This window comes from Myzus persicae, unplaced genomic scaffold (genome assembly GCF_001856785.1).
Source record: "Myzus persicae strain clone G006 unplaced genomic scaffold, MPER_G0061.0, whole genome shotgun sequence".
NCBI lineage: Eukaryota > Metazoa > Arthropoda > Insecta > Hemiptera > Aphididae > Myzus > Myzus persicae.
This window is the reverse complement of record NW_019104077.1, coordinates 4,900-149,078: the sequence shown is the minus strand read 5'-3', so window position 1 is coordinate 149,078 and position 144,179 is coordinate 4,900. Positions and strand designations below refer to the sequence as shown.

The 144,179-nt window shown below is 29.5% G+C and overlaps 8 protein-coding genes across 11 annotated transcripts in view; 6 read left to right on the top strand and 2 right to left on the bottom strand.

The window, feature by feature from the left end:
* LOC111038393 (protein takeout-like) overlaps positions 1–5,690 on the bottom strand; it is a 7,741-nt gene extending 2,051 nt beyond the window's left edge. Inside the window, exons 1-3 of the mRNA XM_022321467.1 lie at positions 5,570–5,690; positions 711–803; positions 480–627 (exon numbers count right to left, since the gene is read on the bottom strand). Coding sequence (XP_022177159.1) covers positions 480–627; positions 711–803; positions 5,570–5,690 — 362 coding nt within the window. The remainder of the gene's footprint in view (positions 1–479; positions 628–710; positions 804–5,569) is intronic.
* A 610-nt stretch (positions 5,691–6,300) lies between these two features.
* Positions 6,301–9,379, bottom strand: LOC111038394 (protein takeout-like). Its single transcript, XM_022321468.1, has 6 exons — positions 8,986–9,379; positions 8,834–8,926; positions 7,887–8,037; positions 7,527–7,660; positions 7,315–7,464; positions 6,301–6,513 (listed from the first exon to the last, which is right to left on the bottom strand). The coding sequence occupies exons 1-6, from the start codon at positions 9,089–9,091 to the stop codon at positions 6,362–6,364; spliced, it is 786 nt and encodes a 261-aa protein (XP_022177160.1). The 5' UTR covers positions 9,092–9,379; the 3' UTR covers positions 6,301–6,361.
* Positions 9,380–13,438: 4,059 nt separating this feature from the next.
* LOC111038395 (protein takeout) lies at positions 13,439–21,137 on the top strand. Its single transcript, XM_022321469.1, has 5 exons — positions 13,439–13,685; positions 13,766–14,009; positions 17,587–17,720; positions 20,683–20,835; positions 20,906–21,137. Exons 1-5 carry the CDS (start codon positions 13,616–13,618, stop codon positions 21,055–21,057), a joined length of 753 nt encoding a protein of 250 aa, XP_022177161.1. The 5' UTR covers positions 13,439–13,615; the 3' UTR covers positions 21,058–21,137.
* A 6,413-nt stretch (positions 21,138–27,550) lies between these two features.
* LOC111038385 (glucose-induced degradation protein 4 homolog) lies at positions 27,551–29,180 on the top strand. 2 transcript variants are annotated; one of them, XM_022321457.1, is made up of 5 exons: positions 27,551–27,748; positions 28,227–28,391; positions 28,553–28,720; positions 28,792–29,024; positions 29,087–29,180. In XM_022321457.1, exons 2-5 carry the CDS (start codon positions 28,245–28,247, stop codon positions 29,148–29,150), a joined length of 612 nt encoding a protein of 203 aa, XP_022177149.1. In that variant the 5' UTR covers positions 27,551–27,748; positions 28,227–28,244; the 3' UTR covers positions 29,151–29,180. The 2 variants fall into 2 exon arrangements, with proteins under 2 accessions (XP_022177149.1, XP_022177148.1); XM_022321456.1 differs by lacking the exon at positions 27,551–27,748 and having other exon boundaries at positions 27,770–28,391.
* Positions 29,181–33,550: 4,370 nt separating this feature from the next.
* On the top strand, positions 33,551–37,592 carry LOC111038386. Its single transcript, XM_022321458.1, has 5 exons — positions 33,551–33,948; positions 34,031–34,152; positions 34,810–34,931; positions 36,536–36,618; positions 37,252–37,592. The coding sequence occupies exons 1-5, from the start codon at positions 33,834–33,836 to the stop codon at positions 37,389–37,391; spliced, it is 582 nt and encodes a 193-aa protein (XP_022177150.1). The 5' UTR covers positions 33,551–33,833; the 3' UTR covers positions 37,392–37,592.
* A 5,005-nt stretch (positions 37,593–42,597) lies between these two features.
* LOC111038392 (thrombospondin type-1 domain-containing protein 4-like) lies at positions 42,598–107,556 on the top strand. Of its 3 annotated transcripts, none has more exons than XM_022321466.1 (19): positions 42,598–42,747; positions 55,653–55,743; positions 63,821–63,999; positions 65,985–66,087; positions 68,991–69,090; positions 69,610–69,749; positions 100,518–100,725; positions 101,127–101,293; positions 101,397–101,526; positions 102,027–102,099; positions 102,218–102,369; positions 103,837–103,972; positions 104,086–104,320; positions 104,544–104,720; positions 105,347–105,511; positions 105,867–106,046; positions 106,129–106,276; positions 106,454–106,531; positions 106,625–107,556. In XM_022321466.1, the coding sequence occupies exons 1-19, from the start codon at positions 42,710–42,712 to the stop codon at positions 106,741–106,743; spliced, it is 2,619 nt and encodes an 872-aa protein (XP_022177158.1). In that variant the 5' UTR covers positions 42,598–42,709; the 3' UTR covers positions 106,744–107,556. The 3 variants fall into 3 exon arrangements, with proteins under 3 accessions (XP_022177158.1, XP_022177156.1, XP_022177157.1); XM_022321464.1 differs by having other exon boundaries at positions 42,599–42,747; positions 106,451–106,531; positions 106,625–107,555; XM_022321465.1 differs by lacking the exon at positions 42,598–42,747 and adding an exon at positions 46,181–46,457 and having other exon boundaries at positions 106,451–106,531; positions 106,625–107,555.
* A 5,929-nt stretch (positions 107,557–113,485) lies between these two features.
* On the top strand, positions 113,486–114,625 carry LOC111038397. Its single transcript, XM_022321470.1, has 2 exons — positions 113,486–113,784; positions 114,487–114,625. The coding sequence occupies exons 1-2, from the start codon at positions 113,553–113,555 to the stop codon at positions 114,603–114,605; spliced, it is 351 nt and encodes a 116-aa protein (XP_022177162.1). The 5' UTR covers positions 113,486–113,552; the 3' UTR covers positions 114,606–114,625.
* A 15,333-nt stretch (positions 114,626–129,958) lies between these two features.
* Positions 129,959–131,059, top strand: LOC111038388 (KRAB-A domain-containing protein 2-like). Its single transcript, XM_022321459.1, has one exon. The coding sequence runs from the start codon at positions 129,959–129,961 to the stop codon at positions 131,057–131,059; it is 1,101 nt and encodes a 366-aa protein (XP_022177151.1).
* The last annotated feature ends 13,120 nt before the right edge of the window (positions 131,060–144,179 follow it).

Here is a 144,179-nt window from a genome sequence, read left to right as displayed (position 1 = left end):
CATTAATAGATAGGGACAACTAAAATGTAGTGAAGAGACAAGCAAGTCGGGGGACGAAACATTTTGAATACCTACTTACCTTTAAAAATTGTAAAACTAAAAAGTACGTATTAGTATACAGAGGCTTTTGTTGTTATTTTTTTCAAAAAATTAATATAACAGTAATAATTTTACTACATATACCTATAATATATTTATATATATAACACATCTACCTAATATATCTAATGAAAATTAGTTGGGTAGGTAATTACATTTTTTTATAGTTTTTTTAGATGTTTTGTACAACATAATTTTATTAGTACACTTATGCAATATACATTATACGTGTATATATATTTTTTGATTTTTTTTACTTTATACTTGTATTATTATGCGTAGGTATAAATGGTACAACCAATATTATAGTAGGTAATTATTAGTTATTACCTATTTTTATAATTTGTAATTTAGTTTTTAAATTATTTAAATTGACATACTTGGTATACAAAGCGGTCGTATTACTTGGTCCATGTACAATAAGATTTGTGAATGCTCCGGATAATGTTATTGCCCCTTGGCCTTTAGTTAAAGACACTTTGTCAATATCCATTGGTTCGAACGGCCTGGTTCCAATCTCCGGTATTCCTAATCCAGAGTAATATTTTAAACTAAAGTTTAATAATTGTTTTTCGTATTACATTATATTTATTTGTACACAAGTATATTACCTTTTGCCAAGTAAGGAAACATGTTCTGAAAAGTCATACGGATACATTCATCCAAATTTGGATCTTTCTTTTTGCAAGCATTTAACCAAACAGCTAAAACAATTTAACATACTCATTGATAAAATAATAAATATTTTAATTCTTAATTGTTATCGTTATGGCAAGATGTCAGAAGATCTTTATATAAATTATATAATATATATATATTCATGATATTTTTAAACAACGAGTTAAGAAAACTCACTCTGCTGCAAGCTTGCTAAGTTGTCTGTTTCTAAACTTATTTTAATATAAAATTGAATACTTAAAATTCTAATTACTTTTTAAAATAATCAGGAAAACAAAAGTAGATAACAACTCTGGTGTGTACTATATAGTGTACCTCGTCATTGAGTATAGGCAGTTTAATGAACATTTTAAATTTGAATTCAATGATAAAATCATAGTTTACGATGATTCTGAGCGAAGATAACTTCTTGTCTACCAAGGTTACTAAACAGTTGTTCTAATAATAATATCAACATTTTAACAAATGTTTGTATTTTTTTTTAGTTTTTCTCGAATACTTTAAAAAGTGCTGAGAATTTTCAATTGACCTTCTAAAAGTACCGACTATAGATCCAATTTTCTACAAGAAATCTCCATCAAAGTTGACCATCAGAACATTTATTTTACTAGAAAGAGTCACTTAAGGCAAAAAAACACACATCATTGGAAAATAAATATACATTCTTCTCTCCGTTCAATCTAACACAAACATTCATTAAAATAATTATTTGGCAACCATCAAGGTAACCAAAATAGACCCTTATTTGATTTTTGTAGTTTATTTTATATAAATGTTGATAATAAATGTTCGCTCGGTCAAAATGCTTGAAAATGAATTATATAAGGTTCCTTATAAGCTGTAAATACTGGAATTTTTTTATGAACGTTTGAAATTAGAATTTTGACATCAGATTCGTGAACATTTGTATATTATTTTTAATTAAAAGTTTATATGGGAAACATTTATTATTTTTTATTCCCGAGGTTTGAAAATTCTACACAAGCTATTTTAAGGTTCTAAGTAAGTTTTTCTTGCAAAAACCAAAAATAAAATTTGATTATAATTCAAAATATTGTTTTGTGAGTGTCTGTAGTGAAAATTCTACGAGATATTCTCTCTTAAAATAACGATTTCTCATCAAACGATTTAAGTTTTTTATTTTATTGATATTACCTACTTATAACTTAATATAGCTTGACAATAAATATAAATACATATTACATAACAATATATTATTACGATTTATGAACGATACAGTCGTAGCTAATAATACCAAAGGTTATAAATTAAATTTAAACTAATGAAGTAATTATATTAGAGTTGATATTTGCTAACGAAGATAATTAATATTTGTGAGTGTGAAAATATTAAACATGAATAGTCTACGGAGAAATAATACCTTTTGCGATAAATGTATTAAGTACGCAAGAAGAAAGAAGATAAGTGAATTTCAACTTGAAATTGATTGTGATATAAGAGATGATTATTTTGTGAAGGTGTATTTTGGTTTTTCGTTGCTTATTTAAATAATTAAAAGAGTGGAGTAGGTTGTGCAGGATACCTACAATCTTCAAGCACTTGAATTTCTATACAACAAGTATCAAATTATTGATTCTTTAAACGGTCAAGATATACCCAACTATGTATAAAATATAATTTTTTTTTTTTAAAAATATGCAGGAAAATTACACGAGATATGGATCCTTAATAGTATGTTTCCTGGGGTTCTTCAAATTTTAACGGTGCGTAATTTAAAATTAAACTCAATTTATTTATTAATTTGTGATACCTTTGGTATACGGTTTTAAGTAAATACATTATTATGTAACCGTATACTTTCATCATGTAAGAAGTTGTATTGACATAATGACGCTATTGTTTATGATTTGACTAAACTGTATTTATTTTATAATGATTTTGATAATATTATTTAAGGAGTGAAAATGTCTAATAAGTAATAGGTACATTATATAGTTTATAGCTACAGAGGTATGTGTCCAACGAGTAATTTTATATAAATTCAAACTGTATAGGTAAGTACATCACAAATGATTTGTTATGTAGGTATAGTAGGTACCCATGTAATAATATTATATTATTATTATACATGTATGCTTTATATAACATAATTAGGTATTTAGGTATACCTTCCAGTACGGAATCCGTATACTGTCTCTATGATTGTAAGTACCTACCTATTTTTGTAAGTACATATCTTTTTCACGGATTACGAGATGCTCTGCGTCGAGTTTAGGCATTACATAAAAATAATAATATACCTTATATACCTATAAAAACATCGATAAGTGTTTGCGTTTGTTCTGCGTAGGTGCCTACGTACCTAGCCCCAGTTACCTCCTAATATCTAATCCTCGTTATGTTATTAATATTATTATAAACTACAATATACTTTTAATCCCCTTCGGTATATTATAATATAATATTATTATTATGTCTTCCGAAATCGTTTTCATCCGCATAATCGACCGTACATACATGTATAATATTATAAATGTATAATTACGTATGTAATAATATATGTACGGTTGTAATGGGTATAGGTAATAATCTTTAAATTATTATCGCTACAAACTCGCGCGTCGCCGGACACGTGTGGTTTGCTTTCACTGGGACTGAGCAGGACCACATAAAAATACCGAGAAAAACGAGTGAGAGAGAAATAGGAAATTTTTTTTTATTATTATTACAGACGTTTCGAACGCACTTTCATTAATGAGGGCGCTTACTTAATGGGTCGGTCGCCGGACCAGCAGCAGGTTATAATAATAATAATAATATAATAGTAATGTGTCCGTCGCTCCAAGGCGATATTTTATAATAATAAACAAACAAGTAACAACTACAATATTATACGCGCTCACGACAACGACGACGTACACATATTATATTTATATTATTATTATTATTATTATTACCTATACACACACATGGCCGCCGCTTGTGCGCGCAAAAAAACATTCGTTCTTACATAATTCGATCGGGTCGCGATCTTGTGCGGTGGCGTCGACTGTATAGTACAACTACCAGGTATTATTATATATTATATAGATGTACATAATATATATTATAATACTCGCCATATAGGTATAGGTTAATATTGGTTTATTACTTATTGGTTATTACATATTATGGTTATTACTTATACACATATATATTATTATATTGTAGTGGCACCTATATACGTACCTACTACTTGTATATAATTATATCTATGTACCTACTGTGTACAATGTACATTCTGCAGTGTCCATATATATATAAATACAATACCTAAGTTTATGTATATAACATATTATATATTATGGAACGTGTGTGCTGCCAATGGTTTGCAGTGTTACGTAATCGCTGTACGTTATTATTATGATTTAGACGGTCGAAAAAACGAAACATTAAACAACAACTATTTTTGAGTTTTCTCATAAAACGATACCTATATTGACCATAATTCAATTATTGTTATAATGAAATATCACAGGCGTATTGTTTTATTGGATAGAATAATTCCAACAGGAGCCAGATCTGGGTGAAAAACATCTGACGATCATATTATTATGATGCACACGACCTAGTCGTGCACCGGTTCATTCGTTGTCGCCTTGTGCGTTATGTGTAAACCGATCGTTTTTGACCTGTTTAGGAAGTAAATTCGTGCGCGGAATGCTTAAAGAAAACGTGGACGAGCGGGGTTGTTGCGAAACGCCACTCGGGGTCGGCGGCAGCGGCAACAATATAATATAATTGCTCTCGGTAAACACCCTGTCAAATTGTGCTGTATCGTCGATCGCTTTTTTAAAGTCGTTTTACGTACAATTATGATGTACGTTAATGACACGAATTTGACTTCGCGTTAAAGTCTATATATAGACGGTTGACGTGATATAAGTCATATTATACACAGCAGCTCCGAGGATATGCAAATCCGACTTAAAAGTATAATGTATAGGTATGTTTAAATTACGGAGTTTGTGAGGGTTACACCTGAGATTTAAAAAATAAATGCATTTCTAAGGGAAGATCGTAATATGGTCCGTCGTGTAACGCAAAACAATTTCGATCATAACCTGCAACGCGCATTCAATATGTGATACATTTTTCAATCAAAAATAATAATATACAGAACAAATACTAGTAGATCAGTCAGGTTAAATGTTTCAATTAAAGTCTGACAATTAAATTGTATCAACGCCCGATTAAAAAAGCATCGTCCAACGAAGTCGAAACAAAATTGTAAAATATTCGTGACTGGAAATCTATACAAAAAATATAAAAATAACCGTACAGCAACTTAACGGGTGTATTCCTCGAAAATTGGGTACTCTCAGTGGCGTGTATCATAAAAAAAAATAGGTGTTGCTCAAATAATTGTAGGTGACCTACCCCTCATAATACTGTTAAACCGGCCCATAAAATGTCCTATTTTTCTTCTGTAAATACCCACCCACCTACATATTTAAGGTGTTGCCTGAGCAACACTTGGACCCTAATTACATGCCACTGGGTACACTATATAGGTAACTCAGTTATACTCATATACTTATCACTTATATTATACCCTTGCAGTACCCTATACGTATTTTAGAACTCTGTTTGCGGGAGATTGATGATCATTGGAGCCTAGTGTTTTAGGTCCCACATACTGAATTCAAAAATATGTTTGGGTTGTACTTGTACTGAGTAATACTGGTAATTTAATTATTAGGTGTACTCTACGTTTTCACGGATACATAACATTACCATATTATGGTATATTATTTACTATAATTATTAATTAGGTACTATGAATCCTTACGAGCAGTTTGAAGTGGCGGTATCTGGTCTTGTTGAATTGGCTTTTGGTTTCCACTGGCTTGGACCATCACTATACAACCAAGGGTTGTAGCGCACACGACTATAGCCGTAAGAAGCAGCATCCTGTTTTGGTCGGTCGTTCACACTGCAGTCGTAAGTATATGTCGTACACACACAAGTGGTTGGTGATCTCGGCTAAACGGGGATGTGCGGTGTTTTGTTATTATGGCAAACGAAACACAAAAAAAAAAACGGTACAAAATATCCTCCAGAAATCGTCCGCGAGAGAAGGAAATAAAAACAGACCAAATCTGTGCTAGACAGCGGACACACAGAATGTTGGCGTAATACTTGCGACCGGCGTAATATTACAAGCGCCGAAGAAGACTAGTTTGAACGTGGTCGACAGAGAAAGTTTTTATCCGTCGGCTGTCCGTACGTCCAGTACGTTTGATTGGTCTACGGTAAATGTATATATATGTATATATATATATGTTTATTATTTTTTTTTAATACCGAATTATCGAGTGTATAAGTACCTACTATGTAACATACTATAGTGTAACGAAAGATACAATTTAAAAAAAATAACACGACAAGTAGGTATTTGATGTAGTTAAACATATTATTCGTTGTAATTGAAAAACCTTATATAGGTATGACGTTAAAAATAAATAAATAATAATAATAATAATAAAAATATAAATATGTATAAAAATACTTTAAAAAAGAACACCAAATATTTACACATAATTTATGGATTATTTTTAATACCTACACAATAATAATATACTTAAATTAGTAGAAAATCTTCCATTGGGTATTTGTGATACAATTTGTTGGCGAATTTTTTGAATAAATCACCAATCGTTTCTTCGAGAATAGGTTTGAATTCTTGAGCAACATGTCTCCAATTATCATTTAAAAATGTATTCATCGCTTCACCTGGGCAAATAAAATGATGATATTAAATAAATATTATTAATAAAAGTATATAAGTTGTAAATAGCCAACAAAAGAGTCGTTTATATTTGTCTTTCAATACATTTTCTCATTGATAATATTCTTATATAATTATATATCTATCCGTGTTCCGTATAGATTTTCAATAGCATTAACGAAAAAATTAAATATAAGGATAAATAATATAAATATACTATTAATATATACATTATTATTGTTGTTAATATAAAATAAAATTTATTTGAGTATAACTACACTGTCTACACTGCATATTATTCCGTTTATCATAATGTGGATACTTATACTTATATACCTGTAAACAAAATTATTTAAAATTCTTTTAATTTGTTTCAAATAATATTATGCGTTTTAAAAACATTTTATTTTAAATTAATGTATTTATTTTGATGTTTCAATGTGAGGCACTGGGTTGTTATTGCCAAGTCTTATTATTATGCATCCGTGACGCATATGACACTGCACAAACATAATAATAACACTTTTCTTATTAACGAAGTTTTCAGATTATAATATATTTCATGTCAAATATGAAAACTAATATACAACACTTGGATTAAAGTTATACCAACTTCAGTATTCATATGTAAATCATATACAAATGAATAGGCATAAATATTTAACGTTTTTCAATAAAGATTTTATAAATGTGTATCAATACTCGATAAAACAAAATTAATTTTTATTTTATATACTTAAATTTATTGACGTAGGTAGAAAACTTAAGTAAATTACAGTTATGACTTATGAGTAAGTATATATTACCAAGTTCCAAGTCGCCTTCAAACAAGTCACTGAGGTAAATACTTGCATGACCGATTTGAAAATCAATGGCTACATCTTGGACATTGAAATGATTTCTACCTTCAATTTGAATAGTGTTACCTTGGATGAGAACATTAGCCTCAATATTTGCTAAAACACGAGGAAATCAAAATTTAATTTAATAAAAAAAAACCAGGGTTGAAATGACTTACTATAATTTCCCTCGCTTAGGCCATGCCCAGAAATAGGTAACATTAGAATTCTGCCTTCGATCGAATAATTGGCTGTCATATACAGATGAGGCAACCATACTTTAATTCGAATCCTTTCTTTTTCCATATCCACTCTGAATAATCATAATAATAAATAAATGATTTACACAGTATTGAATTATGTATCTTTAAATAGAAAGAATCATTTGTGTACTTATATGAAGTAAGTATAATGACTATTATTAGTAACTAAAAAAATTATTATAATTATTATAAAAAATACAATGTACAAAAAAAATAAAAGTTAACAGAAACCATAAAAAATATTCTAAAATACTTTATATTAACTTTATAACTTACTTGACACTTTTTAAAATAAATTGACTCGGTCCATACACACTGATGTTTCGATATATTGACTGTACACTGACACTTCCTTTGTTGCCTTGGTTCATCACAATTTCAGGTATGTAAAGTGGTTCACATGAGGGTATAAATAATTCCGGGATCCCTGATAAACACATTAAGTAGAATAAAAATATTAATGCAATTATATTGAAAGAAAAGTATATAATATTTATTATTTACAACAAGATGTTGATCGAAAAAGGTTTATTATTGTTTCATTAAAATCATATTTTAGTCCTCAATATATTAATTATTTGTACATTTCGTTGATTCAAAGAAGACCTTTGATCTGAGATTCTTTAGGTCTTCAAAGAAATAAATCGTCTTATTGTGTTATTAATTTGATCGGTAATACATAAATTAGAATTTTCCAAATATTAATTTACACTTTAATCCATATTTTTTTTTAGTAAGTATTAAAACATCAATGTTATCTGTTTTATCTTTTTTCTGTGATAATATGATTGAAGTTAGACGACCGATGAGCCATACGTTTTGTTCTCTAATTTTTTTATTACGAAGTATTAAAATTTAAAATTAATACTGGTTATTAATTATTGTTATCAGATTAAAAATGTAATGTGGCTAATTTGAAACGAGTATTTCAAATTATGTAAAATATGAAGACGGTGAAATTGGCGTGAGAAATTTAAATGATGAAAACATTGAAGTAATAAATAGACTCATGCGATTATAATTTAATCGGTATAATATAATACATAAATATTATATATTCATGGATTATGGCCCTATTCAAATTTTAAATCACCAAAATTAAAATAAATTTGAATACGTTTTTAATTTTCAGCTCGTGGCTATGAATTATTTGAAGTGAACTAATAATACGTTTTTAATATCATTATTGATATGTGACAAATACAAATAAATTAATAGTTTACCTCTTGCCAAGTATGGCCTTAGGTCTTCGATGGCGCATTTTATACAGTCGTTTAAATTTGGATCACTCCGATGACATGGTCGTATTATTTTAGCTGTAAAAAAATATTGTTAAACTTAATTATTTTTATTACATTATTTGGATTAGTCTTACATAGTTTTGTTGACCGTGTATGATCGTAAAAATCATTTTCAGAATGTATGTTAGTCATACAAAGTACAAGTGCCAAGAAACACAAATTATAATTACTACTAGCCATTTTCTTGAAATTAAAAATGTAGTCTTTACTCTTCAAACATTTAGTAAGAGTGTAGACACTAAAATAATAATCTGCGAACCCGTATCTAGGTATATACTATACCTAAACGTGTGGTTAAATTGTTTTGTATGCAAAAAACTATTGTATACAAAACAATTCAAGTTTTCCGCGTTTACAAAGGTATATATAATTGCAGATGATGTGTATGATTTTTAATTTTTGTTTACTTTTATTAAAGGTTTTGGTTTAGTTAAGTTCCGCGTTGTTCAAGCGACAGACGTGTCATTTTATCCAATATAAAGAATTAAACAAATTTAAAAAAAAAACAAATTTAGTTGTCTAGATAAAAATCAATTATTATATTGTATATTTTTATAATTAAATTATGTTTTTTTACATATTGCTATGCAATTTCAAACGCATGTAATGTATTATTATTTCAATATAATAACGATTATAAATCACCTGATTATATTCCATTAAAATGTTTTTAATATAAAAAGTTCTATAGAAACATAGTTTCGCTTTCAATTTTTTTTCTTATCAGTCTAACCATAACTATATTTATATGTTTAACGTTAAATCATTATAATATTGTGCATAATATATAATAATACAAAATATTAATATTATACATATTACATTATTATTATATTACTTAGAATTATTTATTTATTTATTTTTTGTTACATTTTATTGGTAGTTGGTATTTAAGTTTTAGTGTTGGAACTTATATATCATAATTGCTTATAAATAATAACATGCCAATGTGGCAATGTATATTTATAAAAACAGTTTTTCATAATCAGATGTTTTAATTTGGACAAAGTATTGGTAGGTTAGAATATGGAAATGGCATTATATATACACATAGATTGTACATTCAAAAAATATAATTAGTGTAACTTATAAGTTTCTTTTCCCTATAAATACTAAGTAGGTATTATTTAACTATTTAAGCATAAAAAGAAAGTTTTTCCTTATCATTCCATTAAAAGATGTTTGGATGTTGCATTGTAATTACCATTTACCGTCCAATATTTAAATATCAATAAATATATTGACATTGAGCAAAATATTTGTTAGTCAAGCAAGATTATAAACTAGATTTTTATAATATCATTAAACTTAATTTTAGTTATAAAAATAATTTACTTCTATAGAAATGATTGGAAGCATAATTTAAATCGTTATTACTTTTTAAATTCGTTTCCACAATAATTTATATATATATTCAAATGAAGATAAGCAGTATTTTATAATTTCTTGATATTTTAAACTGCCTATAATATAGTTATTTTAATTGTTATAAAATATGAGTTTATTTTCAATATCAAAACAATAGTGCCTACACAATTTTAGATTCTGAGCGGAGTGATGAATGTATTGATTTTACAATGATGCGTGTTTATTATTATTATTGTGTCAATCATCACCTTTTGTGGCATTAAAAATTTTTCGATTTTCTACCTAAGCATGCATCTTTTCTGGTAGGTATGTAAATCTAGTAAATATGTGGGGGGGGGGGTCAAAAGAAAAAAATCCCTAGTAATTTTCAAAAGCACCTGGAAAAACAATCAAATAACTGAAATTTTTACACAAAACCAGTTTTTGAAAAAAACGATTTGATATTTTAGTCTAACTCGAATAAAAATAAACTTAGATACTCAAAATTTTCACTGAATTTTAATATCACCATTTTCTATACACATCATAACATTTTAAAAATATTTTGATTATTTTTGAGCTATTTATTATGATAAGATAATTTAGATTTGTATTAGTTTTTAAAATGTATTGTCAATAAAAAATTGTATCATGTAATTTGATCTGTGTACATTGTACCTACCACATTTTGAGAACTTTCATTGCACTAAAAGTGTACAATATTAACGAAAATGTCATTGTAAAAATGAAAGTGTATTATATTCACATGTACACCATAATAGAAGTCTGATGAAGGTATGCAGCTGCACTATTTCATATTCTTGTAGTTATAGAAAGTAGAAACGTAAAACTGTATGTTTTTTTTTATTCCTGAGGTTCAGGTTCTAAATGATAAAATTATTGTTTTTCCACAACTACCATAAACGTTGCTTATATAAGTCTGACAATTTACATTTAATCATTCAAACAATATGTATGAGGAATGCTTATATTTTAATCACCTAAAATACATTCAAGGTTATAGTGTGTAAGAGTGTAAAGAAATAGAAACTTTATTGATTGTTTACTTTTTAAATGTTCCAGTCATTCGTATTTTTGTAAGTTACTTAAGATGTACAATAAACTAGCTATACCTACTTAAAATTTAAATCGTATATAATATGCTTTTGACTAATAATATATTATATATTATTTCTAAACAATTGTAATTATTACCTATACGCTACCATTTATTAGTTATTGAATATGCACTTGGCTTTGCAATCCCCCTGACGTTTGTTTAAATGCTTTTTATATTTGAATTCTCTTGAAGGCATAACTGTCAGGTTTTTTAAAAAATTATTCTTATTTTTATAGATTTTTATTTTTATTTTTTGTCAGCATTATTATAAAGCATTGAAAAATATTTTGAGAGTTTTTAAGTAGGATTTTTATATAGAAAAATCAATGTACAATTTACCTATAGGTATGATAAATAATAGATGACAATAATTTAAAAACGTAATATTTATGTTAAATTTGTTAAATTGAAGGTCATTAAAACGTTGTACCAATGTTTTATATTTGTCTTCGTTCAAAATCTAAGTGAATGTAATGAAATATTATATATGTGCAATAAATAATAATAATATATTATGATTATTGTTAAATACTAGGTATCGAAATAATACTTAACTTTCCACTGACGGAAGTTTCATCAATGATGATGTACTCTTCAGCAATTCAATAATCATGTCTTCCTATCGCACAACACTATTATAGTATTATATTTATTTAAATTATTATATTCTTAAAACAGATTATATAACACGATGGTAAATGATAAACGTCTAAAAAAAATTGGGAAATTACTAAGAAAATTCTTAAATTATTAAGAAAATACAGTAGGTACCGAGCATAAACCATAAACCATATACCTACTAACTACCTAATACCTACAAGTTTCCCTTCGGGCTATCCAAACGTAATGATATGATTTCTAATAATTAATGTTTCAAATAACTATTTATCATACATTTACATGTGCTATGTGTTGCAAATTTTCATGAGACATTATAATATCGTTAAGTCGTTTTAGTTAATATGTTGATTGTTATAGGTATTCCACATTACACATGAGAGGTATACAAGTATGATTTTAATAGAAGTGCTTAAGTTTTATTATTGCTTCTGCAGTATAGGGCCTAAAGCAGAGGTCTTCAAGCCGCGGCCCATCCTGTCATAATATGCGGTCCACGATCACATTTGAAATTTAGCATGTATATTTTCTACTTCGATAAAATTATAACGGCTAAGCCATTACTATCGAAAATATGCTATCTATGTATGTTTTAATAATAATAATAATTTGTAATTTAAAATGTAATCATAAAAATTGTAGAAATAAAACTGAATTTTTCTATAAAATACATATTTTTACTACGAATGCGGCCAGCAAGATTATTAAAAAATAATACGCGGCCCCGCTGCATAAAAAGATTGAAGACCTCTGGCCTAAAGTATTCATGCCCTAATTTTATATTATCTATCGCTAAACAATTATTATTATTCAATATTAATCACTGTAATCAGACAATAGATTAATTTTAACAGTAGGTATAAATGATGTATAATTTTCTTAATCAACTTCCTATTTTTAATTTGATAATTTCTAAATGAACAATACAACACTAAGTATCTGACATCTGTCTACAAATATAAATATATAAATAAACAATTTTGGTTACTAAAGAAAAATTTATCGCAAATAATGCAATTAAGTACCTGTCTCAGTTTTTAAAATTGCACTGAAAATTCTTCAACAAATTGTCATTATTGGGGGTGTTCCTTGTTCCCACCGAGATTGACTTTTCCGTTTACTGAGTGCGCCAATATATATTATGTATTTCTATTTTTTTCTTACTATAACATAGTTTAATATTGTCAAAAATATTTGTTTTGGTAAATTTTTTCAGACGTATGGTTTTAGTTACTGTATTTTTATAATAACTCCTAAGGCGTTAAATAGATAATGACCTTAATAGATAATAGTACCATTTAGTCACTCATAATGTGTTTATTCACTTATGATTTTGACTTAACCTTGACGATGGCTGAAAGGTATATTATGCATTATATGAATTATGATTGATACCTTCATCTTGTAAATTCTAGTCACACCGTGAGTTCTATATTGGGTTCGCTCATTTACCTGACAATACTCAAGAGGAATATACCAAATTGATGACCTGACACAAGGCTATTTCCAGTACCTGATTATATATAAACCCGGCCACGGTTTGACGAACACCCCACAAATTAATAAGTCATTGGTAGAAAGTGATTGGATTTTATCTAGCTCTTTTATTTAAGTTCAATATGGCAGTTAAATTAATAGGATTTGTATTGTACATAACCGTGATTAGTGAAATACGTGGCCGATCATTGCGTATGTATATTTAAAATTTAAAATTTATTGGTACCTATTGATTTTGAAAATAAAAAATCAAGATCAAACTTCATTTTCAGCTTCATACATCAAACCATGCAAGCGAGATGACCCTAATATTAATGACTGTTTAATTAAGTTGATGGAAAACATTAGGCCTTATATCAGTAAAGGAATGCCAGAAATGCACATATTACCTTTAGATCCAATGATGATACCATCAGTGACTTTGAAACAAGATTCAGCCGGTTCAGTTAATTTCGTTGCATTGTTTACAGATTTGAAGGGTTATGGAGCAAAAAATTTTCAAATGCAGAAAATCAAGTAAGTGTTTCAATGAAAATACGTTAATAACATACATATATTTTTTCGATTTTTATTAGTTTTTATTAAAATTAAAATCGATAAAAAAATTTCAGCTAGGTCAAAAAAATTGAAAATATAATAATAGGTTCCTCATAAATTGTTGTTAATTTAAAAAAAAAGTCGAGAGTAGATTAATAATATTTTTTCATGGGCGTCTGAAGTTCGAATTCTGATAAAATCCGTAAAAATTAAGAAAATTTGTAAATCATTTTGAGTTAAAAATTTATAAAAAATTATTTTTTATTTATAAATATTGCAGAATACTTGATCTAAACCTTCGATTCTAAGCTCTGAAAATGTAAAACAATATTTACTTTAAGGTTTCCTACATAAAGCAAATGAAAAAAGTTTACTGGAAAGTCAAATTAATTTTTTAAGGTAGACTTCAAATGTATTACCCTTAAACTAACCAATTCTTTTTAATGATTTTCTTATTTTTCAAAAACTACTATCCACGGTTACTTCAATTTTTCATAAAATATTTATATTTTGTCAGTTTCCATACATGATAAAATCTTCAAAATATTTCGACTCATTTTAAGATGTTTTCGGACATTTTCAATTTTTTAGTTTTTTTTCTTTTATAAATTTCAATAAAATGTTATTTGTAGGGTCAAAAAGCGTGACAGTTAAATACAAGATATCCGATATGTTCTTACAACAGCAGTTGAATTTTTTTAAAAATACGTTGGCACAATTTTTTTTTATAGCATTTTAAGTTCAAATTTTAACAAAATGTATCAAATTGAAAATTAACAAATTATTTTGTATTTAAATATTTATAAAATGTTCAACTTTTATAGCTAAGGCCTAAGGATTAAAAATTCAAAACAAAGTTGTTCATAAATAGTTAATTCTGTAACCAAAAAATCTAAAAATATATTAACACAGTTTTTTTTTATAGTTATTTTATGTTCAAATTTGGGCAAAATTACATATTAAATAACCAATAATAATAATGATTTAGGTTATTTTGATGTAATTTAAAAATATTATTCGTGGGTATATATGATGCTTTCCGAGTACTTTTTGCAAAAATGAATTTATATACTCGTGTTTAATATTAAAATAAATTATTTTAATCACAATTATATCATCAAATATACTAAATTACTGATTAATATTATAGACCGTCTTTTTCAAAGAATCGTTTTTCGTATTCAGTGATTTGATATCATTGAATTCAAATTTAACACCATCCATTACCGTTTCCCACTTGTAATATACTGTACAGCAGAGCGGCATCCACTTATCAGCTTTTTTCATTTTGTTTTGTAGTTGATGGTAAGAATTTAAAAATTATTATTTTTTTACGAAGACATAAATTCAGTGTTGTGTAATAGCTAAATTTAGTTAGATAAATTTATCTAGATACCTTATCTAGATAAAACAATTGTATCTTTTATCTTATCTAGATAAATTACACAATTGGTATCTACCTGTCATCTAAGATAGAAAACTTCGTCATCTAAATTAATTTATCTAGATTGTTCACGAGACGTAATCTGAAAAATATACGAACATTATGTTTTCTGATATTATTTTTAAAATTGTATAATATATTATATAATTAATTAATTATACGCATATATTTAGTTACCTAGTATTATTATTGTCATTTGTCGCTAATGTGCACCACTTTTAAGAAATTAATTAATAATAATATTGTATCGTTGGTCGTCGACAGACGACTATAGATAAGCTAAGCTTATTATATAATAATATTAAATAATTCAAGTCGAAGGTCTAAGAATAACCTGATAGACGATAGTACTGGGAAGTGGGAATATTGGTATTATAATAGTTTAAAAATACCAATAACTAATAAGAATAAACCACCAGCTCCACTCAGTCCACTCACCATTCGCCAACAGCATAGGCGCAAATCACCCAAAAACATTAGGGGGGCTTAAGCACCAAACATTTTTGAGGAAACAGACCAAACTCGTGAGGGGCTTCGCCCCTCACACACCCCAATAGTACTATACCATATATTATTATATAAATAAAAATATAAAATAAAAATCAAACAAACTAAACATTTTATTATTATTATTTATTTATTAAAAATGTAAAGGCAACGTGCGCTTATTTTCAGCAAACTTATTTAAAATGATGTCTTTATCAATGACTAGATCGCTCTCAATATGAATTATCGATAAGTCAGATAGTCTTTCCTGACCCATCGTGGTACGTGTCCAAGATTTTATTCTTCTCATTGCAGAAAAGCTTCTTTCACAAGAAGCAGATGATATCGGCAAAACTAAGGCAACTTGAAGTAGCTTGAACAGATTTGGATAAACAGTCTTACTGATTACCTGTTTTAGCTCTTTTAAGCCAAATTTGTTACTAAGTTGAATTGCACAAAATTATTTTAATCCTATTTTATGGAATTCCTCACTGCGGGTCTAATTAAATAAAACTATATACCTGTAGTGTCGTTGCGGTCGGTCTGCGTAGATTATAGATACTCCGAATTTTATTATTTACATACCTATATGTTTAACAATTTATTATTTCCCTTTAATATCATAATTTCACAATTATTATGATATTATATAATATGTTTTATACGTCATTGCAGTTAAATATATCCAGACGTAAACTCGACATATACATATTATTATATTATAAATAATTAAATAAATATAAAACTGTTTTTGAATTTTTAATAAATGTAATTAATTTGAAAATGTGATGGTAAGTACTATAAGTTATAATCACGGGATTCGGGGTGCTAGCATTAAAATTCAGGGTGCTAAGCACCCTTAGCACCCCTGCGATTTGCGCCTATGGCCAACAGCCTTTATTAATCAACCACTGCAAGTTATAAATATTTTATTTATTATTATTCATTGCCTATGGAAAAAGTATCATACCATCATAATTATTGAGTATTGACTAATGACTACATTCATAACCGTCCGCGTACGCTGTATAGTACTATAGTCTATTCAGTTTATTTTTTTTTATAATTATTCGTTTAAATAGTTTATAGTAATTTAAACTAAAATTATGTATAGTTATAAACTTATAACTCATAATTGTATTAATATTTTCTACAAACCTAATATAAAAATAAAATTTAACAAAATCATATTTTAAGAATATCATTTATAAAAAACCATCTCACTTTCATCTAGATAAAATTGATTTTATCTGTATCTATATCTAGATATATTTTAATTTATCATTATCTATCTCTATCTAGATATATTTTGAGTTCATATATCTTATCTATATCTAGATACAAAAAAATTATCTGAGCACAACACTGGACATAATATTACATTAGCTTCAATCTTTCTGTTAGCTAGAGAGGTCAGGTTAAGAGACTATTAAGCACTGAAGTGTAATCATGTGGTGACGTGACTCGAGGTTTCATCTTTAGTACAAAGTAGCAAACCTTAAGAACTTTCGCTGCACACGTTAATCGCCACTTACGTTATCAAACTCAAATTGATAAAAAGTGTATAGTGTTCATTTAAATATAAAACAATTATTATTAGTTTACAAAAATATGATTTTTCTACAGAGTTGGTTTCAAAAACCAATCATTGGAGATCGACTTAAATTTGCCTTGGTTCAAAATCGAATCCAGGTACGAAGTCAATGGAAAAATATTAGTACTGCCTATTAAAGGGAATGGCAAATTCGTTGGAAATTTTAGTAAGTTATTGAAAGTAAATTATATTAGAATTTAAAGATAATAATATATTCATTGCATAAACAAAAATATATATGTTATATGTCAGTATAAATTATTGTAGATTATATTCTTTCAGTACGCTTCTTGGCTCTTTTGGCTCTTAAATATTAATCTTACTCGTCAAGAATAAGGTTTAGTATTAGAAAAAACACATTAATGTCCCACTTTTGAATGGTTTAAAACTATTAATAGCTCAAAAAGAGTCAAAATATTTTGAAACTTTTATCAAGGATAGAAAACAATAAAATAAACATTTGGTGAAAATTTCAAGTATTTACGTTATTCATTTTTGAATGATAACAAAAGAAGAAAGTCGTTCCATCAAATTTTCGGTGTAATAAGAAAATGTCTTATGAATCTCTTATTTCTCTTGATCTCCTGAATGCACTTACTAGATTCACTTTCCCCAGGAAAAACTTAAGAGAAAATATTTCACTGGCGTAAAAGCTATCTAATAAAAGCGATAATGGTAACCATAGTTTATTATTATTACTTGGTGTTATGCAATATTGCAACAAACAAAATAATTATACCACTTTAAATGATCGTAAGTAACTAATTAATGGCCAAATAGTACATAGATATGATACGAACGTGCGTTGTGCATTGTAGGGGTGGGGAAATCTAGGTCAATTTCCTCTTTTCGTCGATTTTTAAGAAAAAATTCTTCTTGTACATCCTGTAACTATTCCCACTAATAATTTATGATGATGATGATGTGCATATGGCCGTACGATATCTATAACCTTTTATTTAAATTTGAGTTAGACCATCTTACAAGTAATCTTGCATGTATTATATTTTAAAGTCTTAGGTATTAAAATCAAACATTTTATGAATATCGATATTGGTTTGAACGTTTTAACATTAGGTTCACATGTATACGATCTTACAAACAGCTCTTTTCATTTATTTATCTTAAAAAGAATAGCTAGTTTTAAATTATATAAAAATATAAATTACAATTAGCAGTTTGGGTGAATACATTTTTTACTAACATAATAAAAGTTTCTTATAAATTATAATGTATTCGAGCGAGTATGATACAATTTGAATAACAATTTAATATCTTGACCTAAAATATTAACTAACATTTATAAATTAATCAATTGTTACGTCTATACAAATTATTGCATATTAACTGTGAATTAAAAAAAAAGAGAAAATTAGGTATAGCCGTGTAAGTAATCAAACCACAGTAGATGTCGGGTGTACTTCGTCATTGTAATCTATGTGTTACATTTGAATGCAATGATTTATCATTGCATACATAAAATTGATCTGAGCGAAGTCAGTCTATTACTAATTTACTGCAAATATTACTAAATATATATTTAAAAGTTTACGTTTAAATATCAAATTTCGTTTCAAAAAAAGTGTTTTAAAAATTGTTTTTAGATATTTTAGTTTCAATAAAAACTACTTATAACAAACCATATTGTATTAAATAGAAATTGAATATTTTTAAAATGTTTAACTAATTACACAAAATAGTTATTTTGACAAATTTCGTCAAAATTTTAACTTCAAATGCTTTTAAAAAAATCAGTATTAGTAATATTTTTTAATATTTATAATAATAAATTATGAGCAACCCTATAATAAACTTTCAATCTTTTTGACTGGTCCAATATTTTTTAATGTTACATAGAAAATATTAGACATTTGAAATGTCTACAAATAGTTCAAAAAGAGTCAAAATAATGTATTCTATTCTACGTATGACATGCCAATACAGACTTTTGGTATATATATTTGAAAAACTACGGTTATTACTTTTTTAATTAAACAAAGTAAGAACATTTTTTTTCAAAAATCGGGTGTTTTGTTAAAAATTTTTCTGTTTTTTTAAATTTTTTATTTTGCATTTTCCTAATTACCAAGAAAAGTAGGTACTGGGAATTTTTACTTTTGACTTCCTAAAGTTCTAATTATAGATTCACATTCCCAACAGCATTATATTTTCTGAGAGGATTAGAATTGTATCAGCAGCACAGACCCTGATAATTTATATTTTAAGCTAAAATATGATAAAAATACCGGTAACTACGGATAAAACTAGGGGGATAAGCCCTCCTCTCTAATTGCGCCTATGCACTTCTTATACTGTATACGTCTCATGATTGGTAATAAATATGAATCTTGTAGTTGATAACATTCTTACAAATCTAAGTATCTATAATCTAAAAACTCATCAGTCCGAGGAATTCGCGGACAGTTCCAAGTTTGTTAACAAAGAAGATGGAAAATACATTGATAAAATATTGACCAACATTAAAACATTTAAAAATCATTCACTAAACGCATTGCACTTTTTATCAAGTCGCCCAAACCTAAACCGTTACACATTAATAATTGATAAAACAAATAAAATAATAAAATTGATCTTTATAGATATTAGATACACCGTGTGTTCCTAAACTTTTGCATATTGTTATCAAATCTATCGAGTTTCATTTCAGTCCATCCGTAAAATAGCAGATTGCTAATAAGTTAATCGGCTTGATTACCTCCCCTCCAGCGGCTGACTGATCTGATGAATTTAGGAACACACGGATACTATCTGCAGAATGGGGTGTCAGTAACAAAATTTACGGATGAATATAATATATTCATCATATTTATAATATCGTACATTCGTACATAGTACATACTACATACTACTTAGTTTTAAGGGAAAATAATAAAGAAACTTAATGTACATACTAGATAAATAAATAATATTTACATTCTATACAAAGTAATCTTTATCTATCTTATATAGGTTATAGGTATTATACCTAGGTACCATACTTATCTAACTATTTAAAAATAAATAATATGTTTTTTATTTAAAAATCAAAACTATACTGCAGTTCAAGTATAAAGTTATTCACTCGTCATAATTAATTTAAATGTATAATTATTTTTATGTTTTTTTAGCTAATGCTGAAGCAAAGATTAAATTTGATTTAAAAATTGTTAAAAAAAAGAATCACAAAAACTTTTTTGAGATTAAACAAAATAAAATAAGTTTGGAAATAGGTGCAGTAAAATTACATTTCAGTAATTTGTTCAATGGCAACAAACAATTGGGTAAGAATTTTGAGCTATAAATTATACCCACTCATAAAATTTGTATTCTGGTAAATTATTTGTGTTTTAGGTGATCAATCAAACCGGTTTATAAATGATAATTGGAATGACCTGATGAAGGAGATAAGGCCGTTACTTGAAGACACTGTTGGTACTATAGTTATGGGTATTATCAAACCAGTATTCGAGACATTTAGTATGGACGATCTATTTCCAGTCTAGGCGACTAGATGATAGAATGTCTTTGTTATTTTAAAAGGAAAAACAAATTGTGTTAAATTATACATTTAGTGTTATTAATATTACATCTTAATATCTTATGAAAAAAATATATCCTCGCATACGTTCTGGCCATATCGTGGTGAATAGGAAATCCCCTTAAATTACCCGGAAGAAAAATATGCAATAAAACACTAGCTCAATAATGTTCCTTGGCCTATCTAGTGACTAGGGTTGAGCATATAACTACTTAAGACATCGTGTGAGAACAAAAACAATCAAATCTGTTGTACATTTTTAGTAAAAGTTCAGCTATATGAGGATAAATGTATTGAAAAATATTGAAAAATAATATTAAAAAAGTGGTTAAGTGGATGTCGCTCTGTTATACAGAAGGTTACAAGTGGATACTTTAATAGATGGTGTTAAATTTGAATTCAATGATATAAAATCATAATACCCTAAATTACTAAAACGATTCTGAGCGAAGACGGTCTGTCAGTCTATAATATTACTTGGTAATTTAGTATATTTGATGATATCATTTTGATAAAAATAATGCATTTTACTAGTAAGCATTAGTACTACGCAGTAAAATCATTTTAGCCAAAAAAAAATACATTTGAAAAGTCATTATGTGTATAAAATATAATAATATAACTTAAAAGTATCAATTATTTACGAATAATATTTTTAATTTTGCAACAAAATTACATAAATCATTAATTTTGGTTATTTAATATGTAATTTTGTCCAAATTTGAAAAAAAAATTGTACTTATATATTTTTAGATTTTTTGGTTATACCTACCTGCATGGAACTTTGTTTTAAATGTTCAGCTATTAGCTATAAAATTTGATATTTTTAAAATTTTTAACCCAACAATTATTTGTAAGTTTTGAATGATATGAATTTGGTCAAAATTTTAATTTAAAATGCTTATATATTCGTGCCTGTATATTTTTAATATTTTTCAACTGATATTGTAATAATATATCAGAAGTATTGAATTAAATTTTTATTCTTTTTTGTTTTTACTTACATTTTGTAGTATACACTATAATGTAAAATTTTGTCATATTATGATCTATCGAGCTATTGACTTGACAATTTTGTCAATACCTTCTGAATACCAATATTATTTTATTTTATTTTGTGTATAGCAAAGTAATTATTTATTTGGTCGAAATGGTCGATGATGACTATCACTGACTATGATTATACTTTATTATAGGTTATCTTCTTATTTATAGACATTAGACACACTACTTTAAATATAATATGTATGTAGGCTCGACTAAATGGGCTATACTTACACTGTGTTTAAAATGTTAGCGGATATTATCATTGCTATTAAGTTATGAGAAATGAGATCTTATAGCTACTGCCGCTACGGTTTAGTTCGCCGCGTATACACTATACATACCACTCATTTATCTGAAATCTAAAAAAAGAAACACCCACGGGATTATTAATATTTTATTGCACCTATCATGGAGATTTGATCACCCCCTTTCAGAAACCATGTACACTGCCCACAAATAACATTTTATTGACAATTATAGAAATTTAAGATTTTATCAAGAATATGAATTGATAATATAAACATATGGTGTAAATTTCAAGTATTTGCAGTTATTCGATTTTTAATTACAATAAAATAAAAAAATCACTGTATGAGAAATGAAGTGAATATTCAATGTTGTAAAAATGTCAACTTTAAACGCACTTTAAATTAAAAATTTAATTTGAATTTTAGGTAGAATATTTTTTTTTGATAAATATAGACAAACTTGGAAGGAATCTCGTATTACATTTTTAAATCTTCTAAAAAAAAGAAATATTTTTATGAATTTCTAACTAAAATACATTTGCAAATTTTCGTAATTTTTACGAAATTTGTCCAAATTCAAAAATTCAAATGCTCATAAAAAATTATTGTGGATTCCTCTCAACTCTTTTTTTATTTTTCACTAACAAAAACTTACGAGGAACCCTGTATACATTTTCAAGTTTTTTGACCTAGCAAAATATTTTTTTATCGATATTGGCTTAAAAAAAACAAATAACAGTCGAAAATGTCATATACCCATAAATTGTTTGACACGAGTCCACATATTTTGAAAATGTTGTGGTGTATAGAAAACGCAGTTTTAAATATTCAGTGAAAATTTCATGTATTTACAGTCATTTTTTTAAGAGTTACACCAAAAACCAAAATCGATTTTGTCAAAAACTGGTTTTGCGTAAAAATTCCGTTTTTCCTTAATTTTTTGTTTGTATTTCCTTCCACTTTTGATTACTCTTATGATTTTTTTTTTTACTTTTGACCCCCCAAAGATGCCGTTGAAGAAAATTGAAGCACTTTTAGTGCCCTCCAAAACGTGATGTCTTACATAAAAAAATTGTTTAAATAAATAAATAAACATACATGATGTATGATACATCATTGGAAAATCAATACATTCATCACTCTGCTCAGAATCTAAATCATGGATTAACGAATTTTCGTTAATTTGAACTTAAAATAACTATACAAAAAACTGTGTTTATATATATTTTAACTTTTGGGTTAAGGAATAGTTACGTGGAACTTCGTTTTAAATTTTTAATCCTTAGTTGTAAACTTGTAACTCATAAACGTTGAACATTATATACATTTTAGACTACAAAATAGATATCGATTTACAAAATATTTTGTACATTTTGAATTGAATTATTAAATATTGTCAACATTTGAACTTTAAACGCTTAAAATGAAAGCTAACTTGACTTGTCTTACTAGACAAGTAATGTGTGTGACAACAGCATTACGGGCGGCGGTAAAACATCTCCCAGTGAAGGCAGTGATGTAGACTATTTTGAACGATAAGCGTGCATATTTACAATAATTATTGTAGAGTTTAGCTTTAGACCACGACTATATATAAGACAGTGCTTTAGACTGAATCGTACGCGTACCTAACCCTTCAATTTGGTATGGACAACAAGTTGCATACGAACATACGGTACCGTATTACATGGCATTACTGTGCGTACGATTCATGGAGTCGTCAAAAAGCGCCCTCTGTCTTTTGCCGTTTTCCGTACTAAAGTAGTACAAGATTATAAGAACTATGAGCATTGAACTTACTTGACCGTTAGGTTTCTATGGTAATAAGTACATTTTCTTTTATCTCTGTGTAATAGTAATTTATTAATTTCAATTGAAAATTTTTCCAATTCAATAATGTAATATTTTACCGTGATTTGCGAATTTTTTTCATACCCTCTGTAAAGGAGTTTCATTTCATCCGAGCGTGCCATTGCAACGAGCATTTCGTACGATGCACTTCCTCGGTTAGGTATGTCCGGTTGCAGCTCCTCATCTGAAAGCCACGATCGGTTCACGTCCGATTGCCAGCTTCGACCATCTTCCAATGGATACGATGTGTGTTTCTTTTGAGGGCCACCAGTCGCCGCTGTTTAAAGTCTGTTCGATTGAAGTCGTAGAAGTGGAGGACCGATCCGTCTCTCTGTTCTGCGGCACCAATCTTCCATGCATCGAGGTAAATTGTATTCCTGTAGAAACGCCGGATACTTACTGCCACAATTTCCGTCGCGGAATCGAACAGGACGACAGACGATTTCCAGCGATTTGCTCAGGTGGCAGTCGTTTTTGCCATCGTCTTCACTCTTCTGAATTGTCGTTCGAGTCAAGTGATATAGTCGAATACGAATGGTCGCGAATCAGTTGTTCCTGCACTGGTATAACGTCGTTTCCGGCATTCGCCAGCAGATTTCGTTCGGATCACCGCGTATGGATTGCGTGCCCACTGTGGATACGACTGTCTCAGCACTAGTAACATTACCAGTATTTAAGGTCTGGCTGTCCTCCTCTGCTCCTGAGGTCTGTCCGACTGATAACGACTCCCGAGGTGAGCCACTTCTAGCCGTCGTCACTCGGTTTTCCATTTCCATGCCTATTGAAGTAAATTTGTTTCTTGTATTTGTGCGGTTTATTTTTATTTTGAGGTTAGCTTGGCTTGGCCTCCACCATAGAGTACTCTCTGCCCTCCACCGACTCGATGGCACGAATATAACTTTTTGAACGAAAGAATGATCGATGAGAAATTAAAACTATACTGAAGACGAAAATTTGAAATCAGACAAACGTATTATAATTCTGGACAACGAAGAAAACGCATACGAGATTTGTAGGAGGTCAATTTTATTTCCAAAGAGAATATAATATGCTCATATATACTGTTTTACCTACTAAAAATTAAATTTGCTCGATTTCCACAATATTTATACTTTTTAATTTTAATTCGATTAACGAGTCAAAGTTGTAGTTTAAACGACTTATCGACATTTCATTACTGATAAGTTGTATTTTATTCGTTTTTTTATGCTGCATAGTTGAATTAAATATTTTGTAATACATTTCAAAAAAAAAACTACAACTATAAAATTGTCACATTTTTTTTAAAACTATTGTACCACCTAATATAATATACTTTGTAGACCATATGCTTATAACTTCATTCGTGTTTTGTCAGTATGAGAATTAATAACCAGTATAACCACCATTGTATACCTACGCATGTCGTTTATTACGATGTTGTTCATAATATTAGTACAATGTACAATATATTACCAATAAGTTAGATGTCTGTCATTTAGATCTCACATTATTATGTACCTATATGCTAGGTCTTTGTAATTATTATAATGTTTGCATTCTGTGCCTACTATTTTTTAATGTTGCATTTGGCATGTCTGGTTTAAATATTTGTAATGTCGTCCAAATTTGAACTAAAAAACTATAAAAAAATTGTGTTTATATATTTTTAGATTATTTGGTTACTTACGTGTAACCTAGTATTACAAATAATCCTTAGCTATAAAAGTAAATAACGTTTAATACATTTTTAACTACCTGTCTACCTATAAAATAATTTGTTAATTTTAAATTTAAGAAATGTTTTCCTTTTTACGTACAAATATGAATGATATATTCAAAGACATTTTATAAAAAGAAAAATTTCTTTTAAAATCTAAAAATAAATTTAAAAAAAAATCTCAACAATTCCCTGTACCTATGGTTACGCCGGTTACAAACTTGCAGGAGTTAATGCATTATTGGTATTCAAACTGAGATAAACAAAGTATAATACGTCCATAAAACAAATAAAATACACATGTGTTGTGTCTTCGCGGTGTTATCATCGGGATAGTCAACTTTCCGCGAATTTTTTCAAACACTTTTTAATTCAGTACACTAGTTTGGGGGGAAATAATTGAAAAAAAGGTGTCCGGTGAAGTAGGCTTCAAATCCTATTTTTTAAATATAGAGTAAATACTATTGGAAAATGTACTGAATTTATCTTATTCAGCATGAAACGTCTGAAGCTAGAATCTGTGCACCTATACGGCTATACAAGATTGAAAATACCTACCAGCTTATTTTTTATAATGTAAACAATAATATTTGGTGTCCTTTTGTCTGAAGAAGTATTTTCATTTTCTAGTTGTTTATAATTGAAGAAGGTACTTAATTTTGACGATTGCAACCATAGAAAAACAATATTAAGGAAATAAAATGATATACTTACGTATATTTTACGTGTTGGTTTTGTTAATTTATTAGGTAGGTTACCTACATAAAGTGGTAGTAAATTAGACACATTTATGCTCATGGCGTTAGAAGATGTTCTGTACGAAATAGATAATGATGAAATTATTAAAAAATTCAATTGCTAAAGCACATTATTATTTTTGCATCAGCTTTCTTTATTAAATACATAAGTCGTAACATAAATAATTTAATTTATTCACTTTTATTGTGTTAATATAGGGCAGAGGTAGGTACGTAGGCTATTGTAAACGTGTACATAGCTGTTCAAAAATATAGAATAAAGTTCATATCGATGTATACCACAAACTAAGATGGATTTATCTATCTTAGTTCGTGATGTATATACTAATAAAGCTGTATAAAATGCATATCTCGCCAAATGTGTACCTAAACAAAAATTGTAGTCATGTTAAAATAATAATACACATAAACACATGTTTACTGCAATTCAATATTTGATAAATTAGTAGGTGGGCCGGAATCTCTCCCCAATCCAACCCTGGCCCGGTGGGTGCATAAATATTGAACGTGCAATAAATGTCTGGCCACGCTTATGATGCTTAATACGCTTAGTTCGACCCAGTGAATTAAATTCGGACTCACAATGTTAGTACCATCTGCAGCCTGGCAAGGCTGGTCTAATAAGAGACTAAGAGAGGTATAATTAGAGAGCCTTGATATTATATCAAAACTTTCTAGGTCTAATCATAAACATTAGAGAAACGATTCTCTCAAAATATTATGTTCGTCGCGTGTTTGAAACATGACGTGGTAAATGTGTAGTGCACGAGCAACGGCGTAATGACGTTTGGGAGTTGTGGATCATCACCTCGCCGGCGTTTACGCTCGAGAAAAATAAAAACAATCCACAAAGCTGGCCCGACTTTGTTATCGCGTGTCCGCGCTTTGTACACCGTTTGTGCGGCGGAGTCCGCGGACTGCGGTGACGCTGTGTATAATATTATTATATAATAAATATATTTAATATTTATGTCGTATTTTATGAGTTATCTGTCGTCTCGTACTTTCGTGCCCGTGGTGTCGTAATCGTACGTCACAAACACCCGAAATCAGGTACGTACGACATTAATATCAAATTATTATTATTACTGCCGTCGTTCGGATTGTCCGAATGACCTTATTATTCGTTATTATTGTCATAACATTCAATATTATAATAGCCCGAACGATCGCCAGTCGCTCACAACTACTCGCTACCGTTTTGCGATTACGATGCTCTGTTATCGGGCCAGACGTCCTTGTCGTTTTCCCACACGACTTTTAATTTCCGCGCTCTCCCGCCACCGGGACCCCACCCCCGTCAGCCCGACCCGTCTTGACGCGCGCGCGCGCGGTCGCCCCCAGATCACCGTCGCCGACGCCGCGGCACTAGGTTTTTCGAATATTTTGCCCACACAATACCGCGCTTAAAACAATAATAACAACGATCGAAATCAAAAACAAACAGCGAGTGTGCCAGTGACCGAACAACAACGCCCCGACGGTTATAGGCGTATTGATAACTGTCCGACTCGTGTGTGTGTTTGTGCAGGATCCCTCGGCCCTAGGTATGCCCGTCAAAGTGGACATAACGCCTAGACCTCCGGCCAACTCGAAGCAACTAGGGGTCACCGGGTCTATACTGTACAGCGGATCGAAATTTCAAGGGTTCCAGAGGTCCAAGGGCAACAGCTACGAGGTGGAAGTCGTACTGCAGGTATGTACTCTTATGTTCGCGATCTACGTCTTGTACGTTTCATGTACCCTCCACAAATTTATTGTTTTCATTTTAATATTACCTATATATAAAATAGCACTAATCGCTTTTGTGCAAATGTATCTATGTTAACGCGATACGCTCGGCATTGCATTTTCTAGTATGTCGACGAACAAAACGGTTATCTGTGCGGTTATCTAAAAATTAAAGGTCTCACTGAAGAGTTTCCCAATTTGACTACTTATTTTGATGGAGAAATTATCAACAAAAAGTGTCCATTCTTGACGAGAAAGTGGGATGCCGATGAAGAAGTTGACAAGAAACATTGGGTTTGTAGTGTTTGCACCAGTCGTTACCGAATATTATATTGTTATATTTACATAATTCTTTAATTTTGCAGAACAAATTTGCTGCATTTTGTCAGTACGCCAAGACATTCAATTCGGATGCATTTGACTATGACAAACTGAAAAATGCCGATCATGTATTTATGCGGTGGAAGGAACATTTTTTAGTACCTGATCACACAATACGTGATATCAGTGGTGCATCATTTGCTGGATTCTATTATATATGTTTTCAGAAATCAACTTCTTCTATCGAAGGGTATTACTATCATAGGAGTTCTGAATGGTGAGACATTGTTTTGCTTATTATTTTGTTTTTATTATTATAAATTAATATTTATATCATAGGTATCAAACATTATGCTTGACCCATGTCCCAGAACACAGTACTCAGATCTACGAATTTAGGTGATTTATAGAATACCAACACACAATATTACAATGAAAATAGTACAGGAGTACATGAAATTACCTCAAAGCTTTCAGCGTTGTCTAAAGCTTACTGTGATTTTTTTTAAGCATTTTTTCCTTTTTAATAGGTAACTAATTTATTTTCTACCTATGTATTTTATTACAATGAATGGATATGACCTAATGAATTGTGTTGTCTTTGTACATAACATATTTTACTATAAAATTTTAACTAGAATGTTATTAGTCTGTCTTGATGTCGTATCTGTGTACCTATAACCTTATTTATATAAAACAAGTATATAACAAAGTGTAACTGTTTATGAAGTATATACTGTACCATGTCAAAACAGATAGATGTATTTTAACAACGATAAATGTGTTTGCATTGATATTTTTAATTTAATTTATGATGAAACAGTATTTATTGTTACACATTATTATATATATTCATATTATACTATATTTTTTGTACACTGATATAATTAATTTTATGTAAAAAGAATAATATCGATGAATTTTAACAGAACATGTTACATGTGACTTGCCTTTAAAATATATACTATATGCTGTTATTATGCAAATGTAAATAGCAATTATTCTTTTGTAGAATATATGAAAAATTGTATACCTAATTTTTTTTCTTGTACCCAAATATCAATTTAAATGATTATACTTGAATACAAAAATACAACAAATCAGTATTAACCATAACATAATTATAAATTAGCAAATATTTTGTTACTTTTTTTGTTTGATTTTTGTTGTTTTGTCAACTAATAAATATAATTCTATTACATGTATTATATTATATGAATTTGATATGTGATAAGCTTATTATTTATATTTATATCATTGTTAGAACTTGTATTATTTGAAATCAATTTTTTGGGCACCATTTTCTTATAAAAATAATTTTTTATTTGATTGGCATTACATTTTGAACAAGTAAATATTTTATAGAAAAGTCACTAGTCTGATTGTAGAAAATATAACGTGAAAATGTAAAATTAATTATGATTGAATAATCTTAAATTGTAATGATGTATATAGCATAAATAAAAACTGAGAAGTATGATATGAACTTGGAATATTGACTGATTGTTACCATGGCCAAGGTTACTTCTTAAACGAGTCTTAAGGTTGTATTTTTGAATAAAAAATGTTATCCTGATATCAGATTTATTATTTTATTCTTAATATTTCAGTAGGTACTTTACCAAGAGTTTGCCATTTGTTTTTTTTTTTCATAGTTATTATTTGTTAGTTTTGGATGTATAATAAAATAATATCAAAATAAAATGGTTTTTTTGCTTATATATATTGTGTTTATTATAACAACATGTGTATTATTATTTATAAAAAATATTTGCTCAGTATTATGAATAAATAAATAAATAATATTTACATATAATGAAGACAATAATTTATATTCTTTGATATTTAAGGCATATTTAAAACATATTATATTATAAATTATAATATAATTATCGATATAAAATAATAAATGTGTACATAAACAATTATAAACACCATTTTTTTTGCTTTGATGTTAAATACATTCAAGTTATGAACATTATATATAAATTATCAAATGCATTATTATGCTCACGATGATTTACCAAGTATGATCACTCCTAATTTTGGTTTAATAATTAACTTAATTAATACCAGTTTTTTTGGTTATATGCATACTTCAAGAGTGGAGCAACCGCTGTGTGTGTGTGTGTGGGGGGGGGGGGGCTGTGTGTTATACCTCGCCCTAAAAATCTTGGTGTTTTGCTGCCTGCTTGTTATATTTTATGTATATATCATATATGTATTGAAACAATATTCCCCCCCTCAAAAAAAAAATTGTTTTCTAGTTGCACCACTGCTTAAAGACCATAATATTTTTAAATATTAAAATTTCTTATGCCGTTTCAGTAGTGCGTCCTATGGCAAACATACTTACTTTAATATATAAATGTGAACTACCTTTATTGAAAATTGTGAAGCAGGTGATTTTCTAAATAAAAGAGTTTATGTACATAATTCAAAAGCTTCTGGATTATTAAAAATGATGTACTAAGGATCAATGTCTATCATAATGGGCTAAATTGCATTTTATGGTTTAGGGAGCTATAAATTATGATTATTTAAACATTATGGTAATTATTAATAATAATATATATTAAGGTCCCCACACACTGCAGCCGTAAAATTCTTTCGTCTTGGTGGTAAATTGTGTCCGGACTCATTTTACCGCTACCGCTGCAGTGTGTGGGGACTTTTATGCATTTTGTAATTTGTAATCAGTATTTTTTTTAGACTAAAATATTATATTATATCTATAACTATATAATATGTATATATGTATAATATATCAACAGTATTTTGTTAAAATGCGCATTTACCACTAAAAATTGAAAAATACATTTTTGGTATCAAAATTTGCAGAAAAATCAAGAAAATAATCTGGTAAAACGGCATATACATCTATGAAAAATAAGATAACAATACCGAATACAATATATCCAGGCGCCCTTTTAGAAATTATAATAATCTATACAGAACTATTGAAAGGGCTTATACCACATCAAATGTATATGTTAATTGTTTACAACCTACACAGTTGGTAACAATAATTGTGATTTTAGCTGTTTGTATATTACCATATTATTCCATCTTAAAAATTGAGTATTTTATCAGTTTTATTTGTTTCCTAAAATTTGGTTTATGCCATTTTAACACAATACCGTCAATATTTATGTATTATATCTACATTAAAATGTATGTAAAACCAACATTAAGGATTATTATCCTCAGATCCTAGACCTGAGTAAAGTTAAATAATTTAGAAGCAGGTCATTTGAAATTTGATTTAGGCGCATCTTAATATCTGAAAAAAATCATCCGTTTATAACTATTTACAGTAAAAAGGTGAACCACCTTTGACAAAAAAGTCTGTATCAACACCCAATAGATGGAGTATAAAAAATTAAGCTTCTGAAAATATGGTCTTGAAGTATTGGTCATGACTAAATAAAAGTAGCACTGAACATTTTTATAACTGTACTTTTAAAGGATATTAAAAGGATGGGAAGGTGTGAGCATGTTTGGTGAAAACATAGACTTATAATTATTAAATTATATATATAATAATTCTATGGATGAAGCACCCTGTATAAATTAAACTAGCTGCATAGCGCATTCTTTTTGGTGGTTGAGGCCAATATTTGATAAGAAGCTGTGAGGTTAATGAATACATTTTTTCATGAGCTTATAATAGACATATCAATATCATACTTGTAGCATAAACAAACCCTTGATCAATGGTTGTATGTGGCCCATAACTGTGTTTCAGTAATTTAGGTATGAATATATGTTTTATGCTTTCAGAATTAAAAGATGTTCCTTTTATCTCAATGGAGGTTAGTGAATAGCAGCCGTGTAATATGTCTCAAAAGATTCTGTTCACAACCATCAGAATTACCCGAAGAACCAACAACGTGTTGTATGTCGGGGTGCGCCAATTGCGTCTGGATCGAGTATGCGGATAAAGTCAGAAGTATACTAGCAAACAGTGATAGCAAACAAGTTTCACAAATGGTGTTAGACAAAATACAGGATCCAAACATGAAGGCTTTTTTATCCATGGAACTCAAATCAAAAGGCTTTTAGTAAAATTAATGTTAGGTACCTATATATTTAACAATTTGAAAAAATAAATGCTTACAATTATTCTACATTTTATGAATTATAAATACAATTATTATGTAGGCTCTGTGAACCTCTTAACGTTTGCACTTCTTATCTTTTTCCTTTCCTTGTAGACGGACATTTGGCCTATCCATGGGTCGAAATGTACAAGTTCCAGTTTGTCTGCTAAACGTTCTCTGAACACATTGTACTTGTGACCGCTTACCATGCTTTCCATTAGCACCATAGTGTGCTTGGATTTTACTTTTTTCAGTAACACATTCGTCAAAAACATTATAATTTTTTCCCAAAGCCGTTCCAGGTATACACGCAACTTCTAGATTAATCAAAAATCACAATATTATAATTTAAGACTCTTATGTCGGGTTGCATGAAAATTTTTTAATTTAACAGTCCAATAAAATTTAATGGAATAATAAATCATGTTAAAAGGACCATTAGTGCACTATTGACTTGTTAAAAGTTTAGTGATTGTTCATGCAACCCGGCATTAAACTGTTTAATAGCATAGATATTGGTTTTAGGCAACTTGTAGCTTGTATAACAATTCCTGTAGTTTAAATTGAGGTTTGCACTTACTTATTATTTTGTATTAGATATTACTGATTTCAGAAAAACATTTTTCCTGAAGTTTATAATAACTTTACATTGAAAACTTATTTTGAGTTTTGACGATCTTAAAAACATATTATCAGCATAATATATATTTATTATTATCTACAAAATAATTGCGATAAGACCCTATCAAGGAATTATAAGCATTCCATGTCTTGCAAGGTTGGCATCATTGGTGATATCCTCGACAGTTAACCGTTTTTTTACAAAATACAAAGGTACACAGAAGTCAGAAATACAGAATAGATAAATTACTTAAATTAGTAATTGCCAAATCGTATTCAGTATGAACTACGAATAAGAATACGATTAATATTTAAAAATATTTGAACCGGGTTTCGGACCAGGTTATTAATAGTTATTTAATATGTTTTCACAAATCGTACGTAATGTGAACCTAGATGTCGAGTCATCTACTGATGTATCGGACGAATTTGCTGAACTCTTGAAACTATCTGAGCAATCGCATTTAGAATATGAAGGTAAACAAAGTTGATTTCATTGTATTATAGATCTTCAATAATGTTTATTATGTGTATTGTGTATATTATACATCTTGTTTAGATGCAAAGGTCAGGCTAGAAGAGACCAACAAGGAAATAAATCACTACGATGAACAGTTGAACATTATTGAAAGAGAACGAGTCAAACTCATGTCGGAGTTGGCTCTTCAAATGCAGATGAAAGTAAAAATAAGACTATCTGATTTTTTTATATTTATAACTATTGATTTTTTGTTTACATCCATGTTTTGAAACATTGTGAATATCATTTCTTGAAATTTTCAACAAACTACTTTCGAAATGTTGTAAACTTGACTAAAGTAAATGCTATGATATCAATATGTAAGTTTTAAGCATGACTGAGTGAGTGTTCAGAAGAACGTTTTTATCCATATTTATTAACTCTGCCTTATTTCAAATTCAAATTACATGTTGCATGCTTAGTAAGTTTTCTCGTTTATAATTTTGATTAAGAATACATTTAAATTGTACTCGCCAATGTAATTTGGACCTTTTTAACATGCCATTTATTGATAAAATGAAAATGTGGGTGAAGTGAATTTTCAATGTGTTATGAGTTAGTGTATTTTAATATCTATGTATATATGAACCTGATTTTTGAGCCCACAAGGTTTTATGTGTGTTATTAAATATTATGCTCACATAATTCAATAATTGTATTTATATGTATACATAAAAATACTTCTTACATAGTTATTGTTTTATTTGAGTTAATTATTTAATGGTTTAATTATACAAAAATGTTTTCTATATCTAAACATTGTTTCTTTGAGAATAAACATATCAGATTACATCAACATGATTAAAATTTTGTTTTAGCATGACTTAAAGAATAAAGTGGAAGGTCTGAACAGTATACTACAATCAACAGAATTTGACTTAAAAAAATATAACAAAATGAAGTTAAGTACCGCTGACCTAGATATTTTCTCCCATACTAAGTAAGTTTGTTTTTTTGTTAAAATTAAATAACTATGTGATATAGCATTAAATTCCTATACATTTTATAATGATATGATTTATAATTTCTACAATAAAATATTAATGCTAATCATTTGTCTATAATTAAATCAGATTCATGAACATTGTCTTACCTTATTACATTCAATGCAACTCATTATTATAGATTATCTGAGCTACAGTGTAACGTATGTCACATCATTACGTCTATAAGCATCATAATATGCCTATTGTGCATATTATGATGCTTATACCATAATATATCAAGCCCCTCCGGTTAAGGTGCCACTTATATATTTTATTTTATTGTAAGGCTACGGCCAATATCGATATGTAAGAAACAACCAGTGCCCGGCGCCTCCACCAATATGTAACGTGGTCGGGGATGACCCGTTAAATATAAAATATTCAGGGAAGAAATTAATTCTTTTGAATATATTTTTACCGTAGCTCAGGAGCACGAGTTGTATTAGGATGATCTTAATATTACAAATAAATAACAATTGATTTAGATTATGATTAATACAGACAAATTTATTATTACTTACGAAATACTAACAACGTTACCAAAAATGTGGGTCTGTACCGAGTTCAGGTGCGCGTGATGGAATCGCGGGGAACTGGTTGTTTCTTACATATCGATATTGGCCGTAGCCTTACAATAAAATAAAATATATAAGTGGCACCTTAACCGGAGGGGCTTGATATATTATGGTATAAGCATCATAATATGCACAATAGGCATATTATGATGCTTATAGACGTAATGATGTGACATACGTTACAACAGTAAAAAGTAATTTTCATTACTAAAGTCCGGATTTATAATCTCTTTAAATATCTAAAATATGATGCTAATATTCTCTAAATTACATACACATATTCTTCTTATATCCTTATACAAATTAGATAAATATGCAGTAAGTCTAATTATATGCTTAAATATGTAATTTTTTTTTTAAATAGTTATACACTTGCATCATGTAATAATTGTACTGTAGTAACAGTTAAAATAATGTTTTCTGTGTTGGATCAGAACGGTTAGAACATCCATATTCCATTATACGAAAGAATGTAAAAATTGATACATTTTTGTATTTTATTAATTTTAAAAACTTAAAAACATGCAACTGCAAAACCAAAATATCTTTGAACTTTTGATAAGCGAATATGCTGTTGTTATCAGTATAGGTTAGGTAAACTAATATATAACGGCACAGCGTCATAATAGTACTATCACTGGATGTACATTTTTTACTCTTGCAAGACTGCCTAAACTCAATAAGGATATGTGTTTTTTTTTTAGGCTTTTCACAAGCCATTTAAACTCTTGGCCGCCAAAACTATGTCCATCATTCTCTATCATATGCCCACTCTCAGTCCCATTCATTTCTTCTAATAATTCCTTAACCCTGTCCTTCCATCAATAACGATATGTAAAAGCATATAAATCTGGACCTTAGTCATAACCATTCTTAACATTGATTTTTCTTTGTGATTAATGAGCATACAATAATTTTGTAAAGATAGTTTATATTATTATATAAAATTTAGTGTAAAATTGATTTATTTTATTTTGTTTTAGAAAAACATTCATTACTTATAAGAATATGTTGAAGATATATTTTGATTATTCCAATGGTGCAAATGCAACTACACAAAAAGGATGTAAGTATCCTTTTGTTTTATAGGTATTCATATAATGTGAAAACTAGTAACTGACAAGTAGAAAACGGATTCTTTATGTAGTTTAAATATCAAAAAGTTTACTATAGTTAAGTACGCTTCATAGTTCATACAATTTGGAATATATTGACACTTATTTTATTTTAAATATTTCGGGGATAAAGGCATATTTTGCTCTTTTTTATCACTTTTGGAAAAACACATTGTGGGTAATTCCAACAAATGGTTAAATAAGTGACAAGAATTACTTTATTATTTCATACACACAGTAAAGTATTTTTTTTTGTCGAAAAAGAAGAGTTCAAGGTGGGACAAAAATTGGTTGCCATCCTAGGTTATTCTTATATGAAACAGAGTATAGTATTTAATGTTAAATAATTTTGTGCAGTTAGTTTTTTTATAGGTATAATACAAATTTAGGTCCAACATTTAGTTTCTAAAATTAAAAACCGATTTAATTTGTACATGTTGGTGATGACTTCTACGTCATCTTCCTTTTTTTCAGTCTAAAAGTTATATTTTGTTTGGTTATGATTTCACTTATTTTGAATATGGTATCTGCTTTTATAATGAATATAGTTTATTATGCAATGGTTTTTTAACTTATGTCAACAGATACATTTAACAGAACCACAAAAAAACTAGCTTACTTTGAGTTTAATACAGATGAAAAAACCGACAGTGAAATTGCAGCAAATTTATGGAATAAAATTAAGTTAGTTTCAGATAAAAATTGGGAAATTTTAGCTGTATAGTAATTTTATTTATTTGTAATGAAGGCTAATATGTATATTTAAAAAAATAATTGTAATTAAGAATTTGATTTTTATCTTGAACAATTGTGAACTGCCATTTGGCTTATTAGTTGATTTTTTTAATTATAAACAGGTGACATATTTTTATTTCAGTTACTAACCTTTTTGTTAAATAAAAAGTCTTTTTTTATCATACAAATCACGCATTACTTATTAGTCATTAAATCATTTGTTGTACAAAAAAATTAACATTTTTAATTGAAGAATCTACAAGCAATATTTGAAAAAAAATATTTAAATAGTTTTTATTAAAATATGTTATGTGTAGTGTATACTATATGGTATATGTTAATGTTAAATATTATTATCTTATACTTGGTTAATTTTTAATTGTACTTTATTTTAGTATATTAAGATGAAGAAGGTATAAAATAGTATAATTTTTAGTTATGTCTTTTAGTATTATATTATCAATTTAATATTCTAATTTTTAAAATGTATTAACGTTTTAATTTTAACTATATTTTTATCTATGTTTTTGTACATAATAAGGTAAACTATTTGATGCTAATAAATATTTTTTGGATTAATAATAATGACACATAACAGTTCATATATACTAACCTAATATAATTTACCTATTTTGAAAATAATACATATTATACAGGTGTCCCGTGAGGATTTACCCATACCGATATCTCCTGAAATAATGGAGATATCATAGTTCTAGTTTTTTTTATAGGACTCACAGGGACAACACTGACTTTCATGTTTTAATTAATTTTAATATTTTAGTAAAAAAGTTACAAAATATATTTCTTATTTAATTATTTAAAAAAAAATAATGAAGATAACCATTTTGTAGAATTCATTTTACAAAAGTATTTGTTAATTTTTCTGAAAATGTTGACGTTTCACCATTTTATTTTCATTAATCTCCTGATTTTTAATATTTTTTCTAGTTTCATGAAAAATTGCTAATTATTTAATACCATAGTGGTATCAAACATGTGGTTCGTGTTCGTACAGCCGGCAAACACTTTCAGTGTGGTCAGTAATTTTTCTCGAAACTAGAAAAAATATTAAAAACCAGGAGATTATTGAAATATCATAATGTCAATATTTGTAGAAAAATTAACTCTACAAAATGGCTATCTTCAATTTTTTTTTAAATAATTAAATACAAAAAAATATAACTTTTTTACCAAAACATTAAAATACATTAACATATGAAATATTTGCAGTTCTTGTCTCTATGAGCCTTATTAAAAACCAGAATTATGATTTTTCAATTATTTCAAGAGATATCGCAATGGTAAATCCTCACGGGACACTCTGTATATTGATTACTGTTATTGATTTTATAGTTGAATACCTGTACTTTTTTCTTCTAATAATATTTTGTTTAAAGGTAAGTAAAAAATAGACTCCATTTGTATGATGATTTGAAAAGCTAAGGTATATTTTATATTTATATATACAATAGTGTATACTGCACCTAATATAGGTTATCATTTTGTACAGTACTTTGTTCGTTGTTTTAACTACTTATCGCAATACAATTATTGAAGTTTTGAATTAAACGATAGTTCTCAATCGGCGAAATATAAAATATTTAAACAACATGATGTCCCTTTTCATCGTTTTACATTTTTTACTACAAAACAATTTGTAAATTTTAATGATTTTGACAAATCATGTCTTTTTTATTGCTGTAGGTAATATCTAAAATTTAAGAACCACTTATGAGGAATATTATATTAAACTGCCAAGCTTTTATAGTTTTATACTAAATCAAAAATTTTTAATTTTTAAAAAGTACAAAAAGAGTAAAATATTTTTAAAAACATTTATTATTTTTAGAAAATAAGAAAATACTAATGTAGATGTACACAAAAATGTTTCCATTAATATTTTTGAGAATATACTAAATTTCTAAGTTGTCAAATACCAAAATACTACCTTATATTAGCGGTACTATACTCATAATTAGGGTTCGGGACTTCTTGCATTTGCATGTATTTTTGTAGTGGTCGTAGTCTATTCTAAGTGAGTTATAAATGTGTTTTATGAAATGACGAAATTAAATACTAAGTTTGAATTTGCATATTTTTGCATATTTTAAGAAAAGCACATATTTGTGAAATTTTTAACATATTTGGGCATATTTCACATTTTTATATTTTTATAAATGTAAAATTGTCGGAAAAAATCATGATTGGATGGTCGTAGTCTTTCGTATCTAAAACGTACGTCTGTTTACGATGATAGTCTCTTTATCGCTTAATAATCAACCTTTTTATCGACAATATCGACAATTGTATATTTGTGGTAAAACCTTATGAATCCTGGGTTGATACAGATGGAGATGAGTAACCCGTGTAAAAAACATTTTTATTATATTAATACCTACCTAATTTTTAAATTTTCATTTTTATAATAATAATTTACAATATACCTTATGCGTTTTTTAAAAACAAAATACAAAATTAGCTGCATATTTTAAAGTATATTTTGACGATTTTGACTGCATATTTCGATAACCTTAAGTGCAAAAAGTCCCGAACCCTACTCATAATTAATTAAATAATATCTTGTAAGCAGACTGCCTATATGTAGTATACCCTATGGAAACACCCCTGGATATACAATTTACAATAGTATATACAATATTTGGTAAAAAATTCAAGTTTACAATTATTCATTTTTGAATTCAAATCAAATAAGAATCCCACTATTTTACTGTAAGTTCATCTTATGTATATTTTGTTTGAAAATGTTGATGTAGGTACTTAATTTAAAATTTGAACAGTTGGTTTCTTAGTTATAAAATGTTTAGACTAAGGTTAATAGTCCTGAAAAACAAATAAAATAGATTTAATATGCAAAGGTTAGGCTAATGGGATTTTGGGGGAGGTCTAAGCCACCCTGCGATTTGTCCCTATACTCCATAATAATAGTAATAATATAATGGGATAGTAGGTATGGACACCTACTTATTAGTTATTACACTTAGACCATTTTTCATTTTTATCAATTATTAATATAGATAAATTTCTTTTAATTAATTAGGTAGGTACTAAGATTTTAAAATCACCATAGCTTCTACATTTTCCTAACCCATTATCATGGACTTCGGACTTATGTCTTACAATTATCCTTAGTATACAAAGTTAAATAACTCAAAACTTTCTTAAAAATTATCTGCTAATCAATGTATTTGTACAGCTCCCAATGGTGAGGATGAGTGACGATGGACGTACAAATGACATATACTTGTAAAATCAATGCATTCATCGATTAGAGTCTATATTATAAATTACCTATAATACTAGCTACCATTGTGCACAGAACCACCAAGCAGTGGGGGCTGCTGACGATCCGAAGCATCCCACCCCTAGTGGTATTATTATTTTTTTTTTTTTATATTTATCAAGTTTCAAGTTTGAATTGTAGTAAACTATCGAGCAAGGACGTAAATGCATATACGTCTTAAGAGAATGTTTGCGCAATAGCGCAATATTTGTTTTCTTTCTTAAGGTCCTCACACATTGCTGCGGTGACGGTAAAATGAGTCCGGACACAATTTACCGCCACCGCGGCGGCACCGCCAAGACAAAAGAATTTTACCTCTACCGCTGCAGTGTGGGGACCTTTATACTTCACATAAAATAGTTTTTTTTATGATTTTCAAGTAACCTTAGAGTAAAATCACCTATTGCAATAACTAAAGACGATATTTTTTTGTCAACCCTGCGTCGAAAGTTCAGTTTTCGATGACAGTTGAATTGTTAGAATGTGGCCTTTTTTGTCCGGAGGGTGGTAAAGTGGGAATCCTCAAAGTGCGGGGCCGTAAAATGGAAATCAATCTTATATTCATATAATAACCTCCTTGCATGATTCATAAACATTTTTCTATCATGAAATTTCGTAGAGTAATCTGGTTGATGAATAGATCCTGTGGCCTGCATGACCTTTTGTCGTGATCGATGAACTATGATGATGGAGATATGTAATAAAAAATAGTGTGGCTATCGTACGGTAAGGCAATTTCAGTCTTGGGCGAAAGTCTTATGTTCCACGTCGTCCGTGACTGAAAAAGTTCATTTCCAGCTCTTGCCACACAATATATACTATTGAGGATTTGGCATATGGGTTTTATATTCTATCATTATTTGATTTTGAATTCGACTTTCAAGTTAAAAAAATTATTTTTGTAAATTTTAATAGTAATTAAACTGTTTTGAGACAAACCGAAATGTCTTACCCTCAAAAATATATTATCTATGATTTTCGTGATGGGTGGTTTTACTCTAAGCAACTATTTTGCATAAGCAATTTACACTAGGGACATTTTGCCTATTATGTGCACCTGGGCCAGAGAGAGAAGAAACAAAAAGTGCGCTGACATTATCTAAACGGATTGGCTACCTATCACATAAATAAAAAATAACAATGGGTACAACTGGTGTTCTGAAGGTGTCGTGTTGGTCACTGTAATGGATGTGTTAAATTTGTATTCAATGATACCTATATATCATTGTATACGAAAAACGAATCCGAGTGAAGACAGTGTGTCAGCCTAGGGCATTTTAAATTATATCATTAATATTATTTTAAGTAATAAATATTAAATTATTACCTTATTTTTGACTATATTGTAATATTTTAAGAAGATATAATAGGTAATACAGGCATAAATATAGACTAGAAGAAGAAATAGATTTGTAATAATGAACTTCATGTCTTCATATTACCAAAATAAAATGTAAAATCACATATTTCATCAAATATGTAAGTTTGTGAGAGTTACATATTATTATAATATTAACAATACATTTTTAGTATACAATTTTTTTGTACGAACTATTATAACATTTTTTTTCGGTTTTCGTTCCCAATGATTTATCAATGAATCCGAATTGAACACATACATTATCGCGGTGACGTAATGCCGAGGACACTCGACAGTTGGCACCTTTACAGCAGACTGCAGAGAGTTGGTTACCTGCTGGCTGTTTCCCTCCCTTTTAACTTAACTTTATTATTTAGTTATTACATTAAGTTTGTACCTCAACTTTGTTACACAAAATCATTTATATGTTGAAATGACGTTAACTTTACTCGGTTTGATTTTTTTTGTAGAATAACTTATATTTGGACATTGAAAGCCGAGGGAAATTGAAGGCACACGAACAGCTTGAAGAAAGACGTAATCTATATAATATTAGTGACACTTCTTATGGTTTAAATATTTAATGTAATTTAATAGTTAACTAATTAGTTCAGCGAGTCTCCCCATTTGTGCTTCAGGGCTCATGTGTCTTGGAGGGATTGCCAGGAATTTCAACCGTTGGTAAGTTTTGGAGCAAGAGTTTAGAGAGAGAGCCAAGGTGTTTAAAACAAAAAGCTCTTGCCTCTTTCATATCGGTTAAAAAATTTTTTTATAATTAGGTACCTATACCTAAGACCCAACTGTTATAACCGTGCTATATTATTTGTACCTTTATGGCTTTATGTAAATAGAATAATGCATTTCATCAAAATTAATAAGAGTGTTGACTTTATAGTTTATTAACTTAAGTTTGTTATATCACTGTATCAGTTATCAGTAAATTATAGCTTATACAAATTAAAACATTAAGAGGTTACATCAGTATTTTTTTTCCAAGTCTTATTCACGTATATCATGTAATAATATACCTATCAATTGAATCAACTGAATCGATTTTCATGTTTCCCTTTCATTTTATAAAGCAAATATTTTACACTGCATCATTTGGCTAAAATACTCAACTGTTTTCTTTGTCGAAGTATTTGATTTTCGGTTGAGTGTAATTCACGGTAACCTATTCACCTATGTATATTTTAAATTTTTAAATGTATTTTACTTTTACGTGATCAAAATTAAAATAAAAACTATACAAGACTAAAAAGAATTACTTAAGTATTTTAAAATTAGTATTTGATTTTAAATACAGGTACTGAGCAAAAATTATTTTAAATACTTTTGCTCTAGACTCTAGTACTTTACAACACTGTAGGTAGGTAGGTATAAACGTAAAGGCTAGCCTAACCTATATGGCTGTATATTATCATATTAACATATGCTTACGCAAATCTCAGCAAAAAAGTTCGGAATAAAAAAGTCCTGGTAAAAAGCCCACAAAAAGTCTGTAGTAGATAAGTTCTAAGACTAAAAGTCCGGAGTAAATAAGTCCGGTAATCGGTATACCTACATAATATTATGTAATAATATTTAAAATAATTTAAAAAAATAAAACATAATAGTTATAGTTATGTGCTTAGTATTATTACCATCATAAACATGATGTATTATAATGATTTCTCGGTTTCGTTAAGTACCTATCAACTATCGGGTATTACCGTTTTCCGCCAAAATCAACCTTTCCGTTTACTGTCAGTTTAATAATATGTATATATATCCATTTTCAGCCACCAAAAATTTCAATTTTTATATTTTGGTAACCCCTTATTGTAAGAAATCAATTATTATACATTGAGGAAATGATTAAAAATAATTAAAGTTGCTTAAATTAATATCATTAGTCAGTAAGTGATAGTAATGTTTAAGTTGTATATCCATAAAAGATTGATAACATATAATATGCATTATACCTGCTTGTAAAATACTAAAATACTAATTTGTGTAATTGAATTGTGTAGGTTAGGTTAGGTTACCTTATAATATAATTTAATTGTATAGGTACAATTGAATATTAAACATATTACTTTATTTACTTTTTTTTTTTTAATTGATCCTGAGCCCGGCAACTGTGGCCATTAGCTATTAGTAGGTACTGTAGGTTTTTGTATTGATGGTTTGTATGTTTTTGGTACGGTAGGGGGGAACACGTGTGTGTTTGTTTTGGCAGAATTTCGAATGGGGCACCCGTAGGTTTCTGCCATGCGGGGGTGGGGGATGGCAGCACTTGCTCTCCGGTCACCGCGACTTGTCCGGAGAAAAATGCCGCCCGGTGGCCGAGGATCGAACCGCGACCGGCTGAGTCGCAGCGGAAGAGTCAGACCACTCGGTCGCCTCGTCCCCCAGTTTTTATATATATATATATAATTAACGTTATATTAATCAATTCATATAAATGTTATTATGTTATTACATATTTATATATACTTCATTTGTTTTATCTGTATAATTACCTAGATATAATTATATAATTATCCTAGAAATTGATCACTAACAGCATGATTATTCCCCCGTCTTAAACCATTTAAAACTTACTACTCTTTCCGACAGAAGAGTTTTAGCCAACTTCAACTTCCTCAATAAACTTGTAAACGGCTCCATTAATGCACCCGAGCTACTTGCAGAGGTGAATTTTCGAGTTCCGTGTAGATCTTTTAGGCTATCTGCTCCCAATTATTGTCCCTCTTCGTTCCACTAATTATGGCCGAACGCCGAAACCACCCTATCTACCGTAAGATGCGACTATCAAACGAGAACTTCTCTAGTGCATAGAAATAATAAATTTTTAAATTTATTACATTTGTTCTTGTTATGTATTTATCTTTTAACTGTACCTTAGGCACCAGCCCGTAATGTAATGTAAAATAAAAAAATAAACACGTTTCTATGTATATAGGTACAATAAAAGAGTATTCATTTAATTTATAAGTATGAAGTGAATGTGTTTGAAAAAAAAAAATTATTAATAATCGATCATCAATAACTTAACATGTTTTCATATAGTAATGACCAATGGGTTACCAAAAGTTAAAAACCGAAATTTGTGGCGGTGGAAGTCGAAATATATGTTATCGTATTGGCTGTACACGGGAAGGTTGAATTTGGCCGAAAAGTAGATCTTCCCAACTATCTAGTTAACTATCTTAACAAAAAAAATTACAGTAAATATAATATACGTATAACAATCTTTAAAAAAAAAAAAATTCAATGATTGTTATGTTTATCTAATATTATGACTTATGATACTTATCAGTTTCATTAACTATCGGCAATAAAACAATATACCTACCTACCTATTAAAAAAAAAAAATTCGGTATCTATGAAGATATGTATAACAATATTTCGAATAATATATTCAACCGATATATTTTGCGAATATTTAGCCTATATATTGACCTACAAGATTATTTATTTATTTCGTCAGGTAAATCATTTAGTTTCAATTTATATTAATACTAATTGAAAGTTTGCTTGTGCATCACAGCATATTTTTCCTTTTACCTAATAATATGTACCGGACTTTTTCACCACGGACTTTTTGGTAGTATATCGATTAAAAGTATCGTTGGACACGTCATAGTTTAATACAACGTTTTTGGTGGTTTTCTACCTTAAAAATTCGATGACAACTGTTCTTACTGCTATTGCAACTACATTATTTTATTAAATATTTTATACAGCGGTTGCGTCCTTTTGCAGTGTGTACACTGTATCTACTAGTTTCATATTGTTTATTTTTCGCAGTTAACGAATCCTCCGGGGTACTAACAATTTAAATTTTGATTATAGCATGTACTCATGACTCTTAACCAAATAGTAATAAACTATTTTAGATTATAATATTATAGGTAGGTACCTAATGCAGTCTTTTTTTTGTCGTGTCCGAGAGACCGAAACGCATATACAAACTTGCATACGTAGAAACGCGGGCGCACCACACTCAGGCACACTATCTATGCATATACGTGTACGATACACCCAAACACACACATACACATACACTCACACAGTCGAAAAAAGATGAGCGGCCGCCTATGTACACATTTTGTGGAGCGGTCGGTTTCAGTTTTGGTCTTGGCGTTGCACGTGCCGGGCCTTATCACCGCCGTCATGTCGGCGAATGGACACGTGCCTTCATCCTATCGTGGTTTTCGACGACATTAATCATCGTTATTTGTTGTATCATATGGGCAGTTCTGTTCTTTTTTAAAAAATTTTTTGGCTTTTATTGTTTTTACCTACGTTTTCCGAAATTCTCTCACTTGATGAAACAATTATTATTATAGTTGCGTCGAAACGAAAATATGGCGTTACTGTTGAACTACTCGGGGTGCTTTTGGTAAGTTCTATTATATAATAACCAAAAATGCTATATTATAAAAAAAAAATAGTTTGTATATTTTCTGTTCCGATATTATGGAAGGATGATATGTGAATGGGAAGAGTGCTAATAATTATTTATAACAAAACGTGGCGATTTTTTTTTAAGCGATAAGTATACATTTTACAGCTCGAGATATACGATAGTAATTACATATATACCTACCTACTAGAGATAAGTAATAATATATTCGTTAAGGCTTTCAATTTGTTATAATTATAAAAACAAATATCGTTTTTTTCCGTTTTCCGTCATCATCTAGTTTCTACAAATTCATTAGCTGTATCATATATGTTTAACCATCATAATAATCTATCCTAGTATATACCCTACTATACATATTATTATAAAACATTTTATTATAATGGAAATGCTTTCAACTTTCCAAGGGTTAAATTAAAATTTTTTTTCATATAATGTGTTGAAAAATATAACGATTTTTCGTGGTTTACAATTTTTCTTTCAAACAAAACTTATGATATAATACATGATCTATCTTCATATTTTTTGATTAGGTAATATATAGGTAGTAAGATAAGTAAAATGGGAGATAAGTATTTTAATTTTTCATTCATAACTTAATATTAGATACCTTGGTACCAATTAAATGGGAAAAAAAATATTTTACTTTTTTATTTCACTATTTTAACTGTCAATATCAACTTTTTAAATTAGTGACTAATTTTAAATTAAGTACATTCTACAATTATTATAAAAACAAATTTTGAATTTATGAATGACAATTTTTGTATTCAAATAAATAAATTAAGATACGAGCTTTAAAACAAATCAGTTTATGTTCAAGGTTCAGAATTTCAGATGTTTTTTTAGCTATGTTATTGTTAATTTAATAATATTTTCATTTATATTTTAAACTGAATTTTTAAATTTAAGTTTCATTGTCTAATAAATATAATATTATATTGTAATTATCTGATAATATTAATGTATTAAAATTAATTTATTAGTTAATTTTAAATAGATTAACACAGAAGGTAACATTTATAGTAATAAATTGTTCATGAATTAATGATACACAAACTAAACAATTTAAACATTTCTGTTACCTATAGGATATAATACATTTTCTTCAACATTAGTCTTTTGAATAATTTGTAATAAAATAATTTTTAATGTTAATAATATCACCACTCATCCTTGTATTTATTACATCGTTAAACTTTTTTTATGTGGTAATATTGGGAGTTTACTTTTTTTGATATCCTAAACCATCATCATTTTTCGGAAATCACCATCGTAATATGATATCAATAATTTTCTATTGCATACTTATACTATTTGATTTTTATCAGCACCAAACAACTAAAGTAAAATTTAGGTATATAGGTACTCTAATTGTTTGGCTCCCGTTTAAATGTTTATAAAAGACATGAATAATAACCGTTGCCACCGCATCGAACAATTTCTTTTTCGAACGGCGCTGAGTTATTAAATCGTTATAGAATAACGGGAAATAAATCCATTTGCGTGTTTCTGGTGAATTATTATTTACATAATTACAATGATTAAACTTAGCAAATTTGGTCGAAATAGCTCGCTAATAATAATTATTATAATAGGTACTGGTCGTGAAAATAACTGAATAAAAACATAAAGGATAACGGTTATTTTAGTATTATAATTTGTTTTTAAAACTAATTGATATGTCGATAAAAATCAGTTAAAAACAAAATGAGTAAAAAAATCGAATAAACTAATTAAAAAAAGCCGTTTTACCGCTCAAAGGGTCGTATTATTAGCAATGTTTGTACCTATATACATGATATGAACATTGGTTGGCGCTGGGCCATAGCTAAATGTTCAAACTATATTGGTAGATATAGTTATAGTTAATGTAGTGAATTCGACTGAAACATGCTATGAAAGTGTATAATATACCTAGCGCAATTTCACGGTCAACTGGAATTCGTTAAAAATATTGAACAATATCGTTTTAATCGGTGTCCCTTGTCCTGTATGTAATTAGAATTTCAAAAAATTAAAATTAAAAATTAAACGGTTATTTATGTAGAGGTGATGTAAATAGTGACCCAAAAGCATAATATTATGTATGTATAGGTACCTACATACAATCGCGAGCACAAATATATACACAGTGCGTCTGCTTAGCACCCAAACGGATTTCCGCAAAACACGCCCATCGGTTTATGCTAGTGGAAATTAAATTCGAATTTATTGCACACCCATTTTCATTATTTAAACAAACAGAACGTTAGTGTATTGTTGGGTTCTTTGTCTTATTGTGTAATAATAAGAAATAATACGAGAAAAAACATACCCTCGCGAACACTTATTATTTAGTCGTATGTATAGTTATGTATAAGTAGTGATGTAATAATAAAGTAAAGGAATAAATCCCTGCTGCAATGAACAGCCTTAAGTATATTTGGGGGTATACCGTTTTGCATCCGTTTAGTGATACCGGAAGCCATTTTTTTAAAATTTTATAAATTCGACAACTGTACCTAATGTTATATAAAATATATAATATATTAAACTATACGCAAGGCGTATAATGAATGATCCTACTTGAGCATATAATTAATGATTAGTCGGAGGGAACGCGGATTAGTGTAGGTTAAATCTTTTTTTTTTTGTTCGATGAAAACCCGAGTACAGATTTTGTCCAATTGAATATGAGTATTAACATTTCTATTGTTCAGAACAGAATACATTTGTGTATGATTACTTTTGTACTCGGGGACTGAGGGATCATAGAATGGAATAAGGCTCTTTCAGAAGTTCAGAATTCATAAACCTAAAAATAAAATAAAATTTCCATTTCCCTTTGTATACATGTATAGTACACTAATAGCACTATTTTGAATTTTCTACAATTTGTGTTGGCGAAAAATGAAAATGACAAGTGTTTAAGATTTATATGTTATGTGTAGTAATAATAAAGTCCAAAGTAGAAAACCGCAATCAACGATACAAAATACTCCAAAAAGAAATTTCTGTGAGAATAAAGTATTTATTTAATATATTTTCCTTTACGAATCATTTTGTAGTGCATTCCGATGCCCATATTACACTTGTAACGAGATTTAATCATGTCTGACGGACTGACGGCTAACGAAGGAACATTTCGGTCTGTCCCCTATTGTATTGTTGGAAACATTGTTGGACAATAATATGAATATACAGTAGACACACTAACACCATCAGACGTTATATATTGGTTTATATATAATAGAATTATTTAACAAGGGTAAACTATACGCATTATTGCAAAAAAAGCTTTATACCGAAGTGGGAATGAACATTCAGAATAATCATAAGACGCTTGTCACTGTTAGTTAAAGTCCACGTGCATGTCCTTCAGGATTCAATGTATCCTTTAATGTCGAAACAATCAGTTAACCCGTAGCTGATATGCTCATACATAATATAGCTAAACAAAAATACTGAGGTTAAATCGTAAATTATTGTGAATTTATTATTTTGCAAATGTTTGTGTTCAAAAAACGATTAGATACGGTATACTAGATACCTAATAGGTGTCATATCGTGATAATTTATAAAGTTAAATGTGATTTAAAATGCCTATACGTGCAACCTAACCTATTCATCACATCGATTCAAGGTTAATCTATTTAATTTCTATTTAAAATATTCTTTCTTAAAGAACTATTGAATACGAGAATTTAAAGTTAGAATGAAATATGGGAAAATGACAAATGAAGATATTACGATAGGTAACTTTAGCTTGTATATCAGCTTATCTTTTGTACATTTTCATACTTCTTTTATTTGTTAAAAATAAAATGATTTGCATTTACAATTAGTTACAATATGTCATCGCTTATTATTTTTGATGAAGAATTTATTTAGATAGGCATAACATTTTTTGTTGAGTATTTTTATGGATTTAATTTGATATCCGTTGGAAAACGTATCAATTATAATAAATTATACCTCATGTTTTTTATACATATTTCATGAATGCATTATAATCTACATATTTTATTATAATAACTTTTATTTTCACATAAACATATACTATATTTTATTACAATTACTTTATTTTTACAATAATTTATAGTAATAATAATGGATGACTCCAAAAGTGAATTCTCGTAAACCAAAAATTTGGATATAGGTTCATTAGGAAATTGTTTGTTTAAGTTAAACACTTGTGTCCACAGTTTGATCTTAAAATATTTTGTCCGTTATTAGATGTAAAATAATAATAATAGTCAATTACCTATCTAACACAATATAAACATTACCGGTAAAGTGTTTGTTGACATGTTTCTGACCCATAACGATATGTAATTTTTATTAACCACGGGTCAATAATGGATTACTTTTTATAGTTTTATACATTATAACAATAGTTTTCAAAATGTTGGTACTAGTGGATCCGTCTGGTTTCTTAATTGCAGTAATTGCTGTGTTAACCAAACAAAACCACCTGTGGTAATAGAGTAATACATCAGACGCTTAGGTATTAGGATTTTTATGAAATCTCGTACTCACTCGATTAAAACAAAATTAAGAATGTATAAGGTCTTGTTAAAAAAATCAAATTTTGCTTGATAGTATATACACTAATATAATAAAGTGATAATGAATTATATTTCATAAAACATAATTAATTTCATTTCATTTTAAGCATAAATGTTTAAAATCCACTAGTAATAGAGACAAGCTTATACATAATATAATATTGTTAGTAAAGTTCTTCGCTGCAATTCTAATTGCTTAATTTCGAAAACTCCTTTCTGATCGGAGATCACTTTTTTTCCAATAAAATAATATGGGCATGTGCTTTACTCGCAATCTTAAATAAATATCTTAGTTTACGGAATTTATGTTTATACTGTGTTAGGTAGGTCAAAATATATGTGTTTAATAAGACTTTATGTTGTCATAATTGCTTATTGTTGATGTGCGAAGTACAACATCGATATTGTGTAATATTGGCACTCGTCACGTTTTCATTGATGTATTCATGTAGATCTATATACGTGATATAGAAAACAACAAAGTATTAGATAATTTCTATACACATTGCCTCTTAAAATCTAAAATAGTGTAGTACTAGAGAATATATTTAATGCGTTCGTATCAAGTTACGACATTTTAAACGTTTAGTTTTAAAGAACTTCTTTAAATATTTACATTTGCCCGTAAGGATTTTAGTGAAAATTATTTTATTGGTCTTAAAAAAATGTAAAGGACGCGTATACAGAATTTATAGTTTTATAATGTATTTATATACATATTATATTTATACTGTATGTATATATATATATATATAGCCGCATTCAATTGATAACATCACGTATACTTTATTTTTGAAAACCATAATATGTAATAAGCGTTTGGTTTTAGTGTTTAACATCATACATTAAATAGATACTTGAGGTTTTTTTGTTTTGATCAATTTTTAATCAATTTTTGTAATTTTAAAATATAATACATAAAAAAGATGCACTATCCTTGACAAATAGCTTAAATTATAAAATTGAAATCTGAGTGATTATAATATTATACTATTAGTATATTGTTTATAAATATAAACCGGAATAAAAAGTTTCCCTTTTAAATTACAGCATATAATTTTTTGAATGCGAAGTAGATATAATTTTAGTATATCAATTTTAATATTTTATAGATATTACTTAGTGAAATTAGATTAAAATTAAATATTAATATTTTCTTTATGTAAAACAATTTTTATTTTTCACGTCTACGATTAATATGTAGGTAGAGTAATATAATAATTATATTGGTCCCTTAAACATGATTTTGTATTTTGGTGGTCCACGATTAGTCTATTAAACTCTAGTGAGCGATTAAATAAATACATTTTTTATGCAACTCGGCATAAAACTATAAAAGTATATAATATTGTGATAAGATTTAGAATATGTTTTATAATTATAAAAAATAACAGAATGAATTTATACGATTATTAAAACGTAAAATAAAGCGAATGAGGAAAATTAAATATTTAACATATATCAAAATAATAATCGTCTAATTGTATACAGTAATTTAGCTTATCACACTTTTCTGATACATATAATGTATGATTTCGTAGCTTAGTCATGTAAATTATATGCAACATTATATAATAATATATTATGATACTAATATGAGTGTTCGTACAGTTATTTTCAATATAATAATATGTTAGTATAACTGTATAAGTTATTCTGAGCAGATAGTCGACCATATAAAAATAATAAGTATATATAGAGATTAGTGTCACTCACTATCTATATTTACATAATATTCAAAACTTTATTCAAGATATCTTTCAAAGGGTTCTTGAGCCAAGGGCTTACAACGAAATTCTAATTTTAGACAGAATAAATATGTAATGCAGACAATATATTATGTATATAGTCTATACTCTATACCCAATACCCATATTGATCTATAGTATATACACACATTGAGTAATTTGGTGGCATTCGCTTATCCTAACGTGTTGTATAAACCGGATATTGTTTAACCGTTTAATGTGTATCGTAAGTGTTGTTTGAACTCAGTACTTACAGAATGATAAAATTATCGATTTACATTAGAAAGTTGTGTTAAATTCAGTATTAAACATTGGTTAATCTATTTAACCAGGCATTTTATTGAGATTAAATTATTATTATTATTATTGATTAGGTACTTGTTGTTAACAAATAAAAAATGTATTTATTTCTTTTAAACTTTAGTAGGTACCTACCTTTTGTACATGCTTTATATAGTTTCGAAGTAAGTATATATTAGTAATGTAAGCAACTATTTAAAATATTACTTTGTAGGGAAATTAAGTCAAATATAATATATGTAGATCTTTTATATATGGGTTGTAAGACACTTATTATTTATCATCACGACTTTGATTAATAGTAATAATATATACATGTATTATAGGTACCTGTATAGATATACACGATTATGCATGTTATGATCCTATACTACTCGAAATTCCAATCGTAACTTAGCGGCTGACACTGTGTTGTTATTTGATCTAATATATATTATAGTTAGGCAAATTGCAGTCCAAGCGCCACTTATCGACCTCGGATAATGATATGGTTCACACGGGATAGATGGGTGTACCAAATTTAATACGTCTAATTTTTTACCTTCTATAGTAGTGTATAATATAACAATATGTAATACATAGGTATACTAATTTCTGTAAACACAAGCTAAAGATTATAGTTATGTTTCACGCGTTTGTTATAATATAAATTATAATATTTGTAACTTTATTGTAACAAGTTATTATTGTAACCTATATAACATCGTTTATTACTTTTACAGATTAAGCAGACGTTATAGTAATTATTATTTATTACACACCTATACATAGGTGAAGTATGAAAAGTTATATTCATATTTAAAAGAAATAATGTATCGATGTGTATATATAGGTATAGTTCTATAACTTGCGTGTAACGTGTATACTTTTAAATACTCTGGCTTATACATAAACGAACTGTTCTTAATTTGCATAAATTACCATTATATATTATATATACTTCAAAACTATTGTGAAAGATTATTGTTCTCTTCTTACCGATAAGTACTCATATATTATTATAATATAATACATATTTAACTAACTTCGTTTAAAAACATGAAATGCATTCGTAACATCAATATTCAATATTAAAATGTATCCGATAGCATATAATGTATGGAGAATTATTTTTTATATACGTCTAGACGACTAGCTTAAACTACGATTTCAATTATTTTAATGATTTTTTTTTGTAAAATGTAAAAGTTGAGAAAGACTAATCTTGCTTTTCAATAGTACGGCTCTCAAACTGTGGTCCTTGGATCTCTAGAACACAGTGAGTGTTTTAAGGGCTCCACGGACATAAAATATCATTCTTAATACAATTTTGCTGTTTAATATTAATATACCTATTATATAATTATTCTTTTACTATCGTCAAAATTGTAAATGATATTAAAAAAAATCTATTATTTGGTCTTAAACCAATAGAGAATTATTGGTTAATCTATGATTACAATTTATAAGTTATAGCATAACTACTTATTATAGTGTTATGAGTTTTCTAGCTTTGAAATAATGTTATTATGCCTATAAATATTATAATATAATTTAAATCTGAATGTTACTAATGTCTTCGATAATAAATATTGTTCGAGGTTTGACTATATGCAATGTTTGACAGGACTAGGTTGTTAATAACTGGACAAGTAGCAGTTGAAAATATATCTAAAAGATATGTGCAACCTGGGGAAGTATAGCACGTGGGCGTCGGCATAAAACGCACGCCTTCATATCTTTTTTCTTGAAATGCCAGTGGCCAAAATAAAATATAAATCGTACAAATCAAAAATGTTTACTTCGCGTGTGAATCGACAATCGTAATATTTTCAGCATATAGTGTCGGATACAGTGGGCGTTTTGACAGTCTAAGGTTTATAATATTCTCCACTTCCACTTTTTTATTATTCCATACCCGTTATATTATTATGTTTACGTTACAATCTGAATATATATATCTTGATGAGATGCATTCACGTTTTATGATAATGTGTCAAAACAAATTATATAATTTATTATGATTTCAAGTAAAAATAGTAAATGTTATAGACAAATTGGAGTGCCAACAGTTTTGAATGTCTTAAAGTCAAGCATTTCTCGGCCCTTGGTGTACTAATATGCGTAATGCGTATATATGAAATAAACACCTTTATGAATTGCATTGTCGATTAAGTACCCCTTAAAAGGTTTTTTTTATTTTTATTAAGAATTCCAGTATGTAAAGAGTATGACATATTTTATTTTAATAAAATAATACAATTATTATTTATTTTATTTTTTATTGGTCTTGACATTTTAATAATTTCTGCTTTAACCACTAAGGCCACTAATAATACATTATTATAATGTATAGGTAGATGCTTGAATATTTTTCAAAGAAAATATATTTATTTATGTTTTGTGTAAAGTAATTTAGTAGTAGGTAATTAAAATTGTTGTGCTTTTTAACATTAGGTACACTACAATTTATTTGTACTCTAACTGTGTATTAACTTTTAATAGATATTAATATTTTTTTTGGCTGTTTTAGTTGTTTTAAAATGGATTGCTTTTGTTATTTTTTTATTAATTGTTACATTATTCTTTTTTAGGTTATTAATAATATCGCTAATCTTGATTCAAGCTCATAATCCAGGATTTACCCGTTCTAAAAGACATTCAAACCAGTCAGGATTAATTGCCGTAAGTAATTACTAAACATTCGCTTATAACATTTGAGATTTATGTAAAACGAGAAAAAGTATTAGTAGGTTACTTAAAAAGAGATGGATTACATTAGTTATCATTTATTGATTTATGTATTAATGATCTTTTAGTCTCAACAAGCCTTTAAAATTTAATGTGGTCTTATTTAACTCATTTGATTTTCTTAATAAATAATCTGGTGTGGTTTAAAATACTATTTATTCCAATTTTATAAAAATTATTGTGCATAATATTATAGCTGTAGATTATACACTCATGGAATGCATGTTTCTGCTCATATTGTTTAAGTTTATATTATATAATAACATTAATGTATGATATTAAAAAAATATCTGTGATAAAAGATTGAAAATCATATCATCCCGAATAATAATTATTTCATTTCTACGAACTATGGAGTATACTTACGTAAATTAGGTATAGGTATATAATATATATAATATTAAACCTAGGTATCGTCTGTAAAAATATGATGGGTATGTTATGATTGATATGATTTTACAGTTTTACGATACTATAGGACATTATAATATTTATGTGCTTAAAGTACACACTACACATAGGTATACGTGATTCAATATACATAAAACAATTAAATTAGGTGGAGGTGTCTTAGAATGTTGTGATATTGTATTTGAAATTACATGTTTATGATTTTCTACTACTCGTATTATACTACTTCTTCATCAATAATAAACCTAGTAAATAACTAAAGAAATAATTAACCACCTCAACGGGTGTGTAGTGTTGATTGAGAAAAGAAATACTTATGCAATATTTACCTACGGAGAGAGACACAACGTGAGCCAATGGATTGTCAAACCAGTGATAACTTCTTCTTGGAATTAAAACTGCTCATTAGAAAGTCATTGCACTTGAAATATCTTTTGCCCGTTTAAGATAAATAGGCAATTTAAGTAAATAATGCATTACAATTATAGTCGACGTCACAACGACGAACGACCTTGGATGTTCTAGAAAGCTTTATTTCTATTTATCAATAATTCTTCGGTAAGGTGTTTTTTTACCCATTCAAGGGACACGTGCTTATAATTAAATGTACATCGATGCTGCTATTGAACTGTTAAAATAACCTAGTTTGATAAATTCATGGCCAATATTTAAAATTTAAATAGGTACTACTGCAAATTACCTATATATTTATATACACAAATGTAATAGTAACAGTAAATTATTTACGGAAATAATATTCCAATTACATTTTTTTATAATACAAAACATTCATAAATTATGATTCATAATTGTTTACAATAATATTTATTATGATAATTAAAAAAAACTTAAAAATGATGTTAATACTGCAAACTTATGTAAATTTATCATTAATTAAAAAAACAACTTTAAAAACATAATACGACTGTAAACTAAAATTATAGTGTCATATTAATAAAATAAAAGTGTCGTATGGAGCTGATCGCGAAATTTGTTTTTTTTTTGTCGAACTGTTGTCACAAAGAAATATTTCCACGAAACCATATAGTAACTTCGAAATATCGAATCTAGGAAAAAAAATCCCCGGAAAAAAAATCCCCCAAGATATACCTAACTGTTTTAAAATAATAATAATAATATACGATAATTAAAAAAATATATAAAATTTGAATGATAACTATTATAATATTATCTTGATCACACAGCTAGATTACGCAAAAATTAAAAATAATTATGATAATAATGAACAAATCACATTGCGTATAAAATAAAAATAATATCTATTCACCTATATAATAAAAAGGTAATCAGTTCTCTTGAGTATGTTATTACTCACAGAGTCACAGCTGTCAAAAATTTCCCAAAGTAAATTTTGCAAACCTTACAAAGCAAACTTTGGGGATTTTTTTTCCGGGGATTTTTTTTCTGGGGATTTTTTTTCCGAATACCGAAATATCACACTTTCATAGGTGGAAGTGTGGAGGTTACTGTTTGCTCAGACGCGTCTGACGGTTGAACTATACCTACACAGACTTTAACTGTAACATAACAACTTAAAATCTTTTTTTTAAAGTTATTTATAATGATTGATGTGAATTCATTCAGACGTTTTCTTACTTGGCTACAACCGTAGTAGTAATACCGTAATAATACACCTATATTGAAACAGTTGAAACATTTCAGTAAAATCTGATTAATTACCCGTATTAAAATAAATAATGTCGTCGTTGATCGCTTAGGACATTAATCGTATACGTTATTATTGTAGGTACTATATATTTTGTAGCCGTGATACCCGTACCTAGGTAGTCAAACATCTTTTTAGACGTGATTATGTTTCAACGATCGAATTCGTAAACAATCGGTCTTCATTTTCAGTAGCTTAGAATAACCCCGTCAAAGATATTCTAATATTATGAGCTCCGCAGCGCGTATTATGCAAATGAATACCATTGCGGGCTACTTGTTTTTTGTTTTTTGTTTTAAATTTATACATACGACTTCGTCGTGTTCTGGTCACGGATTCAATTCAATTTGTCACGGATTTTCGCATTTTATTAGTTTCATAAACGATTAATGTCCAAACAGTAGTGTAATCGCGACGGACACGCGAACTCCAGCTACGATTAAGTGTCACGAACTATCCGTGCGTTTTCGCTTCGTACACTCGATCTCGAAGTAATATATTATGACGAACGCTGGGAATATATTAATAATTAATATTGTGAGTATTTTATTATTATTATAATATTTTCACGCGCTCATAATTACGACGTGTTTCGGAAACAAGACGAAAACTTATCTATGTATAATATAATGTAATGCGATTGGAAATAAAATGTGTGCACACCACTCGCACCACACGATATTTGTTTATGTTTCTTATATTTTGAGTCGTCCGGATGATTTATGCCTCGGTGGAAAGCTAATTTAACCGTCGCTGTCGTTGTCAGCTCGGTTAGCGGCGCGGGGGTCGGTTACTACAGAACCGTGGCTACAGGTTTCGCGCTGCGGGCGTATGGTGTTTTTTATTTTTTAATAATTTCTTCATTACCGTCAGTTATTAAGATCCTTACACGTGGGTTGCTGCTCGTTGTTGTCATATAACGATCCCATCTCGATAACGCGCTTCGGATAAGTCCAATAATTATAATAATGCGGAGAAACTGATGCTGCAGCGTCCACGGAGGTCGGAGATATCTCTCTCGCTAGCCACATCTGAAGACGGAAACGACGAGTAAAGAAGTCACCGCTGGCGATCGTCCGTTTCTTGAAATTGTTTAGAACATATTTTTAATTATTTGTAATAAAAGCGATTGTAATTATTTCTTTAATGTTTGAACAATTCAATTTAGGAATTCTCTTCTTTAAACTAATTTTGAATACAAACAATAACGAATTAAAAATCAAAATTTGATAACATATAACAGAAACATAAAACATATACAATGTATAGTAAATAAACCAAATACTAGTTTTTGTTATTTTGTAGGGGAATGAGTAGTTAAATGAAAAAAGTACAAGAAACAATTTTTATAGGATATTCAGTTAAAAAAATATTTTGTTCGGGCACTTTTTTGCCTATCTTCAATATTTTAGGTCAACATTGCAAAAATTGAATCAACTTCAGCCCTCTTGAGGCACAATTTAGGGTAGACCAATAAAAATGTCATCATCTATATACATTAAGGACCACCCTAATAATATACATTATATACATATTGCATTTTTTTGGTATCGTCATTAGTATACACACCTAAGTATAAAACTTCTGTTGCTAATGTAGATTCTTCTTACTCTTATATGCTAATCTAATTACTAATGTTCTTTTACATCTATTTAGTTTTACTATACGCGATTGTACGACATACTATCTTAATAAATTCATATTAATATTATGCCGATTTCCGTGTGGATTTAAGATTTTTTTTATTTTAGTTTCGAATTTTCGCATATTTTTTTTTACAGTGGGTATGCCTTCTGAATTTAGTTGATTACCTATCAGATCACAAATCGCTATAAATTTCACAATTTTTTTTATTTCGATTCTAATATAATAATATTGTAAATCCGTTTACTCACACAGCGTATTTTAATTCTTAGATAGAATGAGTTTTAAAGAATATGTTTCATATTAAACTGTGTAATAAATAAATCTATCACCTAACACATTTACGCGTTGCGTGCTAATGTATATAGTGATGAATAATAAATTAATTATTGATTCAAATCTTATTTTCTGACTACTCCAATAAAACTATAAATCAAGTAGGTATCTAAAAATACATCTATGTGAATATATTTGTAGTTTTGTTTAATTTAAAAGTTAACTGAAAGTTTATTTGTTGTTCGGTCGTTTGTATAGAATTGAGTTATTTATATACGAGTATAATCTTAAGTTTTGCGGTATAGCCGGTATAGGTATTCTTGGCCAAACGGAATTCGGTTTATTATAGAGTACCTAATACAGTTCAAATGATCTGACTCGGCGAGATGGTCGTGTATCGAGAGCGTATTACTCAGTTATTTGGGCGGAATAATTTCGTATTAAAAGGTTGGACCGGATCCAATGTTGTTTTTTGTCCCTATTATATTTTGTCAATCCAGTGAGCCATGACTGGTAGTTTGTCAATGTTGACAGGTCCGCTTATGATTCCATTTATAACAGAGCATTTTTTCTTTTTAATTTATCAAATTTCACTTCACCGGCGACACATCTATTTTCGATACAATTAAAAAAAAACATACGGCGCTTACAAGCGGAGGGTGTGTCATGGCGTGGTTATTGACGTTTTTATAATGTATGCAAATTTTTATTTAATTTTTGGACAAGTCTAAAATTTGGAAAAAAACAATGTTAACATTTACATATTAAATATACTTATTGATTCGTGTATTCTTCAAATACGTCCATTCTATTGAAAACAACGTGTTAAAAATTATATTATTTTTTTAATAAGTGTTAACATTTTAAACGTGTAATCAAATTTAACTTTGACAATTGCATTTTGATAATACTTATTGGTAGTATAAAACTCCCATCGACATGTAACATATTATACGAAAAATTATTTCAATTTTACCGACAACTTTTTATAAAAACAAAATTGTTATCTGTTTATCATATCTATATAGATCTTATTTTAACAGTCAAATTTAAGAGGATGCTATGTACACGAATTCGTTGTCTCTGTCACGTAAAATACTAAATTCATGTTCCGCATATTTTCCAATGTAGTTTTGTTGTTTGCAATAGATAAACAGATAGAATATTCTACATGCATATATTTAGGTACAGTAAAAAAAACGTATAACTTGTTTAAAATTATAATATCTAAAAAGAAAGTCTGACGAGAGACCATGGATAGTGTTATTGTCTTTAAGTTTGATAAAAGGTAAATTTGCATTACAATTTAAAAGAACAAAACTGTATTGTAAGTGCGGAACGTAAATTGAGTAATGAGTACCTACCTATTACGTACCTTATGTAATCGAACTGTAAGAAGACAAAGAGAACGGCCTAATGTGTGTGTGTAGCGTCCTCTAAAATGAATTTGTTTTAAGATATATTTTCTATAAGAATAGGTTCAAGACTTTTTTATCATCCAGATTACTAACATTAAAAATTGTTCAAGGTAATCACTGATCAGTATGTAAAAGTACCTACATAAAATATTTATAATTATTAGTTTAGAAAAATCATTTAAAATTTCCCTTCTATAAACAAAGTGCAATCGCTTTGAATTCGCATGTCAATATGATGGCGCTAAGAACTCGAAAATACCTAGGTATATATTGAAATCGATCAAACTGGCGTTTAAAATCATAATATATAATAAAGTCGCACACTTCCTCCCACCATGAGGTTTTTGTCACCGAATTCATTGTTTTTATTTGATCATTGTGCGTTTGTGCCCATTGTTCTCCAATTTAGGTACTCGATAAAAAGCATCATCCCGATTGTGTTTTATACGTTTTCAATATTTCATTCATCATATCATTTGCGTGATCCGTGTACAGGAAGTGTTTAGAACGCTAATAGTATATTATGAGATATCTCGCCGTTGATCGTTGACCCGTAACCGAATCCGCCTAATGACACATACACTCACATATTATAATAATATATACATAACTATACGACATGCGCTGCACTCTTATTAATTTACCTTTTCGGTGTCTCATCCTAACTGCAGTTATATACGTTTGACTCATGTGCACCCTATATTATTATGCGGTGTTTGCACGAGTTCCTTTTTAAATATTATATTTGATCGCATCGCGTGTATTCTTTCTGCATGGCTTGAACGACTATTGACAAGCCATGTACGAAAAAGAAACAAATACACATATAAGGTTTTGCATAACATTATAATATATTATAATGTGCATTATCATACTATACATTATTATGATTATTACGAGTGTACTTGCCTATCTAATATTATTATTGTATTTACTGTATGTCTGGACGTGCACGCGCCGCCGTCTTGCCGGAGTAGTTGCAGGCTGGCGCCCATCTGAGACGACGAGGTACCTTGTTCGTTAGGGGACAGATCGGTGGACCGTGAGCCGTCGTCGTGTCCGTGCGCATTAATAAACATAAACGCCCACACCCGATGTTCACATTGTTTATACATATAAATATATGTACACTCGCGTTTATACGCTATTTAATATATATATATATATATATATATGTCCTCGTGTGCTCTGAGGACTTGTGCGAGCGTATACCTATTCGGTTGATTGGAACTAATCAATATTGTCTATATAGTTGTGCGTATATAATATTATTACTATTATGTTTAAGTCGTAATGTCAGAAAAGAAAAAAAAATTAATAGTCTTATTATAATTTTATATTTATTGAAATAAAACCACCCATCTGAATGTAAATAGTGAATTTATCGTTTACGCACTTACCGCGCGCGCTCGGTCAACAGTTTAATTGGTTTTTGAATTATTTCAATTAGGCAGAGACATAAGACGATGGCTATATTATACAGCTCAACGACGTATAGGTACAGATAGCACAACATTAAAGTGAAAAGAGGTGTTGATGTTTGTTTTCCCTTTTTTTTAAATCGTATACTGCAGTACTATACACCTACCTATTATGGAACACCGTCGTGTAGGTACTCGGTTTTAAGAGTGTATCTATTTTGTTTTATAAATAACAAAAAAAAAACAATATCTACTTACATTTTTAACTTACCTATATTTTTAAAAACAATTATAGTATCATGTTTAAATGAATATTAATAATATACAACAAACTATACTAAGATTTAAGTATTCTCATATTTTACAACTTTACAAGTTTAAGTTTTTTTTTATAAATAAAATCATTTTTTTTTTGTATAAATTACAGCTAAATACTTTGGTCAACATAATTATTTATTTAATTTTGTACAATTATTTTTAATTAACTTATTAATGGTCAGTCAAATATCATTGTTTTTATTTAATATACATTTATTTGATTGTTTTAAAAAATAGTTTAATGCTATTAAAGTTGATAAATATAAATAATATATACATATTTTTAAAGTAATTTGTTATTAAAATAACATTGCAGATTATTATGAATCTAATAATAAATATGAGTACATTATACAATATAACCATAAATTAATGTTACAAAATACAAAATTACATTATTAAATTCACTGAGTAATAAGTTCCGCTGTTCTTGGATTTATAGGCCAGAAATATTTTCTAAAATTATGCATTTTCAAATTATTTCACAAACTACTGACTACTCACTTAATTACTAAAATTTTTCTATATTTTATTTTTAAACAAAATATAATACAAAAAAAAAATAATGATATTGTCAGCAAATTATTTTATCGAAGCAAGTTTTACACTTTTAGTCATTACTTATTACTAAAAAAAAAATAGTCATTAGTGTAATGTGTAAACACTTTACTTGTTAACAGTGTATCCAGTTAAACGTAATCCTTATGTAAATAAATATCTCTAAATCACTTTCAACTGTAAACCACTGATAAAGAATACTTCAAATTAAATTTAAAACAATATTATATTAATAATGTTTAAATTCAATTAATTGCAAAATAACATATGTTTTATAGATTTTTGGTAATGACAATGTCACTGGTTTCAATGTGAATTCTACGTGGAAGACAAATGATACTAAAGATTGGGGAGAATGGTCTCCGTGGTCACCATGGACTCCTTGCTCTACATCATGTGGTCTAGGCGTAACCAAACAAACCAGACAATGTATTCGAAAATCAACTGACGTACAAAGGTAATTGTCGTAAAAACTCCACATAATATATACAATGCCTACTGCCTAATATGATAGTATTAGTTGTTTTAGTTAATTTAATTACATATAAATATATAAATACATATAAATATATAGTTTATACCTAATTATTGTTTTTAATACAGTAGTTATTGATTAGAGTTGAATATTAAGATCATTATTTCAATGCAAACATCAAATTAAACCTGACTGATAAAACGGAGGATATTTAAATATTGTTGTAATTATATCCTTATATTAGAATGAATCCAATAACACTTGATTTCTTTTATTACCCATTATAGATGGGTGGATAAATAAAAGGGGATGGATACAATAATAGTTAGTGGTTATTTCGTGTCGGTGGACTTAAGTATACACATGATATAATATATCTGATGCATTACCTATAATACGATTGTTAGCATAATATGTTGTTGGAATTTTAAAGGTGTTTGTATGTTTACACGACGTACAGATAAGTACATAGGTCATTGAATGTTGTCTATTACTAATTTTACTTTATGTTTACATTTTTTCCGGCACTTTATATGGCATTTAGATTGTAATAACATGGTGATGCACCTCCTTAATTGATCGTTTAGGTGCTGGTTCAAATAATAGACCATTGCTTGGAACCCAACATTACTGTCATTAATACGCGTGTATATCACGTCACGTGATACACCCTATTTATGCCGATATATTACGCCGGGTAATACTTATAAACATGAAGCCCGCCTTATTGTTTTTTCCCTTCGTTCTATTTTCGTAGTGTAAAACCATACGATTTTACGTTTTAATACGGCAGGCACTTAAAAAAAGTGATTCCACATCCAACCGGTCGGCGTTATCCGAGTATTGACCTTCCAAAGTAGCTCAGTGATATTGTTATTAAAGAGAAAAAATAAAAAAATACACTCCCTACAAATTTTAAATTAGTTTTATAATGTATATGGTACATACGAATGTAACACAATATAATAATGACTGGGAAAAAACAAAATAACTTTTTCAAACATTTCATACGACACACAACAGCTATATACAAGTTTAAGAAGTCCTTTTTTAATTCATATGCACCCCGAGTCAATCGGTTAATGCATTTTTTTAGGATACATTTTATAAGCCAAAAGGATCTTATCCGTCAGGCGCCAACGCCACGTCACACGATATATTTTTTATTTAAATTGAACCCGGAATTCGATTTAATATAATATTTTTTGTATTCTTTCGATATGTTGTATATAGGCCCAGTTTAGGGGATGTTTGCGAGTGAATGGTGCTTAGCATATATTATACTTAGCAAAAGCACTTACAATGATTTTTTCCTAAAATATTTTTCTGTAAATGTTTTTCAAGTATGAAGAAGTTTTGCATGTAATACCTTAAAAAATCAAAAAAATAATTCAAAAATATATTAGCTGCAATGATAAATTTCTTCAATAATTTTTCTTAAGTCTAAATGTCGAGAAATCTTATGATAACATGTAATGCAAGTTAACAGACGTATTATAATATTTTTAATCAAAAGTAATTTTTTCGTTACTTATTTTAAATTACTATCTATACATCATTTATTTTATATATTGTACTTCAAATAGTTTTAGTAAGTATTTATTTGTACTCGCTGCACACGTATATTTGTTTGTTTGGTTTTCTTTCATCTTATGTTGTCAATAAAATGTTAATATAAATTAAATTTCCTGTTGTAGGTATAGCTAATCAATATTTGAAATATAATTCATTCAATTGTGTTCATGAACAATGTACATATCTATGAATATAAAATTATTTTTATATTTTTGTGCTACTAAGTTTTAATGTTTAGTTTAAAACATTTTTTAGTAACAATATTTTTTTAATTTGTGACTGTATTTGCGTTACAAGTTTTGAAACTATCGATTTTAAAACGAACAGCTCCATATTATTCATGTTATACATTTTAATGTATTGTTATTTTGTTTTTTGTTCAACTCTTATAGGAATGTTTTTTACAAAAGACAACGTTTGAAACGAGTGTCTGACGTGGACGACAAATGCAGAGGGCAAACAGAGGAAACTAGATACCACGTTTGTAATAAACAGGTGAGCCGAAAGCGGTCAATCATATTATAATAATTTTTATATCCAAGTCCTTATCTCTCTTATTAAATTAATAACTGGGTGCTTCACGATGCGATGGCCATCTTGTATACGGAGTTACGACTCGTACGGTCGATTGTAATTATTATTGGAGAGGCGAAAAAAAATGCGAGTATAATATATTTACAAATAATTATATGGTAACAATGCAATGTGTTTGTTGACTTTCAATAAGTACCTCGATAACCTTTACAATCACCACCGGCTTGTTACCGTATCGTCCGTATCAATAAAGTATTTGTCTTGTATAATAAACACGTTGGGTGCATCCACACGGGCATCACAATAAATCAAAGTATTTTCGTGTGTTTATATTGACCCGAGGTGAAACAGTAGGAGGGCTTTAATCACTAGAAAAAAAAAATACGAGCTTAGGATATTGGTCAGAATGACTGGACATTGTTGAATATTATGCTCTATTCGTGTGGTATAGTACACGGCGGATCCAGTCAGGGCGCCAAAACATCTTCTGAATCGTTGACATCGTCGTTGATGTAACGCAGAGATAATAATTTAGGTATTTTGACTTATAATTCAATCTATTTTTATCCGATTTAATAAAATATCTAAAATAATTGTATTGTTTTAATTTCGATTTATTGAGTTCTATAACCGTTTATAGTACCTTAGTACCTATACATACAAATATATACGTAGGATATTTAGGTAGATGTATTGAGATATAATATATATTACAAAATAAGACATCTAAATATAATAAATGTATCATGATCTTACAACTATAATATTCAACAATTTGTACATAATATACAAAATATTTTCAAAAAAATAAAAATCACGAAAATTGCTTTTTTTCATAAATAAGTTAAATAAAATACTATGTAAAAAAAATTAAAAGGTCAGTTAAGAATCTGACCCTTTCTCAACTATACTATTGATATGAAACAAAAAATAAAGTACCTAGTTTATAGCTAAGAAAAAAACATGAGGGGTTTTAAAATACTACTTGACATTTAGAACTTGGAATTTACCACGTAGTGTAAAACCTACCCAAGTATAAGTCTACATGTTGTCTACAATATAATATGGACTATCATCTATTATATAAGTATAATTTAAATTTGTCGTATAATATTATTTTGTTTAAATATAGATTAATCTATATATTATAGGCGGGTATATATATATTATTATTTATTTGTATAGGTACTAATGCAAATACATTGCAGGCATTGTTGATTTTTAGTTAAATAATGATCTATTTACATAGAAGTCTACGTGAAAAAATGAGTTATTATTACTATTCACTATTACTCTTCCTGTTATTACTATTTACTTCACCATTTTAAAATTAATATGAACACTACGAATGACCATATAGGTATAGTTACTGTAAAATGGGTTTCTTTCGTGACAGTATAACACGAATAAATAAGGTTTTTTTTTCTCTCTCTTACCTATGTTTATATATATATATATCTATAGTTAGTATACCTATACTTGCAGCTTGTTTTATGTGCATTCGATGAACATTTAAACACATCACAGGCTTTCTTAAAAAAAAAACTCATTAATATTATCTTTAACGTATACCACGGTGCTGGTGCTTAACCCCGCCATGAAGAATATGTATTATGTACCCATTCGTTTTAACTATTTACAAAACACCGTTAGTAATTTAATTCTTAATACTGTCCCATTCGGCCCTGTTGACGGCATTTTATATAAGTTGTATGCATCATGCGACCCTCTCTGTTTGGAATTTGACACCCGCCAATCTTTATCACGTCCAATAGTGTAGGAAATTCAATAATACGTATTAATAAAAAGCCTTCTTGTGTGAAATTGAAAAATTCAAACACAAGATGTTCACATGCCGACAAAAACGATGTACCCGACAATCATAATATCTTAAACACGGCCGTGTACATGACTGGCAGCAGATAGTTTGAAATAATAATAATACAATATATTATATACTATACAATAATGAAGCATATAGTTGGTTTCAATATGTGTGATCAAACTTTTAAGTGAACGCTGTAATCCACTATACATTGTACCTACGTAAATCATTTTAAATTTAACAAACAATGTGTATTAGCTCCGGAGAACGTATAGGTACAAGCGGAGGTATACACACAACAAAATCGCGATTCCATGTGGTAAAGACATATAGGTATAAGTACGTGTTGCCGGCGAAGATAAACGAGTGGTCGTATTTGAAAAAATAAACACTCACTAGCAGGCTACAGACACGCGTGTTTAACTGGGTTGTCATTTTGAACAGGCATTTATAGAAGGACGTACTTGGAATGTATATATAATATGCGTGCTCGCGGGAGACAATGCGGTTGACAATTAGGTTGTTTTGAATGCAATCCATTGAATATAATATTTCAGCTTGCCTGGAACCATTTCGTCTTATCCGTCTATTTTTCATTTTCTCCCCACAAAATCAAGTATATATATGTACCTATTGCAGCTGCTGTCTGCTCGTAAAGCGCAACATTATTATAGCTCTTATAGCACTGCACGCTACTCTGTTTTTAATTCGTACCTAACTAGATAAATTTCATTTTCGAAACTCGAAAATAAAAGCCGGTTGGTTTATCCAAATATATACGTACACGAAAAAATAGCTCACGACTGTTGTGACTTGTGGTGCACCAGTTAAACGATTTATTGGCTGGATATAAAATGTATTACAAACTACTGACGGATTCGTTATAGAGATCAAAAGTAACTTTTTTTAAATAAAAAATACAAAATGATGGTTAGCTTGTTTCTGAATATTTTAATTTTAAATATTTGTATTCTATTCGATTATTTAATTACCGTATAACTCATGCTCAACAATTTAACTAAAGTTATTTTTATTTCAGATATGCTTGAATAATACTGATTTTCGGGAAACTCAATGTTCGTCGTTTAACGAAAAGTTATTCAACGGTCAAAAATATACATGGTCAGCATACTATCAAGGTTAGTATTTAAAGTATTTTTACTTTGTTTTTATCATGGTTAACTCCCATCATATTTAATAATACAATTATTATTTTATGTTTAAAATCAATTACAAATATTAATCATGAAGTCTAAAAATAAAAAAAATATCAACGCGTTTTTAATAATATGAAAATATCTATGAAGAGTTATTTGATTAAAAGTCAATAAATGATATAAACTATGAGATGTGAAAACCACAAAAGCAAATAGTATTATAACAAAAATTAGGACTGACTTTCATGTTTTATGCTAAATTACATAATTTTTTTCAAATTTAATTTGTCGGGTAGGTATTTAATATTGTTGAAATTAATTTTATGGCTTATTAAAGATATTAATATATATTTATATTTATATTTCTAACAACTCTTTCTTAACTCTATGGTGTCTATAAATAGGTATTAAATATAAAAAGGCACCAGTTTCATATTATTTTATGAAAATTGCAATACTTCGCAGTTATATCATATTATATGTTGGGTTTTAATGTTTTAGCTACAAATCAATGTGCATTGAACTGTCGGGCAATAGGATATCGTTTCTATGCCATCCTAAAACCGAAGGTAATAGATGGCACATCTTGCAATGGAACAGACAATTCAAGACCTTTCATATGTGTGGAAGGGCAGTGTAAGGTGAGTAGATATTGATTTATTTGTTGGATAATAGTTTATTGCAGAAAAAAAAGCAATAGCAAGAGATAAAATTTGTTCACATTAATAGCAGTGACATGATTTTATAAAGTAAGACGGTAACAATAAAAATTAAAATACGGAAGAATGGCAAGAATGACAGTTTGTTCTATATAAAAACAATTTTACTTATTGTTAAATCCTAATAAACGGATAATGGAAGAATTAGAAAGATAGTTGGAAGTGGATTTAGAGGAATACTACTGAAATAGTAGTGCTTCTAGTAAAACGTCTAGGAACTCGGATCCTAACGAGAAAGGAGCGAATCAAAGGAGTTGGAAATAAGCTTGGGTAGAAAAAGTCAATAGATAATTAGCTTCTAATTATAATAAAAAAAGTATGTACACTTTTTAAAATTATTATTTCAGTAGGTACCTGATGAATATCATTAATTATACTTATACCAATTGCATGAATCACCAATATGGCAATATTCTAGGTTGGAGTTCAGAGTTTTTTATAATTAAGTTATAATTTTAGCTGTACATTTGAAGTACAATATTAATTTAATTCATAAAATACATTTATTACTTTGATATTAAGGTAGGTACATATCTATAATTTGTTGTTTCAGCTATATAGTTGTTATGAGTTAATCAGTAGAAACTAGAAAGATAATTTAGGTTTCATACTTTAAACTATAAAGTAATTACCAATCTGTAGGATACCACGGTACTGTATACTTAGAATATTTTTTATTAAGCCGTCATAAAAATTAACTAAACACTCAATTTTCAGTGATTAGTAAGACTGTCATATTTTTCTGAGATCATTAATTAACCAGAATATTATTGTACTAATCGTGAGTCGTGAAGCGTATTATAAGCTATATAGTCGGTATTTTCTAAATCGTTTGTAGACTATATTTAACGGATTGTACCCACATTAATGTGTGTAGTATGTACCATCTTGAGCGGCGGTGTTTTAGATATTATTATGTTATTATATTACTTAGGAAAATAAGGTGTCTAGTATAATATTTTCCCTCCGGGATATGAAACACCTTTTCACCCCAGAGAACGTGCTGGGAATCATTTAATTTATAGACGATGACTGAGCAACTAATTACCCTGGTACCGCCTACAATCATCAGATTAGTTCTGATTATGTCTCAGTCGTGGACCACAAAAGCTTTTGCGCATGACTGAGTTATTTTCATATTGTTTATAGTTTAAATTTCTAATGTTTTACATATAATGTTCTAGAGAAATAAGAATACATAGTATTATTGGTTACTTGTAGACATATTTTTGTATACAATTTCACCGTGGTTTTTTTTTATAATATTTAAAATCTCTTAACTATTATTCGTGAATTGGATTCTTTATAAAATAATAATTACGTATACCTACTATGGAAATTTGAGAAAAAATGTTTTTATAAGCTGTTCAATTATTTAATGTTTTTACTTTATGTATATGCTTTTATAATAAACTGTATGTCGTGAGTACCTATAGCCTATATAGGTATTGAAACTATAAACCAAATCATAAAATATTCAGTAAATATGTATTTTAAGTATTCACATGCTTGGAACTACTGACTTACTTGAGTGGTTCACAAAATAAAAGCATAGCTATAAAAATATTAATAATTTTGGAAGATTTTTTTTACGGTTTATTATAGATTTCAATAAATCATTAAGCTATAAACTTAATCATACTTGAGTTTTGAGTTTTAGTTTAGTAAACCTGTTGATCAAATACTTGTATTATTTTATTAAATAAATATTATGAGGTCATTGAATACTTGAAAAAAACTGGATTGGTTTTCATCGTTTATGGTTTTTACGATAGTGGTGCTTTGCAATGAGATCAAAATAAAATTAATGTCTATTATTGATAGTAAATGATGAGAGAAATACTTTTAAAATGCTTTAGTAAACGGTTGATCGACAACCGGCTTGTAAATAATAGTGTATAGTGTAATGTTTTTAATGATCCATGGCTACATAGGTGTGAACATGGAACCGCGTAATTACATACAGCACGCATATTATACTTACTTTTGGGCGGTTGCCTCGACTAGCTCTCGTTTCTGTTGTTTTCTACAAAATAATATTACGAGCTAACCAAACTAAGCAGTTGTATTTTAATAAATTTATTTTATTTTTATGAACCGACACTTCTCTTCTATGCTTTTATACAATTTTTTTAATGTACAATATGTACTATATTATAGTCATTTGATTAAAATGTTCGTTCAAAGTAAATTAATGCGTAGCCGTAGCGCCACAGACAGTAGTAGTTCCGCAACACATGTTGCACACGTGTAATGCTGACTAAATTTCAGAGGGGTGTGCTGTTGAATATTATACTGATATTATGATCATAAAATATCTATTTCGTTGCATTTTAATCATAAATGTATATAATATTGTAATTTACTTACATATAGATACGTGTTGAAAACACTTTGACTATTTGTAGTTGGACCTATAGTAATGTGGTAAAAATAACGACTTGAGGTATAATTTTTGAAATACGTAAGCCTAAAGTTGTTTTGTCGATTATTGTATGCTAATATTTAATGACTTGAAGTGATCGTATAAATATTTAATTTCAAGGATCAGTTAACATAAATAATAGTTACGTCTCTCTGTAACTCCATAAGAGGCACGCAACTTGTTTTATGTAGGTATATGCACACTTATTTCGAAACAAAATTGTGTACTCTACTGGAATATGATGTTTTATAAACAAGTCACTATACAGTGTGGACCAGTAGCTTATACGAGTGTTATGTATTATTATCAATGCGAGGAAACAGCTCAGAGTTCTGTGAACAAATTATGCATTTGTCTAGAAATTAATCAATCTAGAGGTAGATATGTCATATACGTATTATTATCATGACATGAAACCTATTATATGCGGTACCTTAATTAATATTGTAATCTAGGTTGCTAAGTCCTCGGCTATTTGCCATTTAGATTGAAAAATAAATAATTTGAATAAAGAAATATGATCTGTGTTTTGTTACGTGGCAAAAAAAATATGTCAAGCATTTTATGTAGGTATCTATATAGGCATAAAGCACACGTTTCGTAAAAATTATTAGCTATAATATTAATATAATCGATCGATTAAAATAGTGTCACAAATATTAACATTTTTTTCTTTTTTTTTACATACGTTAATTTATTACAAATCTATCAAATCTATAGGTATTATACGTTATATATTTTATAACGTATGTAAATTGTGGTTCACCATGTAACTGTGTTGGTGTTCTTGTATAAGCTACTTATACATACACTTGACCGATTCTTGTGAGTCTTTTGACAAACGTAAATTATGACGAACAACAACATTACGTATCCAAAAAACAATAGTATTCGGATTGTATTTACAGTAATAGCATGCTCGTCAACTATCAATGTTTCTAGGTAGTCCGTGTGATTCTGCAATGATTGAAAGTCTTCGTTATTCAGTGGACTTTCGTCTAAAGTTATTGAAAAGGAAATAACGCGGCAAGTCAAAAACGGTATAATATTCAATACAGATACGGAGAACATTTTTCTTTGGACAATCTGTTGACATTTACAATTGTTTTTTTTTCATACATAATTATTAAGTGGGCATGTCGCGTTTAGGGTTGCCCTGGTTATTGTTGTAATGTTTACATCAAATTATTTATTTTCATCGCATGGCTAAAAATGTCCTAATAAATAATTGTATGCAACCATTTACTTAGATACTATTATAATAAGTAATTTAGGAACAAAATTTAATATTTAACATTTTTTGATGTACTTAGTACTTGTAGTCACTGTTAAAACAATATCATCAAGTTTAAGCTTTCAACTGAATAGTATCGTATTCAATAATGTATAGGTAGTTGACTTTGTTTATGTTAATGGAAATATTTTTAATTTAAAAAAAAATTATAAATAACTTTTTATTTATCAATCATGTTTTTGTGAATAACGTCTTATTTTGAGTAATACTTAAGTACCCATAGTAGTGGTAAACAATGTCGTGTATTAAGAATTAATTAAGACTTTAAGTCAGTAACAATGCAACCACACTATTCTATACATAGAGGCAGTTTAATATATTTAAAATAAATGCAAATATTGTGTGTAATATGACTTTCTATAATTTTATTGAAGTTTCTAGAATTATTACTTCAGGCAATGAAAGATTGCAGATAAAATAGCCGAGTTATTTTCATCTAGTAAAAAAATATTTATCATACTTTTATTAGATGTCTGGAAGGCAATACGTATTGTTTATAATTTTTTTTTATCTTTCCTATCTTTTTCTATTTTAGATTCAGAGTCTGGTATGGCATATATTTTGTTTTTTAAAAGTGATTTTTGTATGGACACATTTTTGGGTAGTGAATAAACTTTAATGTACCATCGATGGATTCTTGAAGTGTTTTTTTATTTTCGTAGATATATGATATTATGATATTTTATCTTGGGGTCATTTTGTAGAGATTATTTTTCGAAGTTTAATACGTATGTAATGGAGCTTAGATTTTTGAAATAGACGTGTTCGTAAACTGAAAATAAAATAAAAATATAGGTATCTACATTTTTTTTTTTTGAATTACTGTGATCATATTCTGGCATGCTTCCAGTAGTACCCATCGATCATAACAAAGGAGTGTCAGTAGATGATTGATATTGCTTAATTTACAAGTTAACCTCGTTTAGAATAAGAAGAGTAAGACTCACGACGATGCGAAATAATTATAGGTCGCATTTTGTCAGAGGTATTTGATCCGTTGATGAGACCTATTGTTAGAATATAATGTAAAACATTGCGTAACACACATATTGTGCGTAGGTTACAATAAATATATTATATTTTATAACTTATATAATATTATACTAATTATGAATTGTAAAAGGCGATCGCTAATGTGTACGATACTTTATTATATTATATTTGTAGTTTACATATTTGATGGGTGTGTGTATTTGTGAATAGGTTGTTGAGTCGTTTTGAAATAATTATGTAAAACACTATATTTAATAGGTATACCTATTTATATATACCATTGAATAAAATATAACTCGTACACAGTTATAATATGTTTTAGGTGGACTTTATTTGACTTGTATGGTTTTACATAGTATTATGTTTCCTATATGTGTTGTAAGTATCTACTTGAGTTAGATTTCCATAAGTGATCTTGTTTTGATAATTTGTTTTTTATTGTCTTAAGTTTAAAGTTTAGCTATGTATGATAACTGATAAGTAAATTTGACTTCTGAGAATATGCGTGTTAGATTAGTAGCCAGTAGGTAGAATTTTGCAGCTTGAAAAATATTGCATTTGTTACATTTGTTCTATTTTTCGTTTATTTATGTGCTGATAAATAAATAACAAAAATAAATAATAGCCATATTTTGTATTTTCCATTTATGGACTGTTTTGAGCTATACATGTTATTATATACTTACTTTACTTGATGGGACTTTATTAATATTTCATTTTTTGCTGACTTTTTGTTGAGTACCATGTATTAACAGAAGGAGTCACATTTGAAGACTATACTATTGTTATATTTAAATATATTTTAACAAAATAAATACTTTTATAGTTCAGTATTTTAAGATTTCAGTAGTTATGCAGTACATATTATAATGTATGGAATGCCTATGCATTACAATTGTTATACCATATTACATGTTGTCGAGCTTATTTTGTTGTCTCATTTGAAAATTAATATTATTATTTATTTTTTAATACATTTTATGATTTGAATTTTGAAGTATCGAAATGATCACCAAGTATGATACCAAAGTATCACCTGTATCGATGCTGGTTGCAGTATGTCAACAGTGATGAATTTAAATATTAAGGAGCTCATTAAAATATTATTACCTTTAAATATTTTGTTACCTGGTAGAATAACTCTGATACATTGGAAATAATCATAACCATATTGTGTATATCCAATAAATAATAATATATGATTCAAAAAGTTACTTAAATAATACAAATACTATAGATATTATTATTATTATCATTGTTGATATTTTTGAAATTAAGGCCTAGGTTTGAATATTGCTAAATATAACAAATTATTGGCAATACTTTTTAATGATCGTCACTACCTAGATGTTTGTACGTGTTTAATATTTTTTTATTAAGAGATTAACCACGGTATATTTATAACTCTAAAGAAAAATATTGCTGTCGAATATAATTAGCATATGTGTAGATCCGTATCTTATTTTTTTTAAACAGATTTCAGTTTAAATATATTCAATGTAAAAAAAAAAATGTTTAATATTTCTCTCGATCACAACCAATCATAATCATCATCGCCGGATCTATGTAATATTATGTACCTCATGCCGGTCCTCATGGTTATTTAATTATTCCAAAGCTGTAAAAAAATGAAACATATAGATAGGTAATATTATTATTATATATAATATAAAATCGTTTTTCGGAAACCTAGAAAAAAAAAGCAGAACATTAAGTCGAGTAAAATCACCGTAAAATTTTCACAAAGACTATGATTCACCGTTATTGTTTTATCTTTTTACTCATAAAAAAGTATACACATTGCTCATCTGTCGCGCGGTAAAGATTAGATATTCTAACGGGCAACGGCATGCGAACGTTTTGCATGGTTAAGCATGCGTTCTTATTATTTTAATGGCGGCGGCCCGCAGAGTAATATTTGTTTAAATGTTTTTGGAAATATTTGTTTAAGATAATTTTAAGTCATTATGAAAAGAAATAACAGGTAATACATTTTTCACTGTTTCTTATCTTTTTTAAGTTTTTACCTATACCTACAAATTTTTCATTTCATATTCTGAGAATTTAAATACGGAGTGGTCGACGGAAAAAAGATGATGTTTGAACAAGCTGCAGTACTTACTTATTTTTGAAGTTGAAACAATTTTATTTGCATATTTTATTATAGTCAAATATAATACCTTGCCATTTTATTTTTACGTCAGTCACACGGTGACCACCTATATTGTTCAAAGACGCAATAAGTCTGTTAATAAAGTTGTGGTGAACAGTTTGAGCTGTGTTGCCTAGCAGATTTCCTGAGGCTCTCAGCACTTTGTCGAGGGTTCGTTTTGTACAAAGGCGGGAGCCCGGTAGTATATTAATTGGCTAATAAAATATGTAAATAAAATTGTTTCAACATGAAAAATAACCGAGTAGAGTACCATTAGTCACCCCTTACATAAAAAAGGAATTTCAATCGAGTGGTTAATTACTTATACAGGCATTTCAAGTTTAGATGAGCTGAGTATACTACAATAGTTGAAGAGCATTTTGCGGAGTGCCTGTTTCTGTACCACTTTACTCTGCTCTTCTAAACTTGAAGCAACCGTTAAAACTTCGATTTTTATAATACATTGAAATATTCAAAAAATATTTTGCTTCGGAATATCAAATTGAAAATGTATCTTGTCATTCAAAAAAGTAAAAATAATAACGATGAAAATATAAAAATATATTTTTTTCATTAACGGTTTTGTTTGTTTTAAAAGAAAATATTTCCAAAAATGTTTATGCTGCGTTTCGAGATAATGAGTGTTTACAGTCAAAATTATCACGATGTTTACGATATTACGGCACCTCAAAAAAAACATCCACGAAAAAAAATCGCCCAAAAAATTACATTACGAAAGAACTCCAGTAAATATAACCCCATATAAAAAAGAGCTTGGTCCGCTGTACATAGTAGGTGTGAAAATATGAAAATAGTTTTTTTATTCTTATATTATTGACATATCCATACAAATTTATTATGAAATTTGTTTTTTCGTTTATATAATATTATTGTCGTTTTAATGCAAATGTATTATGAATAAAATTGTTTGTTTTTTAATCATGCATAGACTGTCATTGAAATCTCGTGCATATATTGTGTTAAGTACACATGGTTATTATTTTAGGGTTATTTATGTTCGTGGTTATTTGATCACGGGGTTGTTTTTGCAGAGTATCTAAATCACTGGGGTTATTTTTCGGGGGTTATTTATCAGACCCTAATAATTAGGGGGTTCCAATATTGTTATACAGAGCTGGTTTGTCGATGTTCTTGAGCGTTGGAGGATTTCGGGTCATCGTTATATCGTAATCAGCTGCAATCGGGCTAAGTACCTACTGCACTGCTCATATTATATTATCGTAGCACAATTGCAAATCCTATAATAATCGTTTTACTAGATTGTACAGCTGTAATGTACATTGGTGGTATCATTATATCTATGTTATACACCTATCGATTTGCGTCCGGTTCAATAGCGCGGAAACGTTATTGAACGCACTTTTATAGAGCGGCTGTTTGCGTTCCCATTATAACCACATTGTGTACATACATATTATATTTCGGCCGATGATGGATACACACGCGCGCTTGTAACCTCATGCGAACCGGTCGTGTATTAAATGGTTTTAATATCCGGAAAACTAGGCGTGCACACTTTTTAGAACGGTTCGGGGAAAAAAACAAAATATCTCATTGTAGTATTGACTATCGAGACCATCAGCCGTGCAATTCGTACGCCGCATATAGGCACATTGTATATTTTTATATGCCTTCCGTTATGCGCGCACACCTGCTGGTTCGTATTCGGGACTTCGTCTAGGGGTCACTGCAGCCACAAACTGTTTATGGACCTTTCCACGCATTCGTTTTCTACTCCCCCTCTCAACTAGCAGAAGAAAGAAAAATGCTTCAAAATAATTACGAATACCTCTGTATTTTATGTTAGAAGTGTTTGGAGGATATTCTTCCATATAGTATAGTAATTCTTGTCTGTTACTTAAACTTTCATCATTTGATACTCACGTTAGCTCATGTCATATTACGATCCCCATTACCATGTTTAGGTTTTCGAAAATTATAGAGTAAGCAAATATAAGAGACTTTACCATATTTCAGGTATTTCCGTTTTTGTATTCTAATTATACAAAGATGATACTTTGTTCTAAAAAGTCAAAACTTTTATTTATCATGTGTCAGAAAGTCGATCTTTAATTACAGATTTTATAGAGTCAAATATGTACAGTATATTATTGAAGTTGTAGTAATACAATAATTTACGTAAGTACCTACTTATACAATATAGTGTTATCTCAGTCAATTGTTACAAAAACTATCTTGTCTTTCGGTCTTTGGATAATACGTGTATGGTCTTAACTTTTAATACGTGTATTATAATGTATCTATATTCATCGATAATAATTAATAGATTTCAAATTCTACCAAGACAGCTGCCTGCTCCAGCCTCCAGACTAGATGTTAATTGTTTTTAACAGGCCCAGTCTCCTAACTCTTTCCCTCCCTTTCCCTCCCTTTTCTTCCAACTTTACTGCTCTTAATTCTATCGTTACTCTTATTCTTTTATAATAAACATAAAATATATATATCATGATGAATACTGTATAGCAGCATTTATTTATCATAATATAATACGATGTATTTTACTAAAGCTTTTCACATGCAAGAAACGAATTTTCTAGGCCTATACATTTCAAAAGAAACCATCATATTGTATATGACTTATTTTAAAACAAAATATTCGAATGATTGACGTGCATATTATGTTAGTTATGACTGTATGGAAATGCAAAACAAAGTGGACACATTAATAATAACGTTTAACATAATCCAGTCCAAAAAATACATATACCTACTGCTCGAATGTCACGAGATCAGTGTCTATCGTACTTAACGGCGGATTTAGTGAACGCTGAACGCATTTTTTTCCGAGGATTAATTCTCCCGAACACACATACCTATGATACTTTAAGTTTCTATATGGATCGTTCTGAGCACACATACACTACTGTCAATGTGTTCCGAGACAAAAATCTCATAAGCATTTTGGTCGTTGTATCTCACGCAGTACATACGAAAAAACAAAAACATCTTATCACCAGTGATCGTAATTGGTACCCCGGAACGAAATAGCTTCCAGACTAGTAGTGTTTTTTCAATCCCCACCCAGATGATATCTTTGAAGAAATTAAGATATCGCTGGCGATCGGTTTTTGTGTAGTCGCAGTTAATAGAGCTATTAAGCTAGGCCCGGCGGCGGTGAAAAACATTTCGTCGGACATGTAAAATACATTTCGCGTGATAATGATTTCGACTTTTTGTCGACATAGGTTATAGGTACTGTTCTCCTTCTCATAAAAACGCTGTGTATTGAACATTGTCTGTGGCTTATCCTCGATCTTTTTTTACATTTTTTATACATCAGAATATCGGTTGTCTTAAAACTTTTAACTCGTTTATGTTAATTCCTTTGTTTTTCAGTTAATGCGTGCGGCAGATATTTATTATTACTATTATTTCATTGTAATGTATTTTTTAAATAGGTAACCCAAGACGACATCATGTGGAATTCATAATTTAAGATACCTATACTTGAATACTAAAATCGGTATAATAAATATTGTTATTAATTATTATATACCTACAATATATACTGGGTGAATTTTTTAACTCAGTACTCTTTTAAATAAATCTTACATATTTCGATGTTATTGAAAATATTGGTTTTATATAAGTTATATCTATCTCTTATTAAGTCCATAACACTATATTTATATACGGCAAATCTAATTTTTACTGTTGAGAACTTTACCTTTTTTACTTTTTTTTATGAGAACTATATTTTGAACTAAAAAGTAATAAAATAACATATTATGATTAATATTGTAGTGAACGGTTTTATTGTCATAGAAAATCAAAATTGTATTACAATATCACATAAAACTTTTTTGAAGCAGTTCCACTCACAGAGATAAAAGATATAATATTTTCTAAATAAAAAAAAGAAATGTAATATTATAATACCAATACTTTACTTACTTGCTCAGAATCTAAAATACAATAATACACCTAATCCTGTTAGTTGGGACACGTCGCACAATGACAAGTTAATTTTATGATATCATTTTTACACTTTTGACATTTATCCGTAAATTCCGTACAATATTATGGTGTACCTACCCATCATGTACACTTGAATACTATTTATTAAATGCTCTTGTGATAACGACTGTGCAATGTACACTGTTAGTAATTTTTCTCGTTCAATATAACATGACATTATTTTGGGGATTTATATTAATATAATGATGTAAATATCATACATAATTTATGCATTTACGGCTTTCGACAAGTAAGTAGGTACCTAGTTTGATATTTCAAAGTTATACATTTTTACTCCTATACAATTATGTCCACAGGCTGTATTAAAATAATATTTTGCGTATAAAACCAGAGTCAAAAATTGCGAACTATAATTGGTACATTTTGTAACTTGTAATTTGTATCATAAACCATGTATATTATATAATATACTAATTGCATATAGGTATCCAGGTAGGTACTATGCATATTATTGTATGCTGTATGATATAGGTACATTGTACATATTATGATAAATATAATAACATATTCAACTTATAAGAAGGTGTGTTATCACATAAATTTATTTTGAGTTAGTAGTTTTAATAATTGAATCAACATTTTAGAATTATTTCATATTCAATGCGTACAGGTGTTACAGGTAATAGTTTTTCTATATATCTAGTTAATGGTATAGGTAGGTGCATAATAATATAGCAATATTAAAGATTCATTTTTTAAGCTATCGTGTGTTTTTTTTTTTATTATTTTTAAGCTTCGGCAACTGAGGCCATTAGCTGTAGGTTGTGGTACTGTAGGGTTTTGGGACTGTAGGGTTATGGAACACGTGTGTGTTTTCCGTGTGTTTTATTCAATCGAAATTATTTTTACAGAAACATAAGACGTATACCGCAGATTATGAAATTATTTTTATATTAAATAATAATTGTTGTGCTGATGATTAATATCAGTTTACGAAAAAACACTTAAATAATATCGTCATATTTGAAATAATAATTATTTAACTAAATCTAATGAACAATAGATATATTATATTTTTATTGAATTTTTTTTGCTCTATTCTTGGTATTTATTTATGAAATAAGGTTTATAATGATTTGATAGGAAACCGTTAGAAAGGAAACTCAATTAATTATTTAGTTAATTAATGTTTTGATGGTCTACTTGTTGCACCCACATAAATGTTGGTGGATAAGTTGCGTATAGGGTAAATTTCGTCCACGAAAAGGGTGTAGTATATTATACTAAATATAATATTATAATTTATAGCTCATTTGGACTAGTTGCGTCTGGTATATTAATTTAATATGATCTTCTTAAATTTTAGTCTAGTATACTAGCTTCTCGCACTAAAAATAATTAATCAATAATCGATAAAAATCGTATACTTACAGCTATCAAAAACATCAATTTGTCTAATGTCATGCACACCAAAAATAAAATAAATTTTATTTTAAAAACTCAATATTAGGCACTTATCGCATTGGAGATATCAGTATCATATTTGATATAACTTTTGTATATTATAACTTATATGTATCTAAGGAACTTCTACAAACTGAACTCTTTAAATAATGAACACCTTGAACAGTGGACAAAATTGCAGAGAGTGTCCGGAGTTTCAGTGTTGCACTGTATATTATATAAAAGAACAAACTTACTAATTTACTTATCTGTGGTTATTCATGACCCTATATTATAATATAGAAGAGGGGATTTTCGGTCCTAAGTTATTATTTTTGTCATGAGTTGGTTGTGGAAACCACTTAGCAAATCTTCTTGCGTTTTGTTTTAGATGTATAGAACGCATTATGGAACACGTTGTAAGCATAGTTTTATAGACCCAACTCTTATCCCCCTAAATTAAAACGATGAAATGGGAATCTACCAGTGCCCGTCTGTCCAATTTTCACAGTGTCTTTAAAAAAAAAGGTTCTACGGAACCAATGAGTAGTCAGTGTTAAAAAATGTTGTTCCTTATTTTCCCAGTTGAGGTAAACAAAAACTGGTTTGCTCAAGAAGTTATTTTACTAACACTCAAACCGAAGTACGTCGAGTGCTGTATTTTATATTTTTTAATGTTTACCGGACGATGTTAGGTAATTTAGCTAATCTATATTCGACATAAATTTTGTTAGTATATTATGATATTTAATAGATATTAGAGTTTAAAAAGTATGGAATTATATTGTATGCACACCAAAAATAACAAATACATTTTATAAAAAAACTACATAAACACTATAGTGTAAAGTTTGATCCCTATATAGGTATTGCGTATGTGTATACATATTTATTATTTAGACTATCGTAGGATTTGTCTTAAATTTGAATTAATGCCTAAGTCGGTATCTGAAAATATCGTAAAATATTAATCAAGACTTTTGTTAGTATTGCTTTCTAACAAGGTAGAAATTTAATTCTATGCTAGTGCCTATAGTTGTTGTTGAAGAGTGTTTTGTGGCGCCAATACCTACTACAAACGGCACGGCAATAGATAATTTACTATATATGTGGTTGAAATCAATTTCCATAAACAATTCAAAACTCTACTTCTACATACTACATAGATAGTGTACTAGAATGAAATGGTTTTAATGTCCATGGATGTTATTATGAAGATTGACTGGTTTTAGTTTATACAGTAGTTAAGTACCTATAGTTGAGTAGTGAGAATTTCAAGTCAAAACTTGTTTGCATCATACTTATGATAAATAATAATATATTGCTTATTTTTATGACTGATTGATCTTTCAAGACTATATAAATTGATAACTCCTACATTTTAGAACAATGTATATTTAGATCAGCATTGGTTTATTTGAAATAGTGATGTCATGCTTTTTTTTTCTAAAATAAGTTATAGATTATATACAGTAAACAATTGAATGATGTAACTCGCTAATATGTAAAGCAGTCAATGTCAGCCAGAATATACAGCCAACTTACATACCTATTTGTATATTTATACTCGTTATTCATCTGTATCTATCGTGAACTCGGAGACTTGGGGACTTTGATTAACCAGAAAAGTACCAATACAGCTATATACACGAATACACAATGCATCATTGATTGAGATAAATATAGTTGATCCATAGGTATGTACTATAGAGTAGTATCTCTTCGTGTCTATGAATCAAATGTATTCAATATCACCAATAAGATCAAATTGTATGTATACGAGCATATCTGTACTAATGAAATTTATAATTTTTTATTCGTAAACTGCACACTTAGGTCGCTGATAAAACAAATGAGGTATAGTAAAGTCACTATGTTAAATTAAATTTTTTTTATTAAATTCAAATTACTTATGTATTTGAATTTCATGCTACTCAATTCATGAAACAATATTGTTAAAAAATATATGCATGCATCTGTATATCGTTTAAACCATTTGGCATTTAACAGTGTACGTGTTCTTTATAGGTATACCTCCTATACGCATTACGCATAGCATTGTTAATTATTATCACCACTCAACTATTTATCGTTTATGCACTTGTACACTTCAATAATAATATATAATACCATAAAAGTGCAATAAAGTAGATGGATATTTTATTAGCGTGGTCTATTTTCAAATGATTTTTTTCATCTTCTGACGTCATGGCTTTTGGGCGGGAAAAATGAATTAATACCAATAGATTTTTGCGTGGGCCAAGACGCCGTTCTATTTTCATTATCCAAAACCAGACCTAGTGTATTTATTAATCCACTAAATAGCTAATATATATAATATTTATCCAATCTGTTTTGTATACGATTTATTACGGAGTGGATCATTTTTTTTTACTTCACGGTCATCGGTTAAAAATGCGTATTATAATAAGCTGCATTGACGGTATACGAGAATAAATTTGATCGAGTCTATACGTTTTTTTATTCAACATTAATAATATTTATAATTTAACGCATTGCAGGATATACCTGTTGTTCGTCAACTCGGACTTAAAATATTTAAAAGTCGTAAGTACCTACATAGTTTTCGGAAGACTGTCTGGCACGAAATCTGCACGCGGCCGTCTAGCGATCCGTACAGTAAACACTATCGTAATAAAATCATCTAAAACTCATCCATAATATTATACCTACCTTCATAAGCGCACAATCGGTCACATCCGTGGGGGGCCCAACACTTTTAGCTTATCCGATAGCGTGTACACAAATTTTCCGACGCTTCGACCAATTTGCTAGTCGCTGCTACTACTTTATTCTATCCAAGGCACCAAATATGTATTTCGGACATTTCGGTAGTATAGGAATATAAATAAATAAACTATTGATAGCCTCTAATTTTTTTTTGTATCACACTATCGCATGCATGTTGTTAGTGAAGTAGCGGTACTAAAACCTATTCCGAGGGGGCTTGATTACGTTCTGGATGGTTTAAAGCCTCCCCCCTCAATATCCGCCTATGCCTATACCTTTACGCACCGGTCAGAATCCTTATATCATAGTGGCTAACTAAACAGCCGGTATAAGGTAACTACTTGATAATAATCGATATCGTCGTTCGGTGGCCGTAATAATAATTATTAACATTTACAATGTGGATTAAAATACAATATATAATGCTCAACCGTGTAATTGACAGGCTCCGTCATAATACTCGTTATCCTCATCGCATCTACCCCGGGCCATTCGTTGCCAATGGTTCGGTGCGCCGTGACGTCACAACCTATATTATATTATTATAATAAATAGTAATAATAATAATAATGATAATGATAATGATATTATCATGTAGTGGTCATTATTTATTTGGCGCTCACATGTAATTACCGCTTGGCTGTTATTGAGGAGTGTTGACATCTCCACGTGGAAAATATATTATAATTTTTCAATCGTGAAACCAGTCTTGATTATCGTTTTAGAAAATTCGGACTAACACTCTAATTAATATATTGGTTGTGCAAGTATTATTTAAAATTCAATGTTATCGCGGTGCTCTGTTTAATCTCGTTAATTATTTAATAATGTTATATTACTTTATCTAAATAATCTTGAAAAATATCTCAAATAAAACGCCCTGCGTTCAGTTTTTATAAACAATAAACTCATTCGATACCATTTTTTCCCTTGCGTCTATAGATACCTACCGGTTCGATTATATTATATCCTAAGAGATATTATATCTGGAACAATATCTATTGTATTCAAGATTGTATACAAAAGAAATATAATTTAATGTTTTCGCTTTTTTATCGTTATCAATATTTATATTTTATGTTTACAAAGTTATATACACTGCTTTGTGTTTTATTATTTACTGTTTTTGGAGAGTAATTGGATTGCTTAAAACAATTTAATATTTAGTTCAAAATTCGAATATGAACCTATGGATATAGCAATAAAAAACTAACTTGACGGAAGCTCGTCAAAATTCGCGTTTGCTAATTTTTATTTCAAAACCGTATACTTAATATTTACTTTTATTTCTTCTGCGTGTTTTCTCATGTAATGGGGAAATAATAGTACCAAAATAAACCCAGACTTTCCGACTTGAGTTCTTAAGGTGTTACATAAAACTGATCATTCATTCTATCCCCAAAAAAGTTCACCGTAAAACCAATGCATTCCTCAATATTCAGTCATTTCACTTGAACCGCTTGTGTTTACTATATACATGATTTAGTTCAAATAAATTTAAATCTCACTATATAACGCAGATATTTTCCATTATAAATAATTATTTTTGTAGGACCCTAATAATATTCACGTCCTACATATTTAACAGTGTAATTCTTATTAACTTAATGATGATGGAGCTGAAAAAACCGTTTTCATTGAAGCGTCAATGCGTAGGTAGTTGTGAATGCTGTGATCAAAATTATTTCGTGTTTATGCATGTATTATGTATTAATGCGTATTTTTATATAATATTAATACATAATATGTTGTTTGACTTAAATTGAAGATGACTTTCCAGCTTGTCTATTTTACAATGGTCCATAAATTACTTAAGCCATAGCCTTAGTGATTATAGTGCTCCGTATAAAGTTTTAATTATACACCTAAGTAGTTTATTTAAAATTCATTTTGGATTAGAATTTATTTTTTACTCAAAACATAGCTTAAAAAACGATTAACTATAACTTGAGTTATTTATGATCAGCTATTAGTTTTAATAATTAGAAATGTATTTTAAGTTACATTAATTTTGAACACTAAATGGCCAATGTAACTAAATCTAGACAAAATCTAATTGTTTCATTTTAGAAAGTACCACATAATGGGTAATATTAGGTACATTATAAGATAACTTCAAGTAATAATGAGTGTAAGCGTAGTAGTAACAAATAGCAGTGATGGTTTAAATAGTATTGAGCTAAGATATTTTGTTCCTAATTTCATAAGCGTATTTCTTATTCAAACAAAAAAATGATATTAATTTCACTTGTTACATTGTATAACATAATATCTTATAATGGTAATTCGGTAAAAAATATATTGTATGATGTATGGGTATTGGGTATTATATAAATAATTAGTCGATGGGTTAAAAAATTAAAATATACATATTACATATACCATATTTTATATATCATTTAATAGGTATAATATTTTCTGCCTCGCAGAAAACAAAACTAATTTTTTACGCTTAAATTAATATTTAAGAATTTACATTAAGCAAATTGACGGATTGTTATTTTTAATATATTCAGTTTCCTACTATTCGAATATTTGTATTGGTTTGTTAACAAAATTAGCTCCCGATGCTTTAGAAAAAAAATTTTCACCTGATCGCTACACGCATGCGCACCGCAACGTAGAAAGATTTAAGGGGCACGCAGCGGTCTATCAATGGGATTCTGTAAACAGTACGCGGTTCGATGCTCGCGTGAGTGTTACCGTCGGTAATAATTTATGCAAACAAACATACGAATTTAATCATATACGAATTCAAAGTGGTATAAAGTTTTACTTTTCATAATATTATTATTTTTCGTAACAAATTGGCCACAATATATTATTTATATCGTAAGTGAAACTTAAATATTTTAAACAGGTACTCGTACAGGCATGTCTCGATTCCCATAAACTTATCATCGTTAATATGATCGCAAGTAAATATAGCTAGGTCGAGTTAGAGCTAAATATTAAAAAAATAATAATATGTTTACTGTTCATAATTCATATAGATTTATTATTATGGCTGTATAAATCCCGTACTGTAAACGAAATATACATAACATTTTTATTACACATCCATATTTTTATAACTTGGTATATGTAGTTAATAGTCATGTAAACGGGTATGTTTTCATTTTTGTTTTGTATTTTTTTTTTATCTGATTTTTCATTTGAAATTATCAATGCCCATTATTGGACGGCTTATGTTTGTCAAATGTATGATTAGGTATAACTGAACAGTGAACACCGACATTAAGAAAAATGTTTTATGAAAAGGTAACTACACATTTTTTAGTTTTATCTTTTGTATTTACAAATTTACAATATTATTCAAGTTATACTTATGTAGGCACATACTGTTATTGATAACGATGCTTATACTGCAATATACGATTTAGGACAAAATCTTTTTATTCAATGCATCATGTGAATTATATAAGTTTTATAGCTCAAAGTATTTTTACGAGTACAACGATTTTAATTTAATATTTAATATTTAAACAAAACTTTTTTTGTCGTAGTTTAGAATTTGAATTAGGTATGTGTAGAGTGTAGGTATAAATTATTTTTTTAGAGTCTATTACTTGTTAATAGTTCATTCGTTTTCATGGTGAATTAATCAATAAAAAATATTATAGTTCAGAATTACCTTCTACTCGAATACAGTGTAAAGGTTCGAAATTCGATTCCCCATGGTTCCATAGTTAAATAAAAATGGATGTTTTAAATTTTGAAATAAAATTAGAATTTTTAATTACGACATCAAAAATTCTATTTATGTCGTAATAATATACATTGTACAATATCTTATAAGGATGATTTCATAATTTCTAAACTATTTTGACTTGTAGTTTAATTTAAAAAAAGACGTTTTTTTATACTCTAACATAATTATTGAGAATAACTCGACTTCTATTTTTTTTACAAAGTTAAGTTAAAGTGTCTAATTGATTTTATATTGGGTAGTAATTTAAATTTTTAAATCATACCAAACATTTTGTAAAATATTGTTGTAAATCATCATTACATCATAATATAACATAAATATATTATAGTTTCGTGAAGAAGTCTTAATGAAAATATAAAATATTAATAAAAAATATTTATGTTCGAATTTCAATTGTGTCAACCCCTATCCCATACGTTTTTATGATTGATTAGATGCGTACACGTTTTCCATCAAAACAGCAATTATTATTTTAAAAAAAAAATTGGATGCATGCCTTCTTATGCTAATGACTTTATGTTGGCTTTTAGTAAAAAATGTCTTGTATATATCTTTATAGATTAAATATTTTTATTTTTATCCGGTTCTAAAAACTATATTATGGTTAGTTTTTTGATATTTTATTTTAACTATAATAAACTACTCAATTATTATCAGTATGTTTGAGAATTAAGTTTATTTTTATAAACCCGAATCTGCTTTGAGATTTGAGTTGTAAATTAATTTACCAGTGTATGCATATTTTTATTATCACTCGAACATTGCAGTGCAATGTGTCATAATCGTATTATTTCGTATATTGTATTGGCATCGGTCACTGCTTTCTCAGACAGAATACTTTGCAGATGATAATATTATATATTTATATGACGTATACTATTTGGCCGTATAGTAAAATCTGAATAAATTCAATAGATCAATAAAAATCGCGCCATGTATTATAATAAGCTAAGAATTCCTTTCCCCCGTAAACATTTATACGCAAACGTTCATACAGTGCTCAAAGTCCGCGTTTGTGATGTTATGATTTATTATTTACGTATCGTAAATCACCCAACGGTTATGCCCTTTTCATCCGGACAGCCGTGACACGGAGTAACGCCTGGCGTTCGTACCTTATATTATACTATGCGTTCATCACTGGTGTAGTGATGTCCAACAATATTATTATAGAGCAGACGACGCGATTTATCTCTGGTGGTAATATAACTACTATATATAATTAGTTTTTTAACCAGACCTATATTTTTCTTCTTCGCGATATCACAATAATAATCAATGTCGATTATTCCTTAATTTTCCATTACAAATTCGTGCATTTCCTTTTTAAAATATGCAAGTGGCATACATCGCTGCACTATCAGCTGCACATAAATATATATTTTGGAATTTGATATTTATTTCGGCCTCTGAAACAACCTCGCTTGTATTCCCGATGAGAATTTAATTGTCTTGTAGTTAAGCCACGCGTAAATGGACGATAATGACGTTTTGTGTGAGACGTGTATGTCTCTCTCTCTCTCGTACAGGCGCCGGTCGATAAAATAATGATGACATTGATATATTATACTATATTAATCTATAAAGTTTTGTTGATTTGCTTGGCCAGTTTGTTACGAAAAATGTATTATTATTATTCGTATCCATAAAAATATTGTACACCCTCCTAGAAATTAATTCGGTTGCATAGGATCTCAACGATAGTGGAGCTTGTTGACGATTACAATATGCGGGTTGATCGACAAAAAATGGATTTCACCGTTATTGGATTTCCCGTGTTCCTGTTGGCCATCGCAGTAAGTCTTTGCAATCATATAATATAATATTAATAAATAACTTATAACGATCATAAGTCCGGAAAAATATTATAATATAATATACGGTGATGGGTGTTTTCAGTTTTATACATTAATGTCAACAACTTTATATCAAATAATTGCACATATTTTGTACCTGTACATGTATCCAGTTAAATATATATGTATGACTTCGCCTGAATTCACGACTTTGCTCGGAAAAAAATCAAATTCAAAATACTCTGTGTGAGCGTGTAGAACTTGTTACCTCAGTTTACGGGTAAATCATTGGTGTCGGTGTACCAATTACCTATCGCTTTGTGAAAAAATCCGACCGAGATGGGTCGCCTACTCGCCTATGGTGGGTTGGGATACATTGAATACGTGTGTTTGGTGATTTCGCTTTGAGTGAAATAATACTTCATAAGCAAATCAGTTTAAGTAAGTTTCTAGGCCCAGTGCAGGTTTAGGTATGTGCGTTGATAATATGTCAGTCAGTCAGTTTATTCTTTTATCCATATAATACCATATAGATTATACTCTAATGAATACTTTTTATTTAATCGTCGTAGTAAATACGATAAGAACTGTTTTACTAGTATTTTTTCAAATTTGCTCACATAAATTCAATTTAAGTCAAGCTTTAATTTATTACACTACTGCATACCATCTTAATATTAAAATACAATTATTACGGTAGTTAATTTAACCGTTAGGTACGTTTTTTTGCGTGAAGATGATTTTATGTTAATTACATTGAACTTAAAATATATAAAAACACATACCTATTTTTGACTATTGAAATAGGTCATTTACTTGTTTATATACATATAGAAGATATACATACCTATATTCAATTCAGCATTGCCAGTTGGATTGTTCAATTTTATTGTTGTGCCTAATCGTCACACCGTAAAGCGCAATTATTAAGAACAAACGTTTGAAGAATAACGGACCTTGTTCTACGGTTGATTACATTAAATACAATTAATGTTATATTATCATGCTGGACATCATTATAGTTTTTCCACATGTAGTTAGGTATTATAATTTTAATCACAATACGTATTTTAATGTGCTGTTTGCGTTGTTATTTGTCATTTATTTAAGCGTTTCCGGTAAATAAAAACATTTAAATTGGATATACTTCGATGTGTTTGTGTAATCGTGAGTTCGGCGGCTTGTTTGTGTGCATGTTTTAGTATGCATATTATAATGTATAATATAATAATATATGTGTCGAGTTTTCACTTCTTTTTTTCGTGACATTGAAATATGTACAATACTCCCACACGTCCGGAGACTGTTTGGTGAAATGTAAACAACATAAAATGATCCTATGGTATTAGATTTGAGTGGTTTGACAATTTTTTTAATATTTTAAGAAGGAAAATAAAATAGCTTCCTGCCGAAACCAATAAATCTGTCAGCGATCTACAACGGGATTAATAGTTTTTGGTTCTGAGGTATCGTCCAATGACGAGGCCATTATATATAATATATAAACAACCTGAACATTTTGTACCACCAGTTTTTAGTGTTATTATCCAATTATTATTACTTTCTGGACCAATAAATGTTATTCAGTTGACTAACAATATTTTTGAAAATACGATAATGGTCTTTTGGTGCAACATTGTATTTATGTCTAGAAGGGGATTAATAGATTTTTTACGTTATTTTTTATTATATTGCATTGTTGTAGGTACATAATAAAGTCTTACTTTCTCAAATTCGAGATAAGTATTTTATTTCTCATGATTTTGAATACTACACACCCTCTTTACACTACATTGTGTATGTATACTTAACCTTCACAATATACATGTTGACTTTATCGTTGATATTTATGATTATAGAATCAGTTCAAAATGTTTAACGGGAATCTAGTTTCTTTTAAATGTATGGGTATGTTTTGTTTAAACTAGCTTTTAGTCGGTAACTATGACAGCTTGATAATTATACAATTACACAATTATACAATTATACTAGATTGACTTATGACAAACATAGAAGGAAAAAACAATGTATTAAGACGGAAAAAAGTTTTAAAAAAAATGTACTAAAATAATATTAACAACATAAAATTATGAAACCAGCTTCCAATATTAAGTGAATTCTTGTAATGACCATTTCAGATTTTATATTGAGCATAGAATGGAGATTGGGGGGAATGTTTAGGGACTTGAGATAGCTGGTATAGGTAGGTATACATGTTATCGATGATTATAAAATCGGTGCACTAAAAAAAAGTACCTACTTCAATATTTCACTTATTACTAAAAAAAAAAATGTAAAAAAAAATGATCCTGATTGAAGGTTACAAATAAATATTTTTGTACGATCAGTTTATAAGAGTTATCTCTGTATTGTATATTACCTATGTTATTGTAATGATTCGACGTAATGGCAATATAGTAATGAATTCGACATATTTTATACATATATCAATAAACCTTTATTTTAGTTTTTTTAGTTCGATTTTCCCGAATAAAACAACTAATTGAAGGAGTGTAAAAAATAATACAATGATCGCTATAATATGAACTTCGCTGCGAATTGAAGAAAACTGAAAATGTATAATGTGACGATGGATTTTGTTGTAAAATATTGTAGTGAAATAAAAATTTACGATTTTTGAATGGTGGTAAAAAAAGAAGACAATCCGAACACCCGACCAAAACGATGCGGATTTCCCAAAGACAGGGAAAAGGTGGCGGTGTTAGCCTATAATATAGCAGTTAGTGATTGGCCGATTAAAACTGTGCGGCGGCAACGCTGATTCAACAACGGACGGCGACGGTTCCCGGTTTTTCAAGTATCCTCTGAACGGTCTCTTTGTGTGTTATGTTAGTCATTACATTATTATAAATTATAATAAAATATAATATTATAGTATGTATAATGTATATTATATGCATTCAAACTATGTTGTGCAACGGCCACTGCTAAAGTGTTCGACTGAGCTCTCGGACCAGGCCGCATGCATGTCACTTTGTGCGGGCACATATGGGTCGAAACATGGCCAGATCGACTGGTGCACACTGCACAATTCGAACGGTGTAAAAAAAATTTAAATAAATAAAATAAACAAATATGATTTGACAAAGTTCGAGGAATGTTCGTTGAGAAATCGTGTGTCGGAGAAACCAATTCCCATGTTAATAACTATAATATATTATATTATATTATATATATATATACCTAAATATATGGAGTGTCAACATAATAAATAAGAAGGCGTATATAATGAACTTCGCTTATTACACACGGACCCTGCAGTTAACGAGTGTTCGGCAGTATGTATACCTATATGGTATACCATAATATTATGCTATAATGTAGTAGTCGAGTGCATTTCGAATGATGAAACGCAATAATAATAATTCGTTATCGGCCCAAACTTCCCATATTGTATCGATCTAATGGTCCCGACCGATCGAAATGCATTAAAAGAAAAAATATTAGGCATTTCGAGAAAAGTTTTAAATTATCGACTACAATATAAAATACGATATAATATGATTTTAGTGTAGAGTTGTATTTTATAGTCCAAAAATCTATTGGACAGACCACAGACGCCACCGGGACGTAAAATATATAAGAAACTGTTAGAAAATAATACGATAAATATTGCGGTACGGTGTAATGGTATATACTTTAATAGTATATCTGTACGCTAAACTATACTGGTAAAATATTATACGTTTATTGTCTGTCGATTTCGAGATTGACATTGTATGAACAATGTACCTACCCATTCCTACTGGAATAAAAAAAAAAAACTCTATTGTGCATTCTATAATATATTATACATCACACACGAATTGATATAAAGCGTGTGTATAAGCTGTAGCGAACGGTCGATGTAAGGATTACTAAAATATAATATGCGATATACACGCCGGTTGGACTGATTCTTGGCAAACTCGGCCTAATCCGAGGATCGCGAACATTTTTTTTTTTTTGGTGCACGCATTCGTTGTTATACGCGTTTACGCATTTGACGGGATCAAACATTATAATTAACTTCCGCTGAGAAAATATGACAAACGTAAGCGTTAAAATAAAACATCTGCCAAAAAATTCCACGAGTTCTATCTTAGGGGCACGGTTAAAAATGACTAGCTGGAACTTTTTCCAGTGTTATAATCTCGAGAATTAATAATATAAATATATAATGTATACACCGATGCAGGTTGCAGGCATAAACAGTATTATAATTGACTGAAGCGGGGGATCGATGGATTTATTATAAAAAATAATATATTATAGTGTAGGATGTAGGTAGAACAATATTTATAAAATATATTTTTGATATTACATGATACTTTTTTTGCTACTGTATATACGCTGCAATATTTTAAGCCTTTGTGGGACCTAGATATTAATAATATAGGTACTATATACGGAATAGGTCGGTAGTACATGTCACTTGTTTTTACTATATTATATTGATAGTATGTACATTTGATTTTGACTCGCATACAAATGCATTGTACAATTATTAGACTACTACTATAAATAATTTCGTCTGATTAGTTATCTAATTTAAGTCTGATGTGTATATTATGCCTTATTGTTATAACTTAAGTTTTAAAAATATTCAAATTTATCCAACATGATTTAAAATAGTTTTAGTAACATAATATTTATCGAAGATATAATCGACCTAATTAATGTTTGAAAAATTTGTATCGGAAAGACATAAGAGAAATAATTGTTGCTAACATTTTAAATGTAATATGTTTAGGTACCTACATTCATAAAATTAACACGATAATACATTTTTTTAAATTGCTCCAAGCCATTTTAGTTGTAATAAAAACGACTACAAATTCACAACCGTTTTGCTTGGTTTATTATTAAGTATATAGCTAATAGCTATAATACTATTTAAAGGACATATTTAGTGCATATTATTTAGGTATAGGTAGTACAAAAAAAGGTAGATATGAGCTATTACGTTTAATTATATTAATATAATATGGCGTCTTAATAAAATAAAATATTTTATGGTCGATCAAAATTACTTAAAAATATTAATAATATTTTCTAGATACCTATAAATATGTATAATTTCGCATACTACATTTTTTGCATTGCTTTTACTCATGAACTAAAACATAACTGCATACCTAATAACTATATTTACTTATTTTTATTACAATTACCATTTTCATTACATTATGGCTTATATTAATATTTTTCTGTATAAACTTATAATTCATATATGTATCAATTTCGTTTAAAACTAATATTTCACAGTTTTTTATAAGTTGACTTTTCGAGTCAATATATTTTTTGTATGAAACTTACTTAAAAATATTTACAGTGTTTCGTATTGGTGATCAATTTACCAAGAAATACAATATAATCCAAGAAAAAATGAATGTAATACTTATATGTAAAATAGAATTTAGAAAAAATTCCTAATTAACGTTTTTAGGTGAGCCTGGGGAAATTTTCTTTCTGTAAATATAATATAATATAATACATGAATGAGAAAAAATCCGGTAAATTCTTCGCGAGTGAAACCGGGCTCGTTGACCGCTATAGCCGGCCACCGAATTAATTATGATCGTTGGCAGTCGTTCGGCGCTTCCAAATCCTTCACCACCTCCACCACAATATCAAATCCGATCGTGTCTGGTATGGTGCCCAGCGACCGTGTGGTTCGGGGGCGGATTTATTTTCGTAAGTCGAATATATCATTATTATTTATATTATTATTACGATCGTGCTCGAGAGAGATCGAGAGAGAGAAAATTGCGTAACCTTGACACCGCGGTCCATTGAGACGTCAGTACTCAGTAATGAGTGTCCGATTGGATTTTAGCAACGTTTTACTGTCGGCGCATAAATTATGCAATTTTTAAAAATAACAATCGAAACAATAAATCTAATTTATAGTAATGATTAATGATAAATCTCAAAAATTTGGACGGTACTTATGGAGTAGGTACTCAATGTAACAGTATGATATTAATCTATTACGAACTAGGTCGATCAACTCTTGAGTATAAATGGTCAATAAGATGTGACTTGCTGAGTCCATTTTATTGCAGGATAGAAATTACTAATATAGTAATCACTATTGAAGTCTATACAAGTTAATTACACTAATCGTGTAGTCTGCATATCACGGGAGCTTTTCAGACTTTTGATCAAAATAGTTGTTGAATAAATAACGCGCGATCTACATCCAGATCAGCCGTGCAACATGTAATTATGCACAATACGGGGTTGCCATGGACAAAACGACGATACGTCTTACATTATATTTTAGTATTCTTATATCGTAACCGCATCACTATAGCGAACGCCAGCAAACCCTAGGCCAGAAAATCGTATAAATGTGTAGTATAATATGCTTTACGGTGACTATATTATAATATTGATAATATATTATTCTTCAGTTTTTGAGTATCAGAGTATAAACTATATTATAGCTTCTTTTGTTTGTAATATTTTGGATATATGTCGACGTTTTTATCTGAAATGATCGGCTTTGAGCGGTCTTTGTCGAGGGGATTTTCCGTACCTATCGTGTAATATAACATTAATTCGAACACATTATTTTATACTGCCGGACCCTATTCGTACAAAATGTAGTTCTATTAGTATTTGAATACTATATAAGTCGGATGCAGCCTATCTATAATACCTACCTACCTACAGCCAAGTACGATAATATGACACGTATGACTCGTAAGTCTGAATGGGACAGAATTTAAGGATATTATGGATATGGGCTACTGGTGAGTAGTACAGTGGAAACACGGCGCCCGTTCGTAAATCTTGCTGGCTCGTTACGACGTCGATTTATCACCGTTAGTAATATTATTTATTTTTCTTACTTACCCTACTCATTTCCGACAAGTATATATATATAATTTCATAATATAATATAATATGATGCCCATACGCACTTTATCAAGAGCTGAAAAAACCGCGTGTTATGTCGATCTAATAATAACACACAAGACTGCGCTAATGTGTCGTTAAAGTTTTAAAAGCGTCGTTGAAGTCGGACGAATCACGAATGTGCGTGCCTGCGCGATACTTTATAGTTTGTTTTTAAAATTAAAATATAAGTACACTGCACTTGGGACCGTCTCAGTAAACGAATAATAAGAAGTTTACGTGGCCGAAATCGAAATCATCACCGAGGAATGGGTGGGACAATATAATAATAATAAATAATATTATATTTTTAATTTTTATATTGACATATCGCTTAAAATGTTGTAATTCAATCTTTGGTATTGGCGACATTTTTTAAAATAACATGACTTTGAACTACAAATCATGTCACTATATTTATACGATATAATGGCGTATATTTAAACGAAAATTATCTAATTCATTTCTCGATTATTGCCTATCGGTAATTTTTTTTAAATCTTAAATCTCAATAAGTTATATAAAGCTAAGATTATCAGTTATTAGTTAACACATTTTTTTCGCAAGATGTAATTTGCAATAATTGTAATTTTTATTTTTCAATTAATTATGTTAAGTATATCTTGTGAATTAATAAAAAATCTTAAATTCGTTTGTAAATATATTGAAATATTACTGATCGAATGCCATATTTGGCATTTAATTTGTGCTCGTTACTAGTTAACGTTCAAAATGTAAAGTTGTTTACACACAGCTTTTTTTTAGATTTAATTTTTTTTATTTATAGATATATATAAAGTGACGGTGGTTTTATATTGTACAAAAGTACTGAATATTGATTTTCGAATAATTTATTTTTAAATTAAATTTCTCAATGGACGTCTATTATCTATATTCTATACACATATTATACCAGATTTTTAATATTGTCAGGCAGCCTCTAGGCAAAAACATTACACTTTGTGTGCGCTCGTTTTTACCTTCTTATTAAACAGTAATCCAAACATAATTACAAGGTATTGTCGGTTTAATTTAAAATTTGTACTCAAAGCAGTTTTATTTGATTACATAAACATGGAGGTCATTAAACAGATTAAACTGTCGGATTTGAGAAAATCTATTGGTCGTTTATACTTTCATGTATATGTATTGAAATATTTTTATTTAAAATATGTTTAATTTTTCATTTATAAACAATTATTTTAACTATACTGAAATTAATGCAGATGGTTCATTAATTATTTTTTTACGTTTTATACTTTCTCAGTGAAATGTCCAAATAATAAACTTTTTACTTTTTTACTTTTTTACTCTTTTATAAATAATTTGTTAAAATACCGTTGTTTTTATATACATTATACGTTTTAAATTGTACTCGATAATTAAAACCTTGTGCGTAAATCACGATGGAGGAGAGTTTTGATTTGTTTTCGTGATGTATAAATTATATATTTTTATAATGACTAATGAGTTATAAACGTAGAAATTAATTAATTTCGAGAGACACGTCGTATAATATTTAATACCATGTTAAATAACAAAGTATTGACATTAGTATGTTTTTTTAACTATGTAATGTTATACTGAAAAGGTAACAAATCGTGCGAGAATTATATGTGCACCTACATTGTTATTATTATATTATTTTACATCAAATTATCGTAATATCGTATTACCTGCAAAGTCCAACGGCATTGTGAAATCCCACAACAACAATATTATTTTTATTATTTTAATATTTAATTGAGCAGTAAGTTGTCAAGCGTCAACGATAACTGGAAATATTAATTATGTAATATTTATCAACTTGAAGCTGGCAAGCTGTACCTATACATTATGTATTTATAAGTATCTACCATATACCGTGATCGTGATGAATAATAATAATAATATGATATCGTACCCGTGGATATAAGTGTATACCGGATCGACTCGCGGTCGGAGTCCCGGTGAGAAGCATTTCGATACTCGGCGGATTATCGATCACATATTATTACATGGAATCCGTGCACGGGTAAAAGAAATAATAAAATAATAATAATATGATATGATATTTATTGTACACAATATAATAATAATATGAATAATACGATGTGTGCACGGATGATGTTTATCGTACACGGACACGCGAACGTGGCTCCCCCGGTGATTTATGTTGTCTAAGCGCCGCCGTCGTATAATATTAAACTGTTGGGACTGCAACGGTAGTTGATTGGAATCTCATCTCTGCACAGCACATATTATTTTTATTATTATTATCTTACACCCCTCTCGAGTGTTTGAGATAATTGATTTTTCATCATTGACGTCTAAATCGCATCCGCGACGCCCGCCATCGTGATGCGCGCGCGTATTAGGTATAATAATATATACCCAGGTAAGTAAGCAGGTAGGTTGGTACTTTGGTAGGTAGATATATACCTACTACCGAGAGTGACCGTCCGGCGTCCGGTATCGACAGTATACGTCTTGGACGTGCATGAGATATTATTATAATTCACAAGTAAAATACAACACCACGATATATTATTGTAATTTTTCAGGATTTATCGATTCGACGGCGTTTGTGCGTATACCTAATGGCTAATATCGTTTTCTAATATTATATTAATGTTGTTATTTATGACTGAGTGTACGTGTGCAGTGTGCACCGTCTATTCATCTCGGAACATTGTTTGATCACTGTCGATGTGATATTATTATACTATATTAAATATACTTATGACGATCTCGCGTTTCCAAATAATTTATTGGCGTTTTTAATTTTTAATACATTTTAGATTGATGTTTTTGGAAAGAATAAATTACTAGTTACTTTAGTTCACTATTGGATTACGTATAATACAATAAAATAATATAATATTGCAATATTGTTAAGTATTTAGTATTTACTCTCATGAGTCATGAGTCATGACCTCGTCGAGTAATAATATGAGTAGGTACTACTTTCAAACAAGACAAATTATACATCATGTCATGTAATTTTATAGAATATCCATGTCTAATATTCACTTTTTACAATTTAACGTGTTTTTATATCAGTACTTATATACATAACAACAATAAAAATGCATAAGCTGTGCAACATGTAGATGTAGTATGTATGTAAGTTATATAAAAATGAGTGTGCCATATGCCCTCCCTCCAAATTACATAAATATTTAAAACTAATGTTTTAACTTGTTTTCTGTAATATAACACAAGTGATAAAGGTAATTTTTACGATTATTATTTAACTGATGGATTTTTGATTTTTAGGTGGTCAGTTGTGATGGTTCAATAGGTGGACCTCTAAAGAGGTTTGATGGTTGTGGTGTATGCGGTGGTGACAATAGCACGTGTCGTTTAATTTCTGGTATTTTCACTAGACCCGACATGCCGACAGGATACAATTTAATTACCAGATTACCAAAATCTGCTTGCAACATTACCATCAACGAACTTAAACCATCAGCTAATAACATAGGTACCTAATATATGCCTATGCATACATAATAAAGATAGAAATGTTTTATAATTTCTACCCATTGTTACAAATGTTGGTCATTACTTATTATAAATTATAATACATTTTAATAACTAAAACCATTGATTATAATTATTAGTATTGACAAATGAAAAACAAGTACATAATTACAGCAGTGATCATTACTCAATAACGTTATATTTTGCGATATATCGTATGCAATAGTATATTATTATTGTTAAATTTGGTTTTATGTTTAGTTTAAAGTTTATTATTATAGCACATTTCATTATACGAATACTGACTTCTGTAATACAAATAACTTTGGCATTACATACCATAGTATTGTAGTTCTCTCGAATACATACTCAATAATTGACATCTTACCGATTTACTTGCAGCGTTGAAGCATACTGTCGGTCCATACATTTTGAATGGCAATTGGACGAATAGTTGGCCAGGAGACTACGAAGGAGCGGGTACGGTATTCACGTATCGGAAAGAAAACGGTAATTTTGGTGAATCCATTTTTGCCACGGGACCGCTATCAGAGTCTGTAGACCTTATTGTAATTACAACATAATATTATACAGTCTTTCATTATTCACACGTTTATATTATTATTTTAACGCCGTCATCGTCGCGCGATTTGCGACTTGTCCCGTTTGCAGTTGGTGTTCAGGTACACGAATCCCGGCATCAAGTACGAATACAAACTGCCACTGGATGCCCCTGCTCAGGACGAGTCCATCACGCCACCGTTGATCAGACACCATTCGCACATGTCTGCATATTATCCAGGTTGGCGTGTTTTTGTTATTTCATTTAAAATGCAGAATGTTTCAAAACGATTTATCCAATTTTAGTAGTCAATTTATTTAAGTCAGCTGAATTATTTTGAAACGCCCTGTATTGAACAATATACTGCACGTTGAGATAGATAACAATAATTATACTGCAGGGTCGTGTCAACTTTCTTTATGTTTGTTCGACAAAAAATATTAAGGGTCTGAAAATGCGGTTATTACCCCTACACCATATAGGACACCTACTAATTATTTAAAACCTAAAATAGTATAACATTAAGCAATCACATAAAAAATATTTGTACTTTTTACATGCGTATTATTGTAATCGAATCTATTTTGTAAAATGACAACAATAATATGTATGACCCCCTACGGGGCAGCAGAATTATTAACTTTGAACACTACGACTAGTTCTTGCTTTAGTTTAACATTATGACCTTATCTATCCTCGTGTATTTAATTAATTTTTTACGTCGTCGGGTCTCGTTTTAGGAAACTATTTGCCGGTTGGCGACGAAGCGTACGCGACGGATAAAGGGTTGGAACTCGACAACGAAGACAAAACGTAAGTTCATAACATAATATATTATTATGTATTTTATTGTATTGTGTTAGGGTTATTTCGAAACAATCTGCTACGCGATGTTACGACCGGTGTGAGTATAGATAGGAATATTTTACAGGAAATTCAACCAGGACCAACCGCACGGAACACCGACGGAGTATCAAGGATTCATCGGCGACGAAGCTGCAAAACCGCGTAACAAGGGCAGGAAAAAAAAGTTTTTATGGAAATTGAACGGCTATTCAGAATGTACCAAGACTTGTGGTGGAGGTAATATTTATCGTATAATTTAATTATAGCTGGTATCTATCTACCTACTCGTATTAATTATGTCTTATTGTAAAGAATACCCTTTTATTTCTAGTGTGAAAAAACACGTTTGTGTATAAAATGTCTAAAATACACTGTAATATAATATCGTAGTCGTATTTAACTCTTTAAATTTAGGTAGAATATTATTATAATATAAAATGTATCTGAGACTCATGTTTATACCTACTATTATTTCTATAGCTTTTATTAATACTAAATATTAATGTAAAAAGTAAGATATTATGTTATTGAAGACAAAATTTTACCATGCAAAATAATTTTTATTTAAGAATATCTATTAAATTTGTATTTATAACACAAATTTTCTCAAAAATGTTTTTTAGGTTTCAGTGACTTAAACTGATGAAGATATAGTGCTAGTATTATTGATGTTAAGTTTTATAAAATATTATAAGGATCAGTTTTATTTTTACGTAAATTTAATATTTTTTAGTATTCAATTTATGTAAACTTTCGTAAATACGAACTGCAATTTCTATATTATATTGTGTTTCGAATATTATATCCTTTAAAACGTTAGTACATCTATTACCTAACAATAATTTGTTATGTTTGAATGTGTAAAAATTAATTGGCGATAATTGTTTATTAATTAGTAGGTTATACGTAACTATAACTTAGGTATACGTTTAAAACATTTAAAATTTTAAACTGAATTGTGACACTTCTTGTGACGAGTACTTTAATGCAAAAATATCAGACTCACATTATTTACTATCCACTTTGTAATAATAGTGTAAAATAGAAAAAACAAATGGATGTCATATGTTAAAAGTTGATCACTTTATATTTAACACATTTTAAAATTTTCTACAATCATAATTTATGTTTTAATTAAATTTTATACTGCATATTAATATATTAATATATAGATAATTTCAAGGTACAGTGAAGCCTCTAAATATCAGACACTCTCGGTCACTAGATTTTGTCCCCTATCGGAGATGTCCGCTATTCAAAGAGATCGGTTTATAGAAAGTTTGTACTTTTGTAGTTTGGTCCCATAACGACGTTCGCTATTTGGGGTTTTGCTATTTACAGGTGCCGGTTAGGGAAGTTTTCACTGTTGCTATTATCAGTGAATTGTTTGCGTATTTATATAAATCAGTTTGTAGTACAAGTATCTGTTTTATATAACTACCTACCTAACATAATGCTTTTGTAATAAAGTGAAAAAATAACACATACAACAAATACTATATATAATACATATAATTTATACGAATTTCAACTTAATTCAAACGTAGGTACATAACATGACTTACCTACATGGCTATACCTTCTTGTTTGTGTTTATGAGGGTTATTTTTCACCGATTATATTGTATATCTTTGCCCCATACGCATTTAGGCGATGAACTCTGAATACCTATATTACCTATACCTAACAGTGCCGATTTCACAGGATATCAGACGTCCACGATGGTGTGCATTAAAGAACACAACCAGCAGCAGCAAATTGTCGCGGACAAACGGTGCCACGGGTTGGAGAAACCACAACCCCAGGTGCTCAGATGCAACGTGAAACCATGCGAGGCACAGTAAGTATACTACAAAATAATAACCTTGGAGATGGAGTTACTTACGAAAAGCTTCTTTAGTATTATTACGATAACAGATTATAATAATAATTCACTCTTTTATTATCCTACAGGTGGTCGATAACCGATTGGAGCCCTTGCTCAGTTGGTTGCGGTTTAGGGGTCCAGACCCGGGAGATGGCGTGCAGGCAGCAAATCAATCCCGCGCTGACGATGAACGTAGATGAGTCGGCTTGTCCATCGCCAATGCCAGCCAACGTCATCCTGTCCAAAGCCTGTCAAAGGCCGCCTTGTGATTCCACCCAATCTGACGGGACCTCGCATTGGATCGCTGGCACTTGGTCCAAAGTTAGTGTTTTGACAATCCACCCAAACTCTAATAGTGCTTTTCATTATCCATGGCATAAATTCCCATAAGTTACTTACTATAAATATACCAATGCAGGTCTGCGAAATACATATAAATATTAAATATTATTATAATATCACATCTGCAGCTAATAGGGCATGGGGTTGTATTATGTCGTGAATTTGGGATACGACGAACTAATCAGCTGGTTTCATTTTTCAGTGTTCCACGACTTGTGGCACGGGCATCAAGTCACGATCGGTAAGCTGTTCGTCAGCCAACGAAACCGAATGTAAGCCTAACGATAAACCTCCGCATCAGACGACTTGTGACATGGGACCGTGTGCGATGGCCCTTTCCAACGCTGTTGGCTCGTGGATTCTATCGGATTGGTCACAGGTATTTCAATATTATAATAATCTATTTATACTTAAGGTATAAAAATTAAAATTTTACATCACTATTATGTAGTTTACATAATTATATAAGTGATAAAATAACTAAAAAGTAATAACCGTCTTAAATGTCTATTGGCAATAAGTTTAATGCTTATTAAAATAATGTTTATATTAGGTAGTAGGTACATTTATTAAAAAATGCTAACCTGTATTTAAATATTGAATTTCAAAGCATTATATGAAACACTTCACTGAAAATAATGAAATTATTTATATAATTCATTAAACACCTAAAGTGAATACCGCGAATTTTTGTTGCACTAATTCCAGTTGTCTAAAATTTAAATACCTACTCATCAATATTAAAGTATTTTCCATATGCGGTATTTATGGCATTAACAATTTTCTTTTTCTAAAAAAAAAAAATAACAAAATTTCAAATAAAATAAAAAATAACATATTGCGTACATGTCATCGTATATATTATAATTGATTAAGATATATTTTTTTAGCCGATAAATCTTGAACAAGATAATGTTAATGTTATTTAGAATAAGTTAGTCTTATGATATTATGTATTGTTCAATGAATCTTAAATACGCAAGTGATATTATGTATTTATTTCAGTGTTCAGAAACATGTGGCACAGGTACCCAAACTAGAAAGGTTTATTGTTCGCTAGGAATTGATCGCGAGAACGCATGTGATCAATCAATAAAACCAGAGGCGAGCAGAGCTTGCTTGAGCGACAAAGATTGTAGTGGACTTTGGTTTACAGGACCTTGGTCACAAGTAAGATATCAATATTAAAATATTTAATGATTTGATTCCAGTAATCAGTATTTGTTAATAATAATTTGTTTCTTGATTACTTCGAGTTAAGTAGTAATTTTTTATTGACAGTATTTTAGTTTAGAAAGTTGGCCTAGTGTTATACGTATTTGCTTTAATTATTACATATTATATTATAATCAAAAAAATACATCATCGTTCATCCAACAAATTGTTCCTCTCACTTATACCTATAGATTACTTATTTCATGCATTGTGTTATAATAATAATAGAAAAAAAATTGGGTGATCCATAGAAATAATATCATCATATTGTATAATAATAATAAAAATTTAAAAAAAAAAATGTTTTTAGTGCTCTGAAATGTGTGGTTGGGGTAATCAAACAAGAACTTCTGTTTGTATGTCTTATGATCAAAGAGAATGGAAAGTTGTTCCTCAAAGTCAGTGTTCCGGCAAAGAAAAGCCGGCTATGACCATGTCGTGTTTCACCCAAAACTGCGATTCTAATTGGTTCACTTCGGAGTGGCTGCCGGTATAGACGCGTTTACACTGATTGGACTACCGATGTGGAAGGATATCTTAAAATATATTATTATAATTTATTTTACTTTCAGTGCTCGAGATCGTGCGACTTGGGTGTTCAGAAACGAGATGTCAAGTGCCTCAATGAAGTATTAAAACCATCGTTAGAATGTGATGAATCGAAGAAACCACCTGCCAGACGTTCGTGTAACTTAAGTCAATGCGTCAATAGTTATTCAGGTACTATAAACGTATATTACTAGGTACTTAGTAATTGGCAACAATGATATTATGCATTTATGCGTGTAGTTAATTGATTGGTAAAATTATTTCTGTTTAACTACTGAATATAGATTATTATTTATTATAGTTCTTTCAAAAGAAATTAAATTATTTTTTAAATCTCATTTTCAGCAGCAGTATCAAGTGAAGAGAGCCGAATCGAAAGAGAGAACAAGCCAATATTGACCAGTACTCAACCACCGTCGGATCAAGGTTAAATATTGTTTTTTCTATATCTGAAATTGAAATGATAGTGTACCCACGCTTGAAGTTTAGATTCATAATATTCTTAATCCATGTTTACAGATGATCCCAAGTGTGTTGACATTCAACATAGAAATTGTAATTTTGTCGCCCAAGCCAGACTGTGCTCTTACAAGTATTATAAAATTTCATGTTGCAACTCTTGTCGAAACAAAACGTAAATCGATTACAGTCGGAGTACACTTAAATATTAATTCATTTTCATTTTTATAGACATCATCGAGACAGCTAGTTAATAATAATATTTAAAATTCGATCAATGTAAAAAATAGTACTTACATATTTTACACCACAATATTTCTGTACCTATTATTTACCAATTTACAATGTAGTTAGGTAATATGATATACATTTTAATTTATCGAATACGTCATGTAGGTACTAGACAAAATTCGTTTATAAACAATGATTATTGTGATAAAGTGTTTGTCATGTAAGTATTAAATGTAAAAATGTAAATGTACTAAAAGGTATTAAAAATATTACATTTATGTCAAGCAATCGGATGCGTCAAGAATCTCCAAAAATTCAACGAGATTAGTATTATAATCATAATAGTATTATCTAATCTAAAATATTCGAATATGTTTTTATTATTATTATTAATTTATCTTGGATTAAAATGCATACAATTCCAAAAAAAACAACACAGAATTTATTTACAATCTAGGTATAAATGGAAAACCATTGAAAAAACTATTTAAATTTTAATTAAATCTTATTAATTGTAGAACGATTTAAGTATGTAGCCAAGTAGGTAATCATCTTTTAACTCATTATTATTAGATTATATTATTTATATGTATATTGTGTGTTTTAATGTTTAGCATATTAATATGATTATGTGTGTTACACAATTTAAATTTAATTACTTTGCCTATATAAGACGTGTAATATAATAGCATAGGAATACACATATTTTTTTATTGTTCCTATTCGATTACCTAATAAATTTAATTTAATTTTTTAGGATTATTTAATAATTATTATTATGTTTATTATAAGTTACAATTAGATTATTTTGATTTATGATATTATACGAGTATACTGTAGATTTATTATAAAATATAATATACAACAGCTGATTTTAGTTTGCTCGAATCAGGTTTAGATTTAATAATTTAGTAAAATTATTGTTTCCTTGTATTTCTACATAGAAAGATTCATCAATTTAATATGAATTACTGAAAATGTATAAATATACTATACCTACATAGTCCTCAATTTTTTTTTTTGAACTATCTTTACAAGTCATACTAATATAACTCAGATGATACCCGTTTGTACCACTATTAAGAATAATTGTAACCGAATAATAATTTCAAGGAACTTTAAAACTCAATTAAGGGGCTCCAGCTTATAATGCTTTAAGGAGTAATGCTTTTGCAACTTCATTAATAGCTTTACTTATCTTGTTCTATTCTCCCTCTATATTCACTTCTTCAATCTTAATATATTCTCTCATCTTTACAGTATATTCTTGTTGGATCTTGTTATCCTTCAAACGCTCCAAGTTACAAGGTACATAATTTTTGCTCTTCAACCGTATCTGACTTCGTAATTTTAGTTTGAATTTCGTTACGACTAGAAAGTGATCTGTGTCACAGTTTGATCCTCTTATAACTACGTATCTCTCGAATGCACGAGTGGAATCTTTTTTGGACGATAAGGTGATCTTTCTGGTTAACTGTTACTTCATCTGGGGAATTCTATGTTCCTTTATAGATTTTCTCATGTGAAAACATGAATTTATTTTATTTATATCCACTATCTCTACTAAGCTTTGGCATTCTCCAGTCCTAAAAAGACTCATTACATTCTGACTTCCTATCTTAAACTCCATTGTCCGTTTTCAGTGTCCAGTCCCTAATCCGTTTTTCTGTGTCCGAGGCTGATTTAGTGATTGTATCTTTACAATATATTTCTTAAAGATGCAGGATTGTTAGTTATGGGTTCTCAAATGAAACCGGTTATTGCAGCAGAGTGCAGTACGTTTTAACGAATCGTACATTATGATTCGAACTGATTCGAAATGGCCGCTGGGTTCCAGACTTCCAGGAGAAACTTTTCGTGACAAGGACCGTAATAATAATAATGTATATATTTTGTTTGTATTTTTTTTTAAAAACATTTATATAATATTACATTTATACAACATGATTAATAATAGAGCAATGTTGATACCTAATCCCTGCAAGGAATGCTTGTGGTGGGATTAGAGAGTCTTAAATAATTTATAAGTTGTACCTAACTAATTAACATGATAATGATAATGATAATGATTCATAATTTTTTTATAAAACAATTATAGACATTACAATAATAGAAGAATATAATTTAAATTAGAAAATGCATATTAGTGAGACTAAAAAATAAACTATAAAAAACATATAAAAAGGAATATAATAGAACTACTAAAGAAATAATTGTGAATATCATTTTTTAATTTCCAGCTTAAATCGTCTGTAAGTATTTATTATTTTGATATTATATGAATCACCTATTTGAGAAACGACGTAAGTCACAAAATATCACAAATTGAGATATTAAGTGGAGTGTGTTATCAAATGATAGACGGATCATGTGTGAACATTTGAAAAGAAAAATATTTAATTTTACTACTGTAAATAATCAGTATGAAAGAGAAATAACCATGTATCACTGGTAGCATAAAAACAATTTTTTCTTGTTTTCACAGAATTAACTTTTATGGACTTTCGTCGTATCTCAAATTGGTGGTTCATATTATGGTAGTTCAATAATGAGTTATATTTCCCTATATATATAAAACATTTTATATTTTTATTCATAGTTGTGTTGGGCTTAAATAATATTATAGATTATTGTTATTCATATTTTAAGTGATAATACAGCTATTTGTATTATGTAATATAATTTTATTTTGCATCAAATATATTTTTTAGTTGTTGATAATTTACTATGTAATTGTTCTATTTTAATTATCCTAAGTTTTTTTAAACAGACCATTATTGGTACAATTACCCTCAGTATAATTTTATCTTAATATTATTTCAACTAGGGTTCTATGCACTACATTTAATGGTAGAAGAGCATTTCTGTACGCAGATCCAAATACAGGGTGCGGCGTAATGAACTCCCATATTTCAAATAATCATTAGCGCGTAATTAAACTGATTAGATTAAAGTGGTTTATTTCGCTAGATTAGATTATTAATAAGGGTTTTAGTCGTCACCATGCCATGGTCTGGTGAACAACGTGGTTTCGTTATTGAGGCATTTTTAAAAAACGCTGAATGTGTGATTGCGACACAGAGAGCATTTCGAACTCGGTTCAGTTTGAATCCAAACGAAAGTGTCCCTGATCGGAAAACGATTTTGAATTGGGTACAAAATTTAAGAACAACGGGATCTGTAATGCCTAAAAGACCGCGGTCTTAGCGCGCGGTTGGACGTCCCAAGTCCGCGATTCCACTCGATATGCTGGCGAAAGTGATGGAAAACTTTCGAGAACGGCTCCATATGTGCGTTGCTCGTCAAGGCAATCATTTAGACGATATAATTTTTAAAAACTAATTTAAAAAAAACCTTATATACCTAATATAGTTTTTAAAAATAAAAATTTTTTTTCTTTATTTTGTATCGTTTTTTTTAAATTCACTTCGGAAATGTGGGAGTCTATTATGCCGCACCCTGTATTATAATTCAATATGTCAATATTGATTGTACTAGAGTCATAAGCGGTACTAGACTCTTTTGAAAGGGGGGGGGGGCCGAAAACTGTCTGTTCAATGTGCTGTTTATTAAAAAAATGTATTTAATAATATTATGATACAATATTTTTTTAATTTCCAACAATATTTGTGAAAATATAATTTATATTTTATGCTCAATGGCCCCAGATTACCCATATATTATGTTGATACCTTTTATAAAATGTCATCACGCGTCAATATAATATCAAAACAATAACATGGCACTGTGATAATATTATATTATTGGAAAAATTGATTTCGATCGGAGCACAAAGATTAAGTTCTCATAAAACAAAGTGTTTGTTACACCTGTGACCTATATCTATTAATGAAGTGTACAATATGTGGGTATAAGATGTACTATATTTTATTGCATCGCACAATGTCTGTTTAATATAATATGATTATTCGGTATTTTATTAAAGCGATTAGTGTTAGTTACACTTGTGTTAATAAAGTAGAAAATATATAGTTATTAGGGAAATATTTTTCTTTCGTAAATTATAATGCCTGTTATGAAAAGGCGCCGAGTTCAGAAAAATAGGTTTTAAAAATTCCAACCCTCGAGTGCATTATTAAAAAAACTGCAGAAAATACGTATTAATACCTATCACCACACGAAGCTACTCACTTTGCTCGCAAACAACGCTTAATCTTATTTTTTACTTTCCACTAACAACTACAAAAGATGATAAAGTAGATAAATCTTTCGTCTATATTTTTTAAAATTATATAATGTCAGATAGTGTTTTCCCTCCTGAAATGTGGGCTGAGCGTTCGTCTTCTCTTTCTTTGACCTCAAATGGATGTGAAGCGTTAAACAGTAAATTCAACAAAGAATTCAATACTACTCATCCAAATATTTTAAGGTTATTGATATACTAACCAATATACAATCTGAAATGCATATTAAAGCTCGAAGACAATCTACTACACCGAGATCGAAAAAAAAACAAAAGCTCGCCGAAAAAGTAATTTACGAGTTTTCATCAAATAAATATGGGCTATATAAAAAATTGTGCCTAACAAATTTATCAAATATATGATTTTTTTTTTTTTTATTTATAATAATACTTTTTACATTTTTAAATATTTTTTTAATATTAAACATTAAAAATTAAATATTGTACTAGGTATAAGCTTTTTTTATATAATTTTAATAATTTACTTAGTATACACACAGACATTTTTAAACACACCTCATTTGAGACAGTCCTGAGTCTGTATAAAGAGGGAAGGACTTTGTGTTGTAAAAACTCGGAGATGTTTGGGAATTTACCTGTTCGTTAGACCTTTTTGACGTTTAGAGAAACAGGAGCCGAATGGTCACCACCCTTATGAGAAACTTTTTATTACATTTTCAAATTTTTTTATTCACAATAATTTTTTAAAAAAATGAATAAAACAATAAATGGCTCAAAATGAATCAAAATGTTATGGTGAATAGAAACTTGCAATATTAACATTTGAGGAAAATGTTTGTAAGTTCATTTTTTTAGAGAAGGAAAAATAATAAAATCGACATTTTCCAGTTTTTCCTTAATTGTTTGTGTTTTTCCTGACTGTTTTTTAAATACTATAGGGAAGTTTTTACTTTTGACCTCATAAATTACACACAAGATTCGCATTCCTACTAGGAAAGATGGTGTTGAAGAAAATTGAAGCAGTTTTACTGTATCAAGCGGTTATAAAAGAAACAAGAAATAACATACACTCACACCATTGGGTAAAATCAATACAATTAGCGCTCCGCGCAGAAAAAAAAATTGTATGCATTTTGACAAATATTGATAATGATAAATAATTAAAGTAATAAATTGTAAAAGAAAGAAACAAATGAGTCGACTATTGTTTCAAATAAAATTTTTTTTCAATCCTTCCAGTCAGTCAGTAAACATTTTATACATACTAAATTGAAATCTTAGATGTACATAGAACATTTTTTTATGAATATTTAACTCGAAATCATTTGAACATTTTTGTGATTTTGATGAATTTTGTCTAGATTTTGACTTCAGATGCTCATAAAAACTATTTTGGATACACGCTCAAAAGGTTGCCTACATGAAGACTAACAATATATTAAAAATGAACTTCATAGTTTTAAGACTCATTCTTCTTTCCAAAATCTTATTAAATTCTTCTCTACAATCATTGATTAATGATTTGTCTTAGATTTGTGGCATTCGAACCTGGGTAATGGGGATTGACTATAGTCTAAAGTAAAATGTTATTGCAATCCTTCCCGTCAATAAACAGTTTACGTTTATTAACCAAAGCACAGCTGTAGGTAGCAGATATAACGATCTCAAAATGTTTACTCTCTCTATAGGTACTTGCTTCGATTCATTACGAAATATTTAACTCCAACACTTTGTAATCTCAAATCCATTTATATCAAATCTCTCTTCTTTTACTCTCCCGGATAGTCTATTTAGAATAATTATCCTAATAATATTACACATACTATACATGCTACAGCAAAGCGACCTACCAAATGTAATCAAGTATGTTCAGTATAAAATTTTATTTAGAAACTAAAAACATAATTTTGTACATTTACTCTGAGCATTGTATTGCAGATTTATAAATATAAAATAATATGTTATTTATTTATTTATTTATTTAAGAAACACATTTAGGTAACTCAGCTGTTTTTTGAATACACATACTTTCAATTATTTTTAGCTTAAGAATTACATAAAACGCAATGTAATTCGCAATTTTCAACATTTCATACTGTAAGTACTAGTCGAAAACCGTTCTTATTTTTATTTCAGTCAAAGGATAGTTAGATTTAATATGTTACGAATTTGTTCAGTAATCGGTTTTACTTTATGTTTATTTCAATTATGTGAGTATAACTGATTTTCTGTATACTTACCTAAAATATATAAATTTTTATTAAATATTCGTGTACTGGGTAGTAAAATCTACTACGGTCGATGGTTTATCTTGTTTAATCAAATATAATTAATATTATTTGTAATATTGGGTGGGTATCGACTACGCGCGGCAAACCCTCGAACATTGGCTCGCGCGGCAGCCGCGACAAATGGATACCACGTTGCTGCGCGAGCCAACTCAAAAGTTGCCGCGCTCGAACATGCCGCGCGGCGAGCCAAATGTCGTCGGTATTTAGACACGCGGCAAAGGAATTTCAGTTAATTGCTCGCGAGCAGTTGGGTCGGTTTTGTGATTTGTCGTTTGAAGGTTTTAAAATCATTCGCGACATCATGGACAATGAAAAGTGTCTTGTTTTAATACGTCTGTACGGCGCTAAAGATTTTTTGTGGAATAGTAAATCTCCACATTATCACAATAAAACTTTAAGGGAAGATGCGTGGAATGAAATAAGTTCACTAATGAACTTACCTGTAGCTGAATTAAAGAAGAAAATGACCACCCTTCAAGCATCCTACAGAAGAGAAAAATCCAGAGTAGCTAAAAGCCTCATTACTGGTTCTGGTAAGTATTGCATATTAATAATATACTTTAATTTATTTTAGAAAACAATAAACTTTAAAAATATTTAAAAATATATGTATATAAAAAAACATCTAGCACTGTAGATAAAACTAATTTTGTTTTATATCTAGATTTGTAATGTCGATTAGTTCACTTGGTTATTTATAATTGGGTACTTAATTTATCATATCATCAAAATTATAAGGCATGTTTTAAAATAAATAATAATTGTCAAAAAAGTTATAAAAATTAGGCAAGTTTTTGTACCTAATATGACTTTTTGGTAGGTGGGTGGGTGGTATATACTATTCTTGAACCACTAACTGAAAAATGTCAAACCACCTCTAATGCATTTTATACAATATGTTCTTATGGGTTGAGATTTTGTTAAATTTTGTCAAAATTTGAACCTTAAATGCTTATAAAAAAAATGTGCCTATGTATTTTTTCATATTTTTCAGCTATTATTGTAACAATATATCAGGAGCTTTATATGACATATTCACACTTTTTAAAACTAAACAAACAAATAAAATATTATTGACATTTATAAAAAAAACAAAATATACCAAATGAATAAGTAATTTATTTTAAGAAACGTTTGTAACAGTCGACATGTTAATAGTATTTTTAATTTTAACATAATTAATTAAACAACTTATTATAACTTTTTACACTTATGAATTTTTAATTATATTTTAGGTACACATCAAGTTTACGTATCAAAGTGGTTTGCTTTTGACGAATTTAATTTTATGAAAGATAAAGACGTGCCTAATGAAACATCAGACACGATGCTGGAGCTGGAAGATGTAAGTTAAAATTATTGTAATATCTGTTTTAATATAATAATATAATTAAAATAATAATTTAATAATATGATATAATGTAATATCTTTTTTAATATCTGTTTTGCCACGGTATTTCACCGTTGGTAACAAAATGATAAGCTAAATGTGCACGTATTTCTTGTGCATGGTTTCCCGCTCTTCGTGGAATTGAAGGAATAGGCAGTAGTGATGTAGGTGCAGGTTCATTTCTCCAAGTTCCAGGTGTAAGTTTCCCATCTGTTTCACTGTCTAGAGATCCAGGTGGTGTATACAGTGATTATACAGTATTACGTCTATAATATAATATAACTTATATGATGTACTCTATAAATATTTCGTCAAGACAATAAATATATATTAAGAACGTTTATTTTTTCATTTTGTTTTGTAGTTAATGGTAAGCATTTAAAATTTATATTTTTTTAATTGTTTAATTCGTTATACATCACTTATAAAAATTGTATATGTATAAATGTATTGTTTGTAAAATGCTTTATACTTTTGTTGTTATAAATATAATTTTGTGTACTTTTTAAAGGGCAGATTCTATATCAGTATTTATTTATTTTTATTTCCTCCAACAATAATAGAATTAAATTTTCATAGTTATTGGGCTTAAAAGAACTTAATATATTTTAATATTTAGAAAACTTCAAGTCACTAGTAAATTTTATTATTTCGTTTCTCCATATAAACAAAATATTATTCCTAATAAAATATGGAGAGGCCAGTTTAGATGATAATAGATGATAATATAGTTATAAGAAGTTGATATAAACAATATTTTGTGACATTTGCTTAGTAAAACTTATTGTCTTAATGTGTAAGCAATATAATATACATTAAACTGATTAATCGCGTATATTTTTTTAGGGATTAAATTTCAGAATTGTCTAAGTGAGAGTGCTAAGTAACCTAACCTAATCTAAGTATAAATTAAAATATATAGATTATAGGTACACATACCATCGTAAATTGGACATTTGTGATGAATATTTGTTGTACCTACACCTTTACTTTCTTCGTTAATCATTATAATATAGGAAATAATATAATATTTAATTAATAATAATAAATAACACTTTTACATCTACGTGTTTTTAAAATATCTATTACTGGAATGTGTAAATACAGTAAAAATGTACACTGCATTACACTGAGTAACAAACAACCAAACAGTTTAAAGTTTTTAATCAAAATATGAAATGTTTGGGCATGTTAGACTATGGTTCAAAAATATTCATTTTGATCGAGACAGATCTTATAGCAAAACCAAAATAATATACAATATGTACTCACCGAGTTGTTACCTATATAATTTTCATTCAATTTTCTTTAAAAATAATAATAATTTAAACAAATATCATCATTATATACGTCATATTATATAGGCATTTGATAAAGTGCAATGTATTTTTGATTTAATACTACGGATTCATATACTCATAATCATATGTTAATCAATGTTTAAATTAATTTTCCAGGAGTTTTGATTGGTGATGGCTTCGATGTTCGTGAAGAAATATTAAGTATGTAGTTACTTCAATGAATTCCATTAATATTATCCTAATTATTAATGTCAACACGTCAATCGGTAGACCGTAAATCTGTTCACCATCATTTTGGCTGAATAAATATTAAATGAATACCAATTATATATATGTATACAGTTATATTTACAAATTGGATCCTGGAGGAGTTCAAATAATATCAACTAAAAAATTAACCAAGTTGTTCATCTAATTAGACCAAATTATTGTTTGTTTGGTTATTATTTTTCGAATTGCTTCAAGTAAAAACATTATAGCACATTAGCACAACATTTTTGAGAACAATTTAAGAAATAAATATTCATACAACAGTATTAATTAATAGACATTAAAAGCATTATAAATATGAAAAATGAATGTAATCACTAGATGTTTTTTTGAGGGTACACTTGGCAAGATGACTCGTACGATACTTGATGACCTCGTTAGTGATTTTCCAAACATTTGATACACCTTGAAGAATGATTTTAGTAATTTTTCGTGTGGCCATGCGATTGACATTTAAAACATTGTGGTGGGTAAATATTCTTTTTTGCAGTTTTCTAATTATATCGTTAGTTGGACGTAGTTTTATGGATTCCTGTATTTTCTTTGTATGGAGAAACTTCCTAGAAACACTACATAATTCAATACTTACCTAAAAGTTAATGGCTTGTTAAATTTTTGTCTTTATTCCCTATAAGTTTATGAAAAGATGTATCACAACTCACTAGGTACTTTCGAGAAAAACTGTTAAAATAAATACAATAGGTTTATATTAAACATATTTAATTTTTTTTCATTTTGGTAATGCTTGCTAGTTGGGTCTAGGTCCCAGCGTCGAGTGACTGTGACCCAGAGTTCTTGCTCTGAGAGATATCTGATTGATTGTTGGAGAACCTTATTAATAATAAGTTATTATTATTATTGTGGTAAGGAGATATTATATTTGTGCCTTGTTTTTCTTTTAGCGTCGGATAATATTAAATTAATTATAAACAAATTGTTAAGTAAGTGGTTTAAAAATATAACTAATTAGATAGTAGATTTAACAGTTTTTCTATGATTTTAAATTTCTAGAAATATTTAATATTTCTCATGGCTATAAATAGCTTGAAAAAGTCAAAATAATTTAAAATGTATAGCATGAATGGAAAGTGGTAATTGAAGTGAATACTTTGAGTGTCTAGAGTTATTCAATTTTGAATAACAACAATTGTATAAATTATAATTGTACTTTGTCGTCAAGACAGTCTAAATCACTCCTGAATGTTTACACTCCGCTCTTTATGTTGTGGCTGTATACAGTTCTGGTACTCATAGTTTAAACTTTAGGTCTAAGATATTGTTATCGTGAATTCTTTATCAATGCCCCGATATAATATTTATTATTTACTCAGAATCACAAAGTAAAACATAATAAAACAGTTATTCTGTGAAATTTATTTCTTAGATTATACTAAACAATGGATGGTGTTACGTGTGGATTTCTTGTATACCGAGCCGTGTCCATCATAACCCCTCATCAGTCATTAGTCATTATCCACCAAAAAAATTGTGGCATCTCGACTCGATTCGCATTCACGATGCCGAAATGTCATGTGGTCGCCCCCACGAGCCGAGACTTGGGGAGGTCGGAGCACATGGATTTACATAGCCCATACTGGCCATACTGGACAATTAATGCGAAACAATAATTGGTAACACGGTATGAGATAAAATAAGTTATAATTATTAAAGTTGGAGCTGAGAAAGCCAACAGGCATAAGACTCGGACTGAATAAATAAAAAAATGAATAAGTGAATAAATCAATAATACATATTACCGTACACAAACAATGGGCATAACTTCTACCAGGGCATAGACACTGTGTGTAATGGCAAAATCTGGTGACTGTGGCCTTGAACACGGTCTCTAGGAGGGCGTGGCATGCGTTATCACTTAAATAAATCATATCATTATTATCACACAAAAATAATAAGAATAACATTGGACATTTCGTGGTTTGGTTATAATTCCGTAACTTAGAGGGATACACGTTGCTAACGTTCTATCAGATTACGGATATGGTACAATTTCCAATACTTCAACCATAGTCCATAGGGATACAGTAACCCGATCAGCTGATCGAGTGTCTTTTCTATATTGTTCTGTGCTTCTACCAGCTCTTCTGGACGGTTACTAGAAATTTACCATGATAATAATAATAATGAGTACAAGCCGGCCATCATGTATTGATAATAAATAAAACGGTGCATTACCAATCACACAGTGAGGAAACACATGGAACACCGGGCCGCCCGCAAGCGTGGCAACAAAATTGTGGCCCACATCCTCCATGCAGCGGTGCTAACGGCGTGTTAAAAAGAGTGTCGTCGCCCACCGGCTTAGTCAGCAGCAAAGACGACGGGTGACGGCAACAGAGATAGAGATAACATTATGTAGATTTTTAAAATTACTCAGCCAATATCCTAATATACGGTGTATTGGTTGTGTGTGCCTGGACGCATGTAAACATTCTGGGGGCCGTTTCGGCACCTGTGTTCAAATACGCATTCTCATTGGTCGATTTTAAATTCCCGCCAAGTTTAATATACGAGCGTCTAGAAACAGCGCCTCTTATCTCTCAAATTATATTTGGCTGGCTTATCATAAAAAGTCAGTGATGCTGTGCTAGCGGCACTCGTCGCTACGCTTCTCGGCGCCGTCGCTCCGCTCCGCTAATCGAAAATATCCCTCGAATTGCTGTGCAACACCACCTCAAGTTGGTCACATGTAACCGCCGCATCGGACAAGTGCTTATCACTCATAAAAACAATTGCAAAAAAAGTGCAAAATAAATGTTCGTACATGGGGAATCCTGCCGCGCTGTAGAGGCTCTCTCCACAACTAGACTACCAATTCATATAGTGCCTTGAAGCAAAATAAGCTATTTCAACGAAAATCAACGAAAATTCAATTTAAAATCGACCAATGAGAATGCGTATTTGAACACAGGTGCCGAAACAGACCCCAGAATGCTTATATGCTGCCCGGACCATGGAGATGCAGTGGTGCAACTAGGATCTTTGGGCCCCGAAGACGAAGTAAATCTGGGGCCCTATAATTACTTAAGTATTTGTAGATAATTTTTTTTTTAATGCTGACACACGCGAAATAATACTGTGTAAATTATTTCTGGTTATATTTTAATAATAATTAATAACAAAATTACAAAATTTATTGAAAAAGAATTTAAAAAAAACATTTTAAATTTAAAATATAATTATTTAACTAAGCATATTAGCTTTTCTTGCTTTGGTTTACGACGTAAGGCAGATATTGCACAATGACTAAAATCGGTACTTCACAGTTCACGTTTATAACAGACGTAATCCAATGTATATCATAATATTATACTAATTCATTTTACATGGAATTTAAAAATAACTTCATATGACCGTAGCCCTTAAGAAAACCGGTATATTTATGTATTGTCAAAAGTATCATAGACCATATTAAACTATAGACCGATAGACGTTTCATTTATAAATTGTCATATTACTATATTAGTTATTATTTAAATTTTAAATAGCCAGTGTATCTTGATATCTATTAATAATATTTACGGTGAGCATCGGAGTCGGAAATAAATATTGACCCCAGCCCGCCACAAATCTGTATGATACCATCATTGGGCTGTTATTCTCAGAATGTTAACAGTATTGTTGTATTGAGTATTTATAGGTACATAATAATATACAGAATATTTATACAGAATATTAAGTAATGGGCAATGGCTGTAGAACTATAGTCTATAAAACATAATATAATATAAATAATATAATAATATAAAATAATACATATTGAGTATAGTGTTTAACTTGCGGACTGCACGGTCTGCACGTACCACACTGTGCCCTTGTGTATTAATTATTGATTATCATAATTTCATCGGTATCAAAATTAACTATTATGGTAAAAATTTTAAATGATCACAGATTTGATTTAATTCTTTAGCATTAAAAACACCCTCCTGGCCCCCAGGTTACGAGTATGATGGGGCCCCAATGCTAGGCATCGCCACCAGCTCCGGTTGTTGCACCACTGTGGAGATGACAGAACGGAGCGTGTATAGTTTGGTCTGCGGATTTGAACTCACGGGATCAGAAACGCTTTCACGTGGACACATGAATAATAATTTAAAGATATAAGCGTATTAAAACTGTTCATCCAAGTCTGGTCGTCACACAATCACTATAAAATAACTTGTAAGTGCAAGTTTAAGTTGGACACAGGCACACAGCAAATGATTAAAGTAGCTCTATCCATTGTGTATGATCTAATATGTATTCCAATTAATTCCAAGACTGAGACACATGAGCAGACGGGCAGTGGTAATTGAAATACCTAATTTTGATGATATGCTCGTATATATTTAAAAAACGACAGATCCGATAAGCATACCATATTCTGGTAAGTTATTTTGTGTCAATATTTTTGATAATAAAATAAAATAATTTATTCAAATTTTTTTTAAACAACATTATAAGTGATAAAAGTGTACACAGGTGGCTCAACGAGACAATAATATTTTTTTATAATTTTAAATGTTTTATAAAATAATGAGTGTTTTACGTTAAATAGATCACCACGTACTCTTTGGTCATAAACTTAAAGATGTCAAACTATAGATTAGTTTATTAGATATAATTTCACATATAAAAAAAGATGATGTAGTATGAACTTAAACTTAACTATGTCAATCGGGTGGTTTGTTTATTAGATAACTACGTACATAAATAGAAAATGAAAAGTCGCTTTGAATAGATCAACAATTTTCAATATCTTTCAAAATTATTTCATGTCTAAAAAATTATCTTATACATTTTTGGCCAATTTTCAATTTCATCGACATTCAAACTTTGATTGCTCATAAAAAAAACAAATCTGTCTATTTATTTCAATATTTTAAATTGCTTTAAGAGCAACTTATGCATTATTATATATTCAACATTCTGGAACTAGACAACAATAAATTTGTATTTATTTTAAAGAAAGTGGATAAAGTGGATGTACAGTAGGGTTACAAGTGGTCAATATTACGTTTGTAATTGTGATTTAAGTTTATTATTTACATTTAAAAAGTCATTTATAAAATAGTATAATATACTCTAAAAGTTTTTAGTAGTTATTCAAGGATAATACTTTTAAATTACAACAAAATAACTCAAATCATTATTTTTATTTCTTCAATAATATGTAATTTTGTCCAAATTTTAACGTAAAACAAGCATAAAAAGAACTGTGTTTATGAATTTTTTAGATTTTTTGGTAACACAATGAACTACTTGTGTGCGACTTTGTGTAACATTTTTGATCCTTAGCTATAAGAGATGAATAATACATTTTAATAAATATTTAAATACATAATAATTTGTAAATTTTCAATTTGATAAATTTTGTGACATCTAATGCAAATAACACCACACGCGTAGGTATATATCTATATAATATATAGCCATATAGGTAATATAGTTATAAGTATACTCTGTCCAGCAAAAGAACGCGCCGACCACTGACCAAATCTGGTTCCCCCACTCGACACCCTACCGTGGTGAACCGGTTTTGTGGGCTGATTGACGCGGAGGGATGCGCAAAAACGGTGCTTTCTCTTGCTGGACAGAGTATATGTACACTGGGAATGCGACTCGCAATAAGGCAAATTATCCCCAGTTTAGGTTAGGCCCCAGGCATAGAAAAGAGATTAAATATAAAGGCAACTATTTACTGCCGTAGAAATATTGGATAGTGAACAGCTACCAGTGCTCTACAACGGTTGTCATTATAACTATCTCAATTCAACAGAAATTCACAACCGATAATCAGATATTGTTAGTTAGCTATCGATAATACGCAATCAATAGTACATTTTCCAATAATATTATTACAATTCCTTTTTAACCTTCATTGGAAATTGATTAATTAAAACAATTGTAAAATTAATAAATATAATTATATTTATATTGTAAAATTTATGTTACATAATATTATAAATTTATAAATATATAATATCAGTGCGTACAACTGTTAAAATAAATAATTACAAAAATTACCTATATAATATCTTCTTCTTCTTCTTAGGCGTTTACAGGCCATTCAGGCCCATTGCCGCAACAACCACTTGCCTCCACCTGTCTCGGTCTCTTGCCAGCTCTTCCCCATCCTCTATTCCAAGTTCCCTCAAATCCTTGACCACTCTATCCTTCCATCTTTGTCTAGGACGTCCTCTAGGCCTTTTTGTATTTGGCTTCCATTTCGTAACCTGTCCAATTGGCCCCTCCGATCTCCACACGTGACCGGCCCAGCTCAGCCTACTACTTTTTAAAATTCCGTTAATATTCGGTTCTCCGTACAGGTCTTGGATCTCCTGATTTGTTCTTATTTTGTATTCTCCTTCGTTATTTTTTTTCGGACCATAGATTCTACCTATATAATATAGCTTACAATAACTAGTTATTGTATATACTAAATACTTAACATTTTTCCTCAGCAATGCAATTATTTTCTTTGAGTATTTTTTAAAATAAGTATTTGCAGACAATTTTATTAGATCTTCTGTTATTAGTTGATCACCTTTACATAATATACAATTAATATGGTCAGTGTATATAAATCAAAAGAATACACACAGTATTTACCAAAATATTCAAATCTTGTTTTTCACAAATACAATTTTGAAGTGGAATAACTCGCTTCACAATATTTATAAAAATTCTACAACCACATTTTTTATATGCAAAATGGTGAAAATTTAAACTAAAAAAAATCCACGACACTCCGACTTTCTGGGATAACCTGTACAAGGTAAAAATGAAAATTAATAAATAATTGTTTAAAAAAAAAAACATGAATGATACTATTTATCAATTATCATACATAAACCTATCCGATACAAATAAGTATTCGGGAATTTTTACCTCAAATAAAAATTAATAATCAAAATGTACTAGTTGAAGTTTTCACTTCTGTCTACCTTCTTAAGACTGTTGTTTGTAGTTTTTAATGTTAAATTTATTGTAACATTTATAATGCATAAATGTCAATAGAGTTTGTTTTTTGGTTCTAGTTTTAGGAATGTGTTATATAAGCAAATTTGATATCGGTAAGACATTAACAATAAACATTTTAAATTAATGACATTATCGCTCTGCATACTCAGAAATAACTAAAATCAATGCTACACAACTCACAAGGGGGCATCCTATTATATCTCCAACTCTATTCAATATCTATGTTGCCGATCAGCTCTCCACGCCTCAAACCATGGTGGCTGATTATGCTGATAATAAAGTTATTTTGTCAACTAGTGAAAATCCTGTATCCGCCTCATCAAACCCACAACTTCATCTCAACCTAATGACTAACTGGTACGACAAATGGCGTATCAAAATAAACCCAAACAAATCAAGTCACACTACATTTACTCTCAAGAAGGCCGTATGTCCAACTGTAACACAACAACCCAAGTCCCACATCGGACACAATAAAATACCTGGGATTCAATCTTGATAAACGACTAACATGGAAAAATAATATACGAACCAAAAGACTGACTTTCAACGCCCGTATGCGCATCTTTAGTCCTCTAATATCGAGAAATAATAATATCAATCTAAAAGTAAAACTTTTAATTTACAAAATCCTCCTGAAACCTATTTGGACTTATGGCATACAGCTCTGGGGTTCAGCAAAAAAATCCAATGTAAATAAAATCCATCTACGAAGAACCTCAATCTTTTTACTTGCGCTTCCGCATTCGACTTCTATCCTGCCAAAATCCTTTTATTAAAAACCTCTCCTCTCTAACTCTTCCAGAAAATCCAAGGCACAGGTTAAAAAGGAAATAGTGTCGTGAACTCCTAAAATTACCAATTTAAAATATATATATACATATTACATGATTAATATAAACAATTTCAACCACCAACAATGAAAAAAATTAAAAATTTATATAACTCATGCTAAGTGTTGCCAGTGGACGGCTTTTTATTCAATTTCTCACGTCTTGTATTCTCTAACAAATAAGCTTATTGTACATTACTTGTATAGATTGTTTATTTTTAATTAAAAAAAAAAAAATTAATGACATTATATTTTAATAACATTGCCATTCAACATATGTTACCATTTATTGAAACACTGGATGGTAGAGGTATATGGTGTCTTAAGCATTTGGGGTTTAAGATGATACACAAAACTTTTTTTTTAGTTTTGATATAAATTTAATAATAATAATAATATTAATAATTTATTAGAAACATCAGAGTATTACAGTACCTACACGTATCACCTATGTACCATACAATATTATAAATTATGTTGTTTATAATTTATTATTTATGCTGCAGTTTGTTTTCTTTAAAAATAAATAGCTAAAGTTTATGAAGTGTTCGGTAAGTTATCTATTAATGGAATTGTATATAAAATCTAAAATAATTTATCAAAGACATCGATGTGCCATAACCTCAAGTTTATCGATACATATCAATTGAATTGTTTAAGTTGTAGGTGAACAATTATTTCTTATAGTCACACTCAGTTATAATGAGTTTCTGTATTTTAGCTGAACATAGTAATAGTTATTAACGTTAATCAATTATACTAAAAACGATTTAACTGTATTACTTTTCTTCTATATTTACGTACATTGTTATATGACAACAAAATTGATGTAATTAAATTTATATTTAACCTCTCACCCATTCCTCCACAGCATACTTGCCAAGTTTGTATTACATAATATTGATATTTATTAAATAATATTTTAACAGGAGTTAATGATCCGAGTACAAGCTCAACAGGTATATTTTTGAGTTAATATTTGTTGTTAGTTATTCATACATACCTATAGTTCTTTTGTTTGAAACTCATTTAAAATTGTTTCATAATTTCCTCGCCCAGCGTTACCGGTATAAAGATGTTTTAAAAAAAAATGAATATGCAATGGAGAATAGTACATCGTACACGACTGTCACCAGGTTAACTGAAGTCTGAAATCAATGATAAATTAGAATGCCGATCGGTTATTGTTTTTAAAATTAGTAGCGTTTTTATATTTTATGATAACATGAACCAATTAGTTAAAAAGTGATTTATTTAATTGTACATAGTGCTATTGTCTACAAGGGATATATTGTTCGATACATTTATGTGTCCAACAATAATAAATGTTAATATTAGCTTGTGGGTCTAAGTCACCATCAATAACTTTATAACTGAATTCCGAATGTATGAAATCACCAAAACAAGTCCCAAGCTGCCTGATCATTAACTGAAATACTTCACAATCATTCTCAGTCAATATCCAAAGTTAGATAATGTCATTATCCATAATATATTAATTATTATTATTCTTGTACGATCAACAATTTATTGAACAATCAACAATATATACCATTATAATTTACAAGTTTGTATTGCATTACATTAATGTTTATTATATAATATTTAAACAGGATTCAATATCCCGGATTATATTACAGGTACCTATATATTATGGAGTCAACATTTTTTATTGGTTTCACGTGTATTTCTATAGTTTTTTTGTTTGAAACTTATTTGAATACGAATTAATTTGACTGTTGCAATACCCTGCGTTACAAGTTCAAACATTTATTTTTTTTTAAATAACTTTTTGTGAAAGAAAGCCGTCGACGAGGTGCCAAGACTAATAAGGGTTATCTTGCTCTATTTGTGTGTTTATCAGTGAAGGCAGTCCATCTGGAAGTGGTGAGCGACTTATCCACGGAAGCGTTTCTTGCTGCTTTCGATCGGTAGGATCCCATGTCAGTGGTATTTTAATCCACCTGCGGCCCCTCATTTTGGAGGTATCTGGGAGGCCGCAATTAAAAGTGTCAAGACTCATTTGAGAAAAGTCATCGGTGATCAAATAATGACCATGGAAGAATTTACCACACTAATAATTCGCATCGAAGGAATCTTAAATTCGCGTCCACTCACAAGTGTCTCCAGTGACCCAAACGATTTGTGTGCTTTAACTCCTGGGCACTTTCTGATAGGACAACCCCTCATGGCAGTTCCAGAACCTGATTTGACGGACGTTAAAATCAACCGTCTAAACAGATGGCAACTGATCAAACAAGCGCAGCAGTCTTTTTGGAAACGATGGACCAATGAGTACTTACAGACATTGCAAGGCCGCCAAAAGTGGTTAAGGCAAGATACCAACTTAAACATCGGTGATTTGGTTGTCGTAAAGTCTCCAGTACGACCTGTCATGTCATGGCAATTAGGAAGAGTGACTGACGTCCATCCAGGTGCAGATGAAGTTGTACGCGTTGTGACGTTGAAGACAGCTGAAGGAACCTTGAAGCGTCCAGTAGTAAAAGTGGTGAAGTTGCCTGTGTCCTGATCGGAAGATTCTTCTATCAACCAGTGTTGTATTTTATATTTATTTTATGTAAAAGAGTAAAAGATGTACAATTCATTACCCATTATTTGTATAACTATAAAATTTTGAAAGTATCCTTTCAAAGGCGGGAGGATGTTGGGTACAGCTCTGGAATGATCGAAACTGTTCTCGATCATTCTATAGTTGCGCCTGTGTCACCGCGACAGCGCACGAATATTCTAGACGCGGCACCCCCCTCCCCTCTGGTGATCTATCCACGACGGTCCCTATATATACAGGCTACCGCGTCTGTCTAGTGGCTAGTCACGGTTTTTATTGCGTTGGTAATTTCCGCGTAATTATTTCGTGATCGTGACATATATTTTACGTTGGTGGTTGCCGCGTAAAGCTTACTATCGGCTGTTGCAGTGGCGCAGTACGCGGTAAGAATTTGTTTTATTGTAATAATAATTTAGCAATTGTCTGTTATAATTTTGTATTATTATTTGCTAAAATATCCAAATATTGTATTGTAATTTCGTACAATTATATTCTTTGATGTATTATAAGTTACATTGACTTTCTTATAATTTTTCAATACATCATATTATTTCATTATACACATAATACAGTCCACTTATCTTAGTCAAAATATACACTTAAAGCGTGGTTACCCCGAACAACGAAATGCTCGAGACCTCGCTTACAAACTGTATTATTTTAAATAATTAAATATAATAATATTGCCTAAATATAAGACTTCTTTTGTTTATTATTTGTATTTTAGATTCTGAGCGATGAATGTATTGATTTTTACAAATATTAAATTTATACAAAATATACAAATTTAACCGTCTGTGCAGTAACTTTCTGTTATACACTGTGTGCTAGTGTTTTGTTTCATCATTATTTGTCAGTTATATAGTATCTAACTTAATCGTAATTATAAACTGGATACTCGGCAATTTTAAAAGCCATTGAAGTAATAAACACCTCATCACACCAGTTTTTTAATTCTTAGGGTTGATTCCCTCAGCGCCATAAACAGTGTTAAAAACAAAACCAACCCCGGTGACATTGCCATCCTCATCCAAAATAAAATTGACGAAATTAAACAAAAAAAAAAAACATATTATACTAACTTGGATTCCAGGGCGTACCGGTATCTCAGGTAACGAAACTGCGGATACATATGCTAATATGGCCATCTCCGACAAGAACACGCCATTATTAGACTTCATCACCTACGACGACTTTAAAAACTCATTGAAAACATATATAAGAAAAAAATGGCACATATCTTGGTATAGACAGACTACTAAATTAAACCAGATCAAGTCAACAACCTTCAGAATCGTTTAAGAATAGGACACACTAGACTTACCCATGGATATCTCATGTCTAATGACGAACCCCCCTTCTGTGAAGCCTGTGGCCAATACCTCACCGTCAAACACATCTTGACTGAATGTCATGTTTACGACCAGGAGCGAATGGACCTCAACTTGACCGAAACCCTCGACTCAACTCTCGGACCACAACCTGATCAGAACGAAAAAACGCTTAAATTTCTTAAACTAACTAATTTAATTAACAAAATATAATTCTATCTATGAACGCTATGTATATAATCTAAATTGTTATTAAGTATTGTGAACTAACGGCCTTTGCTGCCGAGTTGTTTTTTTAAAATCAATAAAAAAACAAAACTGGATACTCCAATTAAATCTACTCAAAAAACTATAAAGAGTTGTATTGATATAACTAGTAGGGCAGTTTCTGTATCTAATGAAGAATTTATGGTTATGTTGGAGGCTTGTGTTATGTATCTGTATAATATTATACATATGTACTTGAATCTACTTCCTTAGTTGTGTCTGAACGTATTGATTATGACAAGTTAACCACCGGCAATACACTTATGCCGCTTTTTAGTGCTTTTTATCTTAACATTAAACCTCAGTAATCCCCGTAATAATGCTCCTCGCCATATCAAACATATACTTGAGAGTTGAGAGTAAGGAATCAGAGTTTCATTTGTTGTCTGTGTTCTACTCAGCAAACATCTGGTTCCACTTTTATCGATGGTTTTCGGATGACTTCCAATCAAACGCCATTGCAACTCAAGTTGTTGCGTTCGTCAAGGGCGCCCATAATATAATTCTCAAGGGGGGGACAACATTTTAATTTATCAATATATTTATAAATAGGAATGACCACGAGGTAGGCAGGGGTTTACAATTTTACATTATACTATTACATTACACACATCAAACTGGAGGATTATAAAATAATAATTATTTAACCAATTAACTATAAAATTAATTTATTGAAATTTTTATTTAATTAATAATATCAATTGGACATCAACATTTTTTACATTAATTATATTTATTAAAATATTAATTTACAAATAAAAATTGTAAATTTCTTTTTTTAACAACAAATTTATTTATAACTTGTTCTATACATTCATTCTTTTTATCATCAATTTTTTTCCTATATACGCTTATCATACATAAGCCATCAAGTCTTTCTTCACTCATTGTAGATCTCGCCCATGTCTCTACTCTCCTTAGTAAACTGATTGATCGTTCTACAGTGCATTTCGTAGGCGGCAATGTAATATATATCATTATACCTTTCTTGACAGCAGGAAAAAATTCACTCTTCTTTAATAATTTTTTATAATCCACCATAGTATCTTTCATAAATAATTGTGATTTTAATTGCCAATAATCATATCAAATTAAACCATTAACTTTTATATTAGGCATTTTAAAATGATTTTCAATATCTTGAAGTATGTTAATATATTAATTTTTTTGTAGTTTAACCATTTCATTTGGAAGCAACTAACATAATTTAAATGGAGTCCCATTGTTTTCATTAAATCGATTAGTGAACGAGCTAATAATAGAGTCTAAATATGGTATATATGTTACGCCGAATTTGTGAAATTGCTGATTTCATGAAATTGGTAGAAAAATTGCCGATTTCATGAAATCAGCATCGCTGTTGCAGAAAACGTGAAATCGGCAATATTTCTGCCGATTTCATGAATTCGGTATCATATTATTACGAACATAATTTATTACGAATAGTGATAGATATATAAATAACCAATATTTGAACCCATTGCCCATTGGCGTCACCCTTACCACATCATTATCTTTATTACCTATGATGATAGACGCCTCCACACTGCCGTGCCGCGTGACTTTATCTTAGTTACTAAGGCATTTGTATTGTTTTGATAAAATAATGTGACAAATATTCCCTACCTACATGTTCAACGTTCAGTTATTCGTTTCGGCTGCTGAAATAGTTAACAGTGTGTGACGGTTCTAAAAGTGCGTTTATTAGTTGCAATAATCAATTATAAATATAATAAAATAATAAATAATAATATTTATTTACTATGGACTCTAAATGGACAGCAGAACGAGATGCCGAAGCTGTTAAAATTTTAACTGATGATGCTTCTATAAATAAAGATAGGCGGTATTATCACGTCCGTGAGAAATTTGATTTGATCGAGGTAGCTGGCGTAAGACGTGTGCGACGGAAACGCGATCAACGTATTATGGCAGTAGTCGACAGTTTCCATAGTATTATCCGTGATATGCATGTGGCCAGTGGACATAAAGGTGAGACAAAAACACACAAAAAAATAATGGAGCATTACTCTAATATAACTATGGCTGATGTAAAAGCTTATATTGCTAATTGTGAAAGGTGTGTGGAAAAATCAAAAAAAAAAAGTACGCGAGGTGTTGTTGTGCGGCCTATTTTAGCTTCTTCTTTAAATGAACGTGGGCAAGTGGACCTTGTTGACTTTCAAAGTTTACCTGACGGTGATTTTAAATTTATTCTTCATTACAAAGAACACTTGACAAAGTTTTCATTTTTCCGGCCTCTGAAATGCAAAAAGGCTTCGGAAGTGGCGAAAGAACTGTTACACATATTTTTGACGTTTGGTGCACCTCACGTTCTACAGTCCAATAATGGTCGCGAATTCACTGCCGGTGTTATAAAAGAATTAGCGTTATTATGGCCAGATTTAATATTAGTAAATGGTCTGCCACGTTATCCACAAAGCCAAGGATCTGTAGAAAGAGGTAATTGTACACTGAAGGATTCGCTGGTGGCGTGGATGCGAGACAACAAAACTGCCGCATGGAGTTACGGCCTCGCCTTTGTACAATGGGGCGTTAATACCACATACCACGAAGCTATAAAGATGACTCCATATGAATCATTCTTTGGTCAAAAAGCACGAATGGGACTGGCAACAAAAGTACCTTGTGAATTGTTGGAAAATATAATGACAGGAACGCTAGAAGAAGATATGTTGGACATGCTTTTGGATCCATTGACTACTCCCACCATTCCGGAATATCGAAACGATGAGGACGTACAGGACGTAGTATTCATTATTCAGATTTTGTTTACTTTTGTAAATTTTCAAGGCCACAATCGCCCGATCCGACCAATTCACGGAGTGTCGTACCCCTGGTAATAATTATTTTATTTTATTATATGCCGAATTCCTTAACGCTCTCTATCGGGAGTAATTACGGTGCAGCGTATTTTGTACTGCAGTGAGCAGTGAGCTATCTATAATATTTATAATCAATGGTATTATGTATATTTCAAGTACTTTAGAATTTAAATGTATTATTTATCGTATTCAAAGAGCATCGCCCGTTAATTATTATTAATAAATAAATAAATAACTTTTTCTATCAGCAAACATTCTAATGTCGGAAATTGGAACATTGTTTGTCATTCCATTTTCACATTATCAAAATGTTGATTAAAGACAGAAACAAAACCACACATTTCACATCACTATAAAATCAATTTAGTCATTGCTTAGTTCAGAATCTAAAATAAAAAATTAACAAAAGAGGTTTTATGTTAAGGTAATATAATCATATTTTATTATTTAATAATTCAATTTAAAATAATACAATTAATTTTTTTATTGGTCTTCAAATTATAAATGTCTGCTTCGATTACTAAAGCTATTAACATTACACTTGTTTATTAAAACATAACTTAAAATCAATGAAAAAGCACAAAAAAAAATACAGTTTTCAATCAAACGATTTAATTTTTAAAATATTAATTTATTTTAATATATTAGTTATATTTCTACTATGAGATTTAAAATCGTTTATTCAAGGTTATTGTATAGGTGAAATGCGTCTGAATCATAGTTACGTTTAGTCAGGAGTGGTGTATAATCCACGACAATATACTCGTGGGGACTCTGTGTAACCTAAAAATAATTTTATTTATTTTTAAATGAGTGTAATAATTAAATGTATATGTTAAATGTTTATGATTTATGTCATTACCAACCAATACATTTTTACAATTTAACTTACTAGATATTTGACTAAACTCTTCCTCTATTCAAAAAAAAAATGATAAATAAGTACCTATGGCTATATTACAATTTGTTATGTTTATAGTATATTAATTTAAAAATTACTTGTCATTGAGATAGGAATATTAAATTCTGTTTAAATAATATACAATCAATATTAATGTAATGTAATACCAACTTAACAAGTAAAATACGTAATACACTCAACATTTCAAAATTGTTTGAAAATATTTTTTTTACATATTTTCAACTAAAAAACTTGAACAACTTTGTAATCGTCACGCCGAGTGTTTAAAAATTCCGTGTGTCACCTGCCACCACCACTACACCACACGAGCGACTTTTGACAATCACGACGAACAGAACTGCCTTATTCGCGTCTAATTGGCTCCAAGAAGAGGAATCACTTCAAGTTAGCGAAAAGGAAAGAGTTATTTCTTACGCTGACACATACATCAGATTACTTGTTTATATTATTTAACATTAAGATACTGAACCAGGAGTGTGTTTTCCAGTTGCCCAGGACCGCTTAATTAGGATTACGTCATAAGTATTCTGGTACGAAGGGTGAAACCCATGCAATCATGAATGATCGTGATAATGTACAACGTACTGCGGCCAGACGCTTTCATTTGATTGTATGCCCAAGATTTAAGATGGTATAGTTTCTCGACAACCTATGATCAAGTCGTTTTAAGGTGGCAACCAAATTAAAGGACCAGAACAGCGCTAGCAAAATTATATGTACCGATGTATAGAAGCAGGATTTACAGTGTGACAGATTTGAGCTTACCGCTACTTTTTTATACAAACGGTAGTGGTGAGTTTCCCTGAAGTATTTAATAGTGATTTTGGTTGACAATGTATCATGATTCGTTGAGCCTATTGCTCTATGCACGATCTAGAAGAGATATCTTCCATACATCGTGGTTTTATGGTTGGCCAACCATACTCTTAAATCGTGGATACGGCACTACTGCCGATAACCACGCAGGGCGTTGACCAAAAAATTGATACCGCCATAGTGTCATACGTTAATGCAGTCATCGATGTCAGCCGCCAGTTTGACACAATTGGTCACAACGTGACCCAGTTCCGCTATAATTGAAACACATTGCCGACGATGTCGCCAGCTGACCATTAACTCTGTACACGTAAATATTTTGTTTTGATTTTCGTAAACATCGTGTAAAACCCGAGTAATTTCTTGAATATTTAGTCTAAGACACTGTAACCCTCACCAAACACAAGTCACTCACAATACAACAGTTAAACGATCACATTTGTAATAAAATTGACTAAATTATCATTACGCTATTATTGTTTGAATGTTACAACAGCTTACGAAGACCGAGTTAATTTTGAGTAGATTTCGCCAGGGATTTTTCAGTTTTTAAAATGGGTACAGTAAATTGCACTTTCCGTTCTATGATATTAACGATATCAATCGACTTTAAGTATAGGTCATTTTTTAGTAAGCTTTTTGGGTGAAATAGTGTTGAATACATGAAAATGATGTCTCAAAATTATGCTGATGTATAACTTATAATTGTATTACTGTATAATGATTTTTATTTTTTAATTGTATAATTATTATCTACAGCATATTAAATTAATCTACCAACAAATATTGAACCCAACATATTAACCAATTTATTCATTTAAAAAAAAACCAAGAAAAAAAAATTTTTGGAGGACAATGATAGTCGAGTCCTCTTGGTGTCCTCTTAGTTATGCTAAATGACTATCATAAAAATAATATTTATACTGGGTGCAATTTACTACATAAAAAACTGTACCTGAAAAATACCGGACTCATGTCACGATAAAATATAAAAACAACGAATTTTTAAAACAGTCAAATTATATTTATCATTTATTTCGGACTTAAGTTAACTTTGTGACAGTCGTGTACGGTGTACTGTTCTCTATTAAAAATGTAGTAAACAAAAAAAACATATCTTTGCACGGGTGACGCTGGGTGAGGCAACTATGAAATAAATTCGTATTCAAATAAGTTTCTAAAAAAAAGAACTTAAGGTATATATAAATAACTAATAAAGAATATGAATTTAAAAAATTTACTTTTTGAGGTACTCGAATCATTATTCCCTGTTTAAATATTTTTAAATAAATATAAATATAATGTAATACAAACTTGAAAAATATAATGGGTGCTTAATTAGTAAGAACCTTATTATTTCAAAATATTTTTTTCTCATTGTTTCAAGTAAAAAATTTAAATAATGATAAAGATAAAAATATTTTAAAATATTTATATTTTAAATTTTTAAATGTTGATTTTATCTACCATAAACTGTGTGAAACTGTTTATTTTTTTATAAACATTAATATTTATGAATTAGGGTTTTTCAAAAGAACCGTCTGGTATAGTTAGGTGAAAGTACATTAAGTGCAGAGAATAAATTATCCTTGATGGCTCGATAATTTTACTATAATAAAATACCATTTTCGTAACATAAGTAACACACGAAAATCAATAGAAGTAAATAATTTGTCCAAATTTTTAAGTGACATTGTTGGATAATGACATTATCCAATTTTTCATAGCCACCAAACTTCAAACTAAGATTCAAATTCATTTAGAAAAATTTAAATACGTAGATGAAAACATTATTTACAATTAAATAAATCACTTTTTAGCCAAATGGTTCTTTTTGTCATAAAATATAAAAACGCTACTAATTTTAAAAACAATAACTGATCGGCATTCTAATTTATTATTGATTTCAGACTTCAGTTAACCTGGTGACAGTCGTGTACGGTGTACTATTCTCTATTGCATATTCATTTTAAAGAAGACATCTTCATACCTGTAACGTTTTGTGAGGAAACTATGAAACAACTCCTTATTTAAATTAGTTTCAAACAAAAGAACTATAGGTATATATGAATGACTAACAACAAATATTAACCCAAAAATATACCTGTTGAGCTTGTACTCGGATCATTAACTCCTGTTTAAATATTATTTAATAAATATCAATAAAATGTAATACAAACTCGGCAAGTATATTTGGTGGAGGAAGGGGTGGGTTTAATGGTAAGATGTGTATTTGTCCTTGTGTGATTTTAAATTGGTAATTAACAATTATACATTATTGAAATATATTTATATTTAGATGAATGCAACGATATTCATGAAGGTGGTGTGTGTGTACTTAATATATGAATGGAAATGGAATAAATTGTTGTGTGAATAATAATTATTAATATTAGCCCGAAGGGTCCCAGTCACTATATCAACTACTTTATCACTAAATGCTGAATGTATCACATCATCAGAACGAATTCCAACCTGCCGTATCATTAACTGAATTACTTATCACAATCATTTTTAGTCAATATCCAACATTATCAAATTCATCAAAACCGCAAAACGTTAAAACAAGATTTAAATTCATTTAGAAAAATTAGAATAAATAGACAATACAATTAAGCATACTTAATTAAATTACTTATTAAAGATAAAAAAGCTACGAATTTTAAAACACAACAACCGATCGGCATTTTTATTTTTTTTATTCATTTCAGACTTCAGTGAACTTTGTGATAGTCGTGTATAGTGTAGTATTCTTTATTGAGTTGAATTTAGTTTAGTATTGATGTTAATATTGATTTTTTTTTACTTGTGGTTAAATTACAGAAACTCATTATAATTGAGTTTGGCTGTACGGAATAATTGTTTCACATACAACTTGAGAAATTCAATAAATGTCCTAATTCAATAGATATAATATTAGTATTGACTAACTTGATTTTTAAGCACATAAACATTTATGATAAATTATGAATTATTTTAATTTTTATATACAATGCCATTAATAGATAACTTACCGTACAATTCATAGACTTTATCCATATCTTTTTAAAGAAAACAAAATTGCATGAATAATAATTTATGAACAACATAAATTATAATATTGTTTGGTGCATAGGTGATGGGCGTATAGATATTGTAATACCCAGATGTTTCTAATAATTTATTAAAATGTATATCAATACTAAAAAAAAGTGTTGTGTATCATCTTAGGCTAAAAGGCTTGGGATATCATATACCTCTTGCATTCAGTGTTTCCATAAATGGTAACACATGATGCATGGAAATGTTATTAAAATATAATGTCATTAATTCAAAATGTATGTAGTTATTGTCTTACCGATATTAAATTTATTTATGTAATTAATTACTAATTCTAGAATCAAAGAACAAATTCAACATATGCATTATGAATTTTAATATTTATTTAACGTTACAAACTAAGAATTACAGTATTGGGATGATACCTCTACTTATAAATTTTGATTATTGGTTTTCATTAAAGGTAAAATATTCCGAATACTTATTTGTTTCGGGCATGTGTATAGTGCAGGTATGATAATTGATAGACAGCGTAATTTATGTTTTTTAAAAATTGTTATTTATTAATTTTCGTTTTTACATTATACAGTTTCGCAATGGCTTAATGATATAATTATGAGAGTTTGAATTTAGAATTTTGAAAAAATTTGTAGAAGTGACGAAAACTTGCAAATTATTTTCAGTTAGAAATTCACAAAAATTTTCTTTTTATATCTGAGATTTTAAAATTTAATTAGAGATTCCTTATACATTTCATTTTATTAATCAAATGAAAAATTGCACATGAAAGTTAAATTACATTTTTACGAACATTTTAAGCTGACATTTTTACAACATTTCATACAGTGAATATATTAACTCGATTTCTCATGTAGCGATTTTCTTATTTTGTTGCAATTAATAAACGAATAGCTAGCGAATAATAAATACTTGAAATATATATCACATGTTTATTTTATATATTGATTGTCAATGATAGAATTTGTTTTTTTTTTTTGTCAAAAAGCTCGAAAATTTAATACAATGTTCCTGATATATTGTTATAATATCAGCTTAAAAATTCTGTAATAGTCGAGCTGTCATAGTTGTATACTAATAGCTAATAAAAAAAAAAAAAAATCAGCTTAAAAATATAAAAAATACATAGTTACGGGGTTGTTGATAAGCATTTAAAGTTCAAATGGTGACAAAGGTGCGGCAATTTGAAACATATTTCTCATGAGTCTAAAGTCATGAGCCTGAGACATAAGATTGGACCAAAACTAGAAGGTCGGAATGCCGTGGAATTTGTTTTATACATTAATAATAACAGTAATAATAGATTGGAACACAATGGAATAGTAATATAAGGCAGTAGGTAATAAATACAAAAATCTTATTTCAGGAAAAATATGAGTAAGGTATTTATTTGTGGTTATATTTATTTGATGCCGAGAAAGCCAACCTGTCGTAAAACTCTGTCAGAAAGAAAAAAAGTAACATAGAGAAAAATAAATATATAAACACTCATATAATTATGGGACCACGAGATTTAATAAGAACCACTTAACTCGTGTGGGGTGGACATCATCCCGAAACGGAATGGTTGTATAAAAGTTGAGGTGGTTCCGGCGGATGAAATAATAAAAATTATATTAAATATATATATAAGGGTACCGGCCACGGTGAGAAATAAAATTTATAAAAACCTCTACCAAAAAAAATGCTTGTTGAGTGCTTCCCCTAAGGGCAAAAGCGGCTTACTCGCCGTTCATTGTCTTGATGTTAGTCGGAAAAAAAACAAAAGTGACCGGGAGTCGCTCTGTCTGCCGATATTATGCCGTTTTCGCTGACGTGGTTTTTATATTATGATAATAATTTATGATTGGTCGATTCTTTACAGCTTAGTCACGGATATGGTGCCACTGGTGCAATTAGGGGGCTGTGCAGTCATCGATCGATGGAGACCTGATGCCCGCGGGATAATTTGACTTATCGCGTGTCGCAATGGAAATGTACCTATACTTATACCTTATATTACCTATATAGTACATAAATATAATATATATATTGTGCGTGTGGTGTTACTATTGCGTCGGACGTCATAAAATTAATCAAATTATAAATGTACAAATTATTTTATAGTTAAATATTTCTAAAATGTTCAACTCGTAACATCTACAAAAAAAATAATATAAGATGACAGACCATCTTCGCTTAGAATCGTTTTTCTTATAATTTTATACCATTGAATTAAAATTTAACACCATCCAATTCATTAAAGTGATCAACTTAAACCTATGAAATAATTTTGAAACTTTGATAGTTATTTGCAATTTTTGAGCTATTTAGAGCGACTCATCATTTGTTTTTTTTTATAAATGTAGTTATCTCATAAACAAATCCTCCGTTTGACATCGTTTAGTTTAAGAGCGCAAAGTACGAGGTGATCGACACAAAATAACTTACCATCGTACTTGGGGTGTAATGGATCTGTCGATTCTAAAATATATACGAGCATATCAGAAAAATTAGTCATTTACATTATCACTGCCCATGTGATTCAAGCTTGAAATTAACAGTAATTAATTGGAATAAATCATTGATCATACACAGTGGATGGAGCTACTTGAATCATTTGCTGTATCCAACTTAAACTTGCACTTATTAGTTATTTTATAGTGATTGTTGGAGTGAGTGATGGGGAGTTAAGTTGGACACAGCCCGGTTAGCAAGTAATACACATGTATGATGTATCTCCATCCATTGTTTAATATAATCTATGAAATAAATGGCACAGAAAAACTGTTTTGTTACAGTAAAATCTTAAAAATATTTCGACTTTTTTGGGCTACTTTTAGCCATGAAAAATATATTAAATATTTCTAGATATTTAATATCATATTAAAAATCTTACCACTAGCAATTATTTGGTAATTTATCTATCATCTAATTATTTATATTTTATTAGCCACTTACGAGTCAATGCTTTTATAATAACATTGAGATGAACTGCAACTAAAAACAAAACAAAAAGTTAATCATATTAAATTAAAATTTTTTTTTGAGTGTGAAATATGAATGCACAAATAGTGTGTTAGGTTAATCCAGATTCGTATCTATTTCATTAAAATAAATTATTATAAATTAACTTCTAAGTATGTCATCGGCTATTAGTATACTTAATAGAGTTTCCTACCCGTACATGCTTTTAATCAATATGTTATTAATTTCTTAACCTTTAATTACGTTCAATTTTCATTTTCATATTTACAATGCAATTCAGTATGTATCAATTAATATTGTTGTATCTTTATTTATTTCTTAAATTGTTCTCAGAAAGCTTGAGCTATAATGATTTTACTTTTACTATTAGGACAAAAAACAATTAAACAAACAATAATTTGGTCTAATTAACTGAACATCTTAGTTAATTTTTTAGTTGATGTTATTTGTTTTCCTACAAAATCCAATTTGTAGGTGTAACTGTAAACACATTTTGTATAATTGGTATTCATTTAATGTTTATTAAACTCAAATGCTGGTGAATATAATAATTATGGTTTACCAGACGACTAGTTGACATTAATAATTAACATATTATTAATGGAATTTATCGAAGTAACTACATACGTAATTGTTCTGACTGAGTATTGAAACCAGCCTCACGGAAAGCAACTGCAAAGTTAATTTAAACATTGTTTAATCAATATTCAAAATATTTTAAATATAGCATTTTCAATCTACATATGACTAGATAGATTAAAAATACTGGAATCTTCATTAAATACCGATAATAACAGTATAATATAGTAGCTCCATAATTTAGCATGACCAAACATTTCATATTTTGATTAAAAACTTAAAACTATTGTATCGTTTGCCACGCAGTGTGCATTTTACTGTATTTAGAAAATTCAGTGTTAAACTAAAGTAATCAGAAGTAAGGAGCAGAAAGTGGCTTTATTCGGAATAAATCAAACAAAAGATTTGATTGGTTTTTTGTTGTATATTAGGGTCCTGACCATTCTCCTAAAAGTTCCCAGAGATAATGAATATTCTAAAATTTTAAGGGTGGTTTTAAGTGGTGGAAATTGCTCAAAAATCAGTTTTTCACAAATATCTCTTAAAGTATAAACTATTGATTAACTATTATATTACGTATATACCAAAGTAAAGTTGAGTAAATCATCTATTTATATTACGTATATATCAAAGTAAAGTGAGTAAATTATCTATAAAAAACTATCTAAAATTTTTAAGCCTGCAGTCAAAAGGTTCTGAAGAAAAAAATAGTATTCATAAAAATGTTTTACTAGAGATATTCAGGAAAAACATTGTTGTACGGTGTAAGCTAACACACTAACTTTTATTGTATTGCATATTAAGGTAAATCTCATTATACTTATATCATTATTATTAGATAGTTGGGCTTGAGAATGAACCTCGTTAGTTCAGCCACCGACATACCGGTGAATAGTTATTACTTTATTAGTTAGTGGGTTTTTCCAGTCAGTCATTAAATGACCGTCGATCGTACTATTTACTCTAGTATCGTTGACGGATATCTGCATATAATCTTCCGTAATTGGCTATTCCGTAACAACTTATTATGGACAATCGTCGTCAGTCATTGCCGTCCAATGTCCAGCATATTCGATATGTGTCTCTGCCGTCTCACCGAGAACCGCTATCAATAATAAATCAGTCTCCGTTGCAAAGTCGCAACGACGCCATCCTGTGCGTCAAGTTTCCGTTGCCCGTTGGCAAACTTGCAAGTTGAGTGCACAGCTTCGTGGTGTTGTACTGCTGTGACCATAAAAAAAAGAACGCCGTTTTTCCTTCACTCTACACCTTCTGTTCGCGTCGTGTGTCCGTTGGAGCAAATTATTGCCCGTTCCAAGTATCGGGTGCTACAAAACGTACGTGGTGGGGACCGGGGCTGTTAATTACCTGTTGTGGCTGCCACACGTAAATCCACCCAGAGCCGTTGGCATGGAGCGTTGAGTTGGCAGTACTGTCGGTCACCGTGATATAAGAAGCCGCCGAGGAGATCGCGGGTATCATTGTTATTATGGTAGATACGCGGGCGGGTACGGCTTTAGTTTCCTCTGCGGATCTCCAACGTTTTACTATGCTTGGGTTTTCCCGTATGGAGGTCTTACCGGATGTTGTTTCGCCTCCAACGTAGGCACACTTGTTTTTCCTACGGAGGTAGGAGAGGACGGTGAAATAAAAAATAAACAACAACGTAAGGAGTGTACGTGTGTGTAGTATAAACCTACGTTTATTGCGCTAAGAAGGATTTAGCGATTCTTGGCGATAACGGTGGTCACGAGGTTTAGTGAGGGGAATCAATAGCGGTAGTTTTTGGCGGGTCGTTCGAGCGTGTAGACGTGCGCGCAGAATTGTCAAAAACATACTGGGCAGGGCCGCAGGGGAGCTGCCGCCGTCAGAGGCGGAGATCCGTTGTGCCACTAAACCAGTTGACCAACCGTCTTACACGTTCGCCAACTCCGTAGAGGAATTATGTGGTGGTGGTTCACCACATTATGTACTGATAAGTGATAAGTGATAACCAACATTGTTATTATCATGTGTTTATGATCTGTATTACTTAATATTTTATTGTATCGCGTATGTTAGATATGTATTTTGTTAGTGGTCACCCGTTCTAATATTTTGTTTGACGCTTCGTCATAACATATAATTATATATTGTGTTGTATTACGTAATATTACGTCAGGGCCTTCTAGCCCGTTATTTTGTAAACATTTCGAGGTTGTTATTTTATGATTAACACAATCTGGTGTCCAATCCTCCTCTACCTGACTTGCGGCGCCTAGCGCTTGGTTGTCTAGAGTCATGTTACACGACTCTTGTATTATTATTGTGAGTGTAGCGCGAATCGGCGAATCGAGTCCTCTGGGTCGGCAGTAAGGGACCGTCATCCCAGTCACAATCATATTTATTATTTTTTTATTCCCGTTTAAAATTATAATCATGTTATCATATTATCGGTTTGGTTCGAGGAGACGTAATAGCGTTGTAATAATATTTAGAAGTAGTGTGTTGTTTGCATGCGTGACAACGTATTATTAGTTTCGATTGTTTTTTCGTTTCATCAATTTTGTTAAAATGGCACATATATGTATTATTTGTGAGAAACAATGGATTGATGAAGGTATAGTGTGTAGGTTGGTCGGGGACTTAAAACGTTGATTAATGCAAGTATTCAAAATGAATGTATCTTCAATCAAAGTTCATGTGAATTGCTGGGCGTTGAGTATTAATGCATTGAAAAGAAAACCTAAAAGTAAGGATGACTATGCAAAAACAAATAGGTCATACATTTTGCGATATTAAATTTTCGCTCGCAGATCGAGTACTTCCACTTTTAAGCGTGAACAGTAATGATGAAGTTCGCAACAAGGCAGTACCGATCGATCCGTTGTTATTGTTTCAAAGGATTTGGGTTATGAAAAGATCAAACGAGGAGCTCCAAAATTTTTTAGTTTATGAGTAGGCTTCTTTTCCAGAATCACTCTTAGATGAAAAAGAAATATGGAAAACAATGAAATCAGCATTGTAGGACAGTTTCAAATCACTCAAGCCAGATTAAGAGCAAGATATACATTTGGAAAATAGCACATAGGTGATTGATAGACGATTTTGGTTACATTGCTTGGCATGGCTTCAATCTGAAACTTTTGAAGTTATATGTACATTTTAATTATGAGAGTAAACACTTTTGATTGAAATTTTTCATAGTTTTTGATGGCTATAGTAATAAGAACAATAGAGTGGACTCGCCGAGCAACGAAAACTTCATCTTCTGATATTAATTTCGAAGACACGATGATTTGCACAGTAAGCCAAGAGAACTTGCTTTCTAATAGAAATAATAAAATCAGGCTGATTTCGATGCTGTCTGCCAAATTTCGATTGAATAATTTTATCGTCAAACAAGCTACAGATGATGTTGATTTTATAATTATTCAAACAGTGATAAATTATGCTGTGAATAATATCACTATTTTATTTGGGAAAGACTTGAATTTCTTTGTGATTTTAACTGCTTGTGCAATAGTGTCAGAAGACATTTTTTTAATCAAACCAGGTAAAAAATGTTGATAAGAAACTATATTCATCTCAAAGCTTCGATCAACGTCATCCCAGTCGTGATCAAATTTTATTCCTCCATGCTTTCTCGGAGTGTGATCCGACATTTGCTCTTTCCCAAAAGGCAAATCATCAGCCTTGAAACTAATTCCAAAACCAGAAGACCTAAGACTTGCAACTCTGGTATTTAATTCCCAAAATGTTTTGATTGAAAATGTAATCAAGTTCATGTTTGGTATTTATGGACCACCCATCAACGAAACCATTCTTAATGAGTGTAGATACTCAAATTTTATTAAATCTGTGATTAAAAATAAACCAGTAAAATTGAATCTACTTCTACCCAATGCTGATGCTGATGAGATTCACCTGTAATGTGTTAACTGTTAACTACTATGTTCAGAAATGATTGGGTAATGGTTTAAATCCCACAGATTGGGGGTGCATTAGGAAGGTATCTTGATGCCTAAGAAAAGGTTGTAGCTCTCTACTAGTTATTCTTATAAATACGATTTTCAGCGAGTGCGTGAAAGGTTTTGGATCACTATATGTGGCTGTCGAAAACAAGGACTGGACTGCTCAGTAGTTTGCGCTAGCTGTCACAGTCAATCATGCAACAATAAAATGCATCCCCATTTGAAGGTACAGTCAAAGAAAATGATAACTCTAATAATACTTCATTAACTCTATCGATTTCAAGGAGCAGGTTATTGGAGAAATTAAAACTCAGGAAAATGTCTACGAAAGCGACGAAAATGAGATGGATGAAAAAGATATCTAGCTCAAAATGTATTGGCTAATTTTTTATATTTACTACTAGGGATACCGCAAAATAAAACTCCTATTACTCAACCTCCGCAAGAGGTGTGGAATAGAGTAAAAAAAAATAAAAAAAATAAAGATTACATTTCCGTTAAAAATAAATTGAAACTCCTCGACTAAATAATAATTGATTGTATATTAATTAGTATATAAAAGGATTTTAGTTATACAGTTACATTTTAGGAGATATTTGTAAAAAACTGATTTTCAATCAATTAAACCTTTAAAACCACCCTTAAGATTTTAGCATATGCGTTATCACTGGGGACTTTTGGGGGAATAATTATGACATTAAAATGTAGCAAAAAAACATTAAAAACCTTTTTTATTTGATGAATTCCAAATAGAAACCCTAACTGCTGTGGACTTTAAGGAATACAACAAATATTCATCACACCTGTCCAAATTACGAAGGTATTTTTATGTATAAATTTTGAT

Excerpts from the sequence above, each read along its gene's own strand:
- LOC111038394 (XM_022321468.1), bottom strand. The coding sequence starts at position 9,091 with ATGGCTAGTAGTAATTATAATTTGTGTTTCTTGGCACTTGTACTTTGT. Across the intron at positions 8,038-8,833 it reads AAGGCCATACTTGGCAAGAG|GGATCCCGGAATTATTTATA; the intron begins GTAAACTATTAA and ends TGTGTTTATCAG. Across the intron at positions 6,514-7,314 it reads TGAAGGCGACTTGGAACTTG|GTGAAGCGATGAATACATTT; the intron begins GTAATATATACT and ends TTATTTGCCCAG.
- LOC111038395 (XM_022321469.1), top strand. The coding sequence starts at position 13,616 with ATGGCAGTTAAATTAATAGGATTTGTATTGTACATAACCGTGATTAGT. Across the intron at positions 13,686-13,765 it reads AATACGTGGCCGATCATTGC|CTTCATACATCAAACCATGC; the intron begins GTATGTATATTT and ends CTTCATTTTCAG. Across the intron at positions 20,836-20,905 it reads CAATGGCAACAAACAATTGG|GTGATCAATCAAACCGGTTT; the intron begins GTAAGAATTTTG and ends TTTGTGTTTTAG.
- LOC111038385 (XM_022321457.1), top strand. The coding sequence starts at position 28,245 with ATGCCCGTCAAAGTGGACATAACGCCTAGACCTCCGGCCAACTCGAAG. Across the intron at positions 28,392-28,552 it reads AGGTGGAAGTCGTACTGCAG|TATGTCGACGAACAAAACGG; the intron begins GTATGTACTCTT and ends TGCATTTTCTAG. Across the intron at positions 28,721-28,791 it reads AAGTTGACAAGAAACATTGG|AACAAATTTGCTGCATTTTG; the intron begins GTTTGTAGTGTT and ends TTAATTTTGCAG.
- LOC111038386 (XM_022321458.1), top strand. The coding sequence starts at position 33,834 with ATGTTTTCACAAATCGTACGTAATGTGAACCTAGATGTCGAGTCATCT. Across the intron at positions 33,949-34,030 it reads ATCGCATTTAGAATATGAAG|ATGCAAAGGTCAGGCTAGAA; the intron begins GTAAACAAAGTT and ends CATCTTGTTTAG. Across the intron at positions 34,932-36,535 it reads GATATTTTCTCCCATACTAA|AAAAACATTCATTACTTATA; the intron begins GTAAGTTTGTTT and ends ATTTTGTTTTAG.
- LOC111038392 (XM_022321464.1), top strand. The coding sequence starts at position 42,710 with ATGTGTCTTGGAGGGATTGCCAGGAATTTCAACCGTTG. Across the intron at positions 69,750-100,517 it reads GTGTGGAAGGGCAGTGTAAG|GTGGTCAGTTGTGATGGTTC; the intron begins GTGAGTAGATAT and ends TTTGATTTTTAG. Across the intron at positions 101,294-101,396 it reads CAGAGTCTGTAGACCTTATT|TTGGTGTTCAGGTACACGAA; the intron begins GTAATTACAACA and ends TCCCGTTTGCAG.
- LOC111038397 (XM_022321470.1), top strand. The coding sequence starts at position 113,553 with ATGGACAATGAAAAGTGTCTTGTTTTAATACGTCTGTACGGCGCTAAA. Across the intron at positions 113,785-114,486 it reads AAGCCTCATTACTGGTTCTG|GTACACATCAAGTTTACGTA; the intron begins GTAAGTATTGCA and ends ATTATATTTTAG.
- LOC111038388 (XM_022321459.1), top strand. The coding sequence starts at position 129,959 with ATGGACTCTAAATGGACAGCAGAACGAGATGCCGAAGCTGTTAAAATT.